This window comes from Pristiophorus japonicus, chromosome 2 (assembly GCF_044704955.1).
Source record: "Pristiophorus japonicus isolate sPriJap1 chromosome 2, sPriJap1.hap1, whole genome shotgun sequence".
NCBI classification, from domain to species: domain Eukaryota; kingdom Metazoa; phylum Chordata; class Chondrichthyes; family Pristiophoridae; genus Pristiophorus; species Pristiophorus japonicus.
The window spans coordinates 166,624,550-166,768,728 of record NC_091978.1 but is presented as its reverse complement, the minus strand read 5'-3'; the positions used below and the strand labels follow the sequence as shown (position 1 = coordinate 166,768,728).

At 45.3% G+C, this 144,179-nt stretch overlaps 1 protein-coding gene across 1 annotated transcript; it reads right to left on the bottom strand.

Annotated features, from left to right (window-relative positions):
- Positions 1-51,201: 51,201 nt before the first annotated feature.
- On the bottom strand, positions 51,202-131,707 carry LOC139232711 (protein YIPF5-like). Its single transcript, XM_070863206.1, has 6 exons — positions 131,624-131,707; positions 126,388-126,513; positions 85,389-85,558; positions 71,508-71,653; positions 64,628-64,809; positions 51,202-51,486 (listed from the first exon to the last, which is right to left on the bottom strand). The coding sequence occupies exons 2-6, from the start codon at positions 126,498-126,500 to the stop codon at positions 51,324-51,326; spliced, it is 774 nt and encodes a 257-aa protein (XP_070719307.1). The 5' UTR covers positions 126,501-126,513; positions 131,624-131,707; the 3' UTR covers positions 51,202-51,323.
- Positions 131,708-144,179: the final 12,472 nt, after the last annotated feature.

Here is a 144,179-nt window from a genome sequence, read left to right as displayed (position 1 = left end):
GTCACCATTTTCCAAATGCACTGCTATGACATCCTTAATAATTGATTCCATCATTTTACCCACTATTGAGGTCAGGCTGACCGGTCTATAATTCCCTGTTTTCTCTCTCCCTCCTTTTTTAAAAAGTGGGGTTACATTGGCTACCCTCTACTCGATAGGAACTGATCCAGAGTCAATGGAATGTTGGAAAATGACTGTCAATGCATCCGCTATTTCCAAGGCCACCTCCTTAAGTACTCTGGGATACAGTCCATCAGGCCCTGGGGATTTATCGGCCTTCAATTCCATCAATTTCCCCAACACAATTTCCCGACTAATAAAGATTTCCCTCAGTTCCTCCTCCTTACTAGACCCTCTGACCTCTTTTATATCCGGAAGGTTGTTGGTGTCCTCCTTAGTGAATACCGAACCAAACACAGAGAGGCTGTAAAGAGATTTAGATAGGTTAAACGAATGGGCTAAGGTTTGGCAGATGGAATACAATGTCGGAAAATATGAGATCATCCACCTTGGAAAAAAAAACAGTAAAAGGGAATATTATTTGAATGGGGAGAAATTACAACATGCTGCGGTACAGAGGGACCTGGGGGTCCTTGTGCATGAATCCCAAAAAGTTAGTTTGCAGGTGCAGCAGGTAATCAGGAAGGCGAATGGAATGTTGGCCTTCATTGCGAGAGGGATGGAGTACAAAAGCAGCGAGATCCTGCTGCAACTGTATAGGGTATTGGTGAGGCAGCACCTGGAGTACTGCGTGCAGTTTTAGTCACCTTACTTAAGAAAGGATATACTAGCTTTGGAAGGGGTACAGAGATGATTCACTAGGCTGATTCCGGAGATGAGGGGGTTACCTTATGATGATAGATTGAGTAGACTGGGTCTTTACTTGTTGGAGTTCAGAAGGATGAGGGGTGATCTTATAGAAACATTTAAAATAATGAAAGGGATAGACAAGATAGAGGCAGAGAGGTTGTTTCCACTGGTCGGGGAGACTAGAACTAGGGGGCACAGCCTCAAAATATGGGGGAGCCAATTTAAAAATGAGTTGAGAAGGAATTTCTTCTCCCAGAGGGTTGTGAATCTGTGAAATTCTCTGCCCAGGGAAGCAGTTGAGGCTAGCTCATTGAATGTATTCAAATCACAGATAGATAGATTTTTAACCAATAAGGGAATTAAGGGTTATGGAGAGCGGGCGGGTAAGTGGAGCTGAGTCCACAGCCAGATCAGCCATGATCTTGTTGAGTGGCGGAGCAGGCTCGAGGGGCTAGATGGCCTACTCCTGTTCCTAATTCTTATGTTCTTATGTTCTTATGTTATGTTCAAAACCTACACTGTTCTGATCGGGTTCCACCCAGTGAAATCTTTGATTATAGTTGGGCCTGTCCTTCGATTTACATGCAGCTGCAATGTGTCCCCATACTTGGCATTGGTAGCATCTTGCCCACTTAAGGGTTATGGGGAGCGGGTAGGTAAGTGGAACTGAGTCCACGGCCAGATCAGCCATGATCTTGTTGAATGGCGGAGTAGGCTCGAGGGGCTAGATGGCCTACTTCTGTTCCTAATTCTTATGTTCTTCTGGTCAACTAACTCACCTGCACCTGCATTTGTACCGAGATGATCGACTAGGGAGCAAAAAGCCCCAGATCGTCTCACCCTGTAAATAAGTGTACTATTGACTGTGGGAGGGAGTGATGTTATGTATGCAACCCTATGTAACCAGCATTCTACCGCCACCAGAGGTAGTATCTGTTGGAGTCCCAAGGGATCTCAGCATCCCTTGGGAGCACTGTATATTAGCAGGCCTCCCATGTACCAGCACTCTGGAGTTAGAATAAAGAGACTAAGTCATACTTACTCATGTCTACAGTACTCAATCACATTACTTTATTTGGGACATCACAGAAGTGTACAATTATTAGGATCATTTCAATTTAATTGTCCATATCCAATGATTCTAAGATCTCTGCAAATGCAGATTAATGACTACTTGATCACTTATGGAAAAACTAACCAGTTCAGTCAAGTCACTTCAGAAAGTTAATTTATTTTGTTTCTTCGGGCAGTGCAAATGTTTAACATGTTTGCGTAACATGCACTTAAACTTCTATTTTAAGGCAGTCATTAACCCAGAGCACATAAAGGAAACTTATTAAGCAGTGCAGCACCACCAGAGGAAATGAAATAGAAACAGAAATACTCAACGGGTCAGGCAGTATCTGTGGAGAGAGAAACAGAGTTAACGATTCAGGTCGATGTCCTTTCGTCACAACTGGAAAAGTTAGAGATGTAACAGATTTTAAGCAAGTACAGAGGCAGGTAAAGCAGGAGGGGAGAAAAGAACAAAAGCGATAGTCTGTGATAGGGTGGAAGGCAGGAGAGATTAATGACAAAAAGCGATGATAGTACAAAGCAAAAGTAGAGGGTAATCGGACAAGTAAAAAAACGAAAGATGAGTCAAGAAGAGGTGTAAATGAGAATGGCAGAAATATCAACAACTGCCTTGTGAAAAAAGAGGGGCAGAGATTATGGTCTGAAATTGTTGAACTCGATGTTGAGTCCAGAAGGCTGTAAAGTGTCTAATCGAAAGATGGTGTGCTGTTCCTCGAGCTTACATTGAGCTTCATTGGAACAGTGTAAGAGGCCAAGGACAGAGAGGCCAGAGTGGGAGTGGAGCAGAGAATTAAAGTGACAGGTGATCTGAAATGTGAACAGCCTGACCTGCTGAGTATTCCCAGCATTTTCTGTTTCTATTTCAGATTTCCAGTATCCGCAGTATTCTGCTATTAGAGGAAATGAAAGCCCTTTATTATTAAATAATGGCTTGGAGTGTGGGCTCTCAATGCTGCACTTCTTTATTGTTTTGTACTGCAGCATTATTCATGTTCCATTTATCGAATCATAGAATGTTACAGCACAGAAATAACATGGGTGGCAGCGATGTAATTTAAATAGATGGGAGCTGCCGCCATCAGAGGAGTGCAGCACCAACTAAACATACAAGCCCACAGTTTGTTGTAAGATCATTAGGAAGCAGATTAGATTTAGTTAAAATATTCCATTGCAAGAGAATACTACACTGTGCTGGTATAATCTTATAACATATTCTTGATGTAAAAATGGTGCAACTGAACAAAATGTAACATTATCCAGAATTATTGAAATGTAAAATGTTGATGCATGTTCTCATGCCATTGCAAATTATTTAACGTGGCGGTGTCCAAGTTTTTAATTTAATTATGCAAGTTAGCTCAAAAGTTTCAAGACTTAACAATCTTGACGTCAAGTGGCCAGCCCAAATTTTGGCCTAGAAATGATTGTTGAGAATATTAGCAGATGAACACGTAGGGGGAGACTTTCAACTGCTGCCTACCCATTTCTCGCTTGAAAAACATGAGACTGGTAGTTGAAAATCTGGTGGCATCCCTGCCTACCCATTTGGTCACCTGAATCAACTTTCAGATAGCCTTTAAATTGGGCGCCTAACACTCCCACCCAAAACAAGCTGTGTAAAAATGCAAATCGAGGTTCAATGCCTGATGCAGGTGAAATGGGTAGAGCATGAACTATGCATGCCTGTCCCACTTTCTTCAGGCATTGAGAGTCTAACCGGTGATCCTTAAAGGAACTACTGAAGGCCTCTCCCAAATGGTAAGTTTTTGGGAGATTTTGAAAAGATTTTTGTACGGCTAGGAGCAAGTCTTTTTAATTAATTCACAGGATGTGGGTGTCGCTGGCAAGGCCAGCATTTATTGCCCATCTCTAATTATCCTTAACTGAGTGGCTTGTTGGGCCATTTCAGTGGGCAGTTAAGAGTCAACCACATTGCTGTGGGTTGGAAGTCACATATAGGCCAGATCAGGTAAAGACGGCAGATTCCCTTTCCTAAAGGATATTAATGAACCAGTTGGGTTTTTACAACAATCCGTTAGTTACATGGTCATGATTAATGACACTAGCTTTTTATTCCAGATTTATTTAAGTAACTGAAGTGAGCAAGAGCAGATGATGGTGGAAGGGACAGCAATGGAGAGCCCTTGTTGGAGGGTGCAGTTGTCTCCAAGCTCTGCTCAGCTGGACACAGATGTTGTACCCTGGGGGCTATCATTGGACAGGATACTAATTGAGCATCAGCAGAGAATGTGCGATGCACTGGTAGGCTTTCCAAGCACACTGACCATGATTGCAGGGAGAATGGAACAGTCTGCATCAAGCATGAGTCTACTGATGTCACAGGGCACTGCGATGATGCTTTCTTGCATGAATAGAGTGGCCAACTCATTGGAACATTAAACGCGGCAATCACATGCGTCCATGCAAGCCTTGAGCATGGCCGCGCAGAGCTTGGACATCAACATCTTTACTGCCTTAAGTAGGATGACCAATACCTTATCCTTGACCTTACAGCACCGCATTGATCAGCACAAAAGTGCTCTCCAGCAGAGTGGTAGCAATGAAGTGCATCTGGGCCATGAGACAAATGATAGCGAAAGGGAATATGAAAGTAGGACCTCCATTCAAAGTGCTTCCACTTCTTACCCGTTGCCACAACCACCCCTGCACCCCCCCCCCCTTCAGTTGGTAGCCCACATTCTGCCTCATTTCCCGATGGCAGAGTCTGCCCCTGCATAGGCACAGCTAGACCAGTCTTTTTTGGGGCCCTCATGGGGTCTGGAACCCAGTGGTCGTTGGCCAAGAGCATCTCAACAGTCAGAGCAGGGATCTGAGAAGCCTTTTTCTACCTCTGCTCAAGGTATAGGGGTTGCACCACGTAGGAGTGCTTTGAAAAAGCAGGGTAAAACGTTTTTTCCTTGCACAACAGTATGCACATGGGTGTATGAGAAAATGTGAAGTTTCTGTTCTTTAGTTCAATCGCATTAATTTTATTAGTTTGCACCACTTTCCTGTCTTGCACATTTTTGGTATCTGGGTGGCAAATCACTCTAAAACTTGTTTGATGATGAATGGGAAGACATGAGTTGACGGTATCAATGAAGGGATGTGCAAGGGATGATTGGTTGTTTGCAGGACCGCTTTGTGTCAGTGGCATGCGGGGGGGTGGGGGAGGGGCGGGGGCAGAATGGTGGTGAGAAAAGTGGCCGTTGCATGTGCTTCTGACATCAGTCCACTGGTGCAACCTTAGTGAACCTTGCATTAATAAGGGCATTTCTGGCATCCCGGGCAGCAATGGGAGCATTGCCCTCATCACCTTCCTCATCCTCATCTTCTTCCTCCTCCTTAGAATTGTCCAAAGAGGATCTGCACTCTGCGCCATGTTCATCCTGCGCGTCCAATGTTGTGCAGAGCGCAGCAAACCATGAGCATTCTGGACTCACTGCCTGGTGCTTATTGAAGGGCACCTCCAATTCTGTCCAGGCACCCACATTGTCAGCATGCCGATGGCTTGCTCGATCACACATCTGATGGTGATATGGCATTCATTGTAGCACTGTTGGGCATCATTGGTCGGGCTTCCAATGGGTGTCATCAGCCAAGTTTGAAGTGGGTATCCCTTGTCTCCTAGAAGCCACCCCTTATGTCTGCTTCCAGGTCCAAAGATGTCAGGGAACTTAGACTACCACAGGATGAAGCACCCATTGGAATCTTGCGCACACCTGCAGAAATATCTTTTTGTGGCTGCACACCAGCTGCGGTTGCCCTTGCGGTTGACAAATACTCCTGGTTGATCTGTGGATGCATGAATTGCCACAATACAGGGTATTGGTGAGGCCACACCTCGAGTACTGTGTACAGTTTTGGTCTCCGTATTTAAGGAAGGATATACTTGCATTGGAGGCTGTTCAGAGAAGGTTCACTAGGTTGATTCTGGAGATTGGGGGGTTGATTTATGAAGATAGGTTGAGTAGGTTGGGCCTATACTCATTGCAGTTCAGAAAAATGAGAGGTGATCTTAGCGAAGCATATAAGATAATGAGGGGGCTCGACAAGGTGGATGCAGAGGATATTTCCACTCATAGGGGAAACTAAAACTAGGGGCCATAGTCTCAGAATAAGGGGCCACCCATTTAAAACTGAGATGAGGAGAAATTTCTTCTCTCAGTGAGTTGTAAATCTTATGAATTCTCTGCCCCAGAGAGCTGTGGAGGCTGGGTCATTGAATATATTTAAGGTGCTGATAGACAGATTTTTGAGCGATAAGGGAATAAAGTGTTATGGGGTGCGGGCAGGGAAGTGGAGCTGAGTTCATGATCAGATCAGCCATAATCATATTGAATGGCGGAGCAGGCTCGAGGGGCAAAATGGCCTACTCCTGCTCCTATTTCTTATGTGCTTATGTGTACCGTCACTGCCACCATTTATCTGTGGGAAGCTAGCCAGAGCCGCAAACACGAGCGCCCGATCATTCTAGCTGGCACCATCGCAGAGAGAGTTCACATAATTGCCGGCCTTGGCAAACAACGCATTAGTCACCAATGTCCTATTTAAGCAGCACTGCCTCCCACGTGGCCTACCTTCCCAAGTGCGCAGCCCATTCACATTTTTTTGCACATGTACAGTATCTACAATAGAAAAGCCTGTGAGCGACCTGAGGGGGGCCTTGCAGATGACTGCATGGCCGTACAGCTTAGCGGGCATATTGTCAGTCACATGCTTTATGCATTTGTGGGCTGCCGACTGGGAGACTCTGCATATGACTCCGGCAGAGCCCTGGTAGGATCTGGAGGCAAAGAAGTTGAGGGCGGTGTTGACTTTGACAGCTACTGCTAATGCATTGCCACTAGGTCCAGCAGGTAGCAGGTCTTCTTCTAGAAGGCTGCAGATTTCTGCCACTACCTGACATGACAACCTGAGCCTCCTGAAGCACTGCTGTTCCAACATGTCAAGGAAACTCAGCCTCTGCCAGTGGATCCTGTGTCATGGGTAGTGCCTCCTACGAGCTGCACTCCTCTCCAGCTCCCACTTCTGCTGCTACCTTCTCTGATGTCCAGCTGCAGGTCTCTGAATAGCAGGCTGCTGCTGCTGTTGCTGGTGTTGGACATATTGCTCCTCATCCGAGGTCCAATCTAAAGCAGTCAAAGCACCACCCAGCCTGCTGTCATACCAGAAAACCTCCAAAGTGTAGCAAGTAAACTCTCAGCAAAAGTACTGTGAGCAAAGCCTTTCCTACTAAGAATGCAGCTGGTAGCATTTAGTGCAGTATTTCCATGAGTTTAAATCAGCCCACTTAGTTACTGTTGTGTTCTCACCTTGCTTTCACTGACGAGTTTCTGGAAGCCCGGGAAACCTGTGGATGTGCCGTTAAATTTAAAAGTCAGTTGAAATATCGCTCCAATTGAGCAACTTGCCTCACCAAGCACCCTATCGCGCTGCAGTTAGACACAGAAGTTGGTGGGTTGCAGCCGGTTTCCCGACGTGCTCACATTTTTCCCGGTTTGCCCCTCTCCGACCCGTACCCAAACCCACATGCTCCCCGAGATTAAAATTCTCCTCTGACATAGCAGATCTAGTGTACTTCTCTGATGTGCCACTGATTAATCCAAGAAGTCAGGGACATACAGAGTTTTAATGTCCACATTATATATTCAATGGTCTTTTAATGTATGTTTAAAGCTCCCTTTTTCTTACATGGCTATGAAGCTTCAGATGCAGTAACAACCTACTTTTGGTTGTTGCAGCTCAGCTCCATACAGAGCAGGTTTTGAGCAAGTAGGATAAAGCAATTTGAACTTCTCTTTCCATCCAAACCTACTTCTGTTCCACTGTTGTTGGCATTGACAGTGGTAGCTCTAACAACTCTAAATTTGGACACGTTATTTGTCATCATGTATTGTGGTTAAGCTTCTTTCCATTAGTGGATATGAGATATCACTTTACAAATATAGTGAATGGCCACCTCTCGCAAGTCGATGGCTTTTTGTTCCCTAGAGTGGACTAGTTCATTTATAAATTTAAAAATGTCCAATGCATAAGAGCAATATAAATCGAGTAGTTCCTGGCAACACTGGCTTGTAATTTGCAATTTAATGGAAACAATAAACCTCGAGTGAAAATGTAGTTCACCTGCTTTGTGTTCAGACTGGAAACAAAAATAGTACTATCTCCCCATCCTCCCCTCACCCTGCCATACTATCTCTCATCTCATTTAAAACAATTACTGGCTGTGCGGCTTCAGAGCTTTGACCACGCTGGAGTTAGGTCCAAAGGAAAATCAGAAACTGGGTGAAAATGGCTTATCTAGACACTACTTTATATAAGTTAAAACATGAGGACAAGGGGGCATAGGATAAAAGTGCTAATAAATAATAATTTAGGACAGATGCCAAGAAGAATATCATTCGTGGTACAGGAGTAGAAGCAAAAACTCTACATTAATTCAAGATCCAGTTACATGACATGAATGATCTAACTTTTTGTTCATGGATGGATGAGCTAAGATAGGCTGCATGGCCTCCTTCACCCGAATTTGTCTTGTGATCTTGTAATAGTCTCCATCACTCATATCTGTCTTGTGAACTTGCGAAAACAAATTGTGCCTAAATATATATTAAAAGTTTTACATTATTCTTCTTTCTCCAACAGTTTTCCTCCATCCCAGCCTCCTCTCCTGATGGTGTTTACTTTTTGCTCAGTATGGTTCCACAGGTGCCAGTCACATCCTAGTACCTGCACCTTATCCAAGTTGTTGTTATATATGTATCCTGACAGTGTGTTGGCAGACTATTTGACCCGACGGATCTTGCAAAAATCCCACTTCTATCCTCACTCAATGTCCATACATGCATAGTTCCAGCAGGAATTGATGTATAGGGATTAGGTGTGACGGATCAGTCATGATTTCTGGCTAAATATTTTGATATATATTGGTAAAGTTTCAGCTAAAGATAAAAAAATTCACTTTAAAATATCAACTGCAAGGTAGTGTTGGCACAAGGAATGATTTCTGAAAACCCAGGACAGATTTTCCTCTCCCTAGCATGGGGATTTTGTGATCAATTATAATATCCCAAGGAGTGTCTGCTTGGCGCCATTGGTAGTAATCTTGTTTCTGATTTAGAAGATTGTCAGTTTGAGTCCCATGACAGGAAATAAATTATTGCCCACTTTAAATGTTGTTGAGAGACCTTGTGAATTTTCTCAGGAGTGGTACTATAAATTCTCTCGTGGGTGATGGAATGATTTGATTGGTTAAAATCTGTGTTATAATTAATAATATTGAACTCTTATTCCCAGATATCTTCAAATCAAATAGTAACAACTGACTCAGCATCCACAGCCTTTTGAGAAGAGAGTTTCTCAATTTCCACGACCCTTTCTGTGGGAAAAAGTGTAATATGTCCTTACTATACAGTACAAATGCACACGAGGCCCATACTAGAGAGAAAGGTCACTCTGTGACCAGCAGCCTTTATTCCAGCACTGAAGTGGAGAAGATGGGTGGAGCTTCCCCTTTTATACCTGAAGGTCCAGGTTAGGAGTGTCTCCCACAAGTTTACCACCTTGTGGTCAATGTTCTCACGGTGTACAACTTAGGTCAGTTTATACATGGATTACAATGACAGTTGAATACATGACATCACCTCCCCCCAAAGTCTTATTGGGATCACAGGTTAAGTCTCTCTGGTGGTTTACATTCCCTTGTAGAGCGCCTGAGTTGGGGCTCCGGTCGTTGGGCGCTGGCCTGAGTGTCTGCTGTTTGTAGTGCCTCAGGCCTGGACTGCCCACAGTGACTGGGCTCTCCTCCACTTGGTTCTGGTGTTCGGTCACCTGTGGTGGAGTGAACTCTACATTGTGTTCTTCCTCTGCTTCTTCTATGGGGTTGCTGAACCTCTTTTTTGTTTGATTCACGTGTTTGCGGCAGATTTGTCCACTGGTAAGTTTAACTACCAGAATCCTATTCCCCTCTTTGGCAATCACAGTGCCCGCAAGCCATTTTGGCCCTGCAGCATAGTTGAGGACAAAGACAGGGTCATTCACATCAATACATCGTGCCCTTGCATTCCCGTCATGGTAGTCACATTGTGACCGACGCCTGTTCTCAACAATTTCTTTCATGGTGGGGTGTATAAGGGATAACCGGGTTTTGAGCATACTTTTCATCAGCAGCTCTGCAGGTGGAACCCCTGTGAGCGAGTGTGGTCGGGATCTATTGGCCAATAGGAGGTGTGATAAGTGGCTTTGTAGGGAACCCCCTCGGATTCTGAGTATCCTCTGTTTGATTATCTGCACTGCTCGTTCCACCTGGCCGTTTAAGGCTGGCTTGAATGGTGCCATTCTGACATGGTTGATACCATTTCCTGCCATGAAGTCCTGGAATTCAATGTTTGTAAAGCACGGGCCATTGTCGCTGACCAAGATGTCCAGTAGACCATGGGTCGCGAACATTGCCCGCAGACTTTCTACCGTGGCAGAGGATGTGCTTGAATTGAGAATGTCACACTCGATCCATTTGGAGTAGGCGTCTACGACAACCAAAAACATTTTTCCTATGAAAGGATCTGTATAGTCCACATGGATACATGACCATGGCTTGGTGGGCCAGGACCAGGGGCTAAGGGGGGCTTCCCTGGGTGCGTTGCCCAGCTGGGCACACGTGTTGCACCTGCGAACACAAAGTTCCAGGTCTGCATCTATCCCTGGCCACCAAACGTGTGACCTGGCAATTGCTTTCATCATGACAATGCCCAGGTGCTCATTGTGAAGTTCTCTGATAAACACCTCTCTGCCCATCTGGGGTATGACTACTTGGATTCCCCATAGTAGGCAATCGGCCTGAATCGAGAGTTCATCCTTGCGCCTGTGAAATGGTTTAAGTTCTTCAGGGCATGCCTCGTACGTAGCTGCCCAGTCCCCATTCAGGACACATTTCTTGACTAAAGATAGTAGCGGGTCTCTATTTGTCCAGATTTTGATCTGACGGGCTGTCATGGGTGAGCCTTCGCTTTCAAAAGCTTCAACAGCCATGACCATCTCAGCAGCATGCTCAGTTGCCCCCTCGGTGGTGGCTAGTGGGAGCCTGCTCAGTGCATCGGCGCAGTTTTCGGTGCCCAGTCTGTGCCGAATTGTATAGTCTTAGGCGGCTAACATGAGTGCCCACCTCTGTATGCGGGCCGACGCATTTGCACTTATGGCCTTGTTGTCAGCCAAAAGGGACGTTAGGGGTTTGTGATCTGTCTCCAGCTCAAATTTCCTGCCAAACAGGTACTGGTGCATTTTTTTTATTGCATATACACATGCAAGCGCTTCCTTTTCTACCATCCCGTAGCCCCTTTCTGCCTGGGACAGACTTCTGGAGGCATAAGCTACCGGCTGTAACTGACCCTTGGCATTAACATGCTGCAACACACACCCGACCCCATAGGACGACACATTGCATGTTAAAACAAGTTTCTTACATGGGTCATATAATGTTAACAGATTGTTGGAGCATAACAAATTGCATGCTCTATCAAAAGCCCTTTCCTGCCTGTTCCCCCAGACCCATTCACGACCTTTGCGTAGGAGCAAATGTAGCGGCTCTAACATCCTGCTCAATTTGGGAAAAAAGCTACCAAAATAGTTCAGGAGCCCCAGGAACGAATGCAGCTCCATCGTGTTACGGGGTCTGGGTGCTCTCTGGATCGCTTCTCTTTTGGACGCAGTACGTCTGATCCCGTCTGCTGCTACCCTCATCCCCAGGAATTCTGCCTCTGGAGCTAGGAAGACGCACTTTGCCCTTTTCAGTCGCAGACCTACCCGGTCCAGTCTGCGTAGCACCTCCTCCAGGTTGTGGAGGTGTTCTTCGGTATCACAACCCGTGATGAGGATGTCGTCTTGAAAAACCACCGTCCTTGGAATCGACTTGAGGAGACTTGCCATGTTTCGTTGAAAGATCGCGGCAGCCGAGCAAATCCCGAACGGACATCCGTTGTACTCAAACAATCCCTTGTGTGTCATGATGATGGTCAGCTTCTTCGACTCACTCTCCAGCTCCTGGGTCATGTAAGCTGAGGTCAGGTCCAATTTTGAAAAAGTTTTGCCACCGGATAGCGTCGCAAAGAGGTCCTCCACTCTTGGCAGCGGGTACTGGTCTGGGAGTGACACCCGATTGATGGTGGCCTTGTAATCACCACATATCCTGACCGACCCATCCGCCTTGAGCACCGGCACAATCGGGCTCACCCAGTCACTGAATTCGACTGGCAAGATGATGCCTTCCCTCAGCAGGCGGTCCAATTCGCCTTCTATGTTTTCCCGCATCACGTACGGCACCGTTCTGGCCTTGCAGTGTACTGGCCTGGTGTCCGGGTTTATGTGAATCACGACCTTGGTCCCCATGAAAGTGCCAATGCCGGGTTGGAAGAGTGAGTCAAAGTTGTCCAGGACCTGTGAGCATGATATTCGCTCCACAGAAGAAATTGCATTGACATCGCCCCATTTCCAGTTCATGACAGCAAGCCAACTCCTCCCCAGCAGTGCGGGACCATTCCCCGGGACAATCCAGAGTGGCAACCAGTTCTCCGAATCTTTGTGGGTTATGACTACCGTGGCGCTGCCTAGCACCGGAATGATCTCCTTTGTATCTGTCCGTAGCTGTGCGTCAATCGGCAATAATTTTGGCCTCCTGGCCTTGGACGCCCACAAATTTCGAACTGTTTGATATTCATCAGGGACTGGCTAGCCCCCATGTCTAGCTCCATTGATACTGGGATGCCATTGAGGAGCACTTTCATAATTATCGGTGGCGCCCTGGTGTATGAACTGTATATGTGCTCCACATGAACTTGCTGAACTTCAGCTTCCAGCGATTTCCCCCAGTGTCCATTTGGCCTCGTAGGGCTTACATCGGGCCCGTCCTCCTCGTACATCAACCTGGCTGCAGGCTTCCTGCACATATGTGCCAAGTGACCGCTGACATTGCAATTTCTGCAGGTATATTGCTGATACCTGCAAGCTCTGGCTGTGTGTTTGCCTCCACACCTCCAACATGAGCCATTGTTGGAAACAAAAGGTCCATTGCCAGTCGATCGTCTCTGACTGTCTCTGTAACTGTCCTTAAATTCACCATTGACAGGTGTTGATGGCCCTATTACTCACCGCATTGTCCCTTGCGATGGCATGAATCGTCGTTCAGCTAGCCATTGTCTCTCTTGAATTCCCCCTTTGGATTCGACTAGAAACATAGAAACATAGAAAATAGGTGCAGGAGTAGGCCATTCGGCCCTTCTAGCCTGCACCGCCATTCAATGAGTTCATGGCTGAACATTCAACTTCAGTACCCCATTCCTGCTTTCTCGCCATACCCCTTGATCCCCCTAGTAGTAAGGACCTCATCTAACTCCTTTTTGAATATATTTAGTGAATTGGCCTCAACAACTTTCTGTGGTAGAGAAGTCCACAGGTTCACCACTCTCTGGGTGAAGAAGTTCCTCCGCATCTCGGTCCTAAATGGCTTACCCCTTATCCTTAGACTGTGACCTCTGGTTCTGGACTTCCCCAACATTGGGAACATTCTTCCTGCATCTAACCTGTCTAACCCCGTCAGAATTTTAAATGTTTCTATGAGGTCCCCTCTCATTCTTCTGAACTCCAGTGAATACAAGCCCAGTTGATCCAGTCTTTCTTGATAGGTCAGTCCCGCCATCCCGGGAATCAGTCTGGTGAACCTTCGCTGCACTCCCTCAATAGCAAGAATGTCCTTCCTCAGGTTAGGAGACCAAAACTGTACACAATACTCCAGGTGTGGCCTCACCAATGCCCTGTACAACTGTAGCAACACCTCCCTGCCCCTGTACTCAAATCCCCTTGCTATGAAGGCCAACATGCCATTTGCTTTCTTAACCGCCTGCTGCACCTGCATGCCAACCTTCAATGACTGATGTACCATGACACCCAGGTCTCTTTGTACCTCCCCTTTTCCTAATCTGTCACCATTCAGATAATAGTCTGTCTCTCTGTTTTTACCACCAAAGTGGATAACCTCACATTTATCCACATTATACTTCATCTGCCATGCATTTGCCCACTCACCTAACCTATCCAAGTCGCTCTGCAGCCTCACAGCATCCTCCTCGCAGCTCACACTGCCACCCAACTTAGTGTCATCCGCAAATTTGGAGATACTACATTTAATCCCCTCATCTAAATCATTAATGTACAGTGTAAACAGCTGGGGCCCCAGCACAGAACCTTGCGGTACCCCACTAGTCACTGCCTGCCATTCTGAAAAGTACCCATTTACTCCTACTCTTTGCTTCCTGTCTGACAACCAGTTCTCAATCCATGTCAGTACACTACCCCCAATCCCATGTGCTCTAACTTTGCACATCAATCTCTTGTGTGGGACCTTGTCGAACGCCTTCTGAAAGTCCAAATATACCACATCAACTGGTTCTCCCTTATCCACTCTACTGGAAACATCCTCAAAAAATTCCAGATTTGTCAAGCATGATTTCCCTTTCACAAATCCATGCTGACTTGGACCTATCATGTCACCTCTTTCCAAATGCACTGCTATGACATCCTTAATAATTGATTCCATCATTTTACCCACTACCGATGTCAGGCTATAATTCCCTGTTTTCTCTCTCCCTCCTTTTTTAAAAAGTGGGGTTACATTGGCTACCCTCCACTCCATAGGAACTGATCCAGAATCAATGGAATGTTGTAAAATGACTGTCAACGCATCCACTATTTCCAAGGCCACCTCCTTAAGTACTCTGGGATGCAGTCCATCAGGCCCTGGGGATTTATCGGCCTTCAATCCCATCAATTTCCCCAACACAATTTCCCGGCTAATAAGGATTTCCCTCAGTTCCTCCTCCTTACTAGACCCCCCGACCCCTTTTATAACCGGAAGGTTGTTCGTGTCCTCCTTAGTGAATACCGAACCAAAGTACTTGTTCAATTGGTCCGCCATTTCTTTGTTCCCCGTTATGACTTCCCCTGATTCTGACTGCAGGGGACCTACGTTTGTCTTTACTAACCTTTTTCTCTTTACATATCTATGGAAACTTTTGCAATCCGTCTTAATGTTCCCTGCAAGCTTCTTCTCATACTCCATTTTCCCTGCCCTAATCAAACCCTTTGTCCTCCTCTACTGAGTTCTAAATTTCTCCCAGTCCCCAGGTTCGCTGCTATTTCTGGCCAATTTGTATGCCACTTCCTTGGCTTTAATACTATTATACTACATACGCGGGCATGTCCGATTGCCCCTGTCTGCCTGGAGAACTGTGTGCCGTGTTAACAATGTTGACTCCCTGTCCATTTGCTGCATTTAAACCAAGATTTTTGTCAAACATCATTCTGATCTCTTCCTCCCCTGAGATAAATGTCTGGGCCATCAAAACCGCCGTTTCCAGGGTTAAGTCTTTGGTCTCAATCAGTTTCCTGAAAACCCCAGCGTGCCCGATGCCCTCAATAAAAAAAGTCTCGCAGCATCTCCGCTCTGCATGCATCTGGGAACTTACATAGGCTCACCAGTCGCCGGAGGTCTGCCACGAAGTCTGGAACGCTTTGTCCTTCCCGCCGCCGGTGCGTGTAAAACCGGTGTCTAGCCATGTGCATGCTGCTCGCCAGTTTAAAGTGTTCCCCGATCAACTTACTGAGCTCTTCAAAAATCTTGTCCGCCGTCTTTTCTGGCACTAGAAGGTCCTTCATCAGGGAGTACGTCCTGGATCCACAAACCGTCAGGAGATGAGTCCTGCGTTTCTCGTCCGAATCCTGTCCCAGCCATACCTTAGTGACAAAACTTTGCTGTAGTCTCTCAATAAAATCGTCCCAATCATCACCTCTACAGTACCTCTCATCTGTGCTGCTAGAGGCCATGCTCGCGTGGTTTAAATCCCAGTTTCTCGTCGCCAATAATATGTCCTTACTATACAGTACAAATGCACACGAGGCCCATACTAGAGAGAAGGTCACTCTGTGATCAGCAACCTTTATTCCAGCACTGAAGTGGAGAAGATGGATGGAGCTTACCCTTTTATACTCCCGGGTTAGGAGTGTCTCCCACAAGTTCACCACCTAGTGGTTAGTGCTCTCACGGTGTACAACTTTGGTCAGTTTATACATGGATTACAATGACAGTTGAATACATGACAAATTGCTTCCTGATTTAACTCCTAATAAGAACATAAGAACATAAGAAATTGGAGCAGGAGTAGGCCATTTGGCCCCTCGAGCCTGCTCTGCCATTCAATAAGATCATGGCTGATCTGATCATGGACTCAGCTCCACTTCCCTGCCCGCTCCCCATAACACTTCACTCCCTTGTCACTCAAAAATCTGTCGATCTTTGCCTTAAATATATTCAATGACCCAGCCTCCACAGCTCTCTGGGGCAGAGAATTCCATAGATTTACAACCCTCTGAAAGAAGAAATTTCTACTGATAAGTTTCAATAAGATCACCTCTCATTCTCCTGAACTCCAATGTGTATAAGCCCAACCTACTCAACCTATCGTCATAATTCAACCCACTCATATCTGGAATCAAGCTAGTGAACCTTCTCACTACAGCCTCCAATGCAACTATATCCTTCCTGAAATATGGAGACCAAAACTGTATGCGGTACTCCAGGTGTGGCCTCACCAATACCCTGTATAATTGTAGCAGGGCTTCTCTGCTTCTATGCTCTATTCCCCTTGCAATAAAGGCCAACATTCCATTTGCCTTCCTGATTACTTGCTGTACCTGCAAACTAACTTATTGTGTTTCATGCACAAAGACGCCCACGTCCCTCTGTACTGCAGCACTTTGCAATTTTTCTCCATTTAAATTATAACTTGCTTTTCTATTATTTCTGCCAAAGTGGATAACCTCACATTTTCCCACATTGTACTCCATCTGCCAAATTCCTGCCCACTCACTTAGCCTGTCTATATCCCTTTAAAGATATTTTGTGTGCTCCTCACAATTTGCTTTCCCACCTATCTTTGTATCATCAGCAAACTTGGCTACATTACACTCGGTACCTTCATCTAAGTCATTAATATAGATTGTAAATAGTTGAGGACCCAGCACCGATCCCTGCGGCACCCCACTAGTCACTGTTTGCCAACTGGAAAAAGACCCATTTATCCAATCTATGCTAATATATTACCCTCAACCCCGTGAGCTTTTATCTTGTGCAGTAACCTTTTATGTGTCTCCTAATCGAATGCCTTCTGGAAATCCAAATACACCACATCCACTGGTTCCCCCTTATCCACCCTGCTCGTTACATATTCAAAGAACTCCAGCAAATTTGTCAAACATGATTTCCCTTTCATAAAACCATGCTGACTCTGCTTGATTGAATCATGCTTTTCCAAATGTCCCACTACTGCTTCCTTAATAATGGACTCCAGCATTTTCCCAACAACAGATGTTAGACTAACTGGTCTATAGTTTCCTGCTTTTTGTCTGCCTTCTTTTTTAAACAGGGGCGTTACATTTAGGTTTTCTAATCTGCTGGGACGTGCCCCAGAATCCAGGGAATTTTGGAAGATTATAACCAATGCATCCATTATCTCTGTAGCCACTTCTCTTAAGTGCCGAAGATGTAAGCCATCAGGTCCAGGGGACTTGTCCGCCTTTAGTCCCATTATTTTACCTTAATAAACTTCATCTGTGAACCTATCGCCCAGGAGAAACCATTTATAATATCATTGCGGTGTCGTACGCCTGGAGTGCAGAGTTAGGGTCAAATGCCAGAAATGGATAGTTTTAAATCTTAAAAAAAAAATCCATTTTCAGAACTTGGAGCTTAAAAAGTTCCCATGGAGAGAGATCTGTTGGAAACCGTCTTTTCAGACTATCTCTGGTTACCTTAATAATCAGGTTCGAGTGCCAACCAATATGGTGGATAGATTGTGTTTATTCAGAGTTTAGGCCGGAATGTAACACACGAGTTATACAACAAAAGCATACAACCGTGACAAGCAGTTCTCGGGCATATATCATCTCTTCCTTTCGTTGAGAACCCCAGGAGTGATTGACTTCAATAAGCAGTGTCCACTCTCAATAGAACGTTCAACCGGCTTGCCCTTGTGTGGTTCTCCCTTCCCAATCTGTCTGAATGAGCCCTAATGGTGTTTCCTTTATGCTCTTTTTAGGGATGGGCCTGGGATCGAATTATTGACAGGGCTATTCGGCCCATGGAGGCTCCCTTAAAAACTTATTACCCAATAGTACTTTGAGTTCTTTGTCTCCACATCGATGAAGACCCACCCCAAAGGAGGGGTCTTCACAACCATTATGCATCTTTCTAGATTATAGTTTTGAAGGCCGATCCATCCATCTGGATGCCTCTTATCTGTCAAGCCAAGTTCCCTCATAGCTATAGGGATAGAACCTCCACTTTTTTTGCATGCTTAATGCCCATTTAACTCCCATTTTATTGCTGAAATGACATATAACGCCCAGATATCGCCCATTTTGGCATAAAATGGAAACTGACGGGCATTTTTAAGAAACTTATCGCCGAGTGTTACTTTCCCCATGTGATTAACATCGGGAAAAATATTACCACCCGCCCACTTTTTTGGGGCAGAATCAGCAGAATGGGCGAAATCAACGCCCATAATATCGCCCAGCGTTACTTTCTGCGCAGAATTAACGGTGAGATTCATTATGAATGCCCACCCACTGTTTTTTGTCGTAAAAAGCATATTTACCCAAACTAGCGGCCATGGAGATCGTCCATCGTCAATTTCACCACCTCGCACACATATCGCCCATCATATCGCTCGCCCAAAAAAACGCACACAAAAAGTGGAACTAACCGGAACGAGTGCCAGCGGTGTGGCTGGCATTTGTTAAATCCCACTCTTATATGAGGAGCTGATATCTGAACGATTTGCCTGAAAGAGCACTGATGTGAGTGACAACGCTGACAAACTGCTGTGTGTGTGTAGCTCAGACATCAATGGTGCCCATCACCTTGATGCCAGTTAAAGTTTACGTTGATTGATGTTAAGTTGTATTTAACCCTTTCATGGTAAGCAATCACCAGTGTGTAACAGTCCAGCTATCTGAGACAATGCGCAGCAAAGTTATGTTCAATAACAAAAATGGAATACCAACATTGGTCTGAAATAATAAAGTATCACAGCCAATAACACCCAACCCCCGCCCACACCCCACTTTTTCCACCATTGACATGAATCACATGTTCAACATGTCCAGCAACACAGAATACAAAGGCAAAGCAGGAGCATGGTCCCCAGCCCCCATACATTGCAACAAATTGCATACAGCCAGATGAAGACATAACAGAGCCATCACCTGCACACATGCACCTCACTTTCCTTTCCCCCTCCCCTTCTCCCCACTTCTACCCCTTCCCCTCCTCAGTCCATGGCCCCTGGCCAAGGAGCTCCGCAGGCGCTGCCTCATTGGGGGGGGGTGAAGGCAAATGCGTTGGTTGCACGAGTACGGGAGCTGGGGGGGTGCCGAGGGGGCAACATTCTCTGATGCAGAAGTAGGATCTTGGTCCTTGCTCTCATCTGTCATTCACAGTGGTGGTGCGGAACCTAGGGGTGGTGTGCCACGTTCGGGGACGACTGGGAGGCCTGTGGCAGCAGTGTTCCTGGCTATCGCATCCAGGGCCTCCGCCATGCGCGGAATCTACTCGGTCATGGTGGCCAGCTGTCGGCATATGTCCCCCCATGCTTCGATGAGCTGGTCACCAAAGTCTACAATCCTCCTGGACAACTCTACCATCTCTCTGCTCCCATGTCGCGCTCGTGAAACAGACCTGCCGTGTCCACGAGGCCTCCGTGGGGTCGTTGCCATCCTGGGGACATATGGGGTGCCCTGTGGTGAGGTGCTTGGGGCCGGTTCCTCCAGAAGGGAAGCAGGAATGACCGGAGGACCACTAGATGTCCTTGGGGTGGAATGGCTTCTGGAGCGTGGCGATGCAGGTTCTTCGAAATCCGCACTCTCATCCATGGAGATCAGATCCAGCGGATTGACGGGTGAGAATCGGAGCTCCTCAGCACCAGATGTAGTAGGATCGTCCGCCGACTCCTGCCCCACGTCCCCACCTTCTGGCCTCTGTGGCCTTGTCTGGGGCCGCGCTGCTGGCTGAGCTGCAAAACACAAATGAGGCTGTTAGAGGAGAAGGGGGTGCTAGGGTGACAAGGTCAGTCCAGTGCTACCCACAGCATATAAGAACATAAGAACATAAGAATTAGGAACAGGAGTAGGCCATCTAGCCCCTCAAGCCTGCTCCGCCATTCAACAAGATCATGGCTGATCTGGCTGTGGACTCAGCTCCACTTACCCGCCCGCTCCCCATAACCCTTAATTCCCTTATTGGTTAAAAATCTATCTATCTGTGACTTGAATACATTCAACGAGTTAGCCTCAACTGCTTCCTTGGGCAGATAATTCCACAGATTCACAACCCTCTGGGAGAAGAAATTCCTTCTCAACTCAGTTTTAAATTAGCTCCCCTGTATTTTGAGGTTGTGCCCCCTAGTTCTAGTCTCCCCGACCAGTGGAAACAACCTCTCTGCCTCTATCTTGTCTATCCCTTTCATTATTTTAAATGTTTCTATAAGATCACCCCTCATCCTTCTGAACTCCAATGAGTAAAGACCCAGTCTACTCAATCTATTATCATAAGGTAACCCCCTCATCTCCGGAATCAGCCTCGTGAATCGTCTCTGTACCCCCTCCAAAGCTAGTATATCCTTCCTTAAGTAAGGTGACCAAAACTGCACGCAGTACTCCAGGTGTAGCCTCACCAATACCCTATACGGTTGCAGAAAGACCTCCCTGCTTTTGTACTCCATCCCTCTCGCAATGAAGGCCAACATTCCATTCGCCTTCCTGATTACCTGCTGCACCTGCAAACTAACTTTTTGGGATTCATGCACAAGGATCAAGCACGTGGGGAGATCCCGTCCGAACTGACCCCCGTCCGGACGGAATTCCTCATCGGCGCCAAACCCCGGAACCTCCCTCGGGGGCCGGCGCCTCACAACTTGAGCCGCCTCGGAGAAATCCCCTCCGTGCCTTTCAGTTCTGCGCGGAGGGGTTTCCTGTACGGGCTGCTCCTGCACACCCTCAACTTTGCCATCCTCGCCGGCCGTCCGGACACGCCATGGCGTACCATCTTGCCGTCCGGAGGAGGCGGGGGTCCCCGATGGAGGTCACTCTACGCAGGGATCCTCCCACTATTCATCGGGGACTTGGCCTGGAGGGTGGTGCACGGAGCAGTGCCGTGTAACAAATTTTTAAGCCGGTTCACGGACTCCCAGGCCGCCTGCAATTTCTGCGGTCTGGAAGAGTCCGTGTTCCATGCTTTTATGGAATGCACAAGGTTGCAGCCCCTGTTTTATTATTTGAAGGGGCTGCTCCTGAAATTCTGGCTGCACTTCAGTCCCACTCTCCTGATCTTTGGGCATCCTGTGCGGAGGGGAGCGGGTAGGTCCGAAGGCCTCCTCGTAGGACTGCTCCTGGGCACGGCCAAGGGTGCCATCAGCCAGTCCAGGCAGCGGGCGGTCGAGGGGGTCGTTCAACCTGACTGCCTGCCTCTCTTCCGCTCTTACATCCGGTCCAGGATGTCCTTGGAGATGGAGCACGCGGTGTCCACCGGTACGCTCGCGGCCTTCCGCGAGAGGTGGGCATCGGAGGGACTGGAGTGCATCATCACGCCCGGCAACCAAATTTTAATTTGATTTTACGTTTTAAAGTTTAATTTGTTTTAATTGCCGGTGCTTTTAGTGTCCCCTTCCCTTTTATAGGGGGCACTGGAAAAATGTGATTTTAGTGCCCAAAAAAAAACAAAAAAAAAATGAAAAACACAAAAAAAAAACAAAAAAAGGAAAAAAGGGCCTTGTCAATGTCTGGTGTGTCACCCAGGTCGGGTGGCACGGTTTAATGTTTTATGTTTTTGCAGGTGAACTCCAAAAAGAGTTTCATGCACAAGGACCCCCAGGTCCCTCTGCACCGCAGCATGTTGTAATTGCTCCCCATTCAAATAATATTCCCTTTTACTGTTTTTTTTCCCAAGGTGGATGACCTCACACTTTCCGACATAGTATTCCATCTGCCAAACCTTAGCCCATTCGCTTAACCTATCTAAATCTCTTTGCAGCCTTTCTGTGTCCTCTACACAACCCGATTTCCCACTAATCTTTGTGTCATCTGCAAATTTTGTTACACTACACTCTGTTCCCTCTTCCAGGTCATCTATGTATATTGTGCACATCTATGCATGACAAACGCACCACCACTATCAAGATCATCACAGACATCACATTTCATGCCCATCAACACATTGTGCATTGCAATGATTTTCATTCGGCCAGCATTATTTCTATGACAATTTTAGAAATCATCTATCATACATCATTGTTCAGATATGAACTGGTGTGGTATCTATTGACTTTACATGATGCAATGGTGTAAGCTTTATTCACGTGGCATCACTTCAGGGTCTGCAGATGCGAGCGTGGCTGTCCGGGGCTGCTTCCCCATGAGCGCGAGCACATGCTCCTCCATGTCAGTGATGTCGCTGGAGACTGGTGGCCCCCCACTCATTCGCCTCTGCACGGACCTCATTGTCGATAGCTTCTTCTGTAAAAGGTGACAGGACAACATGGCAGGAGATCATTGCAATGATATCATTGCTAGGTACTGTCACAGAGACTGATACAACACATAACCGACAGATGTATTCATGATTATTATGATAATTATCATTCTTTATCTAAAGACATACACCGTGACCGCAGGCCTTGAGTAAAACAGTCCAAGTAAAAGTGCAAGACCTCACATCTGCTGATAGTCACTCATGACTGTTACAAATCAAATTATATAAATACATAAGTTCATGTAAATCAATGTAATACTTACTCTTGTGGATCCCACAAGGTCGTTCCTTCGCTGCGGCATTGATTGTCCTCACGCATCTCGTTGGTCGCCGACGAGACCACCTCTGCTAACTCGGTCCATGTCCTCTGGTAGGCATTTGGGGTGGGTTTCCAAGGCCCTCCCTATGTCAAATCACCCCAGCATAATTCGACCTCCCACAGGAGGGAGGCATTTGCCTCATCCAAGAACCTGCTGGCTCTTTTGCACACTCCTATGTGCTCCTCTCACAGCTCACTGCTCTCTCCAGCATCAGATGCCTCCTCCTCTCCACTATAGGCCAAATTCAGTCAAATATATGGCTGGTAACACCTATTTTTTGTTTGCCTACTTGCTATGAAGCTCTAAAATCTCCCTCCTTTCTCCCAAAGCATCCACCCAACACCCAGATATGCCTTCAACCCATCTGAGCTCCTTCTCTCTCTGTCTCCTCTTCTGCGCATGTCATGGTGACCCTTGACCTCCTGAATCATGGTGAATCGAGCGATGCTATGCCGTTGCTAAGGACGGCCACACTTTATGGCCGAAGGTCAAAACAATTTAACGCTACCACCCATTTTATATCACTCGAGGTAATGTCCATTTTCAAAAATGGAAACTTGACCTTGTTATGAATGTAAACCTGTAAATAATATATCTAACCACCAGAGGGCTTATCCCCTGGAGTCCCAAGGGATGCCACAATCCCTTAGGAGCACCTGTATATAAAGAAGCCTCACAGGCTGGAGAGGCACTCTGAGATCTGTAATAAAGGACTACGGTCACACCTTACTTTGACCTCGCAGTATCTGGTCTGACTCTTTATTCAACTGGCGGCAAGATACAAATGACGAACCCCACCGCAACAATGCAGAGAACTGTGGGCATCCTGGAGAAACTTTCGGAGGGAGATGATTGGGAAACATGCGTGGAGCGACTCGACCAATACTTCATGGCCAATGAGCTAGAAGGAGAAGCGAACACTGCCAAACAAAGGGCAATCCTCTTCACCATTTACGGGGCACCAACGTATGGCCTCCTGAAAAATCAGCTCGCTCCAGCAAAACCCACAGACAAGTCGTACGATGAGCTGTGCACACTGGTCCGGGAGCATCTAAACCCGAAGGAAAGTGTTCTGATGGCGAGGTATCGGTTCTACACGTACAAGAGGCCTGAAGGCCAGGAAGTGGAGAGCTATGTCGCCGAGCTAAGGCGCCTTGCAGGACATTGCGAATTTGAAGGACACTTGGAGCACATGCTCAGGGACTTCTTTCTACTTGGCATTGGCCACGAAATAATACTTTGCAAACTTTTGACTGTAGAGACCCCAACCTTGAGTAAAGCCACAGCGATAGCCCAGGCGTTTATCGCCACCAGTGACAATATCAAAGAAATTTCCCAGCACACTAGTGCTGCTGCAATTACTGTGAACAAAGTAACGTTGTTTTCAAATCGAAAGGTACAGGGCAGGACTTACACCCCTGCAGCTGCACTTCCGCAGATGACTCAGAGTCCACCATCAAAGGTGGTGAATACAAGGTCATTAACACCTTGTTGGCGCTGTGGGGGTAATCATCGTTTCCATTCATGCTGCTTCAAAGGATACGTTTGCAAGGGCTGTGGAATAATGGGACACCTCCAACGTATGTGCAGGAAAGCTGCAAATCCTGCTAATCCTGCAAACCACTATGTTGCAGTGGAGGACAGATCCACAGGAGGCAGAAGTATATGGGGTGCACACATTTACCACAAAGTGCCACCCGAAAATGCTGAAGGTTGAATTAAATGGACTCCCGGTGTCCATGGAGCTGGACACGGGTGCAAGCCAATCCATAATGAGCAAAAAGACGTTCAATAAATTGTGGTGCAGCAAGCCAGTCCTGACTACCATTCATACTAAACTGAGAATGTACACAAAGGAACTGGTTCCCGTAATCGGCTGTGCTACCGTAAAGGTCTCCTATAATGGAGCGGTGCACGAGTTACCACTCTGAGTGTTACCGGGCGATGGCACCACGCTGTTCGGCACGAACTGGCTGGGAAAGATACACTGGAACTGGGACGATGTCCGAGTGCTTTTGTCCGTTGACGACACCTCATGTGTCAAGGTCCTAAACAAGTTCCCCTCGTTGTTCGAACCAGACATCGGGAAGTTCCAAGGAGCAAAAGTGCAGATCCACTTGACTCCGGGGACGCAACCCATCCATCACAAGGTGAGAGCTGTACCTTACATGATGACAGAGAGGGTGGAGATTGAACTGGACAGGCTGCAATGAGAGGGCATCATTTTAGCTGATCGAATTCAATGAGTGGGCCAGTCCGATTGTTCCAGTCCTCAAGGGAGACAGCACCATCAGAATCTCTGGTGATTACAAAGTAACTATCAACTGTTTCTCACTGCAGGATCAATACCCGCTACCAAAGGCAGACGACCTATTTGCGACGCTGGCAGGAGGGAAAACGTTCACAAAGCTGGACTTGACCTCGGCCTACATGGAGCAGGAGCTGAAGGAATCTTAGAAAGGCCTCACCTGCATCAACACGCACAAATGTCGTTTCGTTTACAACAGATGCCCGTTTGGGATTCGATTGGCTGCGGCGATATTCCAGATGAACATGGAAAGCTTGCTGAAGTCGGTCCCATGCACCGTGGTCTTCCAGGATGACATCTTGGTTACAGGTCGGGGCACCGTCGAGCACCTGCAGAATGTGGAGGAGGTTCTTACTCGTCTCAATCGTGTGGGGCTCAGGCTAAAATGCTCAAAGTGCATTTTCCTGGCGCCTGAAGCAGAGTTCCTGGGGAGAAGAATTGCGGCGTTCAGCATCAGGCCCACCGATTCGAAAACGGAGGCAATCAAGAACACACCTAGACCACAGAATGTGGCAAAGTTGCGGTTGTTTCTAGGACTCCTGAACTATTTTGGTAACTTCTTACCAGATCTTAGCACATTGTTAGAACACCTGCATTCTTTACTGCATTAAGGAGATGAATGGGTATGGGGTAAAAGCCAAGAAAATGCCTTTGAGAAAGCTAGGAAGCTGTTATGTTCAAACAAATTGCTTGTGTTGTATGATCCATGTAAACGTTTGGTACCAGCATGTGATGCATCGTCGTATGTGGTTGGGTGTGTATTGCAACAAGCTAATGAATTTGGGAAATTGCAACTGGTTGCTTATGCATGCAGAAGTCTGTCTAAGGCCGAGAGGGCTTACAGTATGATCAAAAAAGAAGCGTTAGCATCTGTTTACGGGGTAAAGAAAATGCATCAATATCTGTTCGGGCTCAAATTTGAATTGGAAACTGACCATAAGTCGCTTATATCCCTCTTTTCTGAAAGCAAGGGGATAAATATGAATGCATCGACCCGTATCCAGAGATGGGCGCTCACATTGTCCGCATACAACTACGCCATCCGCCACAGGCCAGGCACAGAAAACTGTGCTGATGCTCTCAGTAGACTGCCATTACCCACCACAAGGGTGGAGATGGCACAGCCCGCAAATTTAGTCATGGTAACGGAAGCATTCGAGAGTGAGCAATCACCTGTTAGGTCCAACAGATTAGAATCTGGACGAGCCAGGACCCCTGACTGTCCTTGGTAAAAAACTGTGTGCTCCATGGGAGTTGGTCTCGTGTCCATTAGAAATACAGGAGGAAATAAAGCCATACCAGCAGCGCAAAGATGAAATGTCTATACAGGCAGACTGCCTCCTATGGGGCAATCGGGTAGTGGTGCCAAAAAAGGGCAGGGACACTTTCATCAGTGATCCCCACAGTACCCACCCAGGCATTGTAATGATGAAAGCAATAGCCAAATCCCACGTGTGGTGGCCCAGTATCGATGCAGACTTAGAGTCCTGCGTGCACAAATGTAATACATATTCACAGTTAAGCAATGCACCCAGGAAGGCACCACTAAGTTTATGGTCTTGGCCCTCCAAACCGTGGTCCAGGGTCCATGTCGACTATTCTTTGGAAAAATGTTCTTAGTGGTCGCAGATGCATACTCCAAATGGATTGAATATGAGATAATGTCGGCAAGCACGTCCGCTGCCACCATTGAAAGCCTACAGGCCATGTGTGTCATGCACGGCCTGCCTGATGTCCTTGCAAGTGACAATGGGCCGTGCTTTACCAGTGCCGAGTTCAAGGAGTTCATGACCGCAATGGGGTCAAACGTGTCACATCTGCTCCGTTTAAACCAGCGTCCAACGGTCAGGCAAAATGAGCAGTTCAAACAATCAAGCAGAGCTTGAAAAGAGTAACTGAAGGCTCACTGCAGACTCGTTTATCACGAGCCCTGCTTAGTTACCGCACATGACCCCACTTGCTCACTGGGATCCCTCCCGCTGAACTGCTCATGAACAGGGCACTTAAGAGAAGACTCTCGTTAGTACATCCTGATCTACACGAACAGGTAGAAAGCAGATGGCTTCAACAGAATACATATCATGATTGCGCAAATGTGTCACGCAAAATTTAGATAAATGATCCTGTATTTGTGTTGAACTGTGGACAAGGTCCCAAGTGGCTTCCTGGCACTGTGTTGGCCAAAGAGGGGAGTAGGGTGTTTGTGGTCAAATTCTCAAATGGACTCACCTGCAGCAAACACTTGAACCAAACCAAACTCAGATTTACGGACTATCCAGAACAACCCACAATAGACTCCACCTTTTTCGACCCTCCAACACACACACAAGTGGCAACCGACCCAGCGGTTGACCACGAAGCAGAACCCATCACCCGCAGCAGCCCAGCAGAACTCACCACCCTCAGCAGCCCAGCAAGGCCAGTTGCGCAGCAGCCCAGCGAGGGCCCAACAAACGACTCACCAAAACCAACATTTGCACCGAGACGATCAACCAGGGAAAGGAAGGCCCCAGATCGACTCACCTTGTAAATAGTTACACTGTTGACTTTGGGGGATAGTGTTGTTATGTATGTAAGCCTGTAAATACCATGTCCAATCACCAGAGGGCTTACCCACTGGAGTCCCAAGGGATTCCATAATCCCTTGGGAGCACCTGTATATAAGGAGGCCTCACAGGCTGGAGAAGCACTCTGAGATCTGTAATAAAGGACTACGGTCACACCTTACTTTGAGCTTGCAGTATCTGGTCTGACTCTTTATTCAAGACATAACAGGTGTTTTGAGAATGGGCGAGAAGCCGGCGATCTAAAAACCCTTTTTTACTGCCCACGCCGGAAATTTGGACGATAACCACAAAAGTGAGGTTCTAGCCCATAGTCTCTTATTGCATCCTGCCTTGTCCTCCCTGCTCCAACCAGTGTATGTCTCAGGGCAACCTTAGGTCATTAAATTAGGGGTCCCAGGCTAGAACTATTTTATTTCAGCCAGTCATCATGGATACTCTAACTCCCATTCCTTCTATTCTATGGGCTAGAGTTTCCTCCCAAACTGCCCATTTACCACCCACTTACTGCCCATTTACCACCCAGAAATGCAAGTTTCCTCTCAAACCGCCCATTTATTGCCCAGTTACCGCCTGGCGGTAATTTCCACAGTCATTAACAACGGGCGGTATTCGATACTGTCAGCCCATATATTACCGCCCAAATACCGCCCAAAATGGAAGTTTTAGCATTTAAGATCCGTTTACCTCCGGACCTTAATATCGCCCTGAAAAAGCAGGTCTTATTGGATCTTAAGTGGGCGATATGGACACAGATTTGATAGTTTTGTTTGATATTACACAGATCTTTATAGTTCTCCACAGTTAGATGTATTTTTAAATGGATTGTAGTACTTTCTAGTGTTAGGCAACAATATAAATGGTCTAATAAAGCCTTATTTATTCCTTTAGACTCTCTCACTCACTAGTCTCACTCACACTAGTCACGCACATTAGTCTCACTCACCCCCCAGTCTCTCTCCCCCCCACCAGTCCCTCTCCCCCCAACCCAGTCTCTCTCCCCCACCCCAGTCTCTCTCCCCTTCTCCCAGTCTCTCCCCCCCAGTCTCTCCGCCCCCCCAGTCTCTCTCCCGCCCAATCTCTCTCCCGCCAGTCTCTCTCCCCACAATCTCTCTTACCCGCCAGTCTCTCTCCTCCCCAGTCTCTCCTACCCCAGTCTCTCCCCCCCAGTCTCTCCTTCTCCCAGTCTCTCTCACCCACCCAGTCTCTTCTAGTCCCCCCAATCAATCTCACCTCCCAGTGTCTCACCCCCTAAAGTGATCTACCCCCTCTGCCACAGCGATCTCTCTCCCCCCCCCCACAGCGATCTCACTCTATCCCCCCCCCAACAGCGATCTCACTCTATCCCCCACCCCCCACAGCAATCTCACTCTCTGCACCCCCTCCTCCCCTCCACAGCGATCTCAGGCCGGCAATTTATGGCCTCTCGTCGGTGTCTCTGGCGAGGGGGGTGGAGAGAGCGGGGCTTGACAGCCGGAGCCGAAGATTCCCGAGTCGATAGACCTCCTCTGCCACACACCGCCCGCTCCACTTCGCTCCCACACCGCTTCGCTGTCGCCGACATGGGGCGTCCGAAAACTGTGGGAGCGCGCACCAGTGGCATTCCACCGGTTGAAAAAGACACAACCGCAGGAACACCGCTTAAGATCGGGCGGGGGCGATTTAAATGGAAAATCCAGCCCTATGTCTTTTATACCAATTAACTTTTAATATCTGTTAAACATACTCCAAATTCTACCTTAGTTTTATAATTTGTTATTCATAATAGTGGAAGAAACATTAGGTTAGGCTTCATTGGCCAAATTAAAGATGAAGTCAAAATGTTATGCATTCTCTAATCTAACTCATTAGAAACACTGTCTTGGGAAAGCGAAATTTAAGCATTCTCGGGTAAAACATAGAACATAAGAACATAAGAAATAGGAGCAGGAGTAGGCCATATGGCCCCTCGAGCCTGCTCCGCCATATAATACGATCATGGCCAATCTGCTCATGGAATCAGCTCCACTTCCCTGCCCACTCTCCATAACCCCTTATTCACTTATCGTTTAAGAAACTGTCTATTTCTGTATCAAATTTATTCAATGTCCCAGCTTCCACAGCTCTCTAAGGCAGTGAATTCCGCAGATCCACAACCCTCTAAGGGAAGAAATTTCTCCTCATCTCAGTTTTAAATGGGCGGCCCCTTATTCTAAGATTATACCCTCTAGTTCTAGTCTCCCCTATCAGTGGAAACATCCTCTCTGCATCCACCTTGTCAAGTCCCCTCATAATCTTATACGTTTCGATAAGATCACTGTCATGTGTATAAAAGGCAAGCCATCATTGGGCCCTAATAAAGCAGAGCCAGTTTACAGTATTCAGTCTATCGAGTTATTACATACATAACATTTGGCGACGAGGTAAATTAAGAACCTTCGCATGCAAAAATGAGCACAATTGGAATTCTGGAGAGATTCGTGGAGGGAGAGGACTGGGCAGATTTTGTAGCTCATCTGGACCAGTACTTTGTGGCCAACAAAATGGAGGAACCCACTGACGCAGTTAGGCACAGGGCGGTCTTCCTCATGGTTTGTGGTCCGAAAATCTATGGGCTCATAAAGAATCTTCTCTCGCCTGCAAGTCCAATGGACAAGGACTATGAGGAAATGTGTGCTCTGGTACATGACCATCTCAAATCAGAAGAAGGCATCATCATCTCACGATATAGATTCTACAAGCACGTTCGTTATGAGGGCGAGGATGTGTCGGAATTCATTGCCAACCAAAGACATCTAGCTGGACCGTGTAAGTTCGAGACATGCTGCGGGACTTCTTTGTAATCGGCATCAACCATGAGGTGATTCTGCTTAAGCTACTGGCGGCGGAGACGCTGGATTTGAGCAAGGCCATCACAATTGCCCTGGCAGGCATGACGATGGACAAAAGCTTAAAGCAGATATCATCGAAAAATCGGAACTCGGCAGGCAAGTACTGTAAACAAGATGGTATCGTCGTTTGGTAGAGCTGCATATGGCAGGGCCTACTCAAACTGCGTATGCGAAACCTGTGACTGCCCAAAGTCCGCCAACGGGAATGAATCCGATTTCACCATGTTGGCGTTGTGGGGGCAATCATCGGCCTCATCAGTGTCGGTTTAAACAGTACATTTGTAAAGGCTGTTTGAGACGAGGGCATCTCCAGCGAATGTGAGGTTATCCACTTTGGTGGCAAAAACAGGAAGGCAGAATATTATCTGAATGGTGACAGATTAGGAAAAGGGGAGGTGCAATGAAACCTGGGTGTCATGGTACATCAGTCATTGAAAGTTGGCATGCAGGTACAGCAGGCGGTGAAGAAGGCAAATGGCATGTTGGCCTTCATAGCGAGAGGATTTGAGTATAGGAGTAGGGAGGTCTTACTGCAGTTGTACAGGGCCTTGGTAAGGCCACACCTTGAATATTGTGTACAGTTTGGTCTCCTAATCTGAGGAAGGACATTCTTGTTATTGAGGGAGTACAGCGAAGGTTCACTGGACTGATTCCCGGGAAGGCAGGACTGACATATGAAGAAAGACTGGATCGACTGGAGTTATATTCATTGGAATTTAGAAGAATGAGAGGGGATCTCATAGAAACATATAAAATTCTGACGGGATTGGACAGGTTAGATGCAGGAAGAATGTTCCCGATGTTGGGGAAATCCAGAACCAGGGATCACAGTCTAAGGGTAAGGGATAAGCCATTTAGGACTGAGATGAGGAGAAACTTCTTCTTTCAGAGAATTGTGAACCTGTGGAATTCTCTACCAAAGAAAGTTGTTGAGGCCAGTTCATTAGATATATTCAAAAGGGAGTTAAATGTGGCCCTTGTGGCTAAAGGGATCAATGGGTATGGAGAGAAAGCAGGAATGGGGTACTAAAGTTGCAAAAATGATCAGCTATGATCATACTGAATGGTATTGCAGGCTCGTAAGGCTGAATGGCCTACTCCTGCACCTATTTTCTGTTTCTATGTTTCTCTGTCCGCAACTGAGCAAGCGTGCTGTGACACACCAATGGAGGATGATGACCAATATAGCACGGACCTGGATATTCAATCCGAGATTCCAGAGGAGGAAGTGTATGGACTGTATTTGTTCCTAACAAACAGCCAACCGATAATGATTAACGTGAAACTTAATGGTATGCCAGTACCGATGGAATTGGACATGGGTGCGAGTCAATCAATAATGAGCCAGAAGACATTCGACAAGCTGTGGGATACTAAGGCTGTGAGGCCTAAGCTGAGTCCAGTTAATGCCAAGTTGCGTACGTACACTAAAGAACACATAACGGTGATTGGCAGTGCAGTAATCAAGGTGTCGTATGATGGTGCGGTTCATGATTTACCATTATGGATTGTTCCAGAGAATGCTCCAATGCTGTTCAGCAGGAATTAGCTCGAAAAAATCAAATGGAATTGGAATGATATCAAAGCGCTGTCATCGGAGGAGGATACTCCATGTGTTCAAGTGTTGAGCAAGCTCCCCTCGCTGTTTGAACCAGGCATCAGTAATTTCACGGGAGCCAAAGTACAGATGCATGTGGACTCAGATGCAAGACCCGTCCATCATAAAGCTCGGGTGGTTCCATATTTAATGGGGGAGAAGGTCAAAATTGAACTGGAGAGACTCCAGCGTGAAGTGGGTCATATCACTGGTCGAATTTAATGAATGGGCCAACCCTATTGTTCCTGTGTTGAAGAGTGATGGCACTGTCAGGATTTGTGGAGATTACAAGGTTACGATCAACCGAGTTTCAAAACAGGATCAATACCCGTTACCGAAGGCTGATGACCTGTTTGCAACTCTAGCTGGGGGGAAGTCGTTTACTAAACTGGATCTGACGTCGGCCTACGTGACACAGGAGCTGGTCGAGATGTCGAAGAAACTTACGCGCATCAACACTCATAAAGGACTGTTTATCTATAACAGGTGTCCTTTCGGAATTCATTCGGCTGCAGCCATATTTCAGAGGAACATGGAGAGTCTACTAAAATCCGTCCCTAGATCCATCGTGTTCCAAGATGACATCCTGGTCACAGGTTGTGACACTGCCGAACAGCTGAACAACCTGGAAGAGGTTCTACATCGTCTGGACAAAGTGGGACTCAGACTGAAACGTTCAAAGTGCATCTTCATGGCACCGGAAGTCGAATTCCTGGGGAGGAAAATTGCTGCTGATGGCATGAGGCCTACAGACTCGAAAACCAAGGCCATCAAAAATGCAACCAAGCCTCAGAATGTGACGGAGCTGCGTGCGTTTCTTGGTCTACTCAACTACTTGGTAATTTCCTACCTAGATTGAGCACTTCATTAGAGCCACTGCCCATGTTGCTAAGAAAAGGCGACAACTGGGTTTGGGGTACAAATCAAGATAGAGCTTTTGAGAAAGCTACTAATCTGCTTTGCTCTAACAAGCTGTTGGTACATTATGATCCATGTAAGTGTCTAGTGTTGGCCTGTCATGCTTCGTCATATGGAGTTGGTTGTGTGCTCCAACAAGCTAATGAATCGGGTAAACTACAACCTGTTGCGTATGCTTCTAAAAGTTTGTCAAAGGCGGAAAGAGCCGACAGCATGGTAAAAAAAGAAGCATTAGCCTGTGTGTATGGGGTTAAAAAGATGCATCAGTACCTGTTTGGTCTTCGGTTTGAACTGGAAACAGATCACAAGCCACTCATTTCATTGTTTTCGGAAAACAAAGGTATAAATACCAATGCATCGTCCCACATCCAGAGCTGGGTGCTGACATTATCTGCCTATGATTATGTCATTCATCATAGACCTGGCACCAAGAATTGTGTCGATGCACTGAGCCGTCTGCCGTTGCCCACACCGGAGGTGCAAACGCCAAAACCTGCTGACCTACTGTTAGTTATGGATGCTTTTGAAAGTGAAGGAACCCCTGTCACGGCTCAACAAGTTAAGACCTGGACCAGCCAGGACCCGATATTATCAGTTGTGAAATGTTGTGTCCTTAGTGGTGATTGGTCTGCCATACCCAAGCAAATGGGTGATGAGACCAAACCGTACAAACGTCGCAAAGATGAATTATCCATTCAGTCAGATTGTTTACTGTGGGTTAATTGTGTTGTAATGCTGAAGAAAGGCAGAGGAAATTTGTACATGATCTACATAGCACTCATGTCATGATGAAAACCATTGCCAGGTCTCATGTATGGTAGTCTGCAATTGACTCTGATCTGGAATCATGTGTGCATCTGTGCAACACTTGCATGCAGCTAAGTAAAGCATCAGCAGAATCGCCGCTGAGTCTGTGATCATGACCATCTAAACCATGGTCCAGGATCCACATCGACTTTGCAGGTCCCTTCCTGGGAGAGATGTTTTTAGTTGTGGTGGATGCATATTCCAAGTGGATAGAGTGTATAATCATGTCATCCAGTACATCCACAGCTACCATTGAGAGCCTTCGTGTCATGTTTGCCACTCATGGTCTGCCCGACATCGTTGTAAGCGACAACAGACCTTGCTTCACTAGTCTGGAGTTTCAAGAGTTCATGAAACTCAATGGTATCAAACATGTGAGATCAGCACCATTCAAACCCGCATCTAATGGTCAAGCAGAGCTTGCTGTCCAAACCATCGAGCAGAGTATGAAACGTGTAACTCAAGGTTCACTGCAAACTCGCTTGTCACGCATATTGTTTAGTTACAGGACAAGACCCCACATGCTTACCGGGGTCCCCCCTGCTGAACTATTGATGAAGAGAGGTCTCAAGACCAAGCTCTCCCTTGTCAACCCTGACTTGAATGATCATATTGAATACAGACGTCAAAGTCAGCAGTGGTATCATGATTGCGCTGCTGTGTCACTCGACATTTCTGTTAACGATCCTGTGTATGTACTAAATTATGGTCAAGGTCCAAAGTGGATCGCCGGTACTGTTATGGCCAATGAGGGTAACAGAGTGTTTATCGTCAAGCTCAAGAGTGGGCAAACATGGAGGAAACATGTTGATCAGATAAAGCTGCAGTACACGGATGAACCAGAATAGGCTGAGGAAGACACAATCAGTGGCCAACCAATCTACCCTCAGTCATTAGAGGACTCTGCTGTCATGAATGAATGTGGATTTTCAATCCCTGACATGGCCATTGCTGCTCCCATCAGATCGGCTACCGACCCCCAGTCACAACAGACTCAGATCACTCGCCCAAGGCTGGAGTTGAACTGAGATGATCAACTCGGGAGCGGAAAGCCCCGGACCATCTCAATTTGTAAAAAGACTGTTACTAATATCTTAAAGGAGGATTTGCCATGTATGTATGCTTGGGGTTACTAGTCACCAGGTGGCACCACTGTCGGAGGTCATTGGGCTGTACGCACATGTGTGCGGTCCAGGTATAAAAGGCAAGCCATCATGTAATGTAATCACTTTGGGCCCTAATAAAGCAGAGCCAGGTTTGTACCTGTGTTAGTATACAATATTCAGTCTATCGAGTTATTACATACACAACAATCACCTCTCACTCTTCTGAATTCCAATGCATAGAGGCCCAACCTTCTCAACCTTTCCTCATAAGTCAGCCTCCTCATCTCTGGAATCAACTTTGTGAACCTTCTCTGAACTATCTCCAAAGCAAGTCTATCCTTTCGTAAATATGGAAACCAAAACTGCACGCAGTATTCCAGGTGTGGCCTCACCAATACCCTGTACAACTGTAGCAAGACTTCCCTGCTTTCGTACTCCATCCCCTTTGCAATAAAGGCCAAGATTCCATTGGCCTTCCTGATCACGTGCTGTACCTGCATACTAACCTTTTGTGTTTCACGCACAAGTACCCTCATCTTTCTCCATTTAAATAATAACTTGTTCTTTGATTTTTTTTCTGCCAAAGTGCATGACCTCACACTTTCCAACATTATACTCCATCTGCCAAATGTTTGCCCACTCACTTAGCTTGTCTATGTCCTTTTGCAGATTTTGTGTGTCCTCCTCACATATTGCTTTTCCTCCCATCTTTGTATCATCGGCTACTTGGCTACGTTACACTCAGTCCATTCTTCCAAGTTGTTAATATAGATTGTAAATAGTTGGGGGCCCAGCACTGATCCCTGCGGCACCCCACTGGTTACTGATTGCCAACCCAAGAATGAACCATTTATCCAGACTCTCTGTTTTCTGTTCGTTAGCCAATCCTCTATCCATGCTAATATATTACCCCCAACCCCATGAACTTTTATCTTGTGCAGTAACCTTTTATGTGGCACCTTGTCAAATGCCTTCTGGAAGTCCAAATACACCACATCCACTGGTTCCCCTTTATTTGCCCTGTTCGTTACATCCTCAAAGAATTCTAGCAAATTTGTCAAACATGACTTCCCCTTCATAAATCCATGCTGACTCTGCCTGACTGAATTTTGCTTTTCCAAATGTCCTGCTACTGCTTCTTTAATAATGGACTCCAACATTTTCCCAACTACAGATGTTAGGCTAACTGGTCTATAGTTTCCTGCTTTTTGTCTGCCTCCTTTTTTAAATAGGGGTGTTACATTTGCAGTTTTCCAATCTAGCTTATACATTAACCCTTTTCTTGGCTTGAGCAGAAACATACAATCAATAAACACAGTATCATTTTCAGGTAACCATAATTTCTAACATATTTCCCACCTTGAGAGGGAGTAAACTTTATTTCGACCTCTCATTTACGAACCTCTACCAACCGTGCCAACTCTAGGTTATTGGTTTGATGGTTCAATCGGCGTGTCATAATCTCAAATAACATGACTTTAGAGTCAGAACTATTAAACCAGGCATTGAGCAATTACTAGGCCTGCTGATACCATTCATGCCCAAGGATGCTGACAAACATTGTAGGCTGCTTCCCAACATTTGTGGTCTCCTAACTTACTTATCGCTTTCTTGGTTTGGGCATTGTTAGTAGGGAGACTCAGAAATGAAGATTTCCCCTTTTTTTACAGTCCATTCCTTTGACGGGAGGAGTAACCTCCGACTTCTTACTCAAGTTCAATTCATTGTCCGGTGTTCGAATTCTGCCCCGCCTGGTGTATCCTCTGTTTGTTTTATCTTTCCTGATCTTACTCCACCTGGTATCTCCTCTATGTTGCTTCAGATCTTCTCTTTCGGTGTGCTTTCGTGCTTTTTAGTGCTGGTTAGTCATAGACATTGGCTTATGCATCAAAGTCTTGCTACACAGAGTAAATATATCAAATACACTATCATCACAAGTTGGAGAATTGCCAGTGCGTGTGAAATAATACTAACCTAAGTCCATGCTGAAATATTGTCATATAATTGTGCAGTTTATACTTAAGCACCTCATTTACTGTTGGTTTCAATTGAACATAGGTTTTGAGACAGGTCCTGTTCGACCCTTAAAGCTTTGTACAGGAGGCACCACTAAAACCACTTCATACTGGATTTGGACTGGCTTTTCCCACACTCTGTTACCTACAAAACACAATTACAGTTAAAGTTATTATTCAGTCTCACAATCACAAGTACGTCGACTAAGAACATACTTTTTGAGCGACAATGATGCAGACAAAGAAAACAGACATTGTAAAGAAAGCTGAAGTTTAACATCTAAACAACGAAACATGAACTTAAAAGATTCTCCAGATCTCATTTTTACTCATATCCATCTTGTGGATAATTCTTGCTAAATGTATTTCTCCCTCGCCTTCAATTTTTCTAATTCAAATCCCATGTAACTTTTCATTTCAACTTCAATTTCCATCCCTCTAGCAGGTACCAGTGTGTTTAACTCTTGTCTGATTGCTCCATTAATTAGATAGTTTCTCGAAGGAGTATGTGTCAATGCTTAACAATTGTCTCACTTCCTGAGCCACATTAACCATTTCATGTCTTGCAGTTGTCAAGTAACTGAGCATGTCTGAGACCTGTTCTTCAGTGCAAATTTACTATGCTTTTCCACATGCTTATTGCTTCATATACACTACAAATCACATCTGCACACGTTACACCAGTATCTCGATGCCATCCGAAAGAAGCCATCTTGGGTTTTTAGGTGATCTTATGTTCTCGATGCCTTGGGTAGTAGCCAGGCTTATCCAATTCAGTTTTCTTAAAAAGGTACATAGGCAAGGACACAAATGTCTCCAAGAGAAATTGGTTTACTATTCTTAACTACACTTTCCTGACTTTCACTAAAATGTTTGAAAAATTCCCATTTGGTGGTGTACTTTTCCTGTTTCTATCTTGCATCTTAAGTGGGGCATCCCATTAATTACTATTTATATCTCATGAGCTCTGGAGTAGCCTTACTGTCCAATACAATATTAAAGATAGAAAACATAGATCAAACATTCTAACGGTCCAAGTTTAACACTTCTTTTTAAAATTGTTTATAACCCGTTACTTTTTATTTTCCTTCTGGCACGTGGGAAAACATTCACTTACAATTAAGAAATTTAAATTAATAATGTCCAATATTTTTAAAATTTCATGCAGTGATGCTAAAGTTGTTTGGTGAACTAAATAAAACAGCTGTCAGCAGAAACAATTAACTCCTTTGCAGGTTTGTAAGAAGGCAGAGCAAAACATGACGTCATTCCTTTTTCTTTTGAAAACCTTTCCCATTATGAGAGACAAGTGCTCGCAATTCATTTACAAGGCTACTTCCGTATCTTATCTCGACCTCCCCACCTCGAGCATGACTGTCTATCCTCAGAATAAACGGCATTTTAGATTGCCTCTAAAATTTCCAGCATTATTTCCAAATTGTCCCATATCATCCATTTTAAAAAGATTTACCAATACAAGCAAAATGTCCAACTTGGAGTATCATCTCAAATATCTCAAAATTCCAATTCAAATACTGACAATCTTTTTAGTTAAATCACTTTTACTGAATTAGAACCTTTCACCTAATTGAAAATACCATTTTTTTTTCAATGTGAATGTCTCATATCTGGAGCTAGAGACATTCACACTTTGAAATAGCCAGAATTTCACCGTGGCCACAATGAAAGTCGGGTTTTCATAGGTTAATTAACCTTAATACTTCCAATCAAATTCAGACCAATATCTTATTAACTAAACACAATACAGACCAGATTAAAAAAAAAAAAAATAACATAGTCATTTTTCATATTCTTCTTTCTTCACATGCCTTTCCAGATTACTGTGAAAATACTGAATATAATTGGAGAAATGTTAGTTTTGTATTTAACAAACATCACAAAAACATTCTACACAAAAGGCAAAAGAGGGCCGAGCTAGAACAAACATACAGACACTCTTTTTTACAGACAGGCCTCAGACAAAAGGAATACTATAGCGTTTTAAACATTTATATATGCTTTGTAAAAAGACATTGACATTCACACTGAAAACAAATTAAAAACTGTAGAACATCAGAAAAGAGACATGACCTTCTCACTTCTCCTTTATTCCATCATAACTATTCTATCCTTTTTCCCATAAACCAATTTTCAATTTCTTCTACTAAATCCCATTCTGTAACCAGAATCTACTAGCAAAACATGGTGGCAGCCTCCATGATCAGTGGCCCGGACAAAGAGTCGTCCGCCCTCCCCATACCTGACAGGAGAAGGCATGGTCACCACGGAAGCCTGTGCCCATCACTGGGGCCGTGAGGCTGGGAGCGCATCTCTGCTACAAGAAACAGCCAAAACATTTTGCTCCTGCCCTCCCCCAGCCTGACTGTGCTTCATGGTCTCAAATAATTCCAAAAGGCGTTCTACCTCCTGCTGCAAAGCCTTCAATTCAAGCTGATTAACCTCACGGATTGGAGATCGATAATGTGGACCATTATAAGGACGTCTATCATGGCAGTCGCATGTATAGTGTCCAGGCTTATAACAGTTATAACAAATTACACTGTTTTTGTCTCCAGACTGCGGTTGGGGTTTGTGGTATCAAAGGACTCTCCACCGCTGACACTTTGGACTCAGTAGAGATGAGGAACGATTTAACCTGGTCCCAAGCTCGAATGCAAGAGTCTATCAGATCAGCCCACGGTGTTCCCTGATGGACGATAATACCAACAATGTCCCTCCCGTAAGAGAGCATTGGTGAATGTCAGTTTAAATCTCACACTTTCCCCAAATTCTTGACCGTCACGGTTTTCCTGGGACTGGTCGTGCAAATCATACACTCGATTTGCAAAGGCCATGGGGTGTTCGTTAGCTTCTTGCTGGGCTTCACCAGCCGCGCGGGTGAAATTGACTGAGTTCATGCCCAAACAGGTACAAATTGCATCCATGACATTCCACCAACCCTTATTTCTATTGTAGGTTTCTCGTGGGAGTGAGGCCTTGAGTTGCTTTGAGGCACATGCCAACAGAATTTGTTTTTAAATCTGTCAACTCTAACTTGAGGTGACAGCAAAGGAAATCACCCCAGTCCCTTGTTAGGGCGACTGGGTTTGTCCCCCAGTGTATTGGCCCCATTTCTTCGGCCAATGCTTTGCACTCTGGCGGGGTCAAACATCAACTGGTAGTAGATATTTCCTGATTTGCAGGTTTGTTGTAGGCTACAGAGGAGGTATCATTATTGAATTCATCATCCAAGGGTGTATGGTCCCCAAATCGAGTGGTAGTAGTGGTTTCTACTGGGGCAGTATGTCCTGGATAGAGAGAGGGAGACACAGAGGGTGAGGGACTATTTTGGTAAATGGGATTATTATTGCACTGGGCTTTTCCTGGTTTAAGGTGACTAATTGTGGTCGGGAATGTAAGGTTGGAGGAGGTTGCAGAGGTAGGGATGGGGGGGAGCAAGACCATGGAGAAATTTAAAGATGAGAATGAGGATTTTAAAATCATTGCCTATGGAGTGGGGGTGGGGTGGGGGGGGGGTGGGTGGTAAGCTGCCAGTATAAGTCAGTGAGGATGGGACTGCTGGGAGAATGAGTATATGCAGGATACTGACAGTTGGGTTTTGGACAAGTTGAAGCTTACGTAGAGTTGTGAATGGTCAGCCTGCAAGGAGAACATTGCAGATATCAAGTCTAGAAATGACAAAAGCATGGATAAAAGTTTAAGGGGTGGTGTACTGAGGTAGGGCAGAAGAAGGCGATGTTGTGAAGGTGGCTGTAAAGAGACTTGATGAAGAAAGAATGTGGGGTTTGGAGTTTGGCAGTGAGTCGAACAGGAATCCAAGGTTTCACTTGGTCAGGTTCAGCCAGAGTGAGTAACCACCAAGGGAAACGGAGTCAGGCAAGAGAGTTTATGGCAGGTGCTAAAAACTATGGGTTCAGTCTTGACAATGTTAAGCTAGAAGATATTGTTGAACAAGCAATTTGACAGCACAGAGGCAGTTGATGGACTAAGAGGGGGTGGAGAGGTAGAGCTGTGATCATTACATAAGAACATAAGAAATAGGAGCAGGAGAAGGCCATTTGGCCCCTCAAACTTGCTCCACCATTCAATAGATCATGGCTGATCTGATCATGGACTCAACTCCACTTCCCTGCCCGCTCCCCATAACCCTGTATTCCTTTATCGCTAAAAAATCTGACTATCTCCACCTTAAATATATTCAATGACCCAGCCTCCACAGCTCTATGGGGCAGAATATTCCACAGAGTTACAACCCTCACAGCAGAAATTCCTCCTCATCTCAGTTTTAAATGGGCGGCCCCTTATTCTGAGACTATGCCTCCTACTTTTAGTTTCCCCCATGAGTGGAAATATCTTCTCTGCATCCACCTTGTCAAGCCCCCTCATTATCTTATATGTTTCGATAAGATCACCTCTCATTCTTCTCAACTCCAATGAGGAGAGGCCTATCATCATAATTCAACCCCCTCATCTCAGGAATCAACCTAGTGAACCTTCTCTGAACAGCCTCCAATACAAGTATATCTTTCCTTAAATATGGAGACCAAAACGGTATGCAGTACTCTAGCTGTGGCCTCATCAATACCCTGTACAGTTATAGCAGAACTTCACAGTGCTTATACTCTATCCCCCTTGCAATAAAGGCAAACATTCCAGTTGCCTTCCTGATTATTTGCTGTACCTGCATACACACTTTTTGTGTTTCATGCACAAGGACCTCCCAGGTCCCTCTGTACTGCAGAACTTTACAAATTTTCTCCATTTTAATTATAATTTGCTTTTCTATTTTTTCTGCCATTTCCCCACGTTATACTCCATCTGCCAAATTTTTGCCCACTCACTTAGCCAGTCTATATCATTTTGCAGATTTCTTGTGTCCTCCTCACAATTCACTCTTCATCTTTGTATTATCAGCAAACTTGGCTACATTACACTCGGTAACTTCATCCAAGTCATTAATATAGATTGTAAATAGTTGAGGCCTCAGCACCAATCCCAGCGGCACCCCACTAGTCACTGTTTGCCAACCGTAAAATGACCCATTTATCCTGACTCTCTGTTTTCTGTTAGTTAGCCAATCCTCTATCCATATTACCCTCAACCCGTGAACTTTTAGCGTGTGCAGTAACCTTTTATGTGGCACCTTATCGAATGCCTTCTGGAAATCCAAATACACCACATCCACTGGTTCCCCGTTATCCACCCTGCTCATTACAACCTCAAAGAACTCCAGCAAATTTGTCAAACATGATTTCTCTTTCATAAAACCATGCTGACTCTGCTTGTTTGAGTTTTCCTTTTCCAAATGTCTTGCTACTGCTTCCTTAATAATGGACTCCAGCATTTTCCCAATGACAGATGTTAGGCTAACTAGTCTATCATTTCCTGCTTTCTGTCTGTTGTGTATGGAAAAAGAGCCAGACTAAACACTGTGAGCTCAAAGTAAAGTGTGACCTTAGTCTTTTATTGCAGGTCTCCAGAGTGCCTCTCCAAACTATGAAGCCTCCTTAAATACCTGTGCTCCCAAGGGATTATGGGATCCCTTGGGACTCTAGGGGATGAGCCCTCTGGTGGCTGTACAGAGTAAATACAAGTATACATACATAACAACACTCCGCCCCCGCGTCCCCCCCCCCAAAGTCAAGAGTGTAACTATTTACAATGTGAGTCGATCTGGGGCCCTTCTTGCCCTGGTTGATCGCCTCAGTGTGAAAGCTGGTGTTGTTGAATCATTTGTTGGGCCCTCGCTGGGCTGCTGTGCAGCTGGTCTTGCTGGGCTACCTGGTGTGTTGGGCCCTGCAGGGCTGCTGTGGATGATGTGTTCTGCTTCGTGGTCAACCGTGGTGCCGGTTGCCACTGGTGTGTATGTTGGGGGATCAAAAAAGATAGGGTCCATGGTGGGTTGCTTAGGATAGTCCGTGAATCTGAGTTTGATTTGGTCCAAGTGTTTCCGGTGAATGAGTCCATTTGAAAGTTTGATCCGAAACACCCTGCTCTCCTCTTTGGCCTCGACAGTGCCGGGAAGCCATAATTTAACACAAATACAGGATCATTGATTTCAATCTCGCATGACACATTTGCGCTATCATGGTATGCACTTTGTTGAAGCCGTCTGCTCTCCACCTGTTCATGTAGATCAGGGTGAACTAACGAGAGCTTTGTCTTAAGTGCTCTTTTCATAAGCAGGTGGGATCCCAGTGAGTGAGTGGGGTCTTGTGCGGTAGTTAAGCAGGACTCGGGATAGGCGAGTTTGCAGTGAGCCTTCAGTTACCCTCTTCAAGCCTTGCTTGATGGTTTGCACTGCTTTCTCTACCTTATCATTGGATGCTGGTTTAAACGGGGCAGATGTGACATGTTTGATCCCGTTATGGATCATGAATTCTTTGAACTCAGCACTGGTAAAACATGGCCTATTGTCGCTCACCAGGACATCAGGTAGGCCGTGTGTGGCAAACATGGCCCGCAGGCTTTCAGTGCTGGCAGCAGACGTGCAAGCCGACATTATCTCACATTCAATCCACTTGGGTTACAATTCGACTACCAAGAGGAACATTTTACCCAAGAACAGGCCTGCATAGTCGACGTGTACCCTAGACCATGGTTTGGAGGGCCAAGACCATAAACTTAGCGGCGCCTCCCTGGGTACATTGCGTAACTGCGAGCATGTATTACATCTGTGAATGCAGGACTCTAAGTCCGCATCGATACCGGGCCACCACACATGGGATCTGGCTATCGCTTTCATCATTACGATGCCTGGATGGGTACTGTGGAGGTCATTGATGAAGGTGTCTCTGCCCTTCTTGGGGACCACTACTCGATTGCCCCACAGAAGGCAGTCTGCCTGTATAGACATTTCATCTTTGCGCCGCTGGAACGGCTTTATCTCTTCCTGCATTTCCACTGGGACACTGGACCAGCTCCCGTGAAGCACACAGCTTTTGACTGGAGATAATAAGGGGTCCTGGCTTGTCCAGGTTTTGATCTGCTGGGCAGTGACGGGTGATTGCTCACTCTCAAATGCTTCCATAACCAAGGCTAGATCTGCGGGCTGCGCCATTTCCACCCCTGTGGTGGGCAATGGCAGCCTACTGAGAACATTGGCGGAGCTTTCTGTGCCTGGCCTGTGGCGGATGGCGTAGTTGTATGCGGACAACGTGAGCGCCCATCTCTGGATGCGGGCCGATGCATTGGTATTTATCCCTTTACTCTCGGAGAATAGGGATATAAGTGGCTTATGGTCAGTTTCCAATTCTAATTTTTGCCCAAACAGGTATTGATGCATTTTCTTTACCCCATAGACCTACGCTAACGCTTCTTTTTCAATCATGCTGTAGGCTCTCTCAGCCTTAGACAGACTCCTGGATGCATAAGCAACCAGTTGCAGTTTCCCGAAATCATAAGCTTGTTGCAATATACCCCCGACACTATATGACGACGCATCACATGCTAGTACCAAACGCTTACATGGATCATACAACACAAGTAATTTGTTTGAGCATAACAATTTTCTCGCTTTTATAAAGGCATTTTCTTGGCATTTGCCCCAAACCCCTTTGTCCCCTTTTCATAGTAAGACATGCAGTGGTTCTAACAGTGTGCTAGACCTGGTAAGAAGTTACCAAAGTAGTTCAGGAGTCCCAGAAACGACCGCAGCTCCGTCACGTTCTGTGGCCTCAGTGCGTTCACAATTGCTTCCGTCTTCGCGTTGGTGGGCATGATGCTGTGCACCGCAATCCGCCTTCACAGGAACTCCACTTCAGGCTCCAGGAAAACGCACTTCGAGCGTTTTAACCTGAGCCCCACGTGGTTGAGTCGACTGAGAACCTCCCCCAGCTGCTGCAGATGCTCGACTGTGTTCCGAAATGTGACCATGATTTCATCCTGGAAGACCACAGTGTGCAGACCGACTTCAGTAAGCTTTCCCTGTTTCTCTAGAATATTGCTGCCGCCGATCGGATTCCAAATGGGCATCTGTTATAAACAAAAAGACCTTTGTGCATGTTGATGCAGGTGAGGGCCTTCGATGATTTCTCCAGTTCCTCTGTCATGTAGGCTGAAGTCAGATCCAGCTTCATCTATGTCTTTCCTCCCGCCAGCGTTGCAAAAAGGTTGTCAGCCTTTGGTAGTGGGTATTGGTCTTGCAGGGAGAAACAATTGATAGTTACTTTGTAATCTCCACAGAGTCTGACGGTGCCATCTCCCTTGAGGACTGGGACGATAGGACGGGTCCACTCGTTGAACTCGATCGAGGAAATGATGCTCTCTCTTTGCATCCGATCTAGCTCAATCTCTACCTTTTCTCTCATCATGTACGATACTGCTCTCGTCTTATGATGGATGGGTCGCGCCCCCGGAATTAGGTGGATCTGCACTTTTGCTCCTTGGAATTTCCCGATGCCTGGTTTGAACAGCGAAGGAAATTTGTTTAAGACCTGGGCACATGAAGTGTCGTCAGCGGGCGATAGCACTCAGACGTCGTCCCAATTCCAGCGTATCTTTCCCAGCCAGCTCCTGCCGAGCAGCGTGTGACCTTCGCCTGGTACCACCCAAAGTGGTAGCTTGTGCACTGCTCCATTGTAGGAGACCTTTACGGTACAACTGGCAATTACAGGAATCAGTTCTTTCGTGTAAGTTTAGTTTTGTGCGAACTGGAGTTAAGACTGGCCTTGAGGCCTTGTTACACCACAACCTTTCGAAAGTCTTTTTGCCCAAGATGGACTGGCTCGTGCCTGTGTCTAGCTCCATTGACATCGGGAGTCCATTTAGTTCAACATTCAGCATTATCAGGGGACAAGTCGTGGTGAATGTGTGCACCCCGTGTACCTCTGCCTCCTCGATCTGAGGCTCTGCTTCGTCATGATCTTCCTTGGATCTGTCCTCCTCTGCAACATGTGGTTTGCAGGTTTAACAGGCTTTGCAGCTCGCTTGCACACTCGTTGGAGGTGTCCCATTGTTCCACAGCACTTGCAAACATACTCTTTGAATAGGCATTAATGGAAATGATGATCACCCCCGCAGCGCCAACAAGGTGTTAATGGCCTTGCATTCATCACCCTTGATGGTGGACTCTGAGATAGCTGCGGACGTGTAGCTGCAGGTATGTGTGACCTGCCCTGTACGTTACGATTCGAAAACAACATCACTTTGTTCACAGTATTTATAGCAGCACGTGTGCTGAGGGATTTGTTTCATCTTGTCACTGGTGGCAATGAACGCCTGGGCTATTGTTATGGCCTTACTCAAGGTTGGGGTCTCTACAGTCAAAAGTTTGCGAAGTATGGTTTCGTGGCCAATGCCAAGTACGAAAAAGTCTCTGAGCATGTGCTCCAAATGTCCTTCAAATTCACAATGTCCTGCAAGACGTCTTAGCTTGGCGACATAACTCGCCACTTGCTGGCCTTCAGACCTTCTGTAGGTGTAGAACTGATACCTCGCCATCAGAGCGCTTTCTTTCGGGTTCAAATGCTCTCAGACCAGTGTGCACAATTTGTCGTACGATTTCTCCATGGGTTTCGCTGGAGTGAGCAGACTCTTCATGAGGTCATACATTGGTGCCCCACAGACAGTGAGGAGAATTGTCCTTTGTTTGGCAGCACTCTCTTCCCCATCTAGCTCATTGGCCACGAAGTATTGGTCGAGTAGCTCCACAAAAGTTTCCCAATCATCTCCCTCCGAGAATTTCTCCAGGATGCCCACTATTCTCTGCATCTTTGGGTTCGCTATCTGTATCTCATTGCCAGTTGTAGTGTATGGAGAAAGAGTCAGACTGAACACTGTGAGCTCAAAGTAAAGTGTGACCTTAGTCTTTTATTGCAGGTCTCCAAAGTGCCTCTCCAATCTGTGAAGCCTCCTTAAATATCTGTGCTCCCAAGGGATTATGGGATCCCTTGGAACTCTAGGGGATGAGCCCTCTGGTGGCTGTACAGAGTAAATACAAGTATACATATATAACACTGTCTGCCTCCTTTTTTAAATAGGGGAGTTACATTTGCGGTTTTCCAATCTGCTGGGACCCCCCCAGAATCCAGGGAATTTTGGTAGGTTACAACCAATGCAGCCACTATCTCTGCAGTCACTTCTTTTAAGACCCTAGGATGCAAGCGATCAGGTCCAGGGGACTTGTCCAACTTTAGACCCATTATTTATCTGAGTACTTCTTCTATAGTGACAGTGATTGTTTTAAGTTCCTCCCTCCCTATTGCCCCTTGATTATCCATTATTGAAATGTGTCGCAATGAGAGGCCTTGCACACCCAACAGTGTTGCTAAGTGCCGCTGCAAAACCCAACTCGAAACTCACGAACGGACGCAGGGGACCTCACCGCCCCATTTCATGCTGCTCCGGGCAAGACCCGGAGCGCACAGGACCAGAAAATCCAGCCCATACACTACAAATGCGAAACAAATGTGCAAATAATTACCATGGATGTGACGTCACACTATTGAAGCACATTCAGACACCGCTTATAAATAATACAATAACATTGTTCAGCAACACCAGTTTTTCGTACCCACTGTCTAAACGGGCTATTCAGAAAATATTTCTTCACATCACTGCCCATGTCTTTTATTTTTCACAGATTTAATAATGATTGCTGTGCTATCTCCATGTTTAAAGAAAACCCGCATGATAATGTTGTTACTGCTAGTGGAATACTTGTAAAGATTAACCGCTATCAACCATCGTTACTAGTCTCTGACGGTTTGCCCATGTTCCTATCTTTAGTTTTTACACTAATGACCACAAAGTACAACCAAGCAGCATCCACCCCTTAGTTCCAAGTTTTCTGTACACAGCCACCTCTACCTCTTCACTGTCTCTCTCAAACTTCACTGCCTTTATGTAGTCAGATTGCTCATTTGACATCCAACCTTCGATGATCCAAAAATACCTCTAGTTAAACTGATGTAGAGGCAGCTCAATTTCCCGTGCTTTGATTGGTCATTTCCATCATCAATCATCATCAGTCACACCCGGTTTGAGGAAATGGTGGGCGGCGCCATCAGCACGTGATGACCAAGGTTGTTTACTGCAAACATCAGCCGCACCCGTGATAACTAATTATAATAATTGAACATTTTATTCGGGGACTGGTTTCCAGAACCGGGGTCTCTTCCGGGAACATTGTTGCCCAGGGGACTGTAGTGGAAAATTAGTGCGTATGGTCACCCTACTCTAAGGAGAACAATCCCAGCTTCTCCATGCTCTCCACATAATTGAAGTCTCTCATCACTGGAACCATTCGAGGTACAAGGCCTTGATATCCTTCTTAAAGTATGATGCACAGAATAGACACAATACTTCAGCTAAGGCCTAACCAGTGACTTATAAAAGTTTGACGTAACATCTTCGTTTTTGTACTCTATGCATCTATTTACAAAGCCCAGAACCCCACTTTTTTTCCGATTTTTAAAAAAGTTTTTTTAATGCAGTGACAGGATCGGTCCAAGTCAGCATGGATTTATGAAAGGGAAATCATGCTTGACAAATCTTCTAGAATTTTTTGAGAATGTAACTAGTAGAGTGGACAAGGGAGAACCAGTGGATGTGGTATATTTGTACTTTCAAAAGGCTTTTGACAAGATCCCACACAAGAGATTGGTGTGCAAAATTAAAGGACATGGTATTGGGGTTAATGTATTGATTTGGATAGAGAACTGGTTGGCAGATAGGTAGCAAAGAGTAGGAATAAATGGGTCCTTTTCAGAATGGCAGGTAGTGACTAGTGGGGTGCCGCAAGGTTCAGAGCTGGGACCCCAGCAATTTACAATATACATTAATGATTTAGATGAAGGAATTGAATGTAATATCTCCAAGTTTGCAGATGGCACTAAGCTGGGTGGCAGTATGAGCTGTGAGGAGGATGCTCAGAGGCTGCAAGGTGACTTGGACAGGTTAGGTGAGTGGGCAAATGCATGGCAGATGCAGTATAATGTACATAAATGTGAGGTTATCCACTTTGGTGGCAAAAACAGGAAGGCAGAATATTATCTGAATGGTGACAGATTAGGAAAAGGGGAGATGCAATGAGACCTGGGTGTCATGGTATCAGTCATTGAAAATTGGCATGCAGGTACAGCAGGCGGTGAAGGCGGCAAATGGCATGTTGGCCTTCATAGAGAGAGGATTTGAGTATCGGAGCAGGGAGGTCTTACTGCAGTTGTACAGGGCCTTAGTGAGGCCACACCTTGAATATTGTGTACAGTTTTGGTCTCCTAATCTGAGAAGGACATTCTTGTTATTGAGGGAGTCCAGCGAAGGTTCACCAGAATGATTCCCGGGATGGCAGGACTGACATATGAAGAAAGACTGGATTGACTAAGCTTATATTCACTGAATTTAGAAGAATGAGAGGGGATCTCATAGAAACATATAAAATTCTGACGGGATTGGACAGGTTAGATGCAGGAAGAATGTTCCCGATGTTGGGGGAAGTCTATAATGAGGGGTCACAGTCTTAGGATAAAGGGTAAGCCATTTAGGACCGAGATGAGGAGAAACTTCTTCACTCAGAGAATTGTGAACCTGTGGAATTCTCTACCATAGAAAGTCATTGAGGCCAGTTCATTAGATATATTCAAAAGGGAGTTAGATGTGGTCCTTACAGCTAAAGGGATCAAGGGGTATGGAGAGAAAGCAGGAATGGGGTACTGAGGTTGCATGATGCAGGCTCGAATTGCCTACTCCTGCACCTACTTTCTCTGTTTCTATGCTAATTATGGTTTAAAATAAACTTATCGTAGTGGGGAGGGTTTTTAACAATAACATGTGTTTTTAAAATGTTATTTTACAATGTTTTTGTGTGTTTTAATACTCTTACGCCTGTAACAGTAGGCTCTGCGCCTACTTTTATCAGGCACAAGAGTTTTGAGGACATTTGCTGGGCAAGATATGCGTAAATCCCACAATGTCCTCACTCCCGATATGCACGAGATCTGTCAAGCCAGAAACTTGACAGATTGGAAAAGCCGGTTTTCAGCGCATGCGCATTGTGCACTGAAAGCCAGCTTTTCTGATGCCTTCCCGGGTCCGTAGAAACTCCGTACGGACTCGGGGGGGCTGGGATTTCAGGGCCACTATAGTTGTCCATTAATTAGCCATTAAACTCGCCACAGAAAGTTAAATCCCCTTGTAACGAAGTGATAAGTGTTAATGACTGCCAATCAACTCCTCTGGCACCAAACATTAACTATCACAAGTGCAGACTATTATTCCTTCAGGTTTTGAATTTTTCAGAGAGATTTTATAAATGTCAAATTTTAAATTTTACTTTTTTTTCTTACACTTCTTTTCTGTTTTTTTTTTCTCTCTGAATCCAATCTTTCTTTCCCTCTTTATTTCTCTTTCTGTACCTGATTTGACATTGAATTCACCCTCTTTAATTTATCCTCCTTTTCATTCCTTCCTGTGTTTATTTCCCAATCCTTAAATCTCATTGGTTAAGAAGATACCCTATAGGTTGCTTTGTTCACTCAGATCCCTCGCTGCGCCGTTATGAGCTCACACTTTCAGCAAATTTGTGGTTATGAATCTTTTGAGCTGAAGGACGCTGGGGCAAGTCTAACGGCAGATGCCTTTCGATGCCCTTTTGATGCTACAGCAAAATCTGGCCCATTATCACCTAACTTATTATGACAATTAACTAACTTTTATGCAGTGTAAACATAAGTCATCATATTGTCTCCTTGAGGTTGTCTGTCTCCAAGATGGCATACCTGGTTATGGGAGATTGGAACTGAGTGAATTATATGCAACTGGCTCAATAATCTGATTGCTGAATAAAGCAGGTCTATAGTACTTGGAGTGACTGCCCAGCCAGCTTGGCTCAGTGATGGTGGTCAATTTACCACTGAGATTCTTCTGGATTAGTTCCAAATAACTCTGCACAATAAATAGGGCTTACCAGTGCTTTTTGTTCATTAAACTGTAGCAGTCCCCCGTGCACACTTCAAGAAGGAGAGTAAGCCAACCTGTGCCTAAATTTCTTGGGTTTAAATAGTGAGGTGTGACCCTATGGGAAGAGAGTGTACACTCCAAAGCAGGCAAACAGAAACACTACTAATGCAGATTTATCAGTAGTATGGTGTGGATACTCTTGGTGATGGATGTCAGATCACCCAGCTAGCCCAAAAACAAAAGAGCGTAGAAAGTGCTTTAAAGGTAACCATGCTTTTATTGGTAAATACATTTCTGAATCCCAAAATTGCATAAATAAAAACATAATGTACAATTAAAGCAAAATTGAAATTGTACATTTAGTGTTGAAACTATGAATTTAGAAAACTGTCAGAAGTGCAAAAATCCCATACAGTAAGGCACAAGGATAGGCGACAAGAAGCTGTTGTCCCTCCATTGCCAACGTAGAGATAAACATTTTTGAGGCTGACAGACTGCACCATCCAATGACAATCAAAGCGAGCAGAATCCCAATCGCTCCCCTGAGATTAACAAGACAGAACACAATATCAGAAAGACTTTACCAGTAACGCATACTAAATATTAAATAAATCTTCTGAAATTTGCATAATTTCTTTGAAGTTCAGTTCTCTGCAGTTCAGTTTAAGGAATTAATCAAGATTGGTATACCACAGTCTAATCAACAAGTGAGGAATGACAAGAATGGGAGTTTTGTTTTCTTGTCTTTAGTCAATGCCGCTGTTGAAGAAATTAAATGAAGAAATCAGAAAATAGGTTAACTCAAAATCAGAGTATGTTTTGTGAGTAAAATTTGATAATTAGTTTCTTTCTTAAAGCTGGAGCCTGGAAATTATAGTGAGATGTTATCATATGAACATCAAACACAATCGCATGAGTATCCTGCTCATTTTAAATGTGTTAACACCATCATTAAAATAGTGATATTATTAATTTGATATTAGCAGCCGTACAATAACATGACCTACAGTGATTTCCAGGCTGATGAATTGTTCAAACCATTGATTTCACCCTTTTACTTAGAGAACTCACCCAAAATGCATAGTTGGACCTTTTGTTATGTAACTCTTCAACCTATTTTCAAACTGTGATCTTTCCTCTGTTGTTCCCTGAAGAACACACTTCCACATTTATTCAGAACCCCCCCCACCAGCAATTAAAAGACAACTTTTATGAAGGATTATTGGTATGTGATCGATCTTCCTTTCTTTCTTTTTTTCCTCCCCTCCCCGCCCTCTCTTGAATCATGCTCACGAGAAAGTGTGTACAATTATTTCATTTAGGACCCTTACACTCAGCAGAGACAGGAGACTTTTATTGTGCAAGTGAAGTTTGAATTTGAGTTCAGATCCTTGAGGTGAAAAGATACTGTGCTGACCCACTGTATTAACCCAAATATAGCAGTTTTCTGTATTATATGCATTATATATTGGTAAAACATCCACATATTACTGTCACCCAATGTTTTCCTGCACAGTTCACTGATCTTTTATATTCCTCCAGTACTCATCAGCAATTATCTGTCCTACTATATATAGAACAGGAATTAAGGAGCTATCTACAGGTGAAAATCCATTACCCAAATGCAGATAATATAACAGAATCAATCTTAGCAGGAATCTAATCTCCAAAAGTCAGATTTATGCAATCAGAACTGTTGCAATAACTGATGTGTTTGCATATCAGAACTGAAAGGAGTAATGATATCATGTCACAAGTTGTTTTCATTTGTATTTGCTGCTGAAGCTATTCAAATAAAGATGGAAAGGAATTCAAAACCAGTCTTGGTTGGAATATTCTCTTCAAATGGTTTACCAGATAGCATTTAATGGCACTGTTATATGGCAAGTAATGATTTGACACTAGTACCTGTTCAGAGCAAAGTGGTGTTGTGTACATGTGCTTATATAGATGGGCAGAACATCTAGAAAGAAAGAACTTGCATTTATACAGCACCTTTCACGACCTCAGGACATCTCAAAGTGCTTTACAGCCAATGAAGTATTTCTGAAGTGTAGTCGCTGTTGTAATTCAAGTGGTTCAAGAAGGTGACTCACCACTATCTTTTCAAGGACAATTAGGGATGGGCAATAAATGTTGGCCTTCCCAGCAACGCCCGCATCCCATGAATGAATTTTTTAAAATGTAGGCAACATTACATAACAAGGTCCCACAAACAGAAATAGGCCACGAGGGCAGCGTGGGACCGGGACTGCAGCCCAGCACCCAAAACGGATGGCGGCCTGGACCACGCTAGGGCCGCTTTTCTGGAGTCGACCGAGAGTAAGCAAACCAGTAAAGATGGGGACCATTTAGGTATAAGCACCTTTGTGTTTCATTAGGAGACTGCTGCTTGTCTACCTTTTACAGATGCTATATGGGTAAAGTGAGCTACATTATCAACCTGACACATACTAATCACCACAAAATAGTCAAGTAGTGAAGTGAATTACTTACTTCATCTTTAGCACCAAACAAGAGCAATGGCTATATTATCTTAAATTAATCTCATTAATTATTTTTTGAATGTATTTTTTTCCTCAGCTCTTTACATTGGTTTACTTACTAGTGGAGTTGTTCTACATTTTGTTTAAATATATTTGAGAAACCTGTATTCATCCAATGACTGTTGGTGTAATTGTATAACATTCAGTACAGTATAGTTACACACCTGGGGATCAGGATGGTTTGTTCGTGTGGTAGTAATTTGGCAGAGGCAGGGTAGCCTGCCAATGTCCCTGTTATTTTGATGATAAATATTCCAAATATTTGAATAAAATGTTGTTAGAAGTACACAACAGGATTTCTCTTGACAACTGAGTATTGTGTGAAAAATATTCAACTGGCAGAATACTGTAAACACTTAAATGCAGCAGCAATTATGTATTTTCAGATCCAGTACATACTACAGCACAGAACAGGCTCACTCTACGACAGGCCAAGGCAATTTGTTTCCCTTTCAGTAGCAGCAGAATGGAAAAATGAGCAATTACACACTGTAAAGGGAAAAAGGTGTTTAGAATCTGGCTCTCTTTGCTCTGGGTTCCAATTAACAGAATTAAACAGCATGTTCTCTAACATCAATTAAGAACTGGTAGACGGAGATATTAGGATTGACAGATAAACAGCAATGTTGATATAGATTGCGAAAGCATTTAAATACATGGAGCAGGACTCATTTTTAAGGGAAATCTACTTCAAAATAAATTATGAATAATGGCAGAGCGAGGTGGTATCTTCGAAAGACTGTAAGTTAATTTTGACATAAAAAAATATAAGTAAGCTTCTGTCATAAGAACAAGAGTAGGCCATTCAGTTCATCAAACCAGTTCCACCATTAAATTAGATAATGGCTGATCTGTATCATAACTTCATCTACCCACCTATCATAACCCATAATACCCTTGGCTAACAAAACAAATCTATCAATCTATGTCCTGCTACACAGTTACATAAGAACATAAGAATTAGGAGCAAGAGTAGGCCACATGGCCCCTCGAGCCTACTCTGCCATTCATAGGCAGTCCCTCGGAATCGAGGAAGACTTGCTTCCACTCTTAGAAGGAGTTCTTAGGTGGCTTTACAGTCCAATACGAGAACCACAGTCTCTGTCACAGGTGGGACAGATAGTCGTTGAGGGAAGGGATGGGTGGGGAGCCTAGTTTGCCACACGCTCCTTCCGCTGCCTGCGCTTGATTTCTACATGCTCTCGGCAATGATACTCGAGCTCAGCGCCCTCCCAAATGCACTTCCTCCACTTAGGGTGGTCTATGACCAGGGACTCCCAGGTGTCAGTGGGGATGTCGCACTTTATCAGGGAGGCTTTGAGGGTGTCCTTGTAATGTTTCCTCTGCCCGCCTTTGGCTCATTTGCCGTGGACGAGTTCCGAGTAGAGCACTTGCTTTGGGAGTCTCGTGTCTGGCATGCGAACTATGTGGCCTGCCCAGTGGAGCTGATAAAGTGTGGTCAGTGCTTCAATGCTGTGGATGTTAGCCTGGACGAGGACGCTAACGATTGTGCGTCTGTTCTCCCAGGGGATTTGCAGGATCTTGCGGAGACATCGCAGGTGGTATTTCTCCAGCGACTTGGGGTGTCTACTGTACATGGTCCACGTCTATGAGCCATACAAGAGGGCGGGTATTACTACAGCCCTGTAGACCATGAGCTTGGTGACAGTTTTGAGCGACTGGTCTTCAAACACTCTTTTCCTCAGGCGGCCGAAGGCTGCACTGGAGGCGGTGTTGGATCTCGTCGTCGATGCCTGCCCTTGTTGATAGGAGGCCCCCGAGATAGGGAAAGTGGTCCACGTTGTCCAGGATCACGGCTGATCAACCTCAACTCCACTTTCCCGCCTGATCCACATATCCCTTGAATTCATAGAGTCCAAAAATCTATCTATCTCAGCCTTGAATATACTCAACCACAGCCCTTTAGGATAGAGATTCTAAAGATTCACAACCCTCTGAGTGAAAAAATTCCTCCTCAGCTCAGTCTTAAATGGATGACTCCTTATCCTGAGACTGTGTCCCCTAGTTCTAAAGTCTCCAGCCAGGGGAAACAACCTCTCAGCATCTACCTTGTCAATCCGCCCTCAGAATCTGATATGTTTCAGTGAGATCATAGAATCATAGAAATTCACAGCACGGAAGGAGGCCATTCAGCACATCGTGTCTGTGCCAGCCCAAAAAGAGCTATCCAGCCTAATCCCACTTTCCAGCTTTTGTAGGTTGCAGCACTTCAATTGCATATGCAAGTACTTTTTAAATGTGCACATCCTTTCAGGCAGTGAGTTCCAAACCCCCACCACTCTCTGGGTGAAAACATTTCTCCTCAACTCCCCTGTAATCCTTCTGCCAATGACTTTAAATCTATGTCCCCTAGTTATTGGCCTCTCTGCTAAGGGAAATAGGTCCCTGCTGTCTACTCAATCTAGGACTTCATAATTTTATATACCTCAATCAAATCGACCCTCAGCCTCCTCTGGTACAAAGCAAACAACCCCAGCCTTATCAATTTTTCTTCATAGCTAAAATTTTCCAGTCCTGGCAACATCCTCGTAAATCTCCTCTGTACCCTCTCCAGTGCAATCACATATTTCCTGTAACATGGTGAGCAGAACTGTACGCAGTAGTCTAGCGGTGGCCTAACGAGCGTTTTATACTGTTTAAGCATAGAAATATAGAAACAGAGAAGATAGGTGCAGGAATAGGCCATTCAGCCCTTCGAGCCTGCACCACCATTCAATAAGATCATGGATGATCATTCACCTCAGTACCCCTTTCCTGCTTTCTCTCCATACCCCTTGATCCCTTTAGCCGTATGGGCCATATCTAGCTCCCTCTTGAATATATCCAATGAACTGGCATCAACAACTCTCTGCGGTAGGGAATTCCACAGGTTAATAACTCTCTGAGTGAAGAAGTTTCTCCTCATCTCAGTCCTAAATGGCTTACCCCTTATCCTTAGACTATGTCCCCTGGTTCTGGACTTCCCCAACATCGGGAACATTCTTCCTGCATCTAACCTGTCCAGGCCCAGTCGATCCAGTCTCTCCTCATAGGTCAGTCCTGCCATCCCGGGAATCAGTCTGGTGAACCTTCGCTGCACTTCCTCAATAGCAAGAACATCCTTCCTATGATTAGGAGACCAAAACTGAACATAATATTCCAGGTGAGGCCTCACTAAGGCCCTGTACAACTGCAGTAAGACTTCCCTGCTTCTATATGCAAACCCCCTTGCTATGAAGGCCAACATACCATTTGCCTTCTTCGCCGCCTGCTGTACCTGCATGCCAACTTTCAATGACTGATGTACCATGGCACCCAGGTCTCATTGCACCTCCCCTTTTTCTAATCTGCCACCATTCAGATAATATTCTGCCTTTGTGTTTTTGCCACCAAAGTGGATAACCTCACATTTATCCACATTATGCTGTATCTGCCACACGTTTGCCCACTCACCTAACCTGACCAAGTCACCCTGCAGCCTTTTAGTGTCCTCCTCACAGCTCACACCGCCACCCAGCTTAGTGTCATCTGCAAACTTGGAGCTATTACACTCAATTCCCTCAGCCAAATCATTAATATATATTGTAAATAGCTGGGGTCCCAGCATAACCTTCCTGCTCTTATATTCTATACCTCGGCTAATAAAGAAACATTTTCCTCTTGCCTCTCATTCTTCTAAACAGAGAGTATAGGCCCAATCTACTCAATCTCTCCTTATTGAACAACCCTCACATCCCAGGAATCAATCAAGTGAACCTTTATTGCACTGTCTCTGAGGCAAGTATATCCTTCCTGAGATAAGGAGACCAAAACTGTGCACAGTACTCCAGGTGTAGTCTCAACAAAGCCCTATACAATTGTCGCAAAACTTCCTTACTCTTGTACTCCAACCCACTTGCAATAAAGGTCAACATGCCATTTGCCTCCCTAATTGCTTGTGGTAACTGCATGCTAATTCTCTGGCTGCAATTTTGCCGGCGCTCAGCAGATGGGATGGGTGGCAGGTCAGCTGTGACATTTAAAATGATTGACAGCGGGTTGGGAAGCTGCTGTCAAAATGCACACACCTGCATTTCCAGATGTTGGGTCTGCCAGCACTGAGCAGACCCGATAGGCAGCGGCAGGGGACCCAATTCAAATCATTAGTAGCTTGTTCACAGCCACTTAATGCTTTTTTCCCCAGTTTATTGAATTTGACAGATCGCCCACCGATTTCCCGCTATGCCTAGACGTTGTCTGTAAAGCGGAGGTGGAATGTCAGTGACAACTGAATCAGCTGATGAGTTGACAGCTTCAAATATCAAGTCAAAGCTCCCAGCTGATTGAAAAATGATCCCTTAACCACTAACTCCTATAAACTCCATTTCTACTACAAATTCAGGATGCTGCAAGTCTTTTACATAAGTCTCCATCCAGTTTGACCTCATTACCTCTCCCACCATTGACAGATCGCTTCTGTCATCTCTACTTCACCTGCCATCTATTCCATCAGCATGGGTGCAATTTATACTCTTTCACCTTGGTCTGACCACAATCAGCCCCAACACCAGCATCACCAGGCACACCAGCAGCACCAACAACCACACCGACCTCCGTAATCACCTGGTGAAGCACAGGACTGAGGGCATCAGCACCAATCACATTGCTGCCTGAGATGGCAGGGATGGCCTCACCGTGTCCACATTTACTTCACTTGATGCTGTACACCCTGGCTGTCACATGATGTGGCAAGTAGGTACCACCCCACACCAATAACGTAAAGCATCCTGACTATGTCCAAGTCATTTATTTCACACACTCTTCACCATTGAGGGAGGGGGGGGGGGGGGGTGGTGGTATTGTTATGTCTCACCATTCACTGCAACTCACTAAGCCACTTCCAAACATGCACACAAATTTGTCCAACAACGCAAAATGTTGAAAATAAAGATTTCAATGTTTGACAGCATGTTAACAGAAACTTCTCATGAACATTTGATAAAACATAAGGACATAAGAAATAGGAGCACATGTAGGCCATTTGGCCCCTCGAGCCTGCTCCAGATCATGGCTGATCTGATTATGGACTCAGCTCCACTTCCCTGCCCACTCCCCATAACTCTTTATTCCCTTATCGCTCAAAATCTGTCTATGTCCACCTTAAATATATTCAGTGACCCAGCCTCCACAGTTCTCTGGGGCAGAGAATTCCACAGATTAAAACCCTCTGAAAGAAGAAATTCCTCCTCATCTCAGTTTTAAATGGGCGGCTCCTTATTCTGAGACTGTGTCCCCTAGTTTTAGTTTCCCCTATGAGTGGAACTATCCTCTCTGCATCCACCTTGTCGAGCCCCCTCATTATCTTATATGTTTCGATAAGATCACCTCTCATTCTTCTGAACTCCAATGAGTATAGGCCCAACCTATCTTCATAAGTCAAGCCACTCATCTCCGGAATCAACCGAGTGAACCTTCATTGAACAGCTTTCAATGTAAGTATATCCTTTCTTAAATACGGACACCAAAACTGTACGCAGTACTCTAGGTTTGGCTTTACCTGTACAATTGTAGCATGACTTCTCTGCTTTTATACTCTATCCCTCTTGCAAGAAAGGCCAACCTTTGCCTTCCTGATTACTTGCTGTACCTGTATACTAAATTGTGTTTCATGCACAAAGACTCCCAGGTCCCTCTGTATGCAGCACTTTGCAATTTTTCTCCATTTAAATTACAATTTGCTTTTCCATTTTCTCTGCCAAAGTGAAAACCTCACATTTTCCCACATTATACACCATCTGCCAATTTTTTGTCCACTCACTTAGCCTGTCTACATCCCTTTGCACATTTATTGTGTCCTCCTCACAATTTGTTTTCCCACTCATCTTTGTATCAGCAGCAAACTTGGCTACATTACACTCAATCCCTTCATCCACGTCATTAATATAGATCGTAAATAGTGACTACCCTTGTGTGTTGTTAGTTGGTATGATTCCACCAGGATGAGGGTGAGTGTGAGGGGTGGCTAGTGAGATGGGGAAGTGTTAATGTCGATAGAGAGGGATGGGTAGAGTTGCAAGGTAAGTTGGTGTGAGTAACTATGTGCAGGAGTAGGGTACGGGAGGCAGAGTGATGGGGATTTGATGAGTGGCACAGTAGGATGAGGTTGAGTGTAGCGTTTCAGTAATGTTTTATGATCTATTGAGATCATTGGTTTGCGCCAATGCAGCCTGGTCCTCCTGACACCATCCCTGCTTGTCCCCTCATGTGCAATGTGCAAACAGGCTGCGTTGGTCTCTTGGGGAGGTCTCTTCCATCCATTGGAAGGGAAGAGAACCTTCCTGCAGCTGTGAATCCCTCCAGAAGCATATGGAGGGAGTCATGGGAGAGCCCGGATGCAGCCGTGCACATTTGTGCAGTGCTTGTCAGTGTTTGCAGCACCTCAAAGCTGTAGAAGACTGACAGCACAAATGTTAAAATAAATTTGTGCATCGTACCTTTAAGGAAGCAGGCTGATGACGCATCATCAGATGACATCATAGAAACAGAGAAACATAGAAAATAGGTGCAGGATTAAGCTATTCGGCCCTTCGAGCCTGCACCACCATTCAATATGATCATGGCTGATCATGCAACTTTAGTACCCCATTCCTGCTTTCCCTCCATACCGCTTGATCCTTTTAGCTGTAAGAGCCACGTCTAACTCCCTTTTGAATATATCTAATGAACTGGCCTCAACAACTTTCTGTGGTAGAGAATTTCACAGGTTCACAATTCTCTGAGTGAAGAAGTTTCTCCTCATCTCGGTCCTAGGTGGTTTACCCCTTATCCTTAGACTGTGAACCCTGGTTCTGGATTTCCCCAACATCAGAAACATTCTTCCTGCATCTAACCTGTCCAGTCCTGTCATAATTTTATATGTTTCTATGAGACCCCTCTCATTCTTCTAAATTCCAGTGAATACAAGCCTAGTCGATCCAGTCTTTCTTCATATGTCAGTCCTTCCATCCCGGGAATCAGTCTGGTGAACCTTCGCTGCACTCCCTCAATAGCAAGAATGTCCTTCCTCAGATTAGGAGACCAAAACTGTACACAATATTCAAGGTGTGGCCTCACCAAGGCCCTGTACAACTGCAGTAAGACATCCGTGCTCCTATAATCAAATCCTCTCGCTATGAAGGCCAACATGCCATTTGCCTTCTTCACCGCCTGCTGTACCTGCATATCAAATTTCAATGACTTGATGTACCATGACACCCAGGTCTTGTTGCACCTCCCCTTTTCCGAATCTGTCACCATTCAGATAATATCCTGCCTTCCTGTTTTTCCCACCAAAGTGGATAGCCTCACATTATCTACATTATACTGCATCTGCCATGCATTTGCCCACTCACCTAACCTGTCCAAGTCACCTTACAGCCTCTTAGCACTCTCCTCACAGCTCACACCATGACCCAGCTTAGTGTCATCTGCAAACTTGGAGATATTACGTTCAAATCGTTCGTCTGAATCATTAATGTATATTGTAAATAGCTGGGGTTCCAGCACTGAACCTTACGGTACCCCACTGGTCACTGCCTGCCATTCTGAAAAGGATCCGTTTATTCCTACTCTTTGCTTCCTGTCTGCCAACCAGTTCTCTAGCCACGTCAATACATTACCCCCAATACATTGTGCATTAATTTTGCACACTAATCTCTTGTGTGGGACCTTGTCAAAAGCCTTTTGAAAGTCCAAATACACCACATCCACTGGTTCTTCCTTGTCCACTCTACTAGTTACATCCTCAAAAAATTCTAGAAGATTTGTCAAGCATGATTTCCCTTTCATAAATCTATGTTGACTTGGACCGATCCTATCACTGCTACCCTCCAATCAATAGGAACTGATCCAAAGTTGACAGACTGTTGGAAAATGATCACCAATGCATCCACTATTTCTAGAGCAACTTCCTTAACTACTCTGGGATGCAGACTATCAGGCCCTGGGGATTTATCGGCCTTCAATCCCATCAATTTCCCTAACACGATTTCCAGACTAATAAGGATTTCCTTCAGTTCCTCCTTCTCGTTAGACACTCGATCCCCTAATATTTCTGGAAGGTTATTTGTGTTTTCCTTAGTGAAGACAGAACCAAAGTATTTGTTCAATTGGTCTACCATTTCTTTGTTCCCCATTATAAATTCACCTGATTCTGACTGCAAGGGATCTACATTTATCTTCACTAATCTTTTTTTCCTCATATATCTATAGAAGCTTGTGCAGTCAGTTTTTATGTTCCCTGCAAGCTTACTCTCATACTCTAATTAAACCCTTTGTCCTCCTCTGTGGAATTCTAAATTTATCCCAGTCCTCAGGTTTCCTGATTTTTCTGGCCAATTTCTATGCCTCTTCCTTAGATTTAACACTATCCCTAATTTCTCTTGTTAGCCACGGTTGAGCCACATTCCCCATTTTTTTTACACCAGACAGGGATGTACAATTGTTGTAGTTCATCCATGTGACCCTTAAATGTCTGCTATTGCCTATCCACCGTCAACCCTTTAAGTATCATTTGCCAGTCTATTCTAGCCAATTCACGTCTCATACCATCGAAGTTACCTTTCATTTTCAGGAAACTAGTATCTAAATTAGCTGTGTCACTCTCCATCTTAATGAAGAATTCTACCATATTATGGTCAATCTTCCCCAAGGGGGCTCGCACAACAAGATTGCTAATTAATCCTCTCCCATTACACAGCACCTAGTCTAGGATGGCCAGCTCTCTAGTTGGTTCCTCGATATATTGGTCTAGAAAACCATTCCTTATACACTCCAGGAAGTCCTCGTCCACTGAATTGCTACCAGTTTGATTAGCCCAATCTATATGTAGATTAAAGTCACCCACGGTAACTGCTGTACTTTTATTGCACGCATCCCTAATTTCCTGTTTGATGCCATCCCCAACCTCACTACTACTATTGGGTGTTCTGTACACAACTTCCAATAGCGTTTTCTGCACTTTGTTGTTCCATACAGATTCCACATCATCCAAGCTAATGTCCTTCCTTACTCTTGCATTAATCTCTTCTTTAACAGCAATGCTACCCCACCTCCTTTTCCTTTCTGTCTATCCTTCCTGAATATTGGATGTTGAATTCCCAGCTATGGTCACTCTGGAGCCATGTCTCCATAATCCCTATTACATCATATCGTTAACAGCTATCTGCGCAGTTAATTCATCCACCTTATTACGAATGCTCCTTACATTGAGACACAGAGCCTTCAGGCTTGTTTTTTTAACACTCTTTGTCCTTTTAGAATTATGTTGTAATGTGGCCCTTTTTGATTTTTGCCCTTGATTTCTCTGCCCTCCACTTTTTCTTATCTCCTTTCTACCTTTTGCTTCTGTCCCCATTTTACTTCCCTCTGTCTCCCTGCATAGAACCCATCCCCCTGCCATATTAGTTTAAACCCTCTCCAACAGCACTAGCAAACAATCCCCCTTGGACATCAGTTCCTGTCCTGCTCAGGTGCAGACCGTCCGATTTGTACTGGTCCCACCTCCCCCAGAACCGGTTCCAGTGTCCCAGGAATTTGAATCACTCCCTCTTGCACCATTCCCCAAGCCACGTATTCATCTTAACTATCCTGCTATTTCTACTCTGACTAGCACGTGGCACTGGTAGAAATCCTGTGATTACTACCTTTGAGGTCCTACTTTTTAATTTAATTCTTAGCTCCCTAAATTCAGTTTGTAGGACCTCATCCCATTTTTTACCTATATCGTTTGTACCTATGTGCACCACGACAATTGGCTGTTCATCTTCCCCTTCCAGAATTCCCTGCAGCCGCTCCGAGACATCCTTGACCCTTGCACCAGGGAGGCAACATACTATCCTGGAGTCTCGATTGCAGCCGCAGAAACGCCTATCTATTCCCCTAACAATGGAATCCCCGACCACTATAGCTCTCCCACTCTATTTCATGCCCTCCTGTGCAGCAGAGCCACCCATGGTGCCATGAACTTGGCTGCTGCTGCCTTCCCCTGATGTGTCATCTGCCCCAACAGTACCCAAAATGGTATAGCTGTTTTGGAGGGAGGTAACCGCAGGGGACCTCTGCACTATCTTTCTTCCACTGCTCTTCCTGATGGTCACCCATTCCCTCTCAGCCTGTGTAACGTTTACCTGTGGTGTGACCAACTCACTAAACCTGCTATTCATGACATCCTCAACATCGTGGATGCTCCAGAGTGAATCCATGTGCAGCTCCAGTGCTGCAATGCGGTCTATCAGTAGCTGCAGCTGGACACATTTCCTGCACACATAGTAGTCAGGGACACAGGAAGTGACCCTGATTTCCCACATAGCACAGGAGGAGCATGACACGGGTCTGGCTCTCCAGCCATAACTTAACCCTTAAATTAACCTAATTTGGCAACAATGCCAAAGGTTACCTACTGATAAGAAAAGAAAAAGAAAAAAGATAAAATACTCACCAATCCACCAGCCAATCACTTACCCGCTTGGCGTCACACTTCGATTTCCTTTACTTCTTTGTTTAGTTTCTGCCCCTGGTGCAGCTGGCCTCCTCGACTGCTGCTACTCCAAGCTTCCGCCTCCCTTTACCCTCCCGCGCCGCGCCGCTCTCGCGATGCTGGCTCCCTTCAATTGGGCGGGAAACACGCTGGGTGGGCTTAACAGACCAATCAGGGGAAAGTCATGTTGGAGACCGGGATGGAGCCAGCAGTGGGGCTGTGACCCGTCACCAACATCACCCGCCCCGGACCCAGTGCAGCAAGGAAAATCGCAGCCTCTGTGTTTCCTTTACAAGGACACCTGAACACCAACATTTAATAGTTTCTCATTGTTTAAAAATATTCTGTTTTTCTATTCTTCAGTTGTCCATTAATTTTGTGCAATACCCAAAAATTAAATCTTGCGTTTAGTGTTTATACTTCCGGCCATCATACACAATTCTTTTCATTGTTTAGTCTGCAAGGTCACCAGAATAGACAAGACCGCCACCTAGAGTCGCTGCAGGGGAAATTCAGCCACCTGAGATTTTGATTTCAGGAACGAGTTCAAACTTTGACAGAAGTACTTAACAGTTTAGCAAAATCAATTTTGCACCAATCAACCTCAGATGTTTATCCCTGATTACTAATTTGTATACTTACTGGAGTGAAAAAAGTACTGCACAGCCAGAGAGAATGATCATTGGAAGGAGACAGTAGCCCAGGACACTGGCCACACAGCCATATGAGACCCCTGTAACACTCATCAGGTTCAGTAGTGCATGAATCGCCAAACACCCCAAAACACTGATTCCATAAACACAGCCAAATTGTACTTTACCAGCCTGTAATAAAAAGTAGAAATGAATTATTCATCGTTAACTTAGGACCTATTGTTGCTAACCTGTGGAACTAGAGAATGTTAAAGTTGAACAGAAGTGTATTAAAAGGAACCTTAGGAAAATTCTAATTTTAAAAATTGCGTAACAGGATTGGACAGTGCAGGGAATTAGAAAACTGTGATTTTACATCCAGGCTATACTGATAGAATGAAACTCTCCTCTAAACAAACTAAGCATGTGAATAGAACAGATGACTTTCAATAAAGTAAAGTACTACACATAGGAATAAATAAACGGGTGACATAAACACTCCATGAATGGTGCCAAAATAATTAAGGGTGGAAGAGATCCTTGGCCATAGTAGACATGACACTCAATGCGGGTAATTTAAACACTTATCGCGGGGCGAAACACAGGTGATAACAAATTGGACTCCGTTTTGTACCTCACTTAAGTGTTTTTCCTATTACCTGTTTTTTGCCCAAGGATAAAAGTTAAAATTACCTCCAATAGTTCATAGAATCATAGAGCTCAGAAGGAGGCCATTCAACCCATTGTAACTGTGCCAGCTCTTTGAAAGAACTATCCAATTAGTCCCACTCCCCTGTTCTTTCCCCATAGACCTGAAAATGTTTCCTTTCTCAAATATATATCCTATTCCCTTTTGAAAGTAACTGCTGACTCTGCTTCCATCACCCTTTCAGGTAGTGCATTCCAGATCATAACAACTCGCTGCAGAACAGCAACGAACAAAGTAAATACTGAATAGCTTAAACAATTGAATATAAGTTGTAACAAATCATGCTTAGTTTGTACAGTGGTAAAGTCAGAATAGCACTTGAGTACCTAGTTCTACAAACACAATGGTGGCATTCCAACACCAGAGGTGGTGTAGAAAGAGCCATTATAGTGACAGAGGATTGAATTATGTCTGGAGAAACATGGTCGTTTCAGCATTCAAAGGAGGAGGTTGACATGGGGATCTTGTAGAGGTATGAAAGATTGTAAATGATACAGTAAGATTAAATTCAGAACATTACTTCAAACAAAACCATGATAGTATGACAAAGGGACACAGGTTCAAATTAGTAAAAAGTACATATAGGACTGATATCAGGAAGTTCATCACACAGAGTGATCAAAATATGGGATGGACTTGTGTGTGAAGTAGTAGAGACGAAAGCTCCAGAATAATATAAAAACAGTTGGATGATATGATGGAGATGAGACCTATACGATTTTTTTTTAGTTGGATGATCTAAGATGGGAAGAATGACTTTCCTCATCCTCAGCTATCTTATGACCTTGTGATGTAAGGCTCTGAAGTGAAATTAGTTTGGTCAGTTCTCAAACTGATTCCTACGATCTGCAGTAAAACACCCATTTATTTGCCTGAAATTGTCGTGAATGCTGCTGCTATAAAAACCTGGATAGCCTAAGTGAGATACATTAAGTAATAATGTTTAATTTGGACTGACCAGGTTACACCTGCTGCACACAACGGGCACTCTGGTTTGGTATCCTGAGGAATTTGGAGTGCTTTTCCACATGTAGTGGTGCTTCTAATTTTCAAGGAAACCTCAGCATCCAGGGAAATGTTTTATGATAAAATAAATGGATGAAAAATCATGGGCAGCACCCATTGGTGTTCCAGTATGTGCTATTACATAACATTAATAGCACAGAACAGGCCATTTGACCCAACAGGTCAATGTCAGTGAATATGCTCTGCAAAAGCCTCCTCCCACCCTTTTTCATTTCACCCTATCAACTATTCCTTTCTCCCTTGTGTTTATCAAGCTTTCCCTTCAATGCATCTCTGCCAGTCTCCTCAACTACTCCCTGTGGTAGCGAGTTCCACATTCTAACCACTCTCTGGGTAAAGAAGTTTCTCCAGAATTCCCCATTGAATTTATTAGTGAATATCTTATATTTATGGATCTTAGTTCTGGTTTCCACCGCAAGTGGAAACATCTCCTCTATGGCTACCCTATCAAACCCTTCTTAATGAAGACTTTGCATCTGTTTTCACAAAGGAAAGGTGCAATGTAGATACCACTATCGAGGAGGAGTGTGAAATTCTGGATGAAATGAACATAGTAAGCGAGGAGGTATTCAGGGGTTTAGCAGCTTTGAAAGTAGATAAGTCCCCAGACCCGGATGAAATGCACCCAGGCTGTTGAGCGAAGTAAAAGAGGAAATAGCAGAGGCCTTGACCATAGTTTTCCAGTCCTCTTTGAATTTGAGCATGGTGCCGGAGGACTGCTAATGTGGTACCCTTGTTTAAGAAGGGAGAAAGGGATAGGCCGAGTAATTACAGGTCTTTCAGCCTAACCTCAGTGGTAGGAAAATTATTGGAAAAAATCCTGAAAGACAGGATAAATCTACATTTAGAAAGGCAAGTATTAATTAGGGGCAGTCAGCACAGATTTGTTAAGGGAAGATCGTGTTTGATTAATCTGATATAATTTTTCAAGAGGTACCCAGAAGGGTCGATGAGGGTAGTGCATACGATGTAGTGTATATGGATTTTAGCAAAGCTTTTGATAAGGTCCCAAATGGTAGACTGGTCACGAAGGTTAAAGCCCATGGGATCCAGGGCAAAGTGGCAAGTTGGATCCAAAATTGGCGTAGAGGTAGGAAGCAAAGGGTAATGGTTGATGGATGTTTCCAGTGGGGATCCGCAGGGCTCAGTACTGGGTCCCTTGCTTTTTGTGGTATACATCAATGATCTAGATTTGAATATAGGGAGTATGATTAAGAAGTTTACAGATGACACTAAAATTGGCTGTGTGGTTGAGAGGAAAGTCATGGACTGCAGGAGGATATCAATCTACTGGTCAGGTGGGCAGAACAGTGGCAAATGGAATTTAATTCGGAGAAGTGTGAGGTAATACACTTGAGGACTGCTAATAAGGAAAGGGTATACACATTAAACAGTTGGCCACTTAGAAGTGTAGATGAACAAAGGGACCTTAGAGCGCTTGTCCACAGATCCCTGAAAGTAGCAGGCCAGGTGGATAAGATGGTTAAGAAGGTATACGGAATGCTTGCCTTTATTGTCCGAGGCATAGAATACAAGAGCAGGGAGGTTATGCTTAAATTGTATAATATTCTGGTTAGGCCACAGCTGCAATACTGCGTGCAGTTCTGGTCGCCATATCATAGGAAGGACGTGATTGCGCTAGAGAGGGTGCAGAGAAGATTTACTAGGATGCTGCCTGGAATGGAGAATCTTAGCTATGAGGACAGATTGGATAGACTGGGTTTGTTCTCATTGGAACAGAGGAGGCTGAGAGGAGAGCTCATTGAGGTGTATAAAATTTTTAGGGGCCATATGGCCCCTCGAGCCTGCTCCAACATATAATATGATCATGGCCAATCCGATCATGGACTCAGCTCCACTTCCCTGCCCACTCTCCATAACCCCTTAATCCCTTATCGTTTAAGAAACTGTCTATTTTTGTCTTAAATTTATTCAATGTCCCAGCTTCCACAGCTCTCTGAGGCAGCGAATTCCACAGATCCACAATCCTCTGAGAGAAGAAATTTCTCCTCATCTCAGTTTTAAATGAGCGGTCCCTTATTCTAAGATTATGCCCTCTAGTTCTAGTCTCCCCTATCAGTGGAAACATCCTCTTTGCATCCACCTTGTCAAGCCCCCTCATAATCTTATATGTTTCGAGAAGATCACCTCTCATTCTTCTGAACTCCAATGAGTAGAGGCCCAACCTACTCAACCTTTCCTCATAAGTCAACCCCCTCATTTCTGGAAGCAGCCTTGTGAACCTTCTCTGAACTGCCTCCAAAGCAAGTATATCCTTTCGAAAACATGGAAACCAAAACTGCACGCAGTCTTCCAGGTGTGGCCTCACCAATACCCTGTATAACTGTAGCAAGACTTCCTGCTTTAATACTTCATCCCCTTTGCAATAAAGGCCAAGATTTCATTGGCCTTCCTGATCAAGTGCTGTACCTGCATACTATCCTTTTGTGTTTCATGCATAAGTACCCCCAGGTCCGGCTGTACTGCAGCACTTTGCAATCTTTCTCCATTTAAATAATAACTTGTTCTTTGATTTTTTTTCTGTCAAAGTGCATGACCTCATACTTTCCAACATTATACTCCATCTGCCAAATGTTTGCCCACTCACTTAGCCTGTCTATGTCCTTTTGCAGATTTTGTGTGTCCTCCTCACACATTGCTTTTCCTCCCATCTTTGTATCATCAGCAAATTTGGCTACATTACACTCAGTCCGTTCCTCCAAGTTGTTAATATAGATTGTAAATAGTTGGGGGCCCAGTACTGATCCCTGCGGCACCCCACTGGTTACTGATTGCCAACCCGAGAATGAACCATTTATCCAGACTCTCTGTTTTCTGTTCGTTAGCCAATCCTCTATCCATGCTAATATATCACCCCTCAGTCTTTCCTTTTCTAGAGAAAAGAGCCCCAGCCTGTTCAATCTTTTCTAACAGGTATAATCTCTCATTTCTGGCATCATCTTAGTAAATCTTTTGTGCACCTACTCCAGTGCCTCTATATCCTTTTTATAACATGGAGACCAGAATTGGTCACAGTACTCCAAGTGTGCCTAACCAAGGTTTGATTCAAGTTTAACATAATTCCTCTGCTTTTCAATTATATCCCTCTAGAAATGAAACCCAGTGCTTTGTTTGCTTTTTTATAGCCTTATTAATCTGCATCACTACTTTTATTGTTTTGTTTACCTGTACTGATTGTCAGACAGGAACTGGTTGTCAGACAGGAAGCAAAGAGTAGGAGTAAATGGGTACTTTTCAGAATGGCAGGCAGTGACTAGTGGGGTACCGCAAGGTTCTGTGCTGGGGCCCCAGCTGTTTACATTGTACATTAATGATTTGGACGAGGGGATTAAATGTAGTATCTCCAAATTTGCAGATGACACTAAGTTGGGTGGCAGTGTGAGCTGCGAGGAGGATGCTATGAGGCTGCAGAGTGACTTGGATAGGTTAGGTGAGTGGGCAAATGCATGGCAGATGAAGTATAATGTGGATAAATGTGAGGTTATCCACTTTGGTGGCAAAAACAGAGAGACAGACTATTATCTGAATGGTGACAGATTAGGAAAAGGGGAGGTGCAACGAGACCTGGGTGTCATGGTACATCAGTCATTGAAGGTTGGCATGCAGGTACAGCAGGCGGTTAAGAAAGCTAATGGCATGTTGGCCTTCATAGCGAGGGGATTTGAGTACAGGGGCAGGGAGGTGTTGCTACAGTTGTACAGGGCCTTGGTGAGGCCACACCTGGAGTATTGTGTACAGTTTTGGTCTCCTAACTTGAGGAAGGACATTCTTGCTATTGAGGGAGTGCAGCGAAGATTCACCAGACTGATTCCCGGGATGGTGGGACTGACCTATCAAGAAAGATTGGATCAACTGGGCTTGTATTCACTGGAGTTCAGAAGAATGAGAGGGGACCTCATAGAAACATTTAAAATTCTGACGGGTTTAGACAGGTTAGATGCAGGAAGAATGTTCCCAATGTTGGGGAAGTCCAGAACCAGGGGTCACAGTCTAAGGATAAGGGATAAACCATTTAGGACCGAGATGAGGAGAAACTTCTTCACCCAGAGAGTGGTGAACCTGTGGAATTCTCTACCACAGAAAGTAGTTGAGGCCAATTCACTAAATATATTCAAAAGGGAGTTAGATGAAGTCCTTACTACTCGGGGGATCAAGGGGTATGGTGAGAAAGCAGGAAGGGAGTACTGAAGTTGCATGTTCAGCCATGAACTCATTGAATGGCGGTGCAGGCTAGAAGGGCTGAATGGCCTACTCCTGCACCTATTTTCTATGTTTCTATGTTTCTATGTTACTCCTAGATCCCTCTGCACCTCTACACAATTAGACACATTTTCCAAGGAGTATGTGGCCTTCTTAGAAGGGGTTTTATCCTCTCTAAGTTTAATTAGTTTACAATAATCTCAGGGATAATCTGACGCATGCTTGCTATTGGCAGGTATGGCCAGTGGGCAAGGCTCCCTATCAGGAAGTTGTGCGTGCTCTGCGCTCCCAATTTCCTGATATGCGCAGCCTGTGAGCATGACCTTGTTATGTCTGTCTGCCAGTTGTAGTAAAGCCCTCTATCTAACCAGTGCTATACCTGACCTCAGAGCACTTAATGCTGACACTGGGCATTAGAAGTGAAAAAGTACTCCATTCCTTAGCAGTGACATCCCTCACTTTGATGAGCACAAAAATTTCAAAAAACAAATTTCAAAGATAGAGTTCCCTCTAATTGTGATACACAGATATAATGATATAGAGATACTTTCATTCATTATGATACATTGACAGATTAGCTTACATTTTACTGAAATGCAAAATGCATGTCTGCACCTTTCTCTCATAACATACAGACTTTGAAAAAAGAATGCAAACCAAGCCAAAATTTGCTTCACAAGAGAAAAATATATATTTCTATAGCTTGACACACAAATAACACAAGTGTCAAATCAGTTGCTTTTTCATAAGGAAGAGCCTGAGGTGCACAGTGACATTTCTACGAGAATAAAGAAAAAACTCTTCTGATGATTTTCATAATGTAGTAAATGATGATACCTGTATATTAAAAAACATAAAGTTGAAGCAAGCAAAATGCCATGTGTAAGTAAATTACTTTTCTTGTCATGTCGTTTGCAGTGACATTTTAACGCACCAGCAACAATGTGGCTCCAAATGCCAAACAGAAAACCATTGGTCCTGTTAAATCAGTCTCATTCATAATGCTGCCATCTGCTGGTTTCATCGGATTCAGAACAGTTAATGTTTTCTGCCAGATGTGATCAAAGTTGATCCCAATTTCTGTAAAGAAAACCAGTTTGATTTAGGATTCCACAAAAATAGATTTGCTTCTCTGCTGCTATCATTTCTGATGCTATCTGAAACTCCCATAACATGTTTTAGGTTGGCTATCATTCTTTTGACTCAACAGTTTGTTTTTAAATAGTTACCATTTGATGAAAAAGATCAGTGTCACAGGTTTATGTGACTGAATGTGTCAAGTTCTGTTTTTTATTACCTGGGGGATTCTGGCATTTTCATGCACCGGGCATCACATTCCACTATTCCATCCATGTTACTATGAAAATTACACAATTTATCTCGAATATTATTTATCTTTATCTTTCAATGTACTTATTACAGTATCAATCTTGTTGCCATTTTTAACAGATGGAAATTTAAATCAATATTGACTGATGACATTTCAAATTACTAAGAAGTTCAGATTAAAAGGTTGCATGAGCGCCACCTAATGGGGAATATTTTTGAGAGCCATGTCACAAAAAGCTTCCCTGAGGTATTGTGCACAAGATGTTGAAGATCTAACATTAGCTATTTCATAACCTGTTTTTAATTGAAAACAACAGATCATACCAAATGTTGGAATTTGTTCATAATTTTAACCTGTTCACAAAGCTAACTGACCAAGTTCTGATTGTCCTGAAGATAGGTCGATAACTAAGCCATTAACCTATTTTTCTCTTCAAAGAAGTTGATGAACCTGCTGTGTATTTTCAACCTTTTCCATTTTTGCTTCGATACGTCAAAAGTTTGCTTCATAAATGGAAAAAATATCATATTTTTTGTACCAATGAGTGTATTTTATTGAACTTCTTTTTATTTTGTGTCAACAGCAAAATAGATAAAGTTACAACACAATTGCTAATCATTTCTTAATAAAAACAACAATATTTACCATGCACATTATCACATCAAAATGTTCCAAACACTGAATTATTTGGGAAGTGGAGTGACTATTTTGTTTTAATCTAGCAAACTCCAGCAATATCCCACAAACAGCAATTAGATGAATGATCAGTTTATCTGATTTTTGTATTGGTAATGTTGGTTGAGGGCAGAATGTTGGTCAGGACACATAACAACATAATAAGAACATAAGAAGTAATAGCAGGAGAAGGCCATTAGGCCCCTCGAGCCTGCTCCGCCATTCAATAAGATCATTGCTGATCTGATCTTGGCCTCAACTCCACTTCTCTGCCTGCACCCCATAACCCTTGACTCCCTTTTCATTCAAAAATCTGTCTATCTCTACCTTAAATATATTAGAAACATAGAAACATAGAAAATAGGTGCAGGAGCAGGCCATTCAGCCCTTCTAGCCTGCACCGCCATTCAACGAGTTCATGGCTGAACATGAAACTTCAGTACCCACTTCCTGCTTTCACGCCATACCCCTTGATCCCCCGAGTACTAAGGACTTCATCTAACTCCCTTTTGAATATATTTAGTGAATTGGCCTCAACTACTTCCTGTGGTAGAGAATTCCACAGGTTCACCACTCTCTGGGTGAAGAAGTTTCTCCTTATCTCGGTCCTAAATGGCTTACCCCTTATCCTTAGACTGTGACCCCTGGTTCTGGACTTCCCCAACATTGGGAACATTCTTCCTGCATCCAACCTGTCCAAACCCGTCAGAATTTTAAACGTTTCTATGAGGTCCCCTCTCACTCTTCTGAACTCCAGTGAATACAAGCCCAGTTGATTCAGTCTTTCTTGATATGTCAGTCCCACCATCCCGGGAATCAGTCTGGTGAATCTTCGCTGCACTCCCTCAACAGCAAGTATGTCCTTCCTCAAGTTAGGAGACCAAAACTGTACACAATACTCCAGGTGTGGCCTCACCAAGGCCCTGTACAACTGTAGCAACACCTCCCTGCCCCTGTACTCAAATCCCCTCGCTATGAAGGCCAACATGCCATTTGCTTTCTTAACCGCCTGCTGTACCTGCATGCCAACCTTCAATGACTGATGTACCATGACACCCAGGTCTCGTTGCACCTTCCCTTTTCCTAATCTGTCACCATTCAGATAATAGTCTGTCTCTCTGTTTTTACCACCAAAGTGGATAACCTCACATTTATCCACATTATACTTCATCTGCCACGCATTTGCCCACTCACCTAACCTATCCAAGTCACTCTGTAGCCTCATAGCATCCTCCTCGCAGCTCACACTGCCACCCAACTTAGTGTCATCCGCAAATTTGGAGATACTACATTTAATCCCTTTGTCTAAATCATTAATGTATAATGTAAACAGCTGGGGCCCCAGCACAGAACCCTGCGGTACCCCACTAGTCACTGCCTGCCATTCCGAAAAGTACCCATTTACTCCTACTCTTTGCTTCCTGTCTGACAACCAGTTCTCAATCCACGTCAGCACACTACCCCCAATCCCATGTGCTTTAACTTTGCACATTAATCTCCTGTGTGGGACCTTGTCGAAAGCCTTCTGAAAGTCCAAATATACCACATCAACTGGTACTCCTTTGTCCACTTTATTGGAAACATCCTCAAAAAATTCCAGAAGATTTGTCAAGCATGATCTCCCTTTTACAAATCCATGCTGACTTGGACCTATCATGTCACCATTTTCCAAATGCGCTGCTATGACATCCTTAATAATTGATTCCATCATTTTACCCACTACTGAGGTCAGGCTGACCGGTCTATAATTCCCTGTTTTCTCTCTCCCTCCTTTTTTAAAAAGTGGGGTTACATTGGCTACCCTCCACTCGATAGGAACTGATCCAGAGTCAATGGAATGTTGGAAAATGACTGTCAATGCATCCGCTATTTCCAAGGCCACCTCCTTAAGTACTCTGGGATGCAGTCCATCAGGCCCTGGGGATTTATCGGCCTTCAATCCCATCAATTTCCCCAACACAATTTCCCGACTAATAAAGATTTCCCTCAGTTCCTCCTCTTTAATAGACCCTCTGACCACTTTTATATCCGGAAGGTTGTTTGTGTCCTCCTTAGTGAATACTGAACCAAAGTACTTGTTCAATTGGTCTGCCATTTCTTTGTTCCCCGTTATGACTTCCCCTGATTCTGACTGCAGGGGACCTACGTTTGTTTTTACTAACCTCTTTCTCTTTACATACCTATAGAAACTTTTGCAATCCGCCTTAATGTTCCCTGCAAGCTTCTTCTCGTACTCCATTTTCCCTGCCCTAATCAAACCCTTTGTCCTCCTCTGCTGAGTTCTAAATTTCTCCCAGTCCTCAGATTCGCTGCTATTTCTGGCCAATTTGTATGCCACTTCCTTGGCTTTAATACTATCCCTGATTTCCCTAGATAGCCACGGTTGAGCCACCTTCCCTTTTTTATTTTTACGCCAGACAGGAATGTACAATTGTTGTAATTCATCCATGCGTTCTCTAAATGTCTGCCATTGCCCATCCACAGTCAACCCCTTAAGTTTCATTAGCCAATCTATCTTAGCCAATTCATGCCTCATACCTTCAAAGTTACCCTTCTTTAAGTTCTGGACCATGGTCTCTGAATTAACTGTTTCATTCTCCATCCTAATGCAGAATTCCACCATATTATGGTCACTCTTCCCCAAGGGGCCTCGCACAATGAGATTGCTAATTAATCCTCTCTCATTACACAACACCCAGTCTAAGATGGCCTCCCCCCTAGTTGGTTCCTCGACATATTGGTCTAGAAAACCATCCCTTATGCATTCCAGGAAATCCTCCTCCACCGTATTGCTTCCAGTTTGGCTAGCCCAATCTATGTGCATATTAAAGTCACCCATTATAACTGCTGCACCTTTATTGCATGCACTCCTAATTTCCTGTTTGATGCCCTCCCCAACATCACTACTACTGTTTGGAGGTCTGTACACAACTCCCACTAACGATTTTTGCCCTTTAGTGTTCTGCAGCTCCACCCATATAGATTCCACATCATCCAAGCTAATGTCTTTCCTAACTATTGCATTAATCTCCTCTTTAACCAGTAATGCTACCCCACCTCCTTTTCCTTTTATTCTATCCTTCCTGAATGTTGAATACCCCTGGATGTTGAGTTCCCAGCCCTGATCATCCTGGAGCCACGTCTCCGTAATCCCAATCACATCATATTTGTTAACATCTATTTGCACAATTAATTCATCCACCTTATTGCGGATACTCCTTGCATTAAGACACAAAGCCTTCAGGCTTGTTTTTTTAACACCCTTTGTCCTTTTAGAATTTTGCTGTACAGTGGCCCTTTTTGTTCTTTGCCTTGGGTTTCTCTGCCCTCCACTTTTCCTCATCTCCTTTCTGTCTTTTGCTTTTGCTTCCTTTTTGTCTCCCTCTGTCTCCCTGTATAGGTTCCCATCCCCCTGCAATATTAGTTTAACTCCTCCCCAACAGCACTAGCAAACACTCCCCCTAGGACATTGGTTCCGGACCTGCCCAGGTGCAGACCGTCCGGTTTGTACTGGTCCCACCTCCCCCAGAACCGGTTCCAATGCCCCAAGAATTTGAATCCCTCCCTGCTGCACCACTGCTCAAGCCATGTATTCATCTGCGCTATCCTGCGATTCCTACTCTGACTAGCACGTGGCACTGGTAGCAATCCCGAGATTACTACTTTTGAGGTCCTACTTTTTAATTTAGCTCCTAGCTCCTTAAATTCTTTTCGTAGGACCTCATCCCTTTTTTTACCTATGTCGTTGGTACCAATGTGCACCACGACAACTGGCTGTTCTCCCTCCCATTTCAGAATGTCTTGCACCCGCTCCGAGACATCCTTGACCCTTGCACCAGGGAGGCAACATACCATCCTGGAGTCTCGGTTGCGTCCGCAGAAACGCCTATCTATTCCCCTCACCATCGAATCCCCTATCACTATCGCGCTCCCACTCTTTTTCCTGCCCTCCTTTGCAGCAGAGCCACCTACGGTGCCATGAACTTGGCTGCTGCTGCCCTCCCCTGATGAGTCATCCTCCCCAACAGTACTCAAAGCAGTGTATCTGTTTTGCAGGGGGATGACCACAGGGGACTCCTGCACTATCTTTCTTGCACTGCTCTTCCTGTTGGTCTTCCATTCCATATCTGGCTGTGGACCCTTCTCCTGCGGTAAGACCAACTCACTACACGTGATACTCACGTCATTCTCAGCATCGTGGATGCTCCAGAGTGAATCCACCTTCAGCTCCAATTCTGCAACGCGGACCGTCAAGAGCTCGAGGCGGATACACTTCCCACACACGTAGAAACATATAAAAACATATTCAATGACCCAGCCTCAACTGCTCTCTGGGGTAGAGAATTCCAAAGATTCACGACCCTCTGAGAGAAGAAATTCCTTCTCATTTACGTTTTAAATGGGTGACCCCTTACTCTGAAATTATGCCCTCCAGATTCCCCCATGAAGGGGAAACATCTTCTCTGCATCTACCCTGCCAAGCCTCCTCTGAATGTTTTACGTTTCAATAAGATCACCTCTCATTCTTCTAAACTTCAAAGAGTATAGGCCCAACCTGCTCAACCTTTCTTCATACGACAACACCTTCATCACAGGAATCAACCTCATGAACCTTCTCTGAACTGTTGCCAATGCAAGTATACCCTTCCTTAAATAGGGAGACCAAGACATAAGAACATAAGAACATAAGAAATAGGAGCAGAGTAGGCCATACGGCCCCTCGAGCCTGCTCTGCCATTCAATAAGATCATGGCTGATCTGATCATGGACTCAGCTCCACTTCCCTGCTCACTCCCCATAACCCCTTATCCCCTTATTGTTTAAGAAACTGTCTATTTCTGTCTTAAATTCAATGTCCCAGCTTCCACAGCTCTCTGATTCCCGTGGTGGCAGTTCTGACATATGAAGAAAGACTAGATCGACTAGGCTTATATTCACTGGAATTTATAAGAATGAGAGGGGATCTCATAGAAACATATAAAATTCTGACGGGATTGAACAGGTTAGATGCAGGAAGAATGTTGCTGATGTTGGGGACATAGTCTAAGGATAAGAGATAAGCCATTTAGGACTGAGATGAGGAGAAACTTCTTCACTCAGAGATTGTGAACCTGTGGAATTCTCTACCACATAAAGTTGTTGAGGCCAGTTCATTGGATATATTCAAAAGGGAGTTAGATGTGACCCTTATGGCTAAAGGGATCAAGGGGTTTGGAGAGAAAGCAAGAATAGGGTACTGAAGTTGCATGGTCAACCATGATCCTATTGAATGGTGGTGCAGGCTCGAAGAGCCGAATGGCCTACTCCTGCACCTATTTTATCTATTTCTATGTTTCTATGTTTCTGTCTCCCTCCTTTCTTGATTAGGGGCATTACATTTGCAGTTTTCCAATCCGCTTGGGACCTCTCCAGAATCCAGGGAATTTTGGTGGATTACAACCAATGCATCCATTATCTCTGCAGCCACTTCTTTTAAGACACTAGGATGCAGGCCATCAGGTCCAGGGGATTTGTCCATCTTTAGGCCCCAAGTTTCCACATGATTTGCTCCTGACTTTTAGGAGCAACTGGTGTAGAACGGAGTATCTTAGAAATCGGAATTCTCCACATTTAGGCCTCAAGTTTCCACACGCGGCAAAACAGGTGCCCCTCCGAGCTGGGCACCCGTTTTTCGCCCCGAAAACGGCGCCTGAAAAAAAAACACGCTATTCTCGAGCGCTTTGTAGCTCGATGTCAGCTTGGCACGGCGTCCAGAGGGCGGAGCCTACCATTCGCGCCGATTTTGTAAGTAGGAGGGGGCGGGTACCATTTAAATGAGTTTTTTTCGTGCCGGCAACCCTGCGCGTGCGCGTTGGAGCGTTCGCACACGTGCAGTGTGAAGAAAACATTGGCACTCGGCCATTTTTGTAGTTCTTTGCAGCTGTTCAATTTTTATTATTTTTTTATAAAACCACATTGCCCTTCCATGATCACCACTGAGGCTTCTGGCAGCAGTGAGAAGGCTGCAGGAAGCCTCAGAAGTTGAGGCAGCCGTTTCCTGACGGGCCCGACCGACGGCAGGGGGGCTCTCCCCCCCACCCCCGCCGTCGGGAATGGCTGCCTCAACTTCTGAGGCTTCCTGCAGCCTTCTCACTGCCTCCCCCCCACTGCCGTCGGTCGGGCCCTTACTGCCTCCCCCACCCTGCCGTTAGGAACGGCTGCCTCAACTTGTGAGGCTTCCTGCAGCCTTGTCCCTGCCTGAAGCACTTTCACACAGGTAGGAACATGGTTTATTTAATCTTTTCTTTGCTTATAAATTTTTATTCAGGTTGGATTTATTTGTATAATATTTGTATAAGTATAAATAAGGATTTATTGTAGAATGTAATGACTTCTCTTCCCCCCTCCCCCCCACCTCATTCAGGACGCCTAATTTGTAACCTGCGCCTGATTTTTTAATGTGTAGACAAGATTTTTTCAGGCCTACAAAAATCTTCATTTGCTCCATTCTAAGTTAGTTTGGAGGACGTTTTCACTGTGGAAACTTTCAAATCAGGCGTCAGTGGCCGGACACGCCCCCTTTTGAAAAAAAAATTCTGTTCGAAAGTTAAACTGTTCTACATGACTAGAACTGCAGAAAACTTAAATGTGGAGAATTGCGATTTCTAAGATACTCCGTTCTCCACCAGTTGCTCCTAAAAATCAGGAGTAAATCATGTGGAAACTTGGGGCCTTAGTTTTCTGCAGTTCTAGTCAGGTAGAACAGTTTAACTTTGGAACAGAATTTATTTTTCAAACGGGGGCGTATCCAGCCACTGACGCCTGATTTCAAAGTTTCCACAGTGAAAACGTACTCCAAACTAACTTAGAATGGAGTAAGTGAAGATTTTTGTACGCTTGAAAAAACCTTGTCTACACATTAAAAAATCAGGCGCAGGTTACAAATTAGGCGTCGGGAACGAGGGGGGGGGGGGGGGGAAGGGAAGTCGTTAAATTCTACAATAAGTCCTTAGTTATACTTATACAAATATTATACAAATAAATCCAACCTGAATAAAAATTTATAAGCAAAGAAAAGATTAAATAAACCATGTTCCTACCTGTTTGAAAGTGCTTCAGGCAGGCCTTTCAGGCAGCGGTTTGCCGTCGGGACCGAAGGCTGAACGGGCCGGGCCCGAGACTTCGGGCAGGGCCCGTCCCCAGCACCAGATTTACAGGTAGGTGGCGTTGGGTCGGGTCGGGGAGGGAGGTTCAGTTCGGGTCGGCGGGGAGGGGGAGGTCAGGTCGGGGAGAGGGAGGTCAGGTCGGATCCAGTCCAGGAGCGGCAGTCGGGTCGGGTCGGGTCCAGTCGGGGGGAAGCGGCAGCCGGATCGGGTCGGGTCCAGTCGGGGGGGAGCGGGAACGGGAGCGGCAGTCAGGTCGGGTTGGGTCCAGTCGGGGGGAAGCGGGAGCGGGAGCGGCAGTCGGTCGGGTCCAGTCGGGGGGGAGCGGGAGCGGCAGTCGGTCGGGTCGGGTCCAGTCGGGAGGAAGCGGGAGCGGGAGCGGCAGTCGGTCGGGTCAGGTCCAGTCGGGGGGAAGCGGGAGCGGGAGCGGCAGTCAGATCGGGTTGGGTCCAGTCGGGAGGAAGCGGGAGCGGGAGCGGCAGTCGGGTCGGGTCGGGTCCAGTCGGGGGGAAGCGGGAGCGGGAGCGGCAGTCGGGTCGGGTCCAGTCGGGGGGAAGCGGGAGCGGCAGTCGGGTCGGGTCGGATCCAGTCGGTGGGGAGCGGCAGCCGGATCGGGTCGGGTCCAGTCGGGGGGGAGCGGGAACGGCAATCGGGTCGGGTCGGGTCCAGTCGGGAGGAAGCGGGAGCGGGAGCGGCAGTCGGTCGGGTTGGGTCCAGTCGGGGGGAAGCGGGAGCGGGAGCGGCAGTCGGTCAGGTCGGGTCCAGTCGGGAGGAAGCGGGAGCGGCAGTCGGTCGGGTTGGGTCCAGTCGGGGGGAAGCGGGAGCGGGAGCGGCAGTCGGTCAGGTCGGGTCCAGTCGGGAGGAAGCGGGAGCGGGAGCGGCAGTCGGTCGGGTCGGGTCCAGTCGGGAGGAAGCAGGAGCGGGAGCGGCAGTCGGGTCGGGTTGGGTCCAGTTGGGGGGAAGCGGGAGCGGGAGCGGCAGTCGGATCGGGTCGGGTCCAGTCGGGGGGGAGCGGGAGCGGGAGCGGCAGTCGGTCAGGTCGGGTCCAGTCGGGAGGAAGCGGGAGCGGGCGCGGCAGTCGGGTTGGGTTGGGTCCAGTCGGGGGGAAGCAGGAGCGGGAGCGGCAGTCGGGTCGGGTCCAGTCGGGGGGAAGCGGGAGCGGCAGTCGGGTCGGGTCGGATCCAGTCGGTGGGGAGCAGCAGTCGGGTCGGGTCGGGTCCAGTTGCGGGGGAGCGGGAACGGCAATCGGGTCGGGTCTGGTCCGGGGGGGTGGTGGGGGAGGGGAAGCGGGAGCGGAGCGGGAGTCGGGTCAGGTCCGGTCCGGGGGGTGGGGGGGGAGCGGAAGTCGAGTCGGGTCGGGAGGAAGCAGGAGCTGGGCGTGGGGGGAGCCTTATTCACGCAGCCCCAGTGAGGCCATTGGGCCAGGGCTAGGGGCTGCGTGCTTCGGGCCCCTCCCACACAGTTTTGGGCGCCTGGAGCTACTGCACTTGCGTGCCCACTGTAGCACGCATGTGCAGAGGTCCCGGCACTGTTTTCAGCGCAGGGGCCTGGCTCCGCCCCCCTACAGCTCCTGCTGCGCTGCGCCGAGGGCCAGAGGACCTGCAGGGAGGTGGAGAATACGGAGGGTTTTTTTAGGCGCACTTTGTGACGCGAAAAACGGGCGTCCAGGTCGGGACTGCGCCGTTCTAGGCGCGTGTGGAAACTTGGGCCCTTAGTCTCATTAGTTTGCCTAGTATTTTTTCTCTAGTGATAGTGATTATTTTAATCTCCCCCCTCCCAATAGCTCCTTGATTATCAAATATTGGGATGTTTTTAATGTCTTCTACTGTGAAGACCAATACAAAGTATTTGTTCAAATTTTCTGCCATTTCCCTGTTTCTCATTATTAATTCCCCAATCTCATCCTCTAAGGGAGCAATGTTTACTTCAGCTACTGCCTTCCTTTTTATATACCTGCAGAAGCTCTGACTGTTTGTTTTTATAGTTCTTGCTAGTTTACTCCCTTAAACTATCTACTTTCTTTTTTATTTTTTAGTCGTCCTTTGCTGATATCTAAAAATTTCCCAATCCTCTGGCCTTCCACTATTCTTCGCAAAATTGTATGCCTCTGTTTTCAATTTGATACCATCCTTTACTTCCTTATTTAGCGACGAATGGTTCATCCTTCTTTTAGAGTCTTTCTTTCTCACTGTAATATTTATTTGCTGAGAGTTATGAAATACCTCCTTAAATATTTGCCACTGCTCATCGACCGTCTTTTCCTTTAATCTATTTTCCCAGTCCACTTTATCCAACTCTGCCTTCGTACCTTTGTAATTGCCTTTATTTAAGTTCAGGACACTAGTTTGAGACCTAGCTTTCTCACCCTCAAATTGAATTTGCAATTCTACCGAACTATGATCACTCTTCTCAAGAGGATCCTTTACTATGAGATTATTATTAATCCAGTCTAAAAAAAGTCTGCTCCCTGGTTGGTTCCACAATGTATTGTTCTAAGAAACCATCCTGAATACACTCTATGAACTCTTCCTCAAGGCTACCTTTGCCAATTTGATTTGTCCAATCAATATGAAGATTAAAATCACTCATGATTATTGCCGTACCTTTCTTGCAAGCCTCCATTATTGCTTGATTTATACTCTGTCCTACAGTGTAGCTACTGTTAGGGGGCCAATAGACTACTCCCACCAGTGACTTATTTTCTTTATTATTTCATATCTCCACCCAAACTGATTCTACATCTTGATATTCTGAGCTAATATCATTTCTCACTTGCTACACTAATCTCATCCTTTATTAACAGAGCTACCCCATCTCCTTTTCCTTTCTGCCTATCCTTACGAAATGGCAAATAACCTTGAATAGTCAGTTCCCAGCATTGGTCATCTTGCAACCACATCACTGTAATGGCAATCCGATCATTTATTTCTATTTGTGCCATCAACTCATCTCTCTTGTTACGAATGCTGCGTGTGTTCAGACACAAAGAAAACTTTCTAGTCTTTGATCACCCAAAATATGCAGAAATGCCCATCTGTTTAACATCTCATCTTAACAGCTCCTCTGTCAATACACCATTCCAGCAAAGTCACAACCTTCTGACCAGAGCTTACAGTGCTACTAACTCTACCAAGCTGAAACACATCACACAGTAAATAAGTTTTTTACATAAAGTTCAAAGCATCAAGCATATATTTTAATAATAACCCCCTCATACTTAATTCTCCAAAGTTCATGGAACATTTTTACAGCCATTTTAAAAATGCACAAGGCAATTGTTGTCTAAAATCTACATATTTGTCCGATTTGCCATTTATCTGTCTCTATCTGGATATGCCAACATTCCTATCAAAGTCAGGAAACTACCCATAGGTTTAGGGACACGTGAGGAAATTATTCACCTAAGAATATTTGTATTTACCTTTGAATCTTATTTTGAATTGAAACAGAGCAGCCAGACAGATGCTTCTGTCTGTAATCATGCAAATTGTTATAATAGTGAATGCAGTAACAAATTGTGCACCACTTTCAGTCTCAAAGTTTATTAAACATACATTCTAAGTGCAGAGAACAATAATAATGGAGCTACCATCCAAGTAAATGACTAATTGGAGCACTTAGTAGTGAGGCTAAATAGATTAATAATGTCCTTCCATACTTTTTTCCTTATGTTCTTGCTGGCTGTTACAGTCATGGTATAAGAACCAGAGTTGTGATAATATAACTGCCAGTTCCTTGGTTCGATTTAAAATATATGTGAAAGCATCTTGCAGTGATAAAGGTATCATTCATGAAAAGTTTAGATCAAATATACTATTCATAAAAAGGTTAAGCAATAATGTTCTTGTCTTTAGCATCAAGTGGGAAGATATATTGTGAAAACCCTTGGAATATGATTTATATTCATAAAGGCAGTTGAACATAGTTGATACAAAATAAAGTCAAGATTTATGTTTGGGTCAGCACCAACTTCGAATATACATCATAGGCTTGTGGGTCTTTGTAAAGTAATTTGCTTATGCCATCCATTAAAAATTAATCCAATGAAGAATGAGGTAGAGTTAAAGATGTAAAACAGATTGGTTTAATGGTTTGCTCTGCTCCTTTGTGGCTTAATTCCAGTTTATTTGCTGTATAGATTTTAAATGTTTATACTTTGAATGTTCTCTCCTTGAGGGTAAATGCAACACTTGTATGGCCAGTTTGCCTCATTTGGTAGCACGTCCATCTCTGAGTCAGAAGGTTTTCATTTTCTTCGCTCCACCATTGGTACCTAGGCCTTAAGCTCTGGAATTCCCAGCCTAAACCTCTCTACCTCTCTTTCTTCCTTTAAGATGCTCCTTAAAAACTACCTCTTTGACCAAGCTTTTGGTCACCTGCCCTAATTTCTCCTTATGTGACTCGGTGTCAAATATTTTTTTTCATAATACTCTTATGAAGCCCCTTGGGACATTTCACTATGTTAAAGACACTATAAAAATACAAATAGTTGTTGTTCTGGTGACCGTGCCTTCAGCCGCCTTTGCCCTCAGCTGTGGAATTCCCTCCCTAAACCTCTCCGCCTCTCTACCACTCTTTCCTCCTTTAGAATGCTCCTTAAAACCTACCTGTTTGAACAAGCCCTTTCCTAATATCTCCTTATGTGGCTCAGTGTCAAATTTTATTTGATAACACTCCTGTGAAGCTCCTTGAGACGTTTTACTGTGTTAAAGGTGCTAAATTAATACAAGTTGTTGTTGTTCAACCTCACACCAGGGCTCCAGTACACAATCTAGGCTGATGCTTTGGTGCAGTAGTTCCCTATTCACTTTATTAAAATTCTTTATAATTTTAAAAACCTCCACTAAATTTCCTCTTAGCCTTCTTCTGGCACCGCGTTCGTGATATGTTCCTGCCCCATCTTAACTTGCCTGAATTCAGGCACAGGAAGGTCATCCGCCCCAGAGAAGCAGAAACCTAATTTAACTGGTGACGTCGCATCACAATGATATCATCACGACATGCACACCATTTTTACTGCAGGTCCGACTAAGGGCTGCAGTTTTGAACTTGCCAGTGAAAGCTGGCGGCAGACAGGATGCTGGCCACTGCTATACTCCAGTGGCCCATGTACAGGTTACGGGTTCTCTGTTATTGATCCCTGGGTCTTACTATTGAATAGATACCAGAATAAGGTACATTCTGGAAAATAGATGACACAAGGTTTACTGACAGAAGTGGACAGTGATGCTAAACCTGAGGAAATATCTAACATAAAAGCAAAATTATGACAAGCATCCTTCATGATTTACAATATGAAGCCCAAGTTTAAGTACTGTATGGCTGAGTTCAGGAGCAATGAGGATGCCCAGAACCAAACTTCCCAGACACTTTAAAATAAGAAGGAACTTTATCAGGTCTCTCTTACACCTAGATCCTGGTTGAAAGGCCAGACCTTCTCACAGATTTGCACAAAGACTATTGTATGACCAGCCACTAATATTGGAAAGAAACTTATGGTGACTTTTTATCTGACCATCCCTCCCTTTGGACAACGTGTCCAGCTCCAGCATCTCAATACGACAACATGTCTGAGTTCAGTAACTGACTGTGTGGAAAAATGCAGTAGGGACCCTGTTGTGCAGATTGCAATGGTCCAATCCTGTGTGTTAAAATGTTAAGTTATTACCTTCTAAAAGTGGCGGTTCATCATCAGTGTCACTATATACTGCGGAAGATGGGCCAAAGGGAGTGAACATCGCAGGTGGCTGTAAGATATGTCCAGCATAGAGCTGTGAAGACTGTATCATTTCTGAGGGAACAAATATTTTGGGCCGTGGATGACCATTTTCAAACTCACTGTAAGACATACAAAAAGGAGAACCAGTCTTTATGAAGATGACAATGTCAAACATCTGTAATAATAGGAATAGATTTAAAAGGAAATACCAACTATGTCAAAGAAAAGACAACATTCCTAAGTATATCTGTGTTGGGATTCAGGGAATTGAAATTATAATACAGTTTATTGCTGAAATGCAAGGATATTGTTAGAGAGTCGGCAGGGCTACAAAGGGCACGAGGCAGCCAAACAGCGGGACCTGCCCAACCAGCATCAATTGACATGTGAGTATAAGAAGTATACTCTTATGTCATCCCACGGTTTAAGATTGTGCAGGCACAGAGGAAGTGGGTGATCACCAGACAGAAGACGAGGACTAGGCAGTTAGTGCAGGAGTCCCCTGAGCCTATCTCACTTTCCAACCATTATTCTCGTCTGAGTACTGGTGAGGGCGATGGTGCCTCTGGGGAGTGCGGCCAGAGCCAAGTCCACGGCACCATGGGTAGCTCAGCTGCACGGGGGGCAGCGGGAGGAAGAGTAATGGTAGAGCAATAGTGGTAGGGGATTCAATAATCAGGGGATTCAATAGTCAGGGGAGCAGAGTGCCATTTCGCTGGCCGCAGACGTGACTCCAGGATGGTATATTGCTTCCCTGTTGCCAGGGTCAAGGATGTCACCGAGCAAGACATTCTGGGTGGAAAGGGTGAACAGCCAGAGGTCGTGGTCCATATCAGTACCAATAACATAGGTAGAAAGAGGGATGAGGTCCTGCAGGCAGAGTTTAGGGAGCTAGGATATAGATTAAAAAGCATGACCTGAAAGATAGTAATTTCCGGATTACTCCCAATGCCATGAGCTAGTAAGTATAGAAATAGGAGGATAGAGAAGATGAATGTGTGGCTGGAGATATGGTGCAGGAGGGAGGGCTTTAGATTCCTGAGGCATTGGGACCACCTTTGGGCAAGATGGGACATGTACAAGCCGGACGGGTTGCATCTCAACAGAGCCGGGACCAATATCCTCACAGCGGGGTTTGCTAGTGCTGTTGGGGAGGGTTTAAACTAGCTTGGCAGGGGGATGGAAAATTGAAAATAGATTCAGTAGGGAGGGGAGCAAAGCTGGAATTGGAAAGCAAAAATAAAGAAAGTGAGTTTGAAGGAGAGAGGAAACAAGCAGGAAAAAAAGGATAAAAAAAACAAACTTAAAGGCACTTTGTCTAAATGCACGTAGCATTTGCAACAAAATAGATGAGTTGATGGCACAAATTGAGACAAATGGATATGATCTGACAGCCATTACAGAGATGTGGTTGCAAGGTGACCAGAACTGGGAATAAATATTCAGGGGTACTTGACAATCCGGAAGGACAGACAGAAAGGAAAAGGAGGTGGGTTAACTCTATTGATAAAGGATGGAATCACTGCTATAGTAAGAAATGATATTGGCTCAAATAATAAGGGTGTTGAAACAGTTTGGGTGGAGATAAGGAACAAGAAGGGGAAAGAAAATCACTGATGGGCGTAGTCTATAGGCCCCCTAAAAGTAGCAACTCTGTTCGTCGGAGCATAAATCAGGAAATAGTGGGGGCTTGTAAACAGGGAACAGCAATAATCGTGGGTGATTATAACCTCCATATTGATTGGACAAATCAAATTGCTCAGGGTAGCCTTGATGAGGAGTTAATAGTGTGCATAAGGGACAGGTTCCTTGAGCAGTATGTAACGAAACCAACCAGGGGGCAGGCTATCTTAGGTTTGGTCCTGTGCAATGAGACAGGATTAATAAACAATCGCCGAGTGAAGGATTCCCTCGGAATGAGTGATCATAGCATGGTTGAATTTCAAATTCAGATGGAGGGTGATAAAGTTGGATCCCAACCAGTGTACCAAGCTTAAATAAAGGAGACTATGAAGGTATGAGGGCAGAGTTGGGCATAGTGGACTGGGAAAATAGATTAACGTGTAGGACGGTTGATGAACAGTGGTGTACATCTAACGAGATTTTCACAACTCTCAACAAAAATATATTCTAGTGAGGAGGAAAAGGTGTCAGAGAAAAGATAGCCATCCATTTCTAACTAAAGAAATAAAGGACGGTATCCAGTTAAAAACAAAGGCATACAAAGTGGCCAAAACTAGTTGGAGGTCAGAAGACTGGGAAGCCAGCAAAGAACGACTAAAAAAATTATTAAGATGGGAACGATAGACTATGAAAGTAAACCAGCACAAAATATAAAAACAGATAGCAAGAGTTTCTATAGGTATATAAAACGGAAAAGAGTGGATAAAGTAAGTATTGGTCCCTTAGAGGACGAGACCAGGTTCGAGTAATAGAAAAACATACAACCATAGAAAATAGGTGCAGCAGTAGGCCATTCGGCCCTTCGAGCCTGCACCACCATTCAATAAGATCATGACTGATTATTCACCTCAGTACCCCTTTCCTGCTTTCTCTCCATACCCCTTGATCCTTTAGCTGTAAGGGCCGTAACTAACTCCCTTTCGAATATATCCAACGAACTGGCATCAACATCTCTCTGCGATAGGGAATTCCACAGGTTAACAACTCTCTGAGTGAAGAAGGTTCTCGTCATCTCAGTCCTAAATGGCTTACCCCTTACCCTTAGACTGTTTCCCCTGGTTCTGGGCTTCCCCAACATCAGGAACATTCTTCCTGCATCTAACCTGTCCAGTCCCATCAGAATTTTATATGTTTCTATGAGATCCCCTCCCATCCTTCTAAACTCCAGTGAATCCAGTCGATCCAGGCTCTCCTCATATGTCAGTCCAGCCAACCTGGGAATCAGTCTGGTGAACCTTCGTTGCACTCCCTCTATAACAAGAACATCCTTCCTTAGATTAGGAGACCAAAACTGAACACAATATTCCAGGTGAAGCCTCACCAAGGCCCTGTACAACTGCAGTAAGACCTCCCTGCTCCTATACTCAAACCCCCGAGCTATGAAGGCCAACATACCATTTGCCTTCTTCACTGCCTGCTGCACCTGCATGCCAACTTTCAATGACTGATGTACCATGACATCCAGGTCTCGTTGCTGCCTTCGTGTTTTTGACACCAAAGTGGATAACCTCACATTTATCCACTTGGAGATATTACACTCAATTCCTTCATCTAAATCATGAATGTATATTGTAAATAGCTGGGGTTCCAGCACTGAGCCCTGCGGTACCCCACGAGTCACTGCCTGCCATTCTGAAAAGGACCCATTTATCCCGGCTCTCTGCTTCCTATCTGCCAACCAGTTCTCCATCCACGTCAGTACATTACCCCCAATAACATGTGCTTTCATTTAACACACTAATCTCTTGTCAAAAGCCTTTTGAAAGTCCAAATACACCACATCCACTGGTTCTCCCTTGTCCACCCTCCTCGTTACATCCTCAAAAAATTCCAGAAGATTTGCCAAGCATGATTTCCCTTTCATAAATCCATGCTGACTTGGACCGATCCTGTCACTGCTTTCCGAATGCGTTGTTATTTCATCTTTAATAATTGATTCCAACATTTTCCCCACGATTGATGTCAGGCTAACCGGTCTATAATTACACGTTTTCTCTCTCCCTCCTTTTTTAAAAAGTGGTGTTACATTAGCTACCCTCCAGTCCATAGGAACTGATCCAGAGTCAATAGACTGTTGGAAAATGATCACCAATGCATGCACTATTTCTAGGGCCACTTCCTTAAGTACTCTGGGATGCAGACTATCAGGCCCCAGGGATTTATCGGCCTTCAATCCAATCAATTTCCCTAACACAATTTCCCACCTAGTAAGGATATCCTTCAGTTCCTCCTTCTCACTAGATCCTCGGTCCCCTAGTACTTCCGGAAGATTATTTATGTCCTCCTTCGTGAAGACAGAACCAAAGTACTTGTTCAATTGGTCTGCCAATTCTTTGTTCCCCATTATGAATTCACCTGAATCTGAATGCAAGGGACGTACATTTGTCTTCACTAATCTTTTTCTCTTCACATATCTATAGAAGCTTTTGCAATCAGTTTTTATGTTCCCGGCAAGCTTCCTCTCTTACTCTATTTTCCCCCTCCTAATTAAATCCTTTGTCCTTCTCTGCTGAATTCTAAATTTCTCCCAGTCCTCAGGTTTGCTGCTTTTTCTGGCCAATTTATATGCCTCTTCCTTAGATTTAACATTATCCTTAATTTCGCTTGTTAGCCACGGTTGAGCCACCATCCCCGTTTTAATTTTACTCCAGACAAGGATGTATAATTGTTGAAGTTCATCCATGTGATCTTTAAATGTTTTCCATTGTCTGACCACTATCAACCCTCTAAGTATCATTTGCCAGTCTATTCTAGCCAATTCACGTTTCATACCATCGAAGTTACCTTTCCTTAAGTTCAGGATCCTAGTCTCTGAATTAATTGTGTCACTCTCCATCTTAATAAAGAATTCTACCATATTATGGTCACTCTTCCCCAAGGGGCCTCGCACAACATGATTGCTAATTAGTCCTTTCTCATTTCACATCACCCAGTCTAGGATGGCCAGCCCTCTAGTTGGTTCCTCGACATATTGGTCCAGAAAACCATCCCTAATACACTCCAGGAATTCCTTCTCCATTGCATTGCTACCAGTTTGGTTAATCCAATCTATATGTAGATTAAAGTATCCCATGATAACTGCTGTACCTTTATTGCACGCATCACTAATTTCTTGTTTGATGCTGTCCCCAACCTCACTACTATGGTTTGGTGGTCTGTACACAACTCCCACTAGCGTTTTCTGCCCTTTGGTATTCCACAGCTCTACCCATACAGATTCCACATCATCCAAGCTAATGTCCTTCCTTACTGTTGCATTAATTTTCTCTTTAACCCGCAACGCTACCCCACCTCCTTTTTGTTTCTGTCTATCCTTCCTGAATGTTGAATACCCCTGGATGTTGAGTTCCCAGCCTTGGTCACCCTGGAGCCATCTCTCCGTGATGCCAATTATATCATATACATTAATTGCTGCCTGTGCAGTTAATTCATCCACCTTATTACCAATACTCCTCGCATTGAGGCACAGAGCCTTCAGGCTTGTCTTTTTAACACACTTTGCCCTTTTAGAATTTTGCTGCATTGTGGCCCTTTTTGATTTTTGCCTTGGGTTTCTCTGCCCTCCACTTTTACTTTTCTTCTTTCTATCTTTTGCTTCTGCCCTATTTTACTTCCCTCTGTCTCCCTGCATAGATTCCCATCCCCCTGCCATAATAGTTTAACCCTTCCCCAACAGCACTAGCAAACACTCCTCTTCGGACATTGGTTCTGGTCCTGCCCAGGTGCAGACCGTCCGGTTTGTACTGGTCCCACCTCCCCCAGATCTGGTTCCAATGTCCCAGGAATTTGAATCCCTCCCTTGTGGACCACTCCTCAAGCCATGTAATCATCTGAGCTATCCTGCGATTCCTACTCTGACTAGCACGTGGCACTAGTAGCAATCCTGTACTATCTTTGAGGTCCTACTTTTTAATTTAACTCCTAGCTCCTTAAATTCAGCTTGTAGGACCTCGTCCCATTTTTTTACCGAATGGGGAACATGGAGATGGCAGAAACAGTAGCTAAAGTAAATTTTGGTCCCTTTGAGGACGAGACCAGGGAACTAGTAATGGGGAACATGGAGATGGCAGAAACTCTGAACAAATATTTTGCATCAATCTTTACGGTAGAGGACACTAACAATATTCCAAAAGTGGATAGTCAATGGGCTTTGGGGGGGAGAAACTTAACACAATCACAAAGGAGGTGGTACTCAGTAGGATAATGGGACTAAAGGCAGATAAATCCCCTGGACCTGATGGCTTGCATGCTAGAGTCTTGAGAGAAGTAACGGCAGGGATTGTGGATGCATTCGTTGTAATTTACCAAAATTCCTTCGATTCTGGGGTGGTCCCAGCAGATTGGAAAACTGCAAATGTAATGCCCTATTTAAAGAAAGAGGCAGACAAAAAGCAGGGAAACTATAGACCAGTTAGCCTATCATCTGTGGTTGGGAAAATGTTGGAGTCCATTATTAAGGAAGTAATAGCATGACATTTAGAAAATTATAACGCAGTCAAGCAGAGTCAGCATGGTTTTATGAAAAGGAAATCATGTTTGACAATGTTGCTGGAGTTCTTTGAGGATGTAACAAGCAGATTGAATTAAGGGGAACCAGTTGATGTCGTGTACTTTGATTTCCAGAAAACATTCGATAAGATCTAACGGGGTTGAGGGTAATATATTAGCTTGGATAGAGGATTGGCTAACAGAAAACAGAGAGTCGGGATAAATGGGTAATTTTCAGGTTGGCAAACTGTAACCACAGGGATCAGTGCTGGGGCCTCAACTATTTACAATCTATATGAAAAACTTGGATGAAGGGACCGAGTGTAATGTAGCCAAATTTGCTGATGATACAAAGATAGGTGGGAAAGCAAGTTTTGAGGAGGATGCAAAGAATCTACAAAGGGATATAGACAGGCTAAGTGAGTGGGCAAAAATTTGGCAGATGGAGTATAATATGAGAAAATGTGAAGTTATCCACTTTGGAAGGAAAAATAAAAAAGCAAATTATTATTTAAATGGGGAGTAATTACAAAATGCAGTAGTACAGAGGGATCTGGCGGTTCTTGTACATGAAACAGAAAAAGTCAGCATGCAGGTGCACCAAATAATCAGGAAGGCAAATGGCATGTTGGCCTTTATTGGAAGGTGGGTGGAGTATAAAAATAGAGAAGTCCTGTTCCAACTGTAAGACCGCACCTGGAGTACTCTGTACAGTTTTGGTCTCCCTATTTAAGGAAGGACGTATTTGCATTGGAGGCTGTTCAGAGAAGGATCACGAGGTTGATTCCTGAGATGAAGGGACTGTCATATGAAGAAACGTTGTGCAGGTTGGGCCTATACTCATTGGAGTTTAGAAGAATGAGAAGGTATTTTATTGAAACATCTAATATTCTGAGGGGGCTTGACATAGAAACATAGAAAATAGGTGCAGGTGTAGGCCATTTGGCCCCTCGAGCCTGCACTATCATTCAATCAGATCATTGCTGATCATTCACCTCAGTACCCCTCTCTTGCTTTCTCTCCATACCCCTTGATCCCTTTTGCCGAAAAGGCCATATCTAACTCCCTCTTGAATATATCTAACGAACTGGCATCAACAACTCTCTGCAGTAGAAAATTCCACAGGTTAACATCTCTCTGAGTGAAGAAATTTCTCCTCATCTCAGTCCTAAATGGCTTACCCCTTATCCTTAGTCTGTGACCCCTGGTTCTGGACTTCCCCAACATCGGGAACATTCTTCCTGCATCTAACCTGTTCAGTCCCGTCAGAATTTTATATATTTCTATGAGATCCCCTCTCATTCTTTTAAACTCCAGTGAATACAGGCCCAGTCGATCCAGTCTCTCCTTATATGTCAGTCCTGCCATCCCAGAAATCGGTCTGGTAAAGCTTCGCTGCACTCTCTCAATAGCACGAACGTCCCTCCTTAGATTAGGAGACCAAAACTCAATACAATATTCCAGGTGAGGCTTCATCAAGGCCCCTGTACAGCTGCAGTAAGACTCCCTGCTCCTGTACTCAAATCCCCTAGCTATGAAGGCCAACATGCCATTTGCCTTCTTCACCGCCTGCTGCACCTGCATGCCAACCTTCAATGACTGATGTACCATGACACCCAGGTCTCGTTGCACCTCCCCTTTTCTTAATCTGCCGCCATTCAGATAATATTCTGCCTTCATGTTTTGCCCCCATAGTGGATAACCTCACATTTATCCACATTATACTGCATTTGCCATGCATTTACCCACTCACCTAACCTGACCAAGTCACCCTGTAGTCTCTTAGCATCCTCCTCACAGCTCACACCGCCACCCAGCTTAGTGTCATCTGCAAACTTGTAGATATTACACTCAATTCCTTCATCTAAGTCATTGATGTATATTGCAAATAGCTGGGTTCCTGCGGCACCCCACTAGGCACTGCCTGCCATTCTGACAAGGACCTGTTTATCCTGACTCTCTGCTTCCTGTCTGCCAACAAGTTCTATACCCACATCAATACATTACCCCCAATAACATGTACTTTAATTTTGCACATCAATCTCTTGTGTGGGACCTTGTCAAAAGTCTTTTGAAAGTCTAAATACACCACATCCACTGGTTCTCCCTGTCCGCTCTCCTAGTTACATCCTCAAAAAATTCTAGAAGATTTGTCAAGCATGATTTCCCTTTCATAAATCCATACTGACTTGGACCGATCCTGTCACTGCTTTCCAAATGCGCTGCTATTTCATCTTTAATAATTGATTCCAACATTTTCCCCACTACTGATGTGAGGCTAACCAGTCTATAATTCCCCTTTTTCTCTCTCCCTCCTTTTTTAAAAAGTGGTGTTACATTAGCTACCCTCCAGTCCATTGGAACTTATCCAGAGTGAATAGACTGTTGGAAAATTATCACCAATGCATCCACTATTTCCAAGGCCACTTCCTTAAGTACTCTGGATGCAGACAATCAGACCCTGGGGATTTATTGGCCTTCAATACTATCAATTTCCCAAATACAATTTCCTGACTAATAAGGATTTCCTTCAGTTCCTCCTTCTTGCTAGACCCCCGGTCCCCTAGTATTTCCGGAAGGTTATTTGTGTCAACCTTCGTGAAGACAGAACTAAAGTATTTGTTCAATTGGTCTGCCATGTCTTTGTTCCCCATTATAAATTCACCTGATTCTTACTGCAAGGGACCTATGTTTGTCTTCACTAATCTTTTTCTCTTCCCAGAAAGCTTCCTCTCATACTCTATTTTCCCCCTCCTAATTAAACCCTTTGTCCTCCTCTGCTGAATTCTAAATTTCTCCCAATCCTCAGGTTTGCTACTTTTTCTGGCCAATTTATATGCCTCTTCCTTGGATTTAACACTATCCTTAATTTTGCTTGTTAGTCACGGTTGAGCCACCATCCCTGGTTTAATTTTACCCCAGACAAGGATGTATAATTGTTGAAGTTCATCCATGTGATCTTTAAATGTTTGCCATTGCCTATCCACTGTCAACCCTTTAAGTGTCATTCACCAGTCTATTCTAGCCAATTCACGTCTCATACCATCGAAGTTACCTTTCCTTAAGTTCAGGACCCCAGTCTCTGAATTAACTGTGTCACTCTCCATCTTAATAAAGAATTCTACCATATTATGGTCACTCTTCCCCAAGGGGCCTCGCACAACAAGATTGCTAATTAGTCCTTGCTCGTTACACATCACCCAGTCTAGAATTGCCAGGCCTCTAGTTGGTTCCTCGACATATTGGTCGCGAAAACCATCCCTAATACACTCCAGGAAATCCTCCTTCACCGTACTACTACGAGTTTGGTTAGCCCAATCTATATGTAGATTAAAGTTCCCCATGATAACTGCTGTACCTTTATTGCATGCATCCCTAATTTCTTGTTTAATGCTGTCCCCAACCTCACTACTACTGTTTGGTGATCTGTACACAACTCCCACTAGCGTTTTCTGCCCTTTGGTATTCTGCAGCTCTACCCATACAGATTCCACAGCATCCAAGCTAATGTCCTTCCTTGCTATTGCATTAATTTCCTCTTTAACCAGCAATGCTAGCCCACCTCCTTTTTCTTTCTGTCTATCCTTCCTGGATGTTGACTACCCCTGGATGTTGAGTTCCCAGCCTTGGTCACCATGGAGCCATGTCTCCGTAATCCCAATTATATCATATTCGACAGGGTAGATGCAGAGAGGATGTTTGCCCTCTTGGGGGAATCTAGAACTAGGGGGCATAGTTTCAAAATAAGGGGTCGCCCCTTTAAAATAGAAATAAGGAGGAATTTCTTCTCTCGGGGTTAGTGAATGTTTGGAATTCTCTTCCCCAGAGAGCTGTGGTGGCTGAGTCTTTGAATAGAAATTGTGTGATGGTGGCCAGAGATGCTGTCCTTGTTCGAATATGAACAAATTATTGAATATATTTAAGGTGGAGATAGACAGATTTTTGAGCAATACGGGAGTAAAGGGTTATGAGAAGTGGGCATGGAAGTGGAGTTGAGGACGGGATCAGATCACCCGTGATCTTATTGAATGGCGGAGCAGGCTCAAGCTGCCAAATGGCCCATTCCTGCTCCTATTTCTTATGTTCTTAAAACCAAGTAAGACATATAAGACTGAGTCGTGAGGATGCCATTTCCTCTAGGAGTGTACTTGATATGATAAAAAAAAATGGCAGTAAAGTTTGTTTTGTTTGTAGTTGTCTTCTCAACCTGAAAATTAAATGAGCCTCTTTAGTCACTCTGTACCTTCTATGGGGCCAAATCTGGTCGCTGCCCATTTCTTAGCGGCCCCTGCGTAGCACCTACCTTTTTGCCGCCCGCTGCCGCCGGGTCCCGTCGGGAGCCACTTTCAGCTCCGTTTTGTGGGCGGCAGGCAGCAGCAGTCACTGGGTGGGAGTGAGCAGCCGGCTTCATCAGTGTGCAGCAGTTGGAGGCCTCTCCACTCAGGGATCTTCGGAGGGCCTCCAATGCGCATGTCATGCATTCAACCAGCATTGTAACCCATGTATAAACTGACCTAAGTTGTACACCATGAGAACACTGACCACTAGGTGGGAGACACTCCTAACCTGGACCTTCAGGTATAAAAGGGGAAGCTCCACCCACCTTCATCACTTGAATGCTAAGGAATGAAGGACAGGTCACAGACTGACCTTCTCTCAAGCATGGGCCTCGTGTGCATTTATACTGTGTAGTAAGGACGTATCAATGGCGACAAGAAACTGGGATTTAAACCACGCGAGCATGACCACTAGCAGAACAGACGAGAGGTACTGTGTTAAGGAATGGTTGGGACAGAGATTCAACATTGTTAAAGCAGCACACAGTTCTCCAGGCAGTCAAGGGCAGTCAGGCATGCCCCAACATGTAGTCGAACGCAGAGGGGGATTTCGACAGAGACAATGGCAAGCTGAACAGCGATTCACACCATTGCAAGGGACAATGCAGCCAGTAATGGGGCCATCAACACCTGTTAATGGTGCACTCAAGGACAATAACAGGGGCAGTCAGGGATGATCGATTGGCAAGGGACCTTTTGTTTCAAACCGCAACTCATGCTGGAGGCGTGGAGGCATACATTCAGCCGGAGTTTGCAGAGATGAGCAAAATACCTGCAGAAATCGCTGGAAGTTGAAGTTCAGCGAGTTCATGTGGAGCACGTATAAAGTTCATACACCAGGACGCCACCGATAATGATGAAAGTGCTCCTCAATGGCATCCCAGTATCAATGGAGTTAGACACGTGTGCCAGCCAGTCCCTGATGGGTATCAAACAGTTTGAAAAGTTGTGGGCATCCAAGGCCAGGAGGCCAAAATTATCGCCAATTGACGCACAGCTACGGACTTACACAAAGCAGATCATTCCGGCGCTAGGCAGCGCCACGGTAGTCGTGACCCACAAAGATTCGGAGAACAGGTTGCCACTCTGGATTGTCCCAGGGGACGGTCCCGCACTACTGGGGAGGAGTTGGCTTGCTGTCATGAACTGGAAATGGGGCGATGTCAATGCAATTTCCTCTGTGGAGCGAGTATCATGTTCACAGATCCTGGACAAATTTGACTCATTATTTCAACCCGGCATTGGTACTTTCATGGGGGCCAAGGTAGTGATTCACATAAACCCGGACGCCAGACCAGTACACCACAAGGCCAGAGCGGTGCCGTACGTGATGCGGGAAAAGATAGAAGGCCAATTGGACCGCCTGCTGAGGGAAGGCATCATCTCGCCAGTTGAATTCAGTGACTGGGCGAGCCCGATTGTGCCGGTGCTCAAGGCGGGTGGGTCGGTCAGGATATGTGGCGATTACAAGGCCACCATCAATCGGGTGTCACTCCAAGACCAGTACCCGCTACCGAGAGCGGAGGACCTCTTTGCGACGTTATCCGGTGGCAAACTTTTTTCAAAATTGGACCTGACCTCAGCTTACATGAACCAGGAACTGGACAGTGAGTAGAAGAAGCTGACCACCATCACGACACACAAGGGGCTGTTTGAGTACAACAGATGTCCGTTCGGGAAGCGCTCGGCAGCCGCGATCTTCCACCGAAATATGGAAAGCCTCCTCAAGTCGATTCCAGGGACGGTGGTTTTTCAGGACGACATCCTCATTACAGGTTACGATACTGAAGAACACCTCCACAACCTGGAGGAGATGCTACGCAAAGGTAGATCTGCGACTGAAAAAGGCGAAGTGCGTCTTCCTAGCTCCAGAGGTAGAATTCCTGGGGATGAGGGTAGCAGCAGACGGGATCAGCCCTACTGCATCCAAGACAGAAGCGATCCAGAGAGCACCCAGACCCCGTAACACGACGGAGCTGCGTTCGTTCCTGGGGCTCCTGAACTATTTTGGTAACTTTCTTCCCAAATTGAGCACGCTGCTAGAGCCGCTACACGTGCTCCTACGCAAAGGTCGCGAATGGGTCTGGGGGGACAGCCAGGAAAGGGCTTTTAATAGAGCACGCAATTTGTTATGTTCCAACAATCTGTTAACGCTATATGACCCATGTCAGAAAATTGTGTTAACGTGCGATGCATCGTCCTATGGTGTCGGGTGTGTGTTGCAGCATGTCAATGCCAAGGGTCAGTTACAGCCAGTAGCTTATGCCTCCAGGAGTCTGTCCCAGGCAGAAAGGGGCTACGGGATGGTAGAAAAGGAGGCGCTCGCATGTGTATATGGGGTAAAGAAAATGCACCAGTACCTGTTTGGCAGGAAATTTGAGCTGGAGACAGATCGCAAACCCCTAACGTCCCTTTTGGCCGACAACAAGGCCATAAATGCAAACGTATCGGCCCGCATACAGAGGTGGGCACTCACATTAGCTGCCTATGACTACACAATTCGGCACAGACCGGGCACCGAAAACTGCGCCGATGCACTCAGCATGCTCCCACTCGCCACCACTGAGGGGGCTACCGAGCATGCTGCTGAAATGGTCATGGCTGTTGAAGCTTTCGGAAGCGAAGGCTCACCCGTGTCAGCCCGTCAGATTAAAGTCTGGACAAATAGAGACCCGCTATTGTCTCTAGTCAAGAAATGTGTCCTGAATGGGGACTGGGCAGCCACGTACAGGGCATGCCCTGAGAAATTTAAACCATTTCACAGGCGCAAGGATGAATTCTCGATTCAGGCCGATTGCCTACTGTGGGGAAACCGCGTAGTCATGCCCCAGATGAGCAGAGAGGTGTTCATCAGAGAACTCCACAATGGGCACCCGGGCATTGTCATGATGAAGGCAATTGCCAGGTCACATGTTTGGTGGCCAGGGATAGACGCAGATCTGGAACTTTGTGTTCGCAGGTGCAACACGTGTGCCCAGCTGGGCCATGCGCCCAGGGAAGCCCCCCTTAGCCCCTGGCCATGGCCCGCCAAGCCTTGGACACGCATCCATGTGGACTACGCAGGTCCTTTCATGGGGAAAGTGTTTTTGGTTGTAGTAGACGCCTACTCCAAATGGATCAAGTGTGACATTTTAAATTCAAGCACATCCTCTGCCACGGTAGAAAGTCTACGGGCAATGTTCGCCGCCCACGGTCTACCGGACATCTTGGTCAGCGACAATGGCCCGTGCTTCACAAGCACTGAATTCCAGGACTTCATGGCAGGCAATGGAATTAACCATGTTAGAACGGCACCGTTCAAGCCGGCCTCAAACGGCCAGGCAGAACGAGCAGTGCAGATAATCAAACAGGGGATGCTCAGATTCCAAGGGGGTTCCCTCCAAACCCGCTTATCACGCCTCCTGTTGGCCTATAGATCCCGACCACACTTGCTCACATGGGTTCTACCCGCAGAGCTACTAATGAAAAGGACACTCAAAACCCGATTATCCCTTATACACCCCACCATGAAAGAAATTGTCGAGAGCAGGCGCCAGTCACAATATCACTACCATGACAGGAATGCGAGGGCGCGATGTATTGATGTAAATGATCCTGTTTTTGTCCTCAACTACGCTGCAGGGCCCAAATGGCTCGCAGGCACTATGGTTGCCAAAGAGGGAAATAGGATTCTGGTAGTTAAACTTACCAATGGACAAATCTACCGCAAACATGTGGATCAAACAAAAAGGAGGTTCAGCAACCCCATAGAAGAAGCAGAGGAAGAACACGATATAGAGTTCACTCCACCACAGGTGACCGAACACCGGAACCAAAGGGAGGAGAGCCCAGTCACTGTGGGCAGTCCGGACAGGCCTGAGGCACTGCAAACAGCAGACACTCAGGCCAGCGCCCAACAACCGGAGCCCCAACTCAGGCGCTCTACAAGGGAGCGTAAACCACCAGAGAGACTCAACCTGTGATCCCAATAAGACTTTGGGGGGGGAGGTGATGTCATATATTCAACCAGCATTGTAACCCATGTATAAACTGACCTAAGTTGTACACCGTGAGAACACTGACCACTAGGTGGGAGACACTCCTAACCTGGACCTTCAGGTATAAAAGGGGAAGCTCCACCCACCTTCATCACTTGAGTGCTAAGGAATAAAGGACAGGTCACAGACTGACCTTCTCTCAAGCATGGGCCTTGTGTGCATTTATACTGTGTAGTAAGGACGTATCAGCGCATGCATGAGACTTCGCAATTTTTTTTTTGTTGTAGTTTTTGTCTTCCGACATGTTGTCATTTTGGGGCCGTTTGAGGCTGATTGCTGTATTGCGCATGCGCATAAAGGCACACCACTTTATTCCACCTGTGCGTATGAAAGTGGAGAGGCGAGTGATTGAATTTGAGAGGAGAGTTGGAGGTTGGAGAGGAAATAGTTGGAGGTTGGAGGGGACAGATTTGGAGGTTGGAGAGGACAGATTTGGAGGTTGGACAGGAGAAAGTTGGAGGTTGAAGAGGACAGAGTTGGAAGTTGTAGAGGGGGCAATCTGAGTTTCAGAGGGGGCAGTCGGAGAAATTGAGACACACAAACTGTTGAGCAGCCAGTCATTTCATCATTGATGATGAGTGGCCAGAAACCAGCAATGAAGACTGGCAAAATCAGATCCAGAGCTCCCTGGTTTAATGAGCAGGGAGGTGCTTGTGACGGAGGTGGAGCGCAGGTACAAAGACCTCACCGGGATGGTCGTGGCAAGCTTCCACCACCCCAATACCGGCACATTTGGAGGGAGATCAGTGAGATCGCGAGCGCAATGGGCAACGTTGAGCTGGATGGGGACCAATGCTGAAAATGTTGGAACGATTTGCTGGTGGCAGGATAAATTTATTCGCCTCCCTCCTGTCCAACACCAAAAAGATTATGCGCCAGATGTGTGTGTGTGTGGGAGTGTGTGCGGGGGGCTGGGGGTGGGGGGGGGGGGCATCAGCAAAGGGGCTAAAGGCTGCAACGTTTCTTTGTGCAGAAGAAAAAGGCATCCAAGGCAGCAAGCCTGAGTGCGATGGAGGGGGACCAGTAGAGGTGGTCGAATTGAGCAGGCTGGAGGAGCATGCGTTGTCATTGGTGGGTGCCCGCCGCCATGCAGATCTGATGCCAAATCATGGTAAGGTTATACTAATCTCCGGTGTGAGCGACGCTCATGGCATGAAAGGACATGCAATATTAAGGCAATCGCGATTTACCACAAACTTTGTTGTCCATTATTGTTGTGCCCATGTAGAGATTGAACTCGTTGGTGGCAGAATATGAGTGGCACGGCTCACATCTCAGCTTGACCAGCATCCCACCCGCACCCCCAATGCCCCACAGAGTGAAATGTCATCCTCTACTTGCAGATGATGACTTGGACAGCACGGATCAAGGAACACCATTAACCTCTGGCCTTCAGAGAAGCCGTCAGACCCCAATGTTTCCCACGCTGACGGCACCCCGTCCAGCCCAAGACAGCAGATCCTTCCTCCACCCCACCCATTTCCACTGCTCCCACCTCCGCCACCCTGAACCATGAAGAAGAGGAGAGGAGGGAGAAGAGCCTGTCTTTAAGCCTCTTGAGCTCCAGGAGCAGGAACAGGATGGCAGCAGCCTCCTGCCACATGAGCCAGGTGTCAGCAGAACCTCGGCTTCAGCCTCCGAGATTCTGGGGTTTGGAATGGACTCCACACTGGCAAGTTCAACCAAGCGCAGAGGCCGTGGCGTAAAGTCAAGCAAGACGCCAGAACCCAACAGGACGAGACAGAGCGTGGCAGGGGAGCGGGACACTGCGGTGGAGTCGGGGCAAGGAAGAGGAGCTTGGGCATCGCTTCACCGGGTGGAAAGAGAGGTGGTGGTGCCGGGTAGAGGGCTGGGTGTTGGTGGTGTAAATGTTTGTAAATGTAATAATGTTATGTAACCTTTGTTATTGTGCACTTGTAAATACACTCACATTGTTGACCCTCTCTTGGTGAATGTCTGATTTTAACATCATGTGTGATGCCTTGTGAGAAACACACATCTGTCCCTCAGGTCATCTACTTGATCAGGAATATCTTCCCATCCACATATGACTGCACTGTATAATGGGTACGGTCATCAGGCCATCGCAACACGCTTTATGTGCTGTGAGGGTTATTCGATGTGTCAGATTAATTACATCTCTCAGAATAGACTTATGTCCATCACCACAACAAGACACACTGGGTACAGGTCTTTTTTGATGAATCAGAACAGATTTTATGAAGTAGTTTCCTTGCAGTACAAAGAAAGACACATTAACAACATGATAGTGACAGTCTAGTCATTAAAACCTCAACGGTAGGCCACTGAGTCACTGCGGCGCTTGTCTCTTGCTGTGTTCTACTGACCAGAGTCCTTCCTCAGTTTGGTCTGTAATCGTGCTGCCCCTAAAGTCGAATAGCTGTAACTTTACACCCTTTTCCTCCCATACAAATGTTGTGAGAGTCTGCAGCTGTCTCAGGCTTACAATAGATCATGCTAACACTAACCCTCTCACCCTATATGTGCTATGTAGTACTTCCCTGAGAACTTCTTGGAAGAACTGTGTCACAGAATAGTAAGCTAATTATAGACAAAATGTGTCTTTTCAGTTATTCATCATTATTTTGCCTCCACCATTGGGCTTCTCAATGAAGGTCTTTCACCAAGGTCAAAGAAAAAAGTTTCCATCAGCCTAGACACAGTTCAGTCGCTTTTATCACATCCAAATTAAACATGACCATCAACAATAAAGTAAAGCAACATCCACCTAACTTTTTCCCAGCAGTCCCACTCATGATGGTCCAGCATCTGCACCATAGCCGCGATGTGCAGCGCTGCAGCACTGGGAACCCTTCTCCCTGCCGCCTGACTCACGGCCAGCTCAGACCTGCTTTTTGCGAGCTGTCCTTCTGGTGGGCGGCAGGTCGATCTGTGGCCAGCATCCCTGACCAAAATGGGCGATTTGCAGCATTCGACATGAGTGGGCGGCATGATGTCATGCCGGCGGATCCCTCCGCAACCAATCTCGCGCCGGGTGGAACGTGGATGGCAGTTGGGCAGTTCCATAGAAATCCCAGAGAAAGCATACATTTCCAGTGGGCGCAGCCATGATCTTATTAAATGACGGAGCAGGCTCAAGGGGCAAGATGGCCTACTCCTGCTCCTATTTCTTATGTGCCAATCACTAAAAGCTAGTGCACAGATACAAATAGTAATCTCCCCTTTCTCTCTTCCACCTCTCCTCTCGCCCCCATTCTCTTTCCCTCCCCATTTCATTCTTCGCCCCTTTCCGTCATCTCTCCACCCCTCCTCTTTTCTTCTCCCCCTTGTCACTCTTCCCTCTGCAGTTGCATCTTCTTCCCTCCCTTTCTTTGATCCAATTATACCCCTACCCTCCTGACCTATATAATGCACTCAGTCTGAATTCACAGTGTGCAACCCCACAGGGGATTAACTAGCCTGCTAAGCCATTCAATAAGATCATGGCTGATCTGATCATGGACTCAGCTCCACTTCCCCGCCCGCTCCCCATAACCCCTTATCCCCTTATCGTTTAAGACACTGTCTATTTCTAGCTTAAATTTATTCAATGTCCCAGTTTCCACAGCTCTCTGAGGCAGCGAATTTCACAGATTTACAACCCTCTGAGAGAAGAAATCTCTCCTCATCTCTGTTTTAAATGGGCGGTCCCTTATTCTAAGATCATGCCCTCTAGTTCTAGTCTCCCCCATCAGTGGAAACATCCTCTCTCTATCCACCTTGTCAAGCCCCCTCATAATCTTATACATTTCGATAAGATCACCTCTCACTCTTTTGAATTCCAATAAGAAGAGGTCCAACCTACTCAACCTTTCCTCATAAGTCAACCCCCTCATCCCCAGAATCAACCTAGTGAACCTTCTCTGAACTGCTTCCAACACAGTATTCTAGGTGTAGCCTCACAATACCCTGTATAGCTGCAGCAAGACTTCTCTGCCTTTATACTCCATCCCCTTTGCAATGAAGGCCAAGATTCCATTGGCCTTCCTGATCACTTGCTGTACCTGTATATTATCCTTTTGTGTTTCATGTAGAAGTACCCCCAGGTCCCGCTGTACTGTGGCACTTTGCAATCTTTCTCCATTTAAATAATAACTTGCTCTTTGATTTTTTTTGCCAAAGTGCATGACTTCACACTTTCCAACATTATACTCCATCAGCCAAATTTTTGCCTACTCACTTAGCCCATCTATGTCCTTTTGCAGATTTTTTGTGTCCTCCTCACACTTTGCTTTTCCTTCCATCTTTGTATCATCAGCAAATTTGGTTACGTTACACTCAGTCCTTTCTTCCAAGTTGTGAATATAGATTGTAACTAGTTGGGGTCAGTAATGTCTGTAAGCTTGTAATGCTTGTAGCTCCACACTGTGGATGTGGATGTATTGTGTACTGCAACTACAGAGTTAATAGTAAGACAGAGCTGCCTGCCATGTTAGAAGCTGTGTGTGCTGTACTCCGTGAATATATCTCATTTGGCGGCGAGATGGGATTTTTTTTGGATGATTTAAAGCTGAAATTTTGTTGGTGAAGGATTCAGCCAGCTGACAGAGAGACTTTGAGAGCTTCTCTGTCTTTGGAAAAGGCTACAAAATCCGAGGTAAAATACAGCACACTGTGTGAACAGCTAGAAATTAAAATGGCAGCACCCGCAGATGTAATAGGACACTTGGGTGAATATAGACATAATCGGGAACATTTTAAAGCGTATGTGGATCGGCTAGAAATGTATTTCACTGCAAATAACATAATCGAAGTTCCAGAGAATCCAGTCCAGAATCAGGCAATATTGAAACGTAAGAGAGCTATCTTCTTATCGGAAGCTGGACCGGAATTGTTTGAAACACTGATAAATCTGCTTGTGCCTGACGAGCCAAAGGACACAATGCTTAAAGAGATTTTAACGAGGCTGGAGCAGCACTATAACACCAAACTGTTAGAAATTGCTGAAAGCTATCGTTTCGGTATACAAAATCAAAAGGCTGATGAAAGTATCAGTGATTACATTGTTGCATTAAAAAAGCAATCGATTCACTGTAATTTTGGAAACTTTCAAAACCGAGCATTGTGGGATCATTTTGTTTGTGGGGTGAAAAATGATGCGATCAGAAGGAAGTTATTGACGATGGATGACTTGACTTTTGAGATTGCTTGTCAGACAGCGAGGTCGATGAGCATGGCCGAACAATATTCCCGAGAATTAAATAATAATTACGGTCGTCAGTCAACCGAGGTAAATCACCTGCAGATTCAAAATAAAAGGCGGCGGGAGCCCAAAGTCTCAGAAACTGGAAATTCTAACAGAGTGTCGAAGTCGTGCTACAGGTGCCTGGGACAACACATTGCTCAAAGTTGTCCATATGTGAAGGCAGAGTGTTTCTTCTGCAGAAAGACTGAGCATCTTGAAAAGGCATGCCGACTGAAGGGTAAATCAGCTTTCAAAGCTATGAGTCCAGTGTTCAAAGCTATAAGTAGAAATCCTCAGAGACTACATAGCATGGAAGAACAACAACAGGAAATGGAGATGTTAGAGTTACACATCATCAGGAGCACGAGGTTAACGGACAGCGATTCAAAAAGTATCAAAATCCACATAGAGGTTGCGGGATTCAAAATACCAATGGAAATCGACACAGGGGAATCCGTGAGTGTAGTACCGGAGTCGCTATACCTCAACAAATTGCGGGATTTCCCATTGGAGAAATCCGAGATAGAGCTGCGAGGCTACTCGGGAGAGAACATTCCGGTGGTAGGTCGTACCACCGTACCGGTGAAATATAAGGATCAATTTCAGAACTTGCCTCTAATAGTAGTGAAAGGAGACAAGCCTGCCTTACTAGGAAGAAATTGGTTGAGATCACTGAAGCTGGATTGTAGTGAGATTTTCCGTGTGGAAGCGAGATTTGCATCAACGGATGAGGTTATCAAAAAGTATCCGAAGGTGTTCTGCGAAACAAGCAGTCCGATCCAAGGCTTCAAGACGAGTGTCAGGGTACAGAAGACGCTAGATCGGTTTACTACAGCCACTTTCCGCACCATATGCACTCAAGGTGAAAGTTGAGCAAGAACTCAAAAGGCTAGAGACTGAGGACATTATTTGTAAGATAGATCGATGTAATTGGGCGACATCCATTGTTGTTGTACCTAAGTCCGATGGTAAGGTAAGATTGTGTGGTGATTATAAAGTAAACGTAAACCAGGTTCTAGAGGGTAATCTCCCCAATACATTGACGAATATAGAAGATTTGTTCACAACACTGACAGGATCTTACGAATGCCTACTTACAGCTTGAACTAGATGAGGAGTCCAAGTCATGTTTGACTATAAATACTCATCTAGGCCTATATCAATTTAATAGGCTACCGTTTGGAGTGTCTTCTGCCCCTGCCATATTCCAAGGGGTAATGAACCAGATTTTGCAAGGTATTGAAGGGGTTGTATGTTATTTGGATAACATACTAATTTCAGCATCAAATAGGCAAATTCATAATAACATATTGAATGAAGTCCTCAAACGGCTAGAGAGGGACAGAGTACGAGTGTCTGCTCATAAGTGTGAGTTATTTTAAAACTCAGTGGAGTAGCTAGGGTACAGAGTAGACAAAGATGGTTTACATCGAACCATGGAAAAATTGGATGCAATTAGAAATGCACCCACTCCCAGGAATGTCACTGAACTTCGTTCATTCTTGGGTCTTTTGAACTATTATGGGAAGTTCCTACCAAATTTGGCTACAGTATTACATCCACTGAATGAACTATTGAAAAAACAGGTCCATTGGAAGTGGTCAAAAGAATACAATACAGCATTCAAAGAGTGTAAAAGTAAATTGGTAGAGAGCACCATGTTAGTTCACTATGACATATCTAAGGAGATTAAGCTAGCATGTGATGCCTCTCTGTATGGAGTTGGGGCAGTAATCTCTCATGTATTATGTAGTGGGGAGGAGAGACCAATTGCTTTTGCTTCGCACACTCTCAGTGCCAGTGAGAGTAATTATGTGCAAATCGAAAGGGAAGCTTTGGCATTAATTTTTGGGGTCAAGAAGTTTCACAAATACTTGTACGGTCGTAAGTTTACCAGCGTTATGGACCATAAGCCTCTTTCAGCAATCCTCCATCCAAAGTCCCCAGTTCCAATATTAGCTGCAGCCCGAATGCAGAGATGGGCTTTGATTTTGTCAGCATATACGTATGATATTGAAGACGATCAGCTGATCACAGTAATGCTGATGCAAGTCTAGATTGCCTTCCCCATCACAAGTTACACCGGATAGGGAAGAAGTGTTTTATTTTTCATACATTGATAAACTGCCAGTTACAACTGAAGAGATTGGTAGAGCAACCAAACGTGACCCAGTGATATCAAAGGTGTATGATTATATTGCAAATGGACGGTCAAACAAGGTATCAGACAAGGATATTCATTCATTCTTCATTCGTGGGAATGAATTATCAGTCGATAAAGATTGTATCATGTGGGGTGCAAGGGTGGTTATACCAAATAAATTCAGATCCAAATTATTAGGAGACCTCCATGACCAGCACCTGGGAGCATGCTTTACGAAGAGTTTTGCATGCAGTTATTTATGGTGGCCAGGTCTTGATAAAGATATAGAGTACATCGTGAGTCAGTGTATGACATGTCAATCGGAAAGCAAGCAACCACCATCAGTACCATTACAGTCATGGAAATGGCCTCCCAGGTTGTGGCAAAGGCTACATATTGATTTTGCTGAGCTAGAAGGACAACAATTGTTCATTGTGATTGATAGCCATTCGAAGTGTTCCCAATGTGCAAAATAACAACAAGTAAAACATTGGACATTTTACGAAGATTATTTTCTTCATTTGGCCTCCCTGAAGAAATTATTTCGGATAATGAACCATAATTTCGTTCAGAAGAATTTGCACTGTTCACAAGCAAAAATGGTGTGAAACATATCAAGAGTCCACCATATCATTCTGCTTCGAATGGTGCAGCAGAGCGCACTGTACAATTTGTAAAACCAATGTTAGATACAAATCCAAAGAAATGATGATTGTCATTGGATCACAAATTGGCTAATATTTTGATTACATATCCTAATACACCTCACACAACTACTGGTAGAACACCAGCAGAGTTGTTTCTCAAATGACAGCCTCGAACCAGATTCTCGTTGTTAAAACTAAATTTGACACAGTCCGTAGAAGAGCCACAATTAAGACAGAAAATCATGATAGAGGTAGAGTAAAAGAGAGAAGTGTGAAATTAAACCAGAAGGTGAGAGTGAAGAACCATCACCATAAATGGTTAAAGTGGTTACCAGGAAGAGTGGTGAAGATATGTGGTCCTCGCACATATTTGGTAAAGATGTTTGATAATGGACAGGTTAGGTTTGTTCATATTGATCATATTTTACCGACAGACATGGAAGGAGTTGAAGGTGGGAATGATTTAATTATTTCTGACTCATCAGACAGTTTTGATATACCAGTAGCAAATCCTACATCCAGTGTACTGGAAGTAAATCGAGGAGAGAATCAGAATGTAAGTCTGAGTCTGAGTCAAGAAAACAAACAGCTGGAAGTTAGAGTGAGTTCAAATGAAAATCAAGGAAATTCCGTGGAGGAAAACGTTCCTCAGGATGAGCCTTGAATGAGTTTAGATTCGACACCATGTTTGGAATGTTCTGTTCGAGAGCGAAGGAATTCTCTTCGAAACAGAAAACAAGTAGTTCAGTTATATTTTTAAATATGGAAAAAATATATCCTGTGTTATGTATAAACATGCAAGTTATGTATGATGTTTGTTACAATAACTTCTTCATTAAGGAGGGAGAAGTGTAATGTCTGTAAGCTTGTAATGTTTATAGCTTCACACTGTAGATGTGGACGTATTGTGCACTGCAACTACAGAGTTAATAATAAACAGAACCAGGCATATTCTGGAAGCTTCATAGAAACATAGAAACATAGAAACTAGGTGCAGGAGTAGGCCATTCGGCCCTTCTAGCCTGCACCGCCATTCAATGAGTTCATGGCTGAACATGCAACTTCAGTACCCCATTCCTGCTTTCTCACCATACCCCTTGATTCCCCTAGTAGTAAGGACTTCATCTAACTCCTTTTTGAATATATTTAGTGAATTGGCCTCAACAACTTTCTGTGGTAGAGAATTCCACAGGTTCACCACTCTCTGGGTGAAGAAATTCCTCTTCATCTCGGTCCTAAATGGCTTCCCCCTTATCCTTAGACTGTGTCCCCTGGTTCTGGACTTCCCCAACATTGGGAACATTCTTCCTGCATCTAACCTGTCTAAACCCGTCAGAATTTTAAACGTTTCTATGAGGTCCCCTCTCATTCTTCTGAACTCCAGTGAATACAAGCCCAGTTGATCCAGTCTTTCTTGATAGGTCAGTCCCGCCATCCCGGGAATCAGTCTGGTGAACCTTCGCTGCACTCCCTCAATAGCAAGAATGTCCTTCCTCAGGTTAGGAGACCAAAACTGTACACAATACTCCAGGTGTGGCCTCACCAAGGCCCTGTACAATTGTAGCAACACCTCCCTGCCCTTGTACTCAAATCCCCTCGCTATGAAGGCCATTTGCTTTCTTAACCGCCTGCTGTACCTGCATGCCAACCTTCAATGACTGATGTACCATGACACCCAGGTCTCTTTGCACCTCCCCTTTTCCTAATCTGTCACCATTCAGATAATAGTCTGTCTCTCTGTTTTTACCACCAAAGTGGATAACCTCACATTTATCCACATTATACTTCATCTGCCATGCATTTGCCCACTCACCTAACCTATCCAAGTCGCTCTGCAGCCTCATAGAATCCTCCTTGCAGCTCACACTGCCACCCAACTTAGTGTCATCCGCAAATTTGGAGATACTACATTTAATCCCCTCGTCTAAATCATTAATGTACAGTGTAAACAGCTGGGGCCCCAGCACAGAACCTTGCGGTACCCTACTAGTCACTGCCTGCCATTCTGAAAAGTCCCCATTTACTCCTACTCTTTGCTTCCTGTCTGACAACCAGTTCTCAATCCATGTCAGCACACTACCCCCAATCCCATGTGCTTTAACTTTGCACATTAATCTCTTGTGTGGGACCTTGTCGAAAGCCTTCTGAAAGTCCAAATATACCACATCAACTGGTTCTCCCTTGTCCACTCTACTGGAAACATCCTCAAAAAATTCCAGAAGATTTGTCAAGCATGATTTCCCTTTCACAAATCCATGCTGACTTGGACCTATCATATTACCTCTTTCCAAATGCACTGCTATGACATCCTTAATAATTGATTCCATCATTTTACCCACTACCGATGTCAGGCTGACCGGTCTGTAATTCCCTGTTTTCTCTCTCCCTCCTTTTTTAAAAAGTGGGGTTACATTGGCTACCCTCCACTCGATAGGAACTGATCCAGAGTCAATGGAATGTTGGAAAATGACTGTCAATGCATCCACTATTTCCAAAGCCACCTCCTTAATATTCTGGGATGCAGTCCATCAGGCCCTGGGGATTTATCGGCCTTCAATCCCATCAATTTCCCCAACACAATTTCCCGACTAATAAGGATTTCCCTCAGTTCCTCCTCCTTACTAGACCCTCCGACCCCTTTTATATCCGGAAGGTTGTTTGTGCCCTCCTCAGTGAATACCGAACCAAAGTACTTGTTCAATTGGTCCGCCATTTCTTTGTTCCCCGTTATGACTTCCCCTGATTCTGACTGCAGGGGACCTACGTTTGTCTTTACTAACCTTTTTCTCTTTACATATCTATGGAAACTTTTGCAATCCGTCTTAATGTTCCCTGCAAGCTTCTTCTCGTACTCCATTTTCCCTGCCCTAATCAAACCCTTTGTCCTCCTCTGCTGAGTTCTAAATTTCTCCCAGTCCCCGGGTTCGCTGCTATTTCTGGCCAATTTGTATGCCACTTCCTTGGCTTTAATGCTATCCCTGATTTCCCATGAGCTGCCTGCCATGTTAGAAGCTGTGTGTACTGTGCTCTGTGAATATATCACAAGGTCCCAGCACTGAGCCCTGTGGCACCCCACTAGTTACTGGTTGCCAACCAGAGAATGAACCATTTACCCCGACTCTTTGTTTTCTGTTAGTTAGCCAATCCGCTATCCATGCTAACATATTGCAGGTGCAGTGTCCAAAATCCAGAGTTCCGGAATCCGGAATGTTCCGGAATCTGGACTCTGGGCCGATCCGTGGCAGGGTCGTCCGGAAGCCAGAAAATTTTCCAAAATCCGGACTCCCCCTGCCTCAACAGCCCGACCTCACCCCGGCCTGACCTTGCCTCGGCCCTCGGCGGCCCGACCTCACCCCGACCCGACCTCGCACCAGCCCTGGGCGGCCCGACCTCGCTCCGGCCCTCGGTGGCCCCGACCTCACTCTGGCCCTCGGCGGCTCGACCTCACCCCGGCCCGACCTCGCTCCGGCCCGACCTCGCCCCGGCCCGACCTCGCTCCGGCCCTAGGTGGCCCGACCTCACTCTGGCCCTCAGCGGCCCGACCACACCCTGGCCCTCAGCGGCCCGACCACACCCTGGCCCGACCTCGCTCCAGCCCTCAGTGGCCCCGACCTCGCCCCAGCCCTCGGTGGCCCCGACCTCACTCTGGCCCTCGGTGGCCCGACCACACCCTGGCCCGACCTCGCTCCGGCCCGACCTCGCCCCGGCCCGACCTCGCCCCAGCCCTCAGTGGCCCCGACCTCACTCTGGCCCTCAGCGGCCCGACCACACCCTGGCCCGACCTCGCTCCAGCCCTCAGTGGCCCCGACCTCGCCCCAGCCCTCGGTGGCCCCGACCTCACTCTGGCCCTCGGTGGCTCGACCACACCCTGGCCCGACTTCGCTCTGGTCCGACCTCGCCCCGGCTCGACCTCGCCCCAGCCCTCGGTGGCCCCGACCTCACTCTGGCCCTCGGCGGCCCGACCACACCCTGGCCCAACCTCGCCCCAGCCCTCGGTGGCCCCGACCTCGCCCCAGCCCTCGGTGGCCCCGACCTCACTCTGGCCCTCGGCGGCCCGACCACACCCTGGCCCAAACTCGCCCCAGCCCTCGGTGGCCCCGACCTCGCCCAGCCCTCGGTGGCCCCGACCTCGCCTCGACCCTCGGCAGCCCCGACCTCACTTCAGCCCTCAGCGGCCCTGACCTCACACTGGCCCTCAGCAGCTCTACCTCGCCCTGGCCCTCGGCGGCCTTACCTCGTCCTGGCCCTCGGTGGCCCGACCTCGCTCTGGCCCTATCTCGCTCTGGCCCTTGCAGACCTACCTTGCCCGGCCCTCAGTGGCGCTACACCGCCCCGGCCCTCGGTGGCCTGATCTCGCCCCAGCCCTCGGCAGCCCGACCTCCAGCCCGAGTTCACCGCGACTTCGCCCGCCCCGACTTCGCCGCGACTTTGCCCACCATGACTTCGCGCGGCCCGACTTCTTCCTGGTCCTCGGCGGCCCGACCTCGCCTCCTTACCTCGGCTGCCCGACCCCACCTACCTCGTCCCAGGCAAAGACGTTCCAAAATCCAGAAATACCCTGAATCCGGAATGGCCTCGGTCCCGAGGTTTGCGGATTTCAGACGCTCAACCTGTACACCCACCCCCATGAACTTTTATCTTGTGCAGTAACCTTTTATGTGGCACATTGTCAAATGACTTCTGGAAGTCCAAATACACCACATCCACTGGTTCCCCTTTATCCACCTTGTTCATTACATCCTCAAAGAATTCCAGCAAATTTGTCAAACATGACTTCCCCTTCATAAATCCATGCTGGCTCTGCCTGACCAAATCTTGCTTTTCCAAATGCCCTGCTACTGCTTCTTTAATAATGGACTCCAACATTTTCCCAACCACAGATGTAGACTGTCAAATCCCTTTGCTCCACCACAGCTCCTGAACACTAACTGAGATCTCATCAAAGTTTTGTATCGGTTGATCATTACCTCTTGGGTGTTATATCCTGTGGGACTGAAGTTGTCCCTTTGCACAGGGCCAGTTAGCGTTGCCAGCCAGCATTAACAGTGTGCAAATGAGTCAGCACGTAGGTGCGGCGGCTGCATCAACCCGCGTGTATTTGCCCACTGCTTCGCCGATGGCGCTACGGCTTTGCGCTCCACTCCGACATCGCTCATGATGCTCCTGTACGCACGGCGATGATGAGGTCAACAGGGACAGGAACAGGGGGACCGACATCAGGAGGTCCATGAGGATGTGGATAGAGAAAGACGAGTATGCGAACAGAAGGCCGTATGCACCCAGGGTGTTTCGCCAACAGTTTTTGTACATCCACCTCTCTGAGAAGCAGTATATCCAAAGGCTGTGATGTTCTAAAGATGTGGTGATGGAGCTATGCCATCTGCTGCAGCCAGACCTTGAACCTCAAACAAAGGTGAGAACAGCTATCTCAGTGGTAATGAAGGTCACCATCACCCTAACGTTTAATGCCAATGGATCTTTCCAGGGAGCCACAGCAGACATCTCCAACATCTCCCAGTTTGCCACCCATTGCTCCATTCGTGATGTCACAGATGCTCTGTACTGAAGGAGGATGGAATACATCTCGTTCCCCTTGTTGAGACAGAAGCAGCGGGAGCGCTCAACTCGTTTTGTGAAGATGGCATGCTCCCCCATGGTGCAGTGTACCAAAGGCTGCACACACATCCCCTTGAGGGCTCCGCACCAGAATCCTGAAATCTTTTGAAACCGAAAAGGATACCACTCACTCAATATCCAGTTGGTGTGCGACCACAGATGCACAATAATGGCTGTTAATGCCTGCTATGCTGGCAGCAGCCATGATCCCTTCATCCTGCACCAGACCGGTGTGCCAGCTCTGTTCCAGGCACCCAATACAGCTCTCGACTGGCTCCTCGGAGACAAGGACTACCAGCTATGCACCTGGCTCATGACTCCCCTCCGCAACACCACCACTCCTGCCCAGCACTCTTACAATGACAGTCATGCCGCCACCAGGTACATCATTGAGCAGACCATCGGAGTGCTGAAGCAATGGTTCCACTGCCTTGATTGCTCAGGAGGAGTCCTACAGTACTCACTTGACCGAATGTCCCTCTTCGTCATCGTCTGCTCATGCTTTACAACCTGGCAATCATGAGTGCACAGCTATTGTCCGAAGACATAGCCGTTGCACTTCAGGAGGAGGAGGATCTGGAGGACCAGGAGGAGGAGTGGCAGGGGGAGAACAAGGAGCTGCAGGAGGAGGCACAGCCGGCAGGCAGGATGCGCCAACAACATCCCGAGACTGTAAGGGAGGTCCGAGACCGTCACATAAGATCTCAATTCCAATAAGGTCCTTGCCACTTACCACTTACCACTTCCTTTATGTCTCCCCATTAACACATCAATGAACCCTTTCTTCCTTACCACATGCCCAGCAACGAAATGAGATACAAGACTAAGCAGTAAAGATGACAATCAACATTTATGTATAAAAAGTGCAACATCAACATAACATACATCATTCACCCTTGTGCATGCTCTTTATATCCCATTTTATTTAAACCTCCTCTACTATGCCGCAGTGGCTCCCCTGCGGCTGCAGCTTGGCTGGCTGGGCCAGAGACTACAGATAGCCTTCTAGGATGCCATCGACCAGCTCTGGCCTGACCTAGAAGGCCTGGCTGCAGACTGAAGCACCTCAGGCTGGGCGGTGACAGACTGGGCTGGCTGGGTGACATCTGTGGATAGTTGCAATGGCAGAGTGGCAGTGGTAGGATCAGAAATGCTGTCGTCTTGAGAGAGGACAGCAGGTTCCTGCTCCACTGAGCCAGTGTCACTCCCCTGGGGGAACACCTCAGCCACGCACCAATCTGATTGCTGGTCTGCTGCAGCACCGTGTGATGCCTGGTGGACCATGATGGATCCAATGGCAATGGCAGCAGTCAGGGCTTGCGTGGCATCATGCTGAGAATGCATGAGAGCAGTCTGAGCATCCATCCGAGCAACCATTGACTCTATTGCAGCAACAAGACGTTGTGTTGCTTTCGCCTGTGCCCTAATAGAAGCTGCCACATCGCCCATGAGACATATGAGGTCTGGATCCACACGGTCTCTCTGTGAGTCCACCATCATCTGCACACTGGCAATGATGGGCTCCATGGTGTGCGTAGAGCTATCTACAATGTGGGAGGCAGACTCCTCCATGCTCCGTACCACTTGTGATAGGCTCTCGGGCACCTTTGCCATTGTCTCCATCATGTCGGAGTGCAAGGCCGTCACACTTTGTTCAAACCCTTCCCCAACAATGTCTTCATCTGAATCCTGTGGAGCAGAAGTTGTGCGTGAGCTGGCTCATGGGCTTGTGTTATCCCTTGACCCTGCTGCAGCCCGCGAGGCCCTGGTGATCACCCAGTGCAGACCCCTCTCTTAAGCTGAATTGCAATGACCACATACTCCCAGTATCTGAGCTGGTGTGTACGAGTGTGAAAAGCAATGATGCGGTGCTTGCATCGTCCTCCTCCTCCCTCTCCACCTCATCCCACATTCTTTTCCCTGCAGACTGTGCCCAAGCATTGTCTGAAAGCACAAATGGCACAAGAATGGTGTTAAGGTGAGGGAAGGCGGCCAGGCATGCAGGAAGAAAGGTGGTCAGAATGTGGAGCGGCTAAATTATAAGGCCTTCTGCTTAAAGTGGATGGTAGGATGAGAAGAAGGGTTTCACTTAGCACTGTTGGCCCCAGATGGCACAGCGGTCCTCACTGCCACAGGCTTGGCCACCTGCGGGCCCATAAGTACTCGCTCTTCCAGACCTATGAGCTGCCGCAGTTCAGCCTCTCCCCTCGTTTTTGCTGCTGACGCAATGTGCTATGTGCCATCTTGGCCTGCAAAAGAAAGGAATCTTGGTGAGTCACAGTGCACTTATGTATGTGGAAGAAATGCATTGGCAGCTTAAGCAGCTGTGATTCTAAGCAAAGCATCAAATGAGGCAATAACTGTGAGTAGGCACATCCTGAGTTAAATGCTGGTTTGCTGAGTCTGCACAGAGGCTGCCATGTAAGAGTTGTGGGAACAGACAGAGGCTCACAGGTTCACAATTGGTGGAACATGTACTTACTTTCACCACAGGAGTGAGGTTGCAGAATTTTTTGTGACACTGTTTGGGTGTGCGGTCAACAATGGAGGTGCCCGACACCTTGGCTGTCACCTCTGCCCAGATAGCGCTGAGAAGCTGTGGAACGGACCTCCCAGCTGGAGAGAAAAGGATGCGACTCCTGTCTTCCACTGTCCCCACCAGTGTCTCAAATTCAGCGTCTGAGAACTGTGTGGCCCTTGTGCTGCCTCTCCCAGCAGTCATGACGGCTCTCAGTAAGCAGCTACTGAACTGTGAGGAAGAAGAGAATCAGAAGAACAAACCTGCATGGCATCTCCTTTAAGAAGCCCAATAACCAGGTTACTCGTTATGAGTGATTCAAACTCACCTGAAATTGGCTGCTCATTTCCACCATCACCCCTCCAGCACCAGGCGGAGGCCATTTAGCGCTCCAACAACGCAGCTCTCTGATTTCATGAACAAAGTGCCAAAATTACAAACTTCATCCCGCCCATCTCGGCCGGCGCTAACTTTTCAGCTAATTCGAATTATGCGCTCGAAACCCAGCATGGGGCAATTTCAGCCCCTATATCTTTTCAGAAAAACCTAGAATTTCATTAGTATTTTTTTATAGCCAGAGCTGCTGCCTTTAATGTCCTGTGAACCTATACCCTCAAATCCTTCTGTTCTTCCACAGCACCGAGCCCACTTCCATTCAGAGTATAATTACTGCAGTGTTTTTAATATCAGAATACATCACCTCACACTTACTAATATTAAATTGCTTTCCACCACTTTTAAGCCCATTCCCCCAAATTCTGCCCAGTTCAATCGAATTGACAACTGGGCCCCATGCATTGGGTAGCCATTTTGCAATAGCCAGGTCCGTAGGGGGTATGGTATCATAATGGTTATGTCACTGGGCTAATTAAGAAGCCTAAACTAATGATCCAGAAATGTGAGTTCAACTTCCACCATGGGGAACTTAAATTCAGTTAATTAAATAAATCTAGAATTAAAAAGCCAGTGTCAGTAATGATGTCTATGAAACTACCGGATTGTCGTAAAAACCCATCTTATTCGCTAATGTTCTTCAGGGAAGGAAATCTGCCATCCTTACCTGGTCTGGCCTACATGTGACTCCAGACCCACAGCAATGTGGTTGACTCTTAACTGCCCCCTGAAATGGCCTAGCAAACCAATCAGTTGTACAAAACCGCTACAAAAAAGTGTAATAAGAATAAAACTGGACAGACCACCCGGCATGGACCTAGGCACCGGACACGACTAAGGGAATCCCAACCCAGACAAACCTGCAAAGTCTTCCTCATTAACATCTGGGGACTTGTGCCAAAATAAGGAGAACTGTCCCACAGACTAATCAAGCAACAGCCTGACATTGTCATACTCACAGAATCATACCGTTCAGCCAACGTCCCAGACTCCTCCATCACCAGGGTATGGTCTGGCCCTCTGGCAGGACAGACCTACTAAAGGTAACGACACAGTGGTATACAGTCAGGAGGGAGTGGCCCTGGGAGTCCTCAACATTGACTCTGGACTCCATGAAGTCTCTTAGCATCATAGAAACATAGAAAATAGGTGCAGGAGCAGGCCATTCGGCCCTTCGAGCCTGCACCACCATTCAACATGATCATGGCTGATCATGCAACTTCAATACCCCATTCCTGCTTTCTCTCCATACCCCTTGATCCCTTTAGCTGTAAGGGCCACATCTAACTCACTTTTGAATATATCCAACGAACTGGACTCAACAACTTTCCATGGTAGAGAATTCCACAGGTTCACAATTCTCTGGGTGAAAAAATGTCTCCTCATTTCGGTCCGATGTGGCTTACCCTTATTCTTAGGCTGTGATCCCTGGTTCTGGACTTCCCAACATCGGGAACATTCTTGCTGCATCTAACCTGTCCAATCCCATCAGAATTTTATATGTTTCTATGAGATCACCTCTCATTCTTCTAAATTCCAGTGAATATAAGCCTAGTCGATCCAGTCTTTCTTCATATGTCAGTCCTGCCATCCCAGGAATCAGTCTGGTGAACCTTCACTGCACTCCGTCAATAGCAAGAATGTCCTTCCTCAGATTAGGAGACCAAAACGGCACACAATACTCAAGATGTGGTCTCACCAAGACCCTGTACAACTGCAGCAAGACCTCCCTGCACCTATACTCAAATCCTCTCGCTATGAAGGCCAACATGCCATTTGCTTTCCTAACTGCTTGTTGTACCTGCATGCCTACTTTCAATGACTGATGTACCATGACACCCAGGTCTTGTTGCACCTCCCCTTTTACTAATCTGTCACCATTAGGGCAGGTGACCAAAGGCTTGGTCAAAGAGGTAGATTTTAAGAAGTGTCTTAAAGGAGGAGGGAGAGTCGGAGAGGTTTAGGGATGGAATTCCAGAGCTCAGGGCCCAGGCAACTGAAGGCACGGGCCACCAATGGTGGAGCAATGGAAATCGGGGGATGCTCAAGAGGCCAGAATTGCAGGAGCACAGATATCTGGGAGGGTTGTCAGACTGGAGGAGATTGCAGAGATAGGGAAAGATGAGACTGTGGATGGATTTGAACACAAGGATGAGAATTTTAAAATCGAGGCGTTACCAGACCAGGTGTCAATGTAAGTCAGTGAGCACAGGATTGATGGGTGAACGGGACTTGGTGCGAATTAGAATACAGGCAGCAGAGTTTTGGATGAGCTCAAGATTACGGAGAGTGGAAGATGGGAGGCTGGGCAGGAGAGCATTGGAATAGTCAAGTCTGGAGGTAACAAAGACATGGATGAGGGTTTCAGCAGCAGGTGGGCTGAGGAGGGTCCGAGATGAGCAAAACAAATATTCGAGACTACATTTAAACAATGAGCGCTGGCATACTTGGCAGGGCAACAGGAGAACTGAACGCAGCTTAAACATGGGAAAGGAAACCTACTGCTAATTACCATCTGCTGTCCTCCCTCAGTTTATGAATCAATACTCCTCCATATTGAACATGACTTGGAAGAAACACTGAGGGTAGCAAAGGAACAGAATGTATTTTTGGTGGGGACTTCAATGTCCATCACCAAGAGTGGCTCGGTAGCACCACTACTGACTGAGCTGGCTGAGTCCTGAAGGACATAGCTGCCAGACTGCGGCTGCAAATAACCAACACAAGAGAAAAACCGACTTGACCTATAGGTAGAGTGAATCGATCCCACATCCAACGGATCAGGTCAAAGCTCTACAGTCCTGTCACATCCAGTCGTGTATGCTGCTGGACAATTAAACAACTAACAGGAGGAAGAGATTCCATGATCAAGAATAATTCACTCTCCAGGTTGTGTGGCACTACCAACATGCTAAATGGGATAGATTCAGAACAGATCAAGCAGCTCAAAAGTGGGCATCCATGAGGTGCTGTGGGCCATCAGCAGCAGCAGAATTGTATTCCACCACAATCTGTAACCTCATGGACCGGCATATCTCTCACTCTACCATTACCACCAAGGCAGGGGACCAACTGTGGATCAAAAAAAAGTGTAAAAGAGCATGCCAGGAGCAGCTCCAGGCATACCTAAAAATGAAGTGCCAACCTGGTGAAGCGATAACACAGGACTACATAGATGCTAAATAGCAGAAACAGCATGCTATGGATAGAGTGAATCGATCCCACATCCAACGGATCAGGTCAAAGCTCTACAGTCCTGTCACATCCAGTCGTGTATGCTGCTGGACAATTAAACAACTAACAGGAGGAAGAGATTCCATGAACATCCCCATCCTCAATGATCGTGGAGTCCAGCATGTGAGTACAAAAGACAAGGCTGAAGCATTTTTCAACCAGAAATACTGAGTGGATGATCCATATCGGCCTCTTCCTGAGATCCCTACCATCACAGAAGTCAGTGTTCGGCCAATTCCATTCACACCACGTGATATCAAGAAATGGCTGAACGCACTGGATGCAGCAAAGGCTATAGGCAACAACAACATCCCAGCTGTAGTGCTGAAGACTTGTGCTCCAGAACTAGCCACGCCTCTAGCCAAGTTGTTTGAGGACAGCTACAACACTGGCATCTACCTGATAATGTGGAAAATTGGCCAGGTATGTTCTGTCCACAAAAAGCAGGACAAATCTAATCCTGCCAATTACTACCCCATCAGTCTGCTCTCAATCTTCAGCAAATCAGGAAGGTGTCGTCGACAATGCTATCAAGCGACACCTACTCACCAATAACCTGCTCACCGATGCTCAATTTGAGTTCTGCCAGGACCACTCAGCTCCAGACCTCATTACAGCCTTGGTCCAAACATGGACAAAGGAGCTGAATTCCAGAGCTAAGGTGAGAGTGACTGCTCTTGACATCAAGACAGAATTTGGACCCAGTAAAGTTCAAGTCAATGGGAATCAGGACAAAATCTCTCCACTGGCTGGAGTCATACCTAGCACAAAGGAAGATGGTAGTGGTTGTTAGAGGCCAATCATCTCAGCCCCAGGCCATCGCTACAGGAGTTCCTTATGCCAGTGTCCGAGGCCCAACCATCTTCAGCTGCTTCATCAATGACCATCCCTCCATCATAAGGTCAGAAGTGGGGATGTTCACTGATAATTGTTGTAGGGGTGGTGTGTGGAGTCAGGTTCACCTCTGACCTTCTGAGCGGTTCGAATCGCTCCCACTCCCTGGGTTCTAGACTATGGATTTATTTTGGGGACGTGATAAAGTGCAAGAGACAACTGGTTTGGTGCAAAAGAACTTTGGTTTTATTAAAGGCAAGAACATACAATGTCAAACTTATAATCACTCAAGTAAAGAACAGTACATCACACATTCAAAGGGATTACAGTGAATAATACACCTCCCAATGCCTAACACTGATTAGGTTAAACTCCAGGGCAAACAGGGACTATGCTCACCGATCCTTTACTGGTAGTTGGCGGTGGTTCGTGATTTCGGGGTTCGCTGGATTCTGTAGGTTCTGCTTGCCGTACCCTGAACATCGTAGAAGACTTCTTACTGCGTAGTCTTCAGTTGGGTGGTGTTCGCTGATGCAGTAGGGCGCGTTTTGGATTTATGGGGTAAGTACCCACTTTCTTTCATCAGAAATAGGTTCAAAGTCTCTTTAGGTAATGCTTTCACCTGTTGGTCGTCAGGCCTAGGTTGTAGAGTGGAAACTTTTGATTCTTTGGTTTCTTCCTTGCAGAGTTTTGTTTCGAAGTTGGTCAATCGCAGTGTTTTTGGTGGTACCACATTGGCTGTGGTCGGTTGCTGCGCGATGGTGATGTTCTTCCTTCCTTTTCAGTTGCAGGATGTCGAGGCTGAAGAGACTTGTTAAAACTGCTGCTGTGGTCTCTCTCCTTTCTCCCTCTGATGCATAGCATAGCATACCATAGCATTGCATACCCTTTGTTAAAGCAGGGCCCAGTTATACCTTTGTAGCTGTTCTAATCTTCGCGCCAAATCAGCTCTGAGTCTTTGTTTAATTTTGGCGGGCTTGATATTCCTTTGTCATATTTTGGCGGGCCCATTAAATGTTAACCTGTCTCGGATGTGTCGATCTTTTAAATCTGTTTTCTTGATGGAAATATTAGCTTTGGTATTTGCAATGTCTGTCTGTGCTTGGGTTTTCCATGCGGGCTGGATGTGCCATTGTTATTATGTATGTGCTGGAATGGTTTTCCAGGTCAGAATGATGACTAGCTATCTCTGGGTTAATTGTTGCTATGTTAATGTCTCCTGGGGAGATGGGTTTTCGAGTATCCACAATTCTCCAGACAATTTGCTTTAGCTTCAATACCCCAGACAGCTTCAATACTCAAACTGGCTTCTTTAAAGGATAGTTCCTTTAGTTCTTAGCCCTGCCCACACAGACCCAATCTGTCTTGTAAAATCCAAAATTCGATTAAAGTTCGTAGTTTCTTCCATGTGCACTTTAGGATCTCAAACTTTCTGGTAGATAGTTCCAAATTAAATTTCCTTTCCAATGAGTCCAAACACTGGGGGGAGGTTGTCCCATGAATTTTGCAACTTTACATTGCACAGCGTTCAGTTCCATTCGCAACTCCTCAGATAATGAAGCAGGTCGTGCCCACATGCAGCAAGATCTGGACGATCTTCAGGCTTCGGCTGATAAGTGGCAAGTAACATTCGCAGTACACAAGTGTCAGAAATGACCATCTCCAACAAGAGAGTCTAACCATCGCCCTCGACATTCAACAGCATTACCATCACCATATTTCCCACCATCAACATCTTGGATTCACCATTGATTAGAAACTTAACTGGACCAGCCATATAAATACTGTGGCTACAAGAGCGGATCAGAGGCTGGGTATTCTGTGGTGAGTGTCTCAACTCCTAACTTCCCAAAGCCTTTCCACCATCTACGAGGCACAAGTCAGGAGTGTGATGTAATAATCTCCATTTGCCTGGATGAGTGCAGCTCCAACAACCCTCAAGAAGCTTGACACCATCTAAGACAAAGCAGCCCACTTGATTGGCACTCCATCCACCACCTTACATATTCACTTCCTCCACCACCATATTTGCAGTGTGTACCATCTACAAGATACACTGCAGCAACTCGCCAAGTCTTCTTTGACATCACCTCCCAAAACGCGACATCTACCACCTAGGAGGACAAAGGCAGCAGGCGCATGGGAACACCATCACCTGCAAGTTCCCCTCCAAGTTACACACCGTCCTGACTTGGAAATATATCGCCATTCCTTCATCGTTGCTGGGCAAAATCCTGGAACTCCCTCCCTGACAGCACTGTGAGAGTACCTTCACCACATGGACTGCAGCGGTTCAAGAAGGCGGCTCACCACCTTCTCAGGGACAATTAGGGATGGGCAATAAATGCTGCCCTTGTCAGCGATGTCCACATCCCATGGTCCAATAATTAAAAAAAATATAGAGCAATCACGTTGTGAAGTTTTCTGACTGGTTTATCCAAAAGCCTTGTCATGTAATGACCTTTAGCGTGTATATGGAATAAAGTCTTAATATTATTATGAAACAAAATAAGGCAAACTGAAGGACTGCAGGAGAAAATAAGCTCCTCCATGTGATGATGTGTCTAGTCAACCTGGCTTTATAAAAAAGTAAATTAAAAAAATTAAAGTGCTCATGGACAAAACAACCTGAAATTACAGCCTGGAATTTAATATTAGTGCGTTAATCAAAAATTGATTTTTGAGTAGTACGAAGGAAACTCATTATCACTAATTTTATTGATTTAACATGTGTGCTAAAACATATGCTTTAGCGCTGAATCAGAAAGCTATCCAGTAGGGAGGCGCATATATTAATGCAGAGTTGTATTTCTTAAGTGCACTTAGCATCCATCCCTGAAATAACACACAAGAGACCAGAACTGCAATTTTCTGCAGCTATGCAGGTTTCTAATTAGGGCAAGCAAAGTTCATCAGTGATGCCATGGAAGCTCTGCTGCAACCAATAAAGGAGAGGAGAGACAGATTGTATGAAACTGACAACTACTACTCCGTCCCAAAGTTCCTGGTGGAGCAGGCATGTAAGGAGGTTTTGAGATGGGTCAATGTTGTCTTCAGCACTCACATGACTGGAAGGATATCAAGAAGATGATGGTAGAATTGGTAGATCTGCAAAGGTAGGCCAAAAGCATTATTATGCATGACAATCACCTGTCACAAGTAGACATGTAATAAAGTAGGCATTTCATATTGGAAGAAGCTAAGCAGTAACATGAGGTTACGCTGATAATGTCCTGGCATAATAGAACCATCCTTTGCATGAATTAGGACATTTAGGATGTACAGGTTACATCGAACTAAGAACTGCTTGTGGTAATCTGTGGTCACAGATGAATCACGATGAAGAGATCCACACTAGTGCTGGCTCCAAACATTTCAAGCCCTTTGTGGAGACCAAACAATTTTCTGAGCATTTTAGTAAAACGGGCATCATGAAAGCGCTTTCAAAGAATAGATGTATGTAAAGACAGACGCACCATTGTCAGTGTTCTCGAGCAGGCCAACATCCCCAGCATCGAAGCACTGACCACACTCGACCAGCTCCTTTGGGCGGGCACATCGTCTGCATGCCTGACACGAGACTCTCAAAGCAAGCGCTCTATTCGGAACTCCTACACAGCAAGCGATCCCCAGGTGGGCAGAGGAAATGTTTCACAGACACCCTCAAAGCCACCTTGATAAAGTGCAACATCCCCACCGACATCTGGGAGTCCCTGGCCAAAGACCGCCCTAAGTGCAGGAAGAGCATCCGAGGGGGAACTGAGCACCTCTCGAGTCTCGTCACCGAGAGCATGCAGAAACCAAATGCAGAAATCAGAAGGAGCGTATGGAAAACCAAACCTCCCACCCACCCTTTCCTTCAACCACAGTCTGTCCCACCTGTGACAGAGACTGTAATTCCCATATTGGTCTATACAGTCACCTGAGAACTCACTTTTAGAGTGGAAACAAGTCTTCCTCGATTTCAAGGGACTGCCTATGATGATAATGATGATGATGGTATGTATTGATGAATTATTCTTGATCAACAACTTTAAATGCAATATACATAATGGCCAGAATTTTCAGAGGTAAGAAAGGGTGGGTTGGAGGTGTGGGGGGAGAGTGAAAGTCGAAAAAATGTGAACCCTGACCCCAACCCGCCTCCTTTCACCTTTAACTCAGGCGGGCTGTCAACCCGCTGCCAAGAGGCTAGTTGGCAATTTACAAATTATAATGAAGCCTGAAGCCTCTACTTTAGCCTGCTTTGCAGGTTTTACTGCAGGTGGCGGGGGATCTCAAGGTTCGGAATTCCCAGTGGCTACAACGAGGCCACCTCAGCCTCGGGGTGCAATTCTTGAGGATGGGAGTAGCAGGAGTGCTTCCTCCTGCCCCCCCCAAGCTCCCCCACCATCAGCTTGGCCTTCCCAGAGGATCAGACCACTGCCCCCCCCCCCGACCCTTGGCCTTGGACAACCCCCCCACGCCCCCCCCAACACCATCCTGGGTCCATCCTGTTGCTGCCACCTCCTTCTCCGAGTTCCTCACATGAATGGAAGCCAGCCTGTCAATCAGGCTGACCTCTGGGTGGGGAACCTACCCTTCCATCCCACGCACGCTGTGGCATTAAATCGCTACAGCATGCCGGAAAACCCAACCTTTCACGTTTCCCGTCATCTTCTGGGTCTCCTGCACCACGCGGGTGGGACCCGGGAAAATCCAGCCCAATATATTTGGATTTTCAAAAGGCCTTCAATAAGATACTGCATAGTAGACTCATGACTAAGGTCAGAACATGTGGAGTCAGGGGACAAGTAGCAGAATGGATAGCAGGCTGGCTACAAAACAGAAAAGAGACTAGGGGTTAAAGTTAATTAATCAGACAGGCAAAAGGTGGGTAGTGGTGTTCCACAAGGATCGGTGCTGAGACCACTGTTGCTCACCATTGGCATCAACAATTTGGACCTGGGAATCAGAAGCACAATTTAAAAATTTGCAGATGACACCAAATTGTGTGTGGGGGTGGGGGGGTGGGGATGTAGTTCATACAGGACTGCAACAAACATTATTAAACTTGCAGCATGGACATGTAATTGGCAAATGAACTTTAATATAGATAAGTGTGGGGTGTTACATTTTGGTAGAAAGAACAAGAAGGCCACTTACTTCTTGGAAAATGTGTCTAAATGGGGTAGAGGAGTAGAGTGAACTGGGAGTACAGATACACAAAGCAATAAAAGTAGTGACGCAGATTAATAAAGCCATTAAAAAAGGCAGCAAAGCACTGGGGTTCATTTCGAGAGGGATAGAATTAGTAGAGAGGTAATGTTAATCTTGTACATAACCTTGTTTAGGCCACACTTGGAGTACTGTGAACAATTTTGGTGTCCATATTATAAAATGGATATAGAGGCACTGAGGAAGGTGCAAAAAGATTTAGTGTGGGGTGACATGATAGAGGTCTTTAAGATTATGAAAGGGTTTGATAGGGTAGACATAAAGATGATGTTTTCACTTGCGGGGAAATCAAAACTAGGGACCATAAATATAAGATAGTCACTAATTAATTCAATAGAGAATTCAGGATAAATATTGTTACCCAGAGAGTGGTCAGAATGTGGAACTCGTTACCGCAAGGAATATTTGAGGAAAAAGCCTAGATTTAAGGGAAGCTAGATAAACACATGAGGGAGAAAGTAATAGAAGGATATGTTGATGAGTTTAGATGAAAAAGGGTGGGAGAAGGCTCATGTCGCGCATAAACACTGACCTGTTGGGCCAAATGGCCTGTTTCTGTGCTGTAAATACTACATAACTATGTAAATTGGCTTACCTACTTGAATCGGGACCACTGCTGCCTCCATAGTCATATGAGCTTTGCTCTTGGTCATTGATATCATAATTTGATTGGTAAAAATCTGGATTAAACTGCTCAAAGGTAGACATTCTGAAGACAGTGCTGGGAAACAATGATAATATAATTAATTTTGCATGTTGAAATCAAGTATCTACAGCAGGTTATCCTAATAAGGTAAAATATAAAACTCTCAATGCATGCAGTCTTCCTCAGAGCTGGAGGATGGGGAATAGTAGTAAAAGTAGGTTACCAATCAGGCTGCTCTCCCAATACTCTTTACTCATTTTCACTGCAAAAGTCAGCTTCCGCAGGCAAGCACACTCTTTATATGAACAGAAACAACCTTATTCACTAAATAATTGGGATGGTGTGCTACAGGGCAAACAATTTACTCCTATGCCATTGAGCTATACACCATAAAATAATGGATTGCTTGCTAGATCCTTCTAATATCTGATAGATGAGAAAACATTGGGGCTAGACTTTCCACTTAGCTGGCTATCGCCCCAAAAAATGGGCAATGTTCCAGCCTTGGCAATGTGTCAGCCTTCATGATCGCTGGAACATCGCCCATTTTTAGGATCGCGACTTTCGGCTCAGCGATAGCCCAGCGATGTGAAATTGGCCCAGCGATAGCCCAGCGATGTGAAATGGGCCCAGCGATAGCCCAGCGATGTGAAATGGGCCCAGCGATAGCCCAGCGATCTGAAATGGGCCCAGCGATAGCCCAGCGATGTGAAATGGGCCCAGCGATAGCCCAGCGATCTGAAATGGGCCCAGCGATAGCCCAGCGATCTGAAATGGGCCCAACGATAGCCCAGCGATGTGGATGGCAAAGCTTCCTTAGCAACGGCCTTCTGCGCATGTGTTTTTTTTTGGTAAACAGGTTTTCCCATGGTTCAGGAGGTCACGGGTAATCCACACATGCGCAGAAGGCAAAGGGAGGGGGAGGGAGAGAGAGAGAGAGAGGAAGGAGAGGAAGGAGAGTGTGGAATAGAGAGAAAACAAGTGGAGTAGAGAGAAAACAAGTGAGTAGTGAGAAAACAAGTGAGTAGAGAGAAAACAAGTGAGTAGAGAAAAAACAAGTGAGTAGAGAGAAACTTAAACAAGGGAAGTGACTAGAGTAAAACAATGTCATCCTCGGTTGAATTTCCTCATGATGTGGAGGAGGGGCTGTAAAGGGCTAAGCCATTGTCAGAAGAGGCAAACGAGGCCCTAGTCGCGGAGGTGCACTCACGGTGGGCCCAATTAACCCAGGGTGGGCGTGGGAAACCCCCACCCCGGGCATATAGAAAAATATGGGCCGATGTGGTTTCATCGGCGTCCCATTAGGTGAGGGGGTCCGACCAGTGCCGGAAGCACTGGAACAGCTTGGTTGCTTCGGCAAGAGTAAATATAGATTTTATATTGTAACAATGCAAATTCTAATTTTAATTCTAAATCTCCTGGATTGAATTGAAGCTTGTTATTCTTGCATCTATATTACATATATTCCCTGCTAAGATCTGGACAGGGCTATGAATCTGCACCCATTTTAAGTCTCTCTGGCTGCTGTCACTTAACTTAAACAGTGACCCAGCATGAGCTGTGGGAGAGCTGCCCTTGCTCACTGTCTGCTCTGGGACACTTTGGGACATTGGCTCCTGCCATTGCCGAGTTCAATTGAGATTGTAGTCGAGAGAGATGTTTGTGTCAAGCATTAACTCCTAAACACAATCTTTGTTATAACCATGCATCAATTGTGGATAAAAATTCTATTAGCATATATCGTTGATGACTGCTATCTTTCCCTGATATTACCTAGTCAATGAGCTTATCTGCCTGCAGAAGATGTTAACGAAGAATCGCTCAGAGCGCAGGCGAACGGAGGAGGCCCTGCCCAGCAAACTCAGCTCACCAAGTTGGTGGAACGCGCTGCGGCATGGTAGGAGGTCACACTCGGTCAGCCACCCGTGGTGAGGCAGATCCCTCACTTGCATCACGTGAGTAATGCGTCAAGCAGTGTTAAAGTAATGTAACGACATTTAATTATAATATAAGAATGATGTCATGTTATGCATGCAGCTATCCTGATTCCCATGCAGCCTCTGTGCTACTCTCAGGTTGACTAGAGATAAGAGCAGGAGCAGGCTATCTGTCCCCTTCTCTGTCCGCTCCTCATAAACATTCATTCCGTGTTCTGTAAAGGTGCTTTCAGGGCAATGTGCATGCAGTATATTGCTTCCTGCACCTTGGGGAAGTTTGCTATTCTCGAGAAACCCAAAGCCATCCCGGTTTGTGCCTCCCTAGTCATAGGGAATTTTATAAACTCCATCCTGCGAGTGTAAAGGGCTTCAATGACCTGTTGAATGGAGCAATGTGTGGCTTGCTCAGAGATACCGCAACTGTCACCAGCTGAGGCCTGAAAGGAGCCCGATGCGTAGAAGGATAGTGCCACAGTAACCTTTACCTCAACGGGCAGTGCGGTCCTGATGGTGCTGTTAGGCTGAAGATTCCCCTTGATGAGCTGGCATATCTCATCAATTACCTCCTTTTGGAAATGCAGCCTCCTAAGGCACGCATTATCAGACAAGTTGAAGTAAGCTTGCTTTTCCCTGTAAGTTCGTCGGCTGTACGTTCTCCTCCTCCACCTTCGTATTAGTCTTCCGCCTCTTCGATTGGCCCCTTCACTAAACCCTTCACTTAACTAAACTTCGGATGCCAGCATGTGAGCATTTACAAGTAATGGTAGAGAAGCTACAGGCCCTATCACTATCACTATTATCACTAGCACTATCACTGTTGTTATAAATGCCCTAAAAAATATATAAAATATAAATTATAAATATAAGTGTAAATGTGAGTGGATCTTTCAGTAACAGGCCCTTAAATAACTCACAAATTATAAGCCCCTTGTTTAAGCAGTCTCCTCACTTCCTCCGACGTTCAAAATGGCGTCCATTGTGCCACATTCTGTGAGGAAGGCCAGGCAAAAGCAGCTTTTCTCCAGCGATGTCCAGCGATCTTCTTGGCGAGTGATCAGCCCGTCGATGTGAGGGCGATGTGCCGAAAGTTGCACTGGGTGATGTGTGGGCGATCATCTCAGTGGTCACCTCGGCGATGTGACACGAAAGTTGGGCCAGCAATTTTCCAGCGGTGTTCCAGCCCAACTTTCCACTTTTGAAGCAAAATAGGCAATAGCCTGCCTTTTTGAGTGATACTAGCCCAGCGATGTGAAGTGGAAAGTCTAGCCCACATGCAGCTTAGACGCAGACTGCTCATATATAAACATTAATGGACAGACAATTATGGGGTTGCACAGCCATGTTTCTGATACGGACTCCCAGCATGCGGGGCTTTGTGCCAAGAGAGCAAACTTGTAAAATTACACCTATAATGTTCACTTTTTTATGATTGAAACTGAACAAATTTCAGTTCTGTCACAAACAGCAAAAAAGGGAATAAAAACAGAAAATGCTGGAAATACTCATCAGGTCAGGCAGCATCTGTGGCAAGAAAAACAGTTAACGGGCCGGAATTTTGGCTTTTGTTTTTTTTTCAGCAAAAACAGTAGCGATATGTGAAACTTACCGTTTTCGCTGCGCTACTGTTTTTAGGCCGAACTTTCAGCTTTTATGTCTACGCATCGGTAAGGGAGGCATTACACAAGCATATGCGGTGCAAAAACATGAGTTTCGACACCTTTAGTCCAGGGCCGGGAGCGTTGCATGAGAGGCCTTGGAAGGGGGAGAAAAAATCATTCAAAAAAACATTCCATAAACATTTACAAGACCCATAACTATATAATCGCTGCAAAAAAACTACCAAAGAAAAACTTTAACTTACTTTTGCAGGTTTTCATACTTACCGCTGCTGGCAGGGCTGCACTGACAGGTTTGACCTGTCGCTATTCTGGGTGTGGGCATATGGGTCGGGCGAGAACTGAAAGTCGGTCGCAAATGCAATCCATGTTGTTGCATGTCGGCGCACCTCTCCCTGATGGTACTTGAAAGCGCCACCGCAAACAGGTACCCAAGGATCCCACCCGGGCTTTGCAACTGGGTTTTCGCCGCGGAGGGTCAAATCGCGGCGAAAACCCAGTCGCAAAACTGCCGAAAATACGGCCCGTGCTTCAGATCAGTGACTGTCACAGACCTGAAACGGTACCCTTACTTCTATCTCCACAGATGCTGCCTGACCCGCTGAGTATTTCCAGCATTTTCTGTTTTTATTTCAGATTTCCAGCATCTGCAGTCAGGAAAAAGGGAAATGACTAAAAACACCAATTACAATCACCAAAAGCCCCATTTCATAGAATCAGAAAAATTTATGACACAGGAGGCCAGTCGGCCCATCATGTCTGTGCCGGTCTTACTTGGGTTTGCTCTTAAAAGAGTGTTCCATTATATTTCTTAAATTTTGAAGATTATCAGCAGTGATTATCTAACCATTCATAGTTAATTGTGGGAAATTAATTGTAATTGATAACATAATAAACATTTTTGGCTACAACACTATATAGCCTATAATGTTTGTCACACATGAATCTTGGATGAACATAGTGAAAACGTAATATGATAATCAACATAGTTAATGAACTACAAATAAAATAACTAATTTCAGAAAAAACATTTACATATCCTGTTGGTTAGAATTTTATGCAAAACTAAAGTGAGATGCTATTTGAAATGGTAATTCATATTTTTAAACCAAGTCTATCTCAGTCAACAACTCTCTCTTTAAATGTTCTGCCTTGGAGAATCAGATTGACACATGCAACATGAACACCTGTTTCTGCCAGCAAAACCGATAAGGGCCACAGGCCAAATCAATCATGACCAAGCAATGCATTTCTTGTACGAAGTGCATGATAATTCACATAAATTCATAATATAGAAAACTTATATCTTCATAGTTTAGACAAGTATTAACTGATTTATAAAAAATATCAAGATGTCATTAATTTGAAAATAAATCTATTAAATGCCGTTCTCTATTAATGCATTTCTTTCTTTTCATTTTTTAATCCTTACACATGCAGTATTGCTGCGAGAAATTCTGAAGCAGGCATAAACAAATACGATACAATTAAGCAGAATTTGTTAGTAGTGTTGACATTTTCTACTAACGATAACCGAGCCCAACCATGTTAATTGGCAGGTTCTGGATCAACAACTAACTAACAAAGCTATCTTTCCAAAGTGTTAATTTTAAAATTGTTTATCGTACATACCTCAAATAAAGCAAAACTTTCACACCAATGAAGATTGAATCCTTTTCTTGGGCAGTATTAAGAAAGAATGTTGAACAAGCAGAGACTAAACACAACGTATGATTGACTACAAAACAAGAAGGCCTATATGCTATATATAAAACTCTAATTTTGGACAGCAGTCAAATAGGTATCCAAATATAACACAGACTGTCACTTGCAATTTAGCACCCACAGTTAACATTTTAAATTGAAATATAATCATGTGGATTTTTTCACACTGTAAACTTGCAAACCTGCATTATGGCATGCCATTGCATTTATTTACTTAAAGTATTACTTAAAATATTATAGAACTAAAGTTTAAAGAAACATTTCTAAATGTGCATATTAGGCTACACTTACTTTGGAATGTAGGGTCCCTTGCTAAATTAAATGGAGAAAGTCAACACAGGGGAGAAAATAAGACGAAAGTAAGAAAAAATTAAATTTAAAAAAATTAAATTAGAAATATGCCACAAAAATGTCAAGCAAAAAGTGTATACACAATATATCCAACAATTGCTACTCACATATTATTATGCTAGGATATATATTATATTTGATGAGTGCCCCATGAGTTTCTTGTTTCTAACCATGGTTGTAATAAAAAACTTATAATTTGAGCTTCACTGATGATCCTACAACAACAATAACTTAAATTATATAGCACCTTTAACTTAGTAAGGTATCCCAAGGCGCTTCACAGAAGCAATATAAAACAAAATTTGACACCAAGCCACATAAGGAGAAATTAGGGCAGATAACATAAGAACATAAGAAATAAGAGCAGGAGTATGCCCTTGGGCCCCTCGAGCCTGCTTCCCCATTCAATTAGATCATGGCTGATCTTCTACCTCAACTTCACTTGCCTGCACTATCCCCATAATCCCTTGATGACCAAAAAGCTTGGTCAAAGAGGTAGGTTTTAAGGAGCATCTTAAAGGAGGAAAGAGAGGTATAGAGACGGAGAGGTTTAGGGAGGGAATTCCAGAGCTTAGGGCCTTGGCAGCTGAAGGTATGGCCACCGATGGTTGAGCGATTAAAATCAGGGATGCGCAAGATGCCAGAATTGGAGGAGCGCAGATATCTCGGGAGGTTGCGGGACGGGAGGAGCTTACAGAGATAGGGAGTGGCGAGGCCATGGAGGGATTTCAGAATAAGCTTGGGAATTTTAAAATCGAGGCGTTGCTTAAAAGGTAGCCAATGCAAGTCAATGAGCACAGAGGTGATGGGTGAATGGGACTTGGTGCGAGTTAAGACATGGGCAGCAGCGTATTGGATGACCTCAAGTTTACAGTGGGTAGAATGTGGGAGGCCAGCCAGGAGTGTGTTGGAATAGTCAAGTCTAGAGGTAACAAAGGCCTGGATGTTTGTGGCGGGGACAATGGCTTTGAACTTCCCAATATTTAGTTGGAGGAAATTTCTGCTCTTTCATTACTGGATATCGGACAAGCAGTCTGACAACTTAGAAACTGCGGAGAGGTCAAGAGAAATGGTAGTGAGGTAGAGTTGGGTGTAATCAGCGTACATGTAGAAATTGACACTTTGTTTTCCAATGATGTCGCCAAAGGGTAGCATGTAGATGAGAAATAGGAGGGGGCCAAGGCTAGATCCTTGGGGGATACCAGAGGTAATGATGCAGGAGCTGGAAGAGATGCCATTTCAGGTGATTCTCTGGCTCTGCAATCAGGCGAGTGCAGTCCCACCCAGCTGGACGACGATTGAGAGGATTGGAGGAGGACGGAGTGGTCAACCACGACAAAGGCTCCAGACAGGTTGAGAAGGACAAGGAGGGATAGATTACGTTTGTCATAGTCAGAAAGGATGTCATTTGTGACTTTGATAAGAGCCGTTTCGGAACTTTGGCGGGGCAGAAACCTGATTGGAGGGATTCAAACATCGAGTTCCGGAAAAGATAGACATGAATTTGGGAGGCGACAACATGTTCAAAGACTTTGGAGAGGAAAAGGAGGTTGGAGATTGGCGGTAGTTTGCAAGGACTGAGGGGTCAAGGGTTGATTTTTTAAGGAGAGGAGTGATGACAGCAGATTAAAAGGAGAAGGGGACAGTACCTGAGGAGAGAGAACCGTTAACAATATCAGCTAACATGGGATCCAGAAAATGAAGTTGGGTGGTCAGCAGTTTAGTGGGAATAGGGTCGAAGGAGCAGGAAGCGGGTCTCATGGACAAGATGAGCTCGGAGAGGGCATGAAGGGAGATCAGAGAGAAACTGGAGAAAGATGTGAGGTCAGGGCTAAGACAGGGGCAAACCTTAGAGGAAGTTTGGCCCGGTAGGCTAGGAGAAGGAAGGGAAGTGGCAGAGGCATCTGATCAGATTGTCTCAATCTTAGAGACAAAGTCATCCATGAGCTCCTTGCACTTGTTGTTAGAGGTGAGGGTGGAGGAGACAGGGGAGAGGGGTTTTTGAAGACGATTTGCAGTAGAGAAAAGAAGCCGGAGGTTATCTTTGCATTCCAGAATGATCCTGTAATAGAGAACAGTTTTGGTAGACAAGAGCAGGACCTGATATTGCTTTATGTGGTTCTGCTAGATCTGGCGGTGAATGGCTAAACCAGTTGTCTGCCACATCTACTCAAGTCTGCATCCCTTGGACTTCAGGGTGTGGAGATGAGGGCCGTACCAATATGTAAATGCAATGCATGAATGGATCTTATCCATATGGACAAGAAAGGTCCCAGGTTTGATTCACAGTCGATACTGAATTAGCTAATGTTAGTCAAGGAGGTGTATAATGCACAACTGACCCTTGAGCCAGAGAGAAAAAAAATCAACCAATTTTTCACTGCTATTTGCTAGCCTGTAATCTTACTGAAGAGTGCTCATATGTGGACATCAGGTGAGGCTTGGACTCTGCTGCAGTGCTCCTTCCCATAGCCAAATAGCCAAGCAATACTCACTCCCGAGCCTCACACATGAGGAAAGGCTACTTGGGTGAGGACAAACAGTGACAGTGGTTTCACTCCAACATGGGTCACCACCTTTAGGAGAGGAAAGGGACAAAAAAACAGAGGAAGTAGAAAAACAGGAAAACTGCATTGCGAGACACAACACATCCAAAGAGTTAAACATTTCCATTGCCTTTCAGCCCTGGTCTAATGCAAATTGTGTCTCAGCATTTTTGAAAATGCTCTAAAGCTCTGCGAGGTGGGTAGATGACCAAACCAAAAGGACAATGATTGTATCTTCATACCATATCCTAATATGAAAAGACCCTTACTCAGCTTGCCAGCGATACATGTTTAAGATCACCTTAAATTACACAAAGTTTGATAGGCTCCAAATACTGTTGAAAGATAGCCACGCCTGTTGCCAACATTGGGCCCAACATCACTATCCTTCTTGTTGGGAAGAGCAAAGTCATTTGCCATAACTTTATGAATAAACTTAAATTGTTGAACTTAATTTTTACTGAAAAGACGTCTAAGGTCAGGCACATGAAATTTAAACATTTCCTTAAAAATACTGATTTCAGAAACGTTAAAGGATCACAACATCAGGATGCTCTTTCAAGTTCCCCTCCAAGTCATACATGTAAGAACATAAGAACATAAGAAATAGGAGCAGGAGTTGGCCATTTGGCCTCTCGAGCCTGCTCCACCATTCAATCAGATCATGGCTGATCTGCTCTTGGCCTCAACTTCACTTCCCTGCCCTCTTCCCATAACCATTGACTCCCTTATTATTCAAAAATCTGTCTATCTCCACCTTAAATATATTCAATGACACAGCCTCCACAACTCTCTGGGGTGGAAAATTCCATAGATTCATGACCTCACGAGAGAGAAGTAATTCCTCCTCATCTCCATTTTAAATGGGCAACCCCTTATTCTGAAACTATGCCGCCTAGTTCTAGATTCCCCCCACGAGGGGAAACATCCTCTCTGCATCTACCCTGTCAAGCCCCCTCATAATGTTATACGTTTCAATAAGATCGACTCTCATTCTTCTAAACTCAATGAGTATAGTCCCAACCTGCTCAACCTTTCTTCATAAGACAACCCCTTCATCTCAGGAACTAACCGAGTGAACCTTCTCTGAACAATCTCGAAAGCAAGTATATCCCTCCTTAAATATGGAGACAAAAACTGTACGCAGTACTCCAGGTGTGGTCTCACCAACACATTGTACAGTTGTAGCAGGACTGCTCTATTTTTATGCTCCATTCCCTTTGCAATAAAGGCCAACATTCCTTTTGCCTTCCTAATTACTTGCTGTACCTGCATGCTAAATTTTGTGTTTCATGTATTATTATGCTGTACAAATGCAAGTTCCTTCTTTCTTTAGTAATAAAATGCTAGTACTGAAAAATACTATGACCAATTCTGTTGTCTATTATCTGGTTTGTATGTTTGCACCTACAATTTATGCTTGATTTTGTTCAGATATTTATTGTTTACATTTTAATTATGCTGCTGTTACACACAATTATTAATTTAAATTCAAATATCACAGCAACTTTGAATTAAGAGGCATGGTAGGTTTGGAGACAGGAAATATTTCAGAGGTATTCAAAGGTGGTCTTGGTAACGCAGGTAACTGACAGTAAGCTTAAACACTATGCAAAGATTCTGTGCCTCTAAGTGTAGCCTGAAGTGACAGCCGGGAAAGTTGATGGAGACAGATGCAGAGGCACGGTGGTGTTTGTCCCAACAATTGAGCTAGAGGAAGTTTGGTTCATCTAGGTCTTAAAGTTGGACAGGCAATTGGCGAGCATGGCAAAGACATTGATGAAGGAGAGGGGGAGGGAGAACTGAACGTCATCTGTGTACATTCGGAAGCTGGCCTCATGTCTGACATGGGGAAGCATATAAATGAAGAAGAGGAGGGGACTCTGGAGGTGATGTAATATCATGTAATGTAAAAATACCATAGCGGAGTGAGGGAAGCTCCAAGGAAATTTACCCCCCAATGTCAATATTCTCCCTTATTTATTTATTCATGGGATGTGGGCTTTACTGCCGTGGCCAGCATTTATTGCCCATCCCTAATTGCCCTTGAAAAGGTGGTGGTGAGCCATTTTCTTGAACCACTGCAGTTCATGTGATTAAGGTAATCCCACAGTGCTGTTAGGGAGGGACTTCCAGGATTTTGACCCAGCGACGATGAAGGAACAGCGATATACTTCCAAGTCAGGATGGTACTTCCAAGTCAGGAAAAGTACTAGGCAAACTAATGGGAGTAAAAGTGGACAAGTTCTTTGGACTTGATGGCTTGCAGCCTAGGGTCTTAAAAGAAGTGGCTATAGAGATAGTGGATGCATTGGTTGTAATCTACTAGAATTCCCTGGATTCTGGGGCGGTCCCAGCGGATTGGAAAACCGCAAATGTAACGCCCCTCTTTTAAACAGTAGGCAGACAAAAAGCAGGAAACTATAGACCAGTTAGCCTAACATCTGTCTTTCGGAAAATGCTGCAGTCCATTATTAAGAAAGCAGTAGCAGGATATTTGGAAAAGCATGATTCAATCAAGCAGAGTCAGCATGGTTTTATGAAAGGAAAATCATGTTTGACAAATTTGCTGCTGTTCTTTGAGGATGAAATGAGCAGGGTGGATAAGGGGGAACCAGTGGATGTGGTGTATTTGGATTTCCAGAAGGCATTCGATAAGGTGCCAAATAAGAGGTTACTGCACAAGATAAAAATTCACGGGGTTGGGAATAAAATATTAGCATAGATGGTGGATTAACTAACTAACAGAAAACAGTGATTCGGGATAAATGGGTCATTATCCGGTTGGCAAACAGTAACTAGTGGGGTGCCGCAGGGATCGGTGCTGTGTCCTCAACTATTTACAATCTATATTAATGACTTAGATGAAGGGACCAAATGTAATGTAGCCAAGTTTGCTGATAATACAAAGATGGGTGGGAAAGAAAATTGTGAGGAGGACATAAAATCTGCAAAGGGATAGAGACAGGCTAAGTGAGTGGGCAAAAATTTGGCAAATGGAGTATAATGTGGCAAAATGTGAGGGTATCCACTTTGGCAGAAAAAATAGAAAAGCAAATTATAATTTAAATGGAGAAAATTGCAAAGTGCTGAAGTACAGAGGGATCTGGGGGCTCCTTGTGCATGAAACACAAAAAGTTAGTCTGCAGGTACAGTAAATAATCAGGAAGGCAAATGGAATATTGGCCTTTATTGCAATGGGGGACAGAGGTTAAAAGCAGAGAAGTCCTGCTACAACTCGACAGGGTATTGGTAAGGCCACACCTAGAGTACTTCGTACAGTTTTGGTGCCCGTATTTAAGGACGGATATATTTGCATTGGAGGCTGTTCAGAGAACGTTCACTAGATTGATTCCGGAGATGAGGGGGTTGACTTATGAAGATAGGTTGAGTAGGTTGGGCCTGTACACATTGGAGTTCAGAAGAATGAGACATGATCTTATTGAAACATATAAGATAATGAGGGGGCTCAACAAGGTGGATGCAGAGAGGCTACTTCCACTCATCGGGGAAACTAAAAGTAGGGGACATAGTCTCAGAATAAGGGGCTGCCCATTTAAAACTGAGATGAGGAGGAATTTCTTATTTCAGAGGGTTGTAAATCTATGGAATTCTCTGCCCCAGAGAGGTGTGGAGGCTGGGTCATTGACTATATTTAAGGTGGAGATAGACAGATTTCTGAGCAATTAAAGGGTTATGGGGAGCAGGCAGGGAAGTGGAGCTGAGCCCATGATCAGATCAGCCATGATCTTATTGAAAGGCGAGCAGGTTCAAGGGGCCAAATGACCTACTCCTGATCCTATTTCTTATGTTCATATTAATGACTTGGATGAAGAGACTGAGTGTAATGTAGTCAAATTTGCTGATGATACAAAGATAGGTGGGAAAGCAAGTTGTGAAGAGCACATCAAGAATCTGCAAAGGGATATATAGGTTAAGTGAATGGGCAAATATTTGGCAAATGGAGTATAATGTGGAAAAAATGTGAGGTTATCCACATTGGTAGGGAGAATAAAAAAGCAAATTATTATTTAAATGGAGAGACTAAAAAATGCTGCGGTAGAGAGGGATCTGGGGGTCCTTGTGCAAGAAACACAAAAAGTTAGTATGCAGGTACAGCAAGTAATTAGAAAGGCAAATGGAATGTTGCCATTTATTGCAAGGGGCGTGGAGTATAAAAGTAGGGAAGTCCTGCTACAACTGTAGTACTGTACAACTGTAGTCACACCAAGAGTGCTGCGTACAGTTTTGGTCTCCTTATTTAAGGAGGATATACTTGCATTGGAGGCAAGGTTCACTATGTTGATTCCTGAGATAAAGGGGTTGTCTTACAAAGAAAGGTTGAGCTTATACTCATTGGAGTTTAGAAGAATGAGAGGTGAACTTATTGAAACATATAAGATTCCGAGTGGGCTTGACAAGGTAGATGCAGACAGGATGTTTCCCCACATGAGGGAATCTAGAACTAGGGCGCATAGTTTCAGAATAAGGGGTCGCACATTTAAAATGGAGATGAGGAGAAATTTCTTCCCTCAGAGTGTCGTGAATCTTTGGAATTCTCTACCCCAGGGAGCTGTGGAGGGTAGGTCATTGAGTATATTTAAGGTGGAGATAGACAGATTTTTGAGTGATCGGGGTTATGGGGAGCGAGCAGGAAGGTGGAGTTGAGGCCAAGATCAGATCAGTCATGATGTTATTGAATGGCGGAGCAGGCTCGAGGGGCCAAATGGCCTACTCCTGCTCTTATTTCTTATGTTCTTATGTTCACCATTCAGGTAAACCAGATTTAAGTGTAAGGTGTCAAAAATGGGTGCATATACAAACATATGAATAATGATGGACAGGTAAAGACCCTTTGGTCCATCCAGCCTATCCGACACAATTGCGATATCTTGTGTGCCACAATATATACACTCCTCACCAATGTTCCCTCGAATATTTTTTGCGGTGCGCGGCCCCTTTAAAGGGCTGCATGGCCCATTCAAATGTCCGCGCATGCGGGGGTTTTCCATTCCAAAGACAGCAACCGGACTGCACAGGACCTCCAGACTACTGCGCAGCCTAATGAGAATAATGCTCCCCACTCCAACCAAAACTATGTGATCTCCTGGGATAGGTGAAAAACTAGATTAAAAAAGGGCAATTTGGGGAGAAAAAATCTGGGAAATTCCTCTCCGACCCACAGGCGATTGAAACTAGTCCAGGAGCTCATTCTTTCCCTGATTTCCGTCAAGTAACATAGAAACATAGAAAATAAGTGCAGGAGTAGGCCATTTGGCCTTCAAGCCTGTACCACCATTCAATATGATCATGGCTGATCATGCAACTTCAGTACCCCATTCCTGCTTTCTCTCCATACCTCTTGATCCCTTTAGCCGTAAGGGCCACATCTAACTCCCCTTTGAATATATTTAACGAATTGGACTCAACAACTTTCTACATAGAGAATTCCACAGGTTCACAATTCTTTGAGTGAAGAGGTGTTTCCTCATTTCGGTCCTAAATGGCTTACATCTTATCCTTGGACTGTGACCCCTGGTTCTGGATTTCCCCAACATCGGGAACATTCTTCCTGCATCTAACCTGTCCAATCCCAGCAGAATTTTATATGTTTCTATGAGATCCCCTCTCATTCTTCTAAATTCCAGTGAATATAAGCCTAGTCGATCCAGTATTTCTTCATATGTCAGTCCTGCCATCCCGGGAATCAGTCTAGTGAACCTTCGCTGCACTCTCTCAATAGCAAGAATGTCCTTCCTCAGATTAGGAGACCAGAACTGTACACAATATTCAAGGTGTGGCCTCACCAAGGCTCTGTACAATTTCAGTAAGACCACCCTGCTCCTACACTCAAACCTCTCGCTATGAAGGCCAACATGCCATTTGCCTTCTTCACTGCCTGCTGTTTCCGCAGATGTCGTTCTGTCACCATTCAGATAATATTCTGCCTTCCTGTTTTTGACACCAAAGTGGATAACCTCACATTTATCTACATTATACTGCATCTACCATGCACTTGCCCTAACCTGTCCAAGTCACCCTGCAGCCTCTTAGCATCCTCCTCACAGCTCACCCAGCTTAGTGTCATCTGCAAACTTGGAGATATTACATTCAATTCCTTCGTCTAAATCATTAATATATATTGTAAATAGCTGGGGGCCCAGCACTGAAACATGTGGTACCCCAACAGTCACTGACTGCCATTCTGAAAAGGACCCGTTTATTCCTACTCTTTGCTTCCTGTCTGCCAACCAGTTCTCTATCCACGTCAATACATTACCCCCCAATACCATGTGCTTTAATTTTGCACACTAATCTCTTGTGTGGGACCTTGTAAAAGCCTTTTGAAAGTCCAAATACACCACATCCACTGGTTCTCCCTTGTCCACTCTGCTAGTTACTTCCTCAAAAAATGTCTAGAAGATTTGTCAAGCATGATTTCCCTTTCATAAGTCCATGCTGACTTGGACCGATCCTGTCACTGCTTTCCAAATGCACTGCTATTACATCTTTAATAATTGATTCCAACATTTTCCCCACTACCGATGTCAGGCTAACCGGTCTATAATTCCCTGTTTTCTCTCTCCCTCCTTTTTTAAAAAGTGGGGTTCCATTAGCTACCCTCCAATCCATAGGAACTGATCCAGAGTCTATAGAATGTTGGAAAATGACCACCAATGCATCCACTATTTCTAGGGCCACTTCGTTAAGTACTCTGGGATGCAGCTATCAGGCCCTGGGGATTTATCGGCCTTCAATCCCATCAATTTCCCTAACACAATTTCCTGATTAATAAGGATTTCCTTCAGTTCCGCCTTCTCGCGAGACCCTCGGTTCTCTAGTATTTCTGAAAGGTTATTTGTGTCTTCCTTAGCGAAGACAGAACCAAAGTATTTGTTCAATTCGTCTGCCATTTCTTTGTTCCCCATTATAAATTCACCTGATTCTGACTGCAAGGGACCTACATTTGTCTTCACTAATCTTTTTCTCTTCACATATCTATAGAAGCTTTTGCAGTCAGTTTTTATGTTCCCTGCAAGCTTACTCTCATACTCTATATTCCCCCTCCTAATTAAACCCTTTGTCCTCCTCTGCTGAATTCTAAATTTCTCCCAGTCCTCAGGTTTGCTGCTTTTTCTGCACAATTTACATGTCTCTTCCTTGGATTTAACACAATGCCTAACTTACCTTGTTAGGCATGATTGAGCCACCTTCCCCATTTTATTTTTACATCTGACAGGGATGTACAATTATTGAAGTTCATCCATGTGATCTTTAAATGTCTGCCATTGCCTATCCACCATCAACCCTTTGAGTATCATTCGGCAGTCTATCCTAGCCAATTCACGTTTCATACCATTGAGGTTACCTTTCTTTAAGTTCAGGACCCTAGTCTCTGAATTAACTGTGTCACTCTCCATCTAAATGAAGAATTCTACCATATTATGGTCTCTCTTCCCCAAGGGGCCTCGCACAACAAGATTACTAATTAATCCTCTCTCATTACACAACACCCAGTCTACGATGGCTAGCTCTCTAGTTGGTACCTCGACATATTTTTCGAGAAAACCATCTCTTATACACTCCAGGAAATCCTCCTTCACTGTGTTGTTACCAGTTTGGTTAGCCCAATCTATATATCGATTAAAGTCACGCATGATAACTGCTATACCTTTATTGCATGCATCCCTAATTTCCTGTTTGATGCCAGCCCCAATCTCAGTACTACTGTTTGGTGGTCTGTACACAACTCCCACTAGCGTTTTCTGCCCTTTGGTTTTCCGCAGCTCTACCCATACAGATTCCACATCATCCAAGCTAATGTCCTTCCTTACTATTGTGTTAATCTCCTCTTCAACCAGCAAACCTACCCCACCTGCATTTCCTTTCTGTCTATCCTTACTGAATATTGGATGTTGAGTTCCCAGCCTTGGTCACCCTGGAGCCATGTCTCCGTAATCCCAATTATCTCATATCCGTTAACAGCTATCTGCGGAGTTATTTCATCCACCTTATTATGAATGCTCCTCGCATTGAAACACAGAGCCTTCAGGCTTGTTTTTTTAACACTCTTTGTCCTTTTAAAATTATGTTGTAATGTGGCCATTTTTGATTTCTGCCCTTGATTTCTCTGCCCTCCAGTTTTCCTTAACTCCATTCTACCTTTTGCTTCTGCCCCCATTTTACTTCCCTCTGTCTCCCTGCATAGATTCCCATCCTCCTGCCATATTAGTTTAACCCCTTCCTAACAACACTAGCAAACACTCCCACTAGGACATTGGTTCTGGTCCTGCCCAGGTGCAGACCGTCCGGTTTGTACTGGTCCCACCTCCCCCAGAACCGGTTCCAATGTCCCAGTAATTTAAATCCCTCCCTCAAGCCACGCATTCATCTTAATCATCTTGTTATTCCTACTCTGACTAGCATGTGGCATTGGTAGCAATCCTGTGATTACTACCTTTGAGGTCCTACTTTTTAATTTAACTCCTAGCTCCCTAAATTCAGTTTGTAGGAACTCATCCTGTTTTTTACCTATACTATATCCTTGGTACCTATATGCACCATGACAACTAGCTGTTCACCCTCCCCTTCCAGAATGCTCTGCAGCCGCTCCAAGACATCCTTGACCCTTGCACCAGGGAGGCAACATACCATCCTGGAGTCTTGATTACAGCCGCAGAAACGCCTATTTATTCCCCTTACAATAGAATCCCCTACCACTATAGCTCTCCCACTCTTTTTCCTGCCCTCCTGTGCAGCAGAGCCACCCATGGTGCTATGAACTTAGCTGTTGTTGCCGTCCCCTGATAAGCCATCTCCCCCAACAGTATTTGTCATGTATCCTACATGGTTGCTGCTTGTACTATTACAAGGTGTGCCACCAGAGGGCACTGCAGTGGGAGACTTGTAGGTTACTTGTACAGGTGTGCCAGACCTAGTATAAAAGGCAGGCCACCATATGTGGTCCTCACTCTGGAGTTACATTAAATGGACTAAGGTCACTACAGTTCAAGCACAACACATTGTCTCGTGGAATCATTATTAGAGCATCTGAAGACATAACAATTGGCAACGAGATTACGGCCCTTCACGTAAAATAGTTAACCTTGGTACGATGCAGCAGTCCGCCGATGGTGATGATTGGGAAGCCTTTGTGGAGAGGCTCGACCATTTCTTCAAAGCAATCGAGCTGGCAGGCGATAATCTGGCCACACTGGTTGATAAGCGCAGAGCTATCCTGCTAACCAGTTGTGGGCCCACCGTCTATGGCCTCATCAGGGACTTGCTGGCACCAGCGAAGACAATGACCAAGATGTACGAGGAGCTTGTAACGCTGATCCAAGAACAACTCAAGCCCAAAGAGAGCATCCTCACAGCCAGACACCGGTTTTATACACAGACGGCCCGAAGGCCAGGAAATTGCAAAATATGCTGTAGACCTCAGGGGGCTGGTGGCACCGTGTGATTTCAGCAACCATGTCACCGAAGCGCTGCAGGATATCTTTGTCATCGGAATCGGCCATGAGGGCCTTCTTCATAAGCTACTATCTGTGGATGCCATAGTC

Coding starts and splice junctions, on each gene's coding strand:
- LOC139232711 (XM_070863206.1), bottom strand. CDS start 126,500: ATGTCTACCTTTGAGCAGTTTAATCCAGATTTTTACCAATCAAATTAT. Junction 71,654..85,388: donor TGAACCGCCACTTTTAGAAG/GTAATAACTTAA, acceptor TTTTCTTTACAG/AAATTGGGATCAACTTTGAT. Junction 51,487..64,627: donor GCAGTACTTTTTTCACTCCA/GTAAGTATACAA, acceptor TGTTAATCTCAG/GGGAGCGATTGGGATTCTGC.